Below are 144,179 nucleotides of genomic sequence, written 5' to 3'. Positions count from 1 at the left end.
AACCCAACAATCAACGACTTTTCAAAATTATTTTATTTCATTTGCTTGTCCACTTATAAGGACCATGTTTGTTTTTCCCAGTGCATTTTGTGATAATAGAAATCATGAAAACCTCTCTTTTTACGAGATGTTCCTATTATTTTTATGTTTGTATTTAAATGTTTGAATAATTGTAATGTTTGACTAGAATGTTAAAGGATTTCAGTAATGATAGCTGAACTATGTAGATGCGCCGCCCAAAATCAATATGAAATTGAAAAGTAATGTGTCTTTATGAAAAAAAAAAAAAAAAAAAAAGCAGACTAAGTCTACGTATCAATTAGGGCGGAACATAATTTGGGTTTACCAACCCAATCCTAACCCAAACCCAAAATATTAATTTTGGTTGGTTAATTTGGATTGGGTTGAGTATGGGTTGGGTTGAATATGGGTTAAGTTAGGGTTATTCAAATTATTCAAATTATATAAATTTAATTTAATCAAATATAAACTAATTATCTTCCAACTTTAAATCAAACACGTTTTTGATATATTTAACACGTTTAACACGTTTTTCACACGTTTAACACGTTTTCACACGTTTAACACGTTTTTCACATGTTTAACATGTTTTTAACATTTTCACACGTTTTTACACTATAACACATTTTCACACGTTTAACACGTTTTTGGCATGTTTAACACGTTTTTGACATGTTTAACACGTTTTCACAATAATAACACGTTTTTCACACGTTTAACACATTTTTCATGTTTAACACGTTTTTGACGTGTTTAATACGTTTAACATGTTTTGATAAGTTTAATACGTTTTTCACGTTTTTGGAATGTTTAACATGTTTTTGACATATATAACACATTAACACGTTTTTGATAAGTTTAACATAGTTTTCACGTTTTTGACACGTTTAACACGTTTTTGACATTTTAACATGTTTAACATGTTTTTGATATGTTTAACACGTTTAACACATGTTAACATGTTTTTTACGTTTTTGGCATGTTTAACACGTTTTTGACATATTTGACATGTTTTTACACGTTAACACGTTTTTCATATTTTTAGCACATTTAACACGTTTTTGACATATTTAACACGTTTTTGGCTCATTTAACACATTTTTTGCACATTTAACACGTTTTGGTATGTTTAACACGTTTTTCACGTTTTTGGCACGTTTAACACGTTTTTGCACATCTAACATATTTTTGACATTGTCAACATGTTTTTTGGCACATTTAATACGTTTTCACGTTTTTGGCACGTTTAATACGTTTTCACATTTTTGGCACGTTTAACACGTTCTTCACATTTTGGCATTTTAAATGTGTGAAAAACGTATTAAACGTGTCAAAATGTGAGAAACATGTTAAACATGTCAAAAACGTGTTAAACGTGTCAAAACGTACCAAAAATGTGGTAAACATGGAAAACATGTTAAACGTTTCAAACGTGTCAAAACATGTTAAACGTGCCAAAAACGTGTGAAAATATGTTAAACATGTTAAAAACGTGTTAAACGTGTTAAGAACGTGATAAATGTGAAAAACATGTTGAATTTGTCAAAACATGTTAAACGTGCAAAAAACGTACAAAAATGTAAAAAACGTATCAAAATGTGTTAAATGTGTCATAATCGTGAAAAATATGTCAAACATGTCAAAAACGTTATAAACGTGTTAAACATGTCAAAAACATGAAAAACGTGTTCAACGTGTCAAAAATGTGTTAAATGTGCCAAAAACATGTTAAACGTGCCAAAAACGTGTTCAACATATCAAAAATGTGTTCAACGTGTCAAAAACATATTATACGTGCCAAAAACGTACAAAAACGTAATATCAAAATGTGTTAAATGTGTCATAATCGTGAAAAATATGTCAAATATATCAAAAACGTTATAGACGTGTTAAACATGTCAAAAACATGAAAAACATGTTCAACGTGTCAAAAATGTGTTAAATGTGCCAAAAACATGTTAAACGTGCCAAAAATGTGTTAAACGTGTCAAAAATATATTATACGTACCAAAAACGTACAAAATCGTAAAAAAAATGTATTAAAATGTATTAAATGTGTCTTAATCGTGAAAAATATGTCAAACATGTCAAAAACGATATAAACGTGTTAAACGTGCCAAAAACGTGTTCAACATGAAAAACGTGTTCAACGTGTCAAAATGTGTTAAACGTGCCAAAAACATGTTAAACGTGCCAAAAACGTGTTCAATGTGTCAAAAACGTGTTCAACGTGTCAAAAACATGTTAAACGTGTCAAAAACGTATTATACGTGTGAAAAACGTATTAAACGTGTCAAAATGTGAAAAATGTGTTAAAAACGTGTGATATGTGCCAAAAACGTGAAAATGTGTCAAAATTTGTTAAATGTGTCGTAATCGTGAAAAACGTATCAAATGTGTCAAAAACGTGTGAAACATGTTCAAAACGTGTTAAACGTGTTCAAAACTTGTTAAACATGCCAATAACATGAAAAACGTGTTCAAGGTGTAAAAAATGTGTTAATCGTGCCAAAAACGTGTTCAACGTTTTTAAAACGTGCGAAAAACGTATTAAACGTGTCAAAACGTGAAAAACGTGTCAAAATGTACCAAAAACGTGGCAATGTAAAAAACGTGTTGCAAATGTCAAAAACGTGTTAAACGGATAAAAATGTGTTAAATGAGTCAAATACATTTAAATGAAAAAATAAAAAAATAATTTGGGTTACCCAACTCAACTCATACTCAACCCATATTAGTAAATAATATGGGTTGTGTTATGAGTTGAGTAAATTTAATTTGGGTTGAATATGGGTTGGGTAATATAGGTTGAGTTTACCCGTTTGCTCACCCTTGGTATCAATCAACGACTTAGAATTATTTTATTTCATTTGCTACTCCGACGTAGTAGGACACATGTCTGCTATAATTTTAATGCTATTTTCTTTAATCATTTTATGATTTTATTAAAAATATGATAAAAAAAATTAAATTGTTAAAATAAAAACATACTTCGTTACAAACGAGTGAAAACAAGAAATTCCATTAAAGAAACTTATACATCACTATGCCTTTTTATTTAGTCTAAATTATTTGACGTCGCGAGAGAAAGAAAATGTATTTAAATCAAACTATAATTGTAAGGTTAAAAATTCATTATGTAATTTATCTTTTTCTTGAATTTTAAAAAATAAAGAGGATTGAACGTTTATCAGTCTGTCTATTAAGACAAAGAACTAAAATAGGGCTAACCAGTGGCGGACCTACCAGGGGGCCTTGGGTCCTGGGCCTCCCCCAACTTTTTTTTTTTTTAATATAATAATTTGGCCCCACTTTTTCCTCTATGCCGTATGACCCATCTTTGATCTCTCTTTCTCTCTATTCCCTCATCTCTTTTCCTCTCTGTCCTAATTCCTATCCATTTGATCTCTCATTCTCTTTAATCTCTATTCCCTCATTCCTCCAGGCACTACAACAAAAACGACTTTCGGCGACGCTTAAAAAGACTTCTGCCAACCTTTAAAAGCGTCGCCAAAAACATTACCGACACTTATTCTTGCGTCGCCAGAAGCAGGGTGGGCGCAAGTTTTTACCACGCTTATTTAAGCGTCGGTACAAGCGTTGCCGAAACGCGAAAGTTTTAACGACGCTTATTTAAGCGTTGGCAAAATTAAAAAACGTCGCTAAAAGTCTATTTTATTTTTAAAATTTGTTTTTTTCTATTTTCATTTTAGATGTTATTTTTTTATCTCTACTATTATCACATTTGCCCTTCCCTAAACCTTTAGGGTGAACCCATATTCCAGCACATTATAACCTTAAAAACACTTCTGAAACTAATGAACTCTCTCATATTTTATATACCAAAAACTTCTTCTTTTTCTCCGATATGGGATAAATGTCATATTAACACTTCAGAAACTAATGAACTCTCTCATATTTTACTTTTAATTTAATTAAATTTAAATAATAATTAAATAAAAGAAATATATTAATAATACTATAAAAGTTTAAAAATTATGTTATATAAAAAATATTGATTAAATTTTAATGTTAACAAAATTTTAAGTCAAATTTAATTTTAAAAAAATTAAAATAAAATATTTACAAAGTTTAAAATAAAACATAAAAATTATTAAAATTTAGAATATTTAAATTATAAGGTTTTAACAAAGTTACAAAGTTGGTATATAAAAAAAATAAAGGTGGTGGTATAGATATAAAGGCTGGCAAAAGTTTTTTTCTTTTAGTTTTTACCCACGCTTAATATGGGTTGGCATATAAGGGTCGCTGAAAGTATGTTTTGTTGTAGTGAGGCTCCAGCGGACAACAATCTCCCTTTCTTCTCCAGGCACCAGCGGCAGCAGGCAAAAATTCCAACATCATTTCTTTATTTCCACCATCATTTCAGCTTCAAGCCTTCAAGTTTCCCTTTCAAATTTCCCTACAGTTTACGCTTATTACAATTTTTTCCATTGTCGATTTATTATTTGTGCATTTTTATTTCAACTTATTGTTTACCATTGCAATTTGATTATTGAATGATTGATTATATGGTCTGAAATTAGGTTTGATTTTTGAGTTTGTTAAAATCTGGCTTGAACTATATTTTCTTATAATTTTGATTATTATATAATTTTGATTATTATATAGATTTTGGATTGTAATTTGTAAGTAATTTTTGATAGTTTTTCCAAACCAATAGACAATACATAGTTTTTGGTAAGGCTCATGTGCAACAAATAAATGTATTTGTTAGATTTTATTTAGGGGCTTAGGGTTGTGACACATATTTATTTTTAGTTATTTTTTTTATGTAGGATATGGAATAATGAAGAGGTTCTATAAACGAATTTGTACTTCTACATCACATGACCAGCCTGAACCTTCTCAATGAGTTAATGAGCCTACTAATAAGTCTAATGTTACTGATCAAATAGAAAATCAATCACGTGCTAAATTAAATTTGGATGATATTATTAGTGACCCGAGATTAAGGAAACCAATTGAGAAATTTGATATTGCTATTCGAGATCAAGCTCGAAGAGAATATGTACTTCAAGGGCCTTCGGGCTTACTTATTTAATTTGCGGGATGATCCTCAATTTTCTTCAATTGAAGCCTTCAGAATTCTTGCTCAGAAATTGGTTGCAACAGAAAAACATATAGTCTTTCCATTGGTTTATCGGTTGATAGAGTTGGCTTTAGTTTTATCAGTTACAACTGCATCCGTTGAAAGAGTTTTTTCTGCAATAAAGACCGTGAAGACTGATTTCCATAATCGAATGGGAGATGAATAGATGAATAATAGTTTAGTTGTATATGTTGAGAAAGATATTTCTCAACAATTGAAAATGATCCAATATTCAATATTTTCAACAAATAAAATCTCGTAGAATAAATTTGTCTTCTTTGTACCGACTCATGGACAAGAATAATTTAGTAATTGTGCTTGTTAGTATTTTGTAATTGTGCTTGTTATTATTTTTATGTAATTACCGAATAAAATTTTAATTAGAAAATGCATTTATTTGATCGCCAAAAAATGCTACGTTACTATATATTTGCCCCCGAGAAAACATTTATGGGTCTGCCACTGGGGATAACTAAGTTAGCTTTAAGTTTTAAAAAAGGCCACTCGACATTCTCCGTAAAAAATGGAGAAAGAAAAAATGTGTTGCGTCTAGAAGACACAAATCAAGTTGTTTATGGAATTTTATCGGATAATATTAATTTCTTATGATTTTATTTGTTTATTATATAATAATTTTGAGAAAAAAGAAAAGAAAAAAAGTGAAAACAAACTAGTTTAACGACATAGACTGAAATGGGTCAAGTGGTTAGGTCGTTACTGAGCTAGGAGTGGCCTAGATCTTGGTGACGGCGATGGGTGTTGTTAAAAAAATGGGTCACGACCGTTAAACTAAAGAGAGAAATATTGTATTGAATTGTTATTTATGGTTACATAGTTATGTCTATTATATAGACATTATAATTGTCATATAAGAAAACTAAATAATATAATATTAATATTATAACAATTATATTATTGTGATAATATCTTACAAATATGCTATATTATACTCTAAAATCCCCACTTAAACTCACGATGCAACAACAATAATCATTAAGAGTTTGACGGTCAGAAAACAAAAACGCAAACAATAAGAAGTTATGCATAATTTTTAATCTTTTAATCTTTTTCTCTCCCTTCTCTTCTCTCTTCTGCTCAATCCACTGACCATCCACAAAACATAGCTCTTCTTCGATTTAGACCAACAAAAATTAATAATCAAAACCAATTGAACCAAGTTTCACAAACTCCTCCAAAAAACCAAATTGAAATCAACAACCCACAACAACCAAACCAAACCAAATCAAACCAAACCAATCAAACCAAACTTTACAAACTTAGGGAAAACCCAAACCAAATTCAACTCCCTATTCTCAACAACAACCAAAACCAAACCAATCAAATCAAGTTTCTCAAACATAGGGAATCACCAAACCAAATTCAACTCCTTATACTCAACAAAACAACCAAATTCATTTCCACCAAGCTACCAAAATCCCCAATCCAACTAGACTAAAACAAATCCACTCAAATGAAATCAAAACCCCAGATAAGCTACTTAAGACCACCGATAAAATATAATATTAATAATAAATGATTAGAGTCGTCCATCAATGGATAAAGTAACCATTGATGGAGGCAACGGGAGACTATCACTTGATTGACTTAAGAACGATAACAAGGCTCTGATACCATGTTTAACTATATAGAGAAAAATTGTATTGAATTGTTATTTATGGTTACATAGATTATGTCTATTATATATACATAATAATTGACATTTAAGAAAACTAAATAATATAATATTAATATTATCACAATTATAATATTATGATAATATCTTAAAAATATATTATATTATACTCTAACAACGACTACGGTTAGACCCCAGGTAATGGAGAGGAAGGCGCTTCATCATGGCCTTGGTCATGGCATATTTCCCTTAGTCGTGTGCCATCTATTGTGGCCTACCTCTCACAGGTGTGGTGTATCGGCCCTTGGTCGTAGTCTACTCTCTTAGGTAAAAAATAAGACACACCTCTTAGTTATGGCTATCTCTCGGTCAAAAAACAGGTCATGCCTCTATGTTGCGCCGCCTTACCTTCAGTCATGAATCAAGTCACGTCTTCTCGATCATGTCTCCTCTACTTCAATAATATTTCAGGCCACAAACTCATTTTCTCAAGTGAGATCGGTCGCTCGAAATACCCAAATGACTAAAACGAAAAATCACTTCATTTTGGTCTAACTTCAAACAACCAAATCACCTTAAAATGACCTTAGAAACATCCTTATATTTTGTAAATCATAATATCACCATTTTCAAGGTATTGCCTCATTTTATTCACAGGGGTTCTCATATTTTATCGATATTAACTTGTTTTCCTATTATGTACTATAACAATCTAGACGCATGGCTAAGAACATATTAGTTTGATCCTTAGACACGTGATATGGATTATGTTTATATCTTTGACACGCGAATATGATCTCGATAATTATTATTTAAAGTGTAAAAGTCTTTCATAAATGACCATTTGTTCGTAGTAAAAACCATTCATTTAGATGGGCACGTGAGACATAGTGTTGAGGTTCTTTCTCAAGTGTAACATATTAATTTGCATGGACACTCGTGAGATATAATGTCGATTCCCTTTCTCCATGTATAAGTTTGCATTTGCAGTACATATATATTCTCACTATTTTCATTGAGATTTATATCTTTTCACTAACCACTTTCATGTCAAATATTAAACATTAGATTCATCACTAACCAAAATAGTCTACGTCACTAAACATGGACAATGAAAAAACAATGTACAATTAAGGTGACCCATTTGGAAATGGAAAAGTTACGAGAAATGGTTCAACAACTTTGAAAATGGGTCGATGCCCTCACTTTGACAGCCCATGACCTCATGGTGAATGACTCGTCCAAGATCGAGAAGTTAAAAAGTTTGAAACAAGGAATGAACGATGAGTTCCGAGCATTCATTAGTTGGTGGAGAGATTTGGCCTCAATCTTGGATGATTTATCTATCACATACTAGTAAAAAAACCTTTATATTGACCGAAAAATTAATCGGTAATACCTTAATTACCAATTGGTATATGGAAATATTGATTGAATTTAATCCGATCGTCACTAATCGCTAAAATCTCTCTCGGTAATACGAATTCAAGAAACACTGATTGGACTTTAATCAATCGGTATAGGAAAACACCGATTGATATTATAACAAATATGTATTGCCCTATACCGATTGGTTATAATATCATTCGGTATAGGTTTTTTTTAAAAAAACAGAAACTCCAATAAAATCCACATTAGAATAAAAGAGTTGGAAGAAGAAAAAAAACATATTGGAATCATCTAGTGTCCCACAATCTAAGGGAGCCAACAGAAGAGCATGAATGCAGGATATTAGGACAAGAATGATTATCAGAAAAGGAGATATTATTAATATTCAATGTATGACCCTTACATTCTCCCAAGTAGTTACATGTTGTAGGAGAGTATAGTTTTAGGTCATTCTTAGATAAAGACACCGCCATAAGAGACCAATCATCCCTACCAAATCAGATTGCGCACTCACGTTAGCCTACTCACCATGTTTCTCTATCAACTTTGATACTCAAACAACGACATACTAAATGAGTTTGGAATATAAAATGGATGTGTGGGTGGTGGTGAAATAAAAGAAAAAAACAAATAGTTTTGGTGTTTTTTTGTTTATCTACCTCAACATATCAATCATTATTAAGACTATTTATGTACCTCTGTTGTTAAGGATAAGGGGACGTAAATCAGATGATTTATATGAGAGTTAAGACCTCGCTATTTTAGTGAGACTAAAACATGTATTCGAAATAGTTTTTGTTCATCTTTTTCTAACTTTCATACACTCATTCCATTATTTTTGTGATAAGAGGTTCTGAGTTCGAGCCCGTTCGACAAGTTTTGTGCCTAGTTAAATGGTTAAGTGTGTTAGTGGGTTATGTGCTTAACCCCCTTATGACCACATTTTTAATCAACTCTTCCCTCAGCCTCCTTGAGAGGTCCTAGGTTCGAGTCTGTAAGGCGACAAGTTCTGCGCCTAATTAAATGATTAAGTGTGTTTACGGGCTATGTTCTTAACCCCTTGTGGCCAAATTTTTATCCCCTCTTCTAGCCTAGCGGCAATAAGATGTGGATATTCCTAGCCTCCTTGAGAGGTTCTAGGTTCGAGCCCGTCAAGCAACAAGTTTTGTATCTGGTTAAATGGTTAATTGTGTTTGCGGTTTATGTGTTTAACCCCCTTGTGGCAACATTTTTTTACCCCACCAAGGTAGCCTAGTGGTAAGAGTTGGCTTAAGAGACCAAAAAGTCACAAATTTTATTCCATCTGGAAGCTTTGAGTTTGAGCGGAGGGGCATGCCTGTGGGGGTGTAGTGGTCCTTTAATTCCCCCCAAAAAACAAAGTAACGTTCAATATCACGGCTAATATTGTATTAAATGAGCATACAGAATACTTGGACATCGAATGTCACTTGACAAAAATAAATATGAGGATGGGTTTATTCTTGCTTATTATGTGAGTTTCTCAAGTAAATTGGTTGATATTTTCACAAAGGCTTTAGATCTACATCAATTTCATTCTCTCATTTTCAAGTTGGGCTTGTTGGATATCCACCCTGTTTCAGCTTAAGGGGCTTAAGAACTAACCGTAGTATCACGTAAGAATTCACTAACACTCGCATACACTCACACACACTATATATTCTTCTCCAACACAATTTTACAATAGACATGGCCTGAACCATGTATATATTCTTCTCCACTAAGGTTATATATTTTCTTTTTTTGGCTTTAGAATTATTTTTATTTGGATTCTTGTAGTTAATACTGTTGATAAAATGAACCACAAGAAAATAATAATGAGGAAATTATTCTTTATATTATAGTGTCACATTTATAAACCTATCAATATGCAATCGACCAATCAAGTAACATAATATAAAGATACACGAACTTTAGCGTGAAAAACCCTTTAATAAGAGTAAAACCATTGGACATTTAGGTTGTTTAAACCATGCACTATATAACTTATAATGGGTTACACAATGTTCTTATAAATTACGGTTAATAAATTACCTAAACTTAAAAAATAACATCATCATTAAAGATAGTACATACATATAAAATGTATCTTCACCAATGGTGGAAATACCTAAACTAAATATTTAGGTAGAGAAGAAAAGTAGTTGAAGAAAAATAGATTTGTCTTCATGCCTTTGTCTTCCTTTCTGTCTTATTTATGATGCCTATTATATAGTACATATAATAATAATAAAAAATATAATATGCTCTTAGTCCAAAGAAATGTCTATTATTTGTTTAGAAATTGGGAGTAATGGCTGTAGGGTGTCATTATAGTTCTCCTTAATTAAAAATAATATATATATATATTATTAGTCCAAGTCCAATGGGCCGAACACCCCAACAAACTTCCTTCCAGCTCATATGTTGGGCTTCAATAGGCCCGCTCTTTGCCAACAAGCCTCAAGATTTTTACTTGACAAAGTCTTCGCCAAAATGTTTAACTCGTTGTCACTAGTGTCCACTTTTGTCAAGTGCAAGTGTTTTGTTTCAAGCATTGTATCCAATCCAGTGGTATCTTACATCAATATGTTTTGACCTAGAATGAAATGATGAATTCATGGAGATGTGGATAAGGCTTGAAATGATGAGCTCATGGAGAGGTGGATAAGGCTTTGACTATCGCTAAACACAATAAAATTTTCTATGATGAAACCAATTCTTCGAGAATTTACCTCATCAATAATGTTTGTTTGCAACCCTTAGTGATTGCAATGTACTCAACTCTATGGTGGACAACGCAATACATTTATGTAGCTTTAATTGACATAAAAAAGTTTCTTCTGTAAAAGTCATCAAATATCTTAAAATAGACATACTAGAATTAACATCACAAGTGATATCTAAATTTGTATACTCAACGATCACTATCGTCAAAACACAATCACACTGTAGAATTTACTATCGCTCTCTCTTCTCCGACGAGCTCTATCGGCAATAATGGAAAACAAGGCTTCCATCACTTTTAAGAGCTAAGAATTTTCCCGAATGTTCTCTCAATACCCTCTCTCCTAATGACCAAGAGGTTCTATCTCCAAATAACTGCCTTCTTTTTTATTTTTGTTCATCCACCTCTAACCTTTATTAACAACCCCAAAACTAGGCATGGCAAATTTCCGGGTTTCGGGGGCTCAACCCGGACTCGAACCGAACAGGACCTGATTTTGCCCCGAAAAAACGGGTATTTAAATACTCGAAATATCGGTTCGAAACCGATGGATACCCGACCCAGACCCGAAATTACAAGTTAATATATTTTTTAGTTTTTACCTATGTTTAAACATAATTTGGAAGAAATTGAACAAATTTTAATATTTTAAAATATTAGATGATACAATAAAAATAATAATTCATACTTTTTAAGATTTAAAAAACTATTTAATAAAAATAATTATAAATATTATATTAAATAAAATAAAATAAAATAAACTGTCTACAAATAAATAATATTTAAAAATATATATATATATATTAAAAAAATCCTCATTTTTTGTATCCTAACATCCATCTTCTTCCTCATCTCTCACTCTTACTCTTACTCTTACTCTTACTCTTACTCTTACTCTTACTCTTACTCTTACTCTTACTCTTACTCTCTTATTTTTAGTTTTAATTTTCTTTTTCTGCCGTTACTAATTAATTGTATTAATCTAAGTTAAATATAGCTGAAAGAATGAACTATGGAAATGGATCATGAGCAGTGAAAATGCAAAAGAGAAGAGAATTTGATGGTAGGTCATGGAACGACGCCAACACGAACGGACGAGGGAGAACGGAAAAAAAAATTTTTAATTATTGAAATTTCTTTCGGGTACCCGAACCCAAACCGAACCAATTGCTTTCGACCCAAAATTACCCGGAACCGAAAAACAAACAAATTACCTAAACCGATCGGTTCCTTCAGGTACCTCACCCGTCTGGGGCTAAAATGCCATGCCTACAAAACCCCTCCCCTTTCTATACCCTCTCTTCTTAACCTAAAAATCAGAATAGGCCTCCAAAGTTTGTCTTTTATCTAAACAAACCCTTCAGCTTTTCGCCTTTTTTAAAAAAAAATTGTTTGTGCTTGAGTATTTTTGGTTTGTCTCATCTTTTGGACTGAGATGGTCTTTTGGCTGAACTTGTCTGCAACAGAGAATAAAAAAATTTAATTATTTATTATATTTATTTTTGTAACCATTATTATCTTATTTTATTTTATTTTATTTTATTTTATGAGTAAAATTATTATTATTTTATAAAATATTTTGGTGTAAAACGTAATTGTTTACAAATATATTATTAGTCAAATTCAAATGGACCAGAAATCCCAACAAATACAACATTAGCCCTAAATTAACACTTGAGATCCTCTGTTACCAAATTAACATGTTCCTCTGTTCCCTTTCACAAGTGGATGGACAATATGGTAAATAAATAAAAATGTAAAAGAAGATGGTTTGAAATTGATTCGTAAGTTCATTGAAGAAAAGAGAAGTTACTTTTCTTCAATAGACTTACGAATCGATTTCAAACCATCTTCCTTCACCTGAAACTCAATGATCGCTTCTTCAAATGTCTTTTCTGAAGATTCTAAATGTTCTTCAAGATCTTCCATGTAAGATTTTTAATATTTATTTTGCTAACACAGATTCTCTTCAAACCCATGAGTTTGTTGTTACCTTATCAAATGAAAAGATTACCTATAAATAGTTAAAAATAACTGCATTTCGCGATTGGAAGTCATTTCGCGATTGGAAGTCCCTTCGCGATGGGCAAGATCGTTTCGCGAAGGAAGTCGAAGAGATGCGCGCTTTTGCACGCGCTATACTCTATTTATAATAATGACGTGATGAACATTTCACTTCTTCACTCCGTCGCGAGGACCTCGTCTATCTCTAGCCTCTACTTAACTTCACTGCTCCTTGCCTCGACGATTCTTCCTACTCGTCTTCTCGTTCCTTCATCGTCTTCATTAATAAGGTTAGTTTAGTTTTTTTAGTTTAAATTGTTTAGGGTTGTTGTTAAGATTTTATGTTTATGGTTTCGCGATGGGCCTTCCATTCTCACTATGGGTTTAGGGTTTATGTGAATAGTTTCACGATGGGTTGTCCCTTCTAACTATGGGTTTAGGTTTATGGTTTCGCGATGGGCCTTCCCTTCTCTATGGGTTTAAGGTTTATGTTTATGATTTCGCGATGGGCCTCTCGCTATGGGTTTAGGGTGTATGTTTAGGGTTTCGTGATGGTATTTGTATTTATGCTTACATTTTTGTTGTTGTTCCTTTTTTAAATTGCAGAAACCACCATTACTGAGTTTCCTAGTAGGATTTCTTGGAAAAGCGCCCTTTGTCTCAAGAAGATAGCTAACAAGTTTGATACAATGGATCTTTTGGAGAGGGTTTTTAATACCCAATTCAAATATTTATTCACAGCCCCAGGATTGCAGTTCTCAGGAACAATAATCCATCATATGTTGCTTAAGAAGGTAAACTCAAACTCGAAGGAGATTACATCCATGGTCAATGGGCAGGAACATGTATTTGGTATGAAGGAGTATGACTTGGTTACAGACCTTAACTTTGACAGATTTCCTGTGGTGAACGAAGAAAAAGATGAATGCCAAGGTTGTCCACCTTTCTTGATGAAATATTTTAAAGGGAAAATGATTGTACGAATGAACAAGTTTGAGTCTCATTTTATGTCATGCATTGACAAGGAAGATGCATGGAAGATGGGGCTGGTATGCTTGATTAGCTAGTACCTATTTACATTTGATCTAAGGAGGATTGTATTTGTCAAAATCATCCACATGGTAGAAGACGTGGAAACTTTCTTCCGATTTCCATGGGGGGAGGTCTCCTTTAGAGCCACCCAAAGGGTCTGAACAAGAACATGAAACGTCTCTGTTCCTTATATTTTAACAAGGAGGAGAAATCGAGTACTAATCCTTTTGCTTATAACGAGTAAGTGGTAGACTTTTTTGAGTAAGTGATAGTGGTAAAATACTTTCTTGAGTTAGGTATGTAAGTAGTGGTATCTTTTTTTAGTAAGTGGTGACTTTTCTACTACAGAGACACACAGTGGTGACATAGTGCGACCCGAAATCAACCGTGATAAATATGTGCTCACATCCTCATCTTGATCAATAACAAGAGTGGGAGGATTTGTGATACGCGGAACATCATACTTGACTTGAAGCACTAAATCATATGTAGATTTTTGCACGTTAAGTCTATCATAGAAGATATCAACTAATTCGGCAAACGTAGTATTTTAGGGTAAATCCAAAGTTTTGATTGAATTTGCATAAAAATACATTATAACATCAGCATCAAATTTCTACTCTCCATTATAAAAAAACGAATACTTCAGATGCAATATAAAACATGAATGGATAAATAATACTATTGAAGTCATGCAATCATTCATCGCCCCATCGCGAAAAGGGAAGGCCCTTCACGAGAAGCCCCATCGCGAAGGGATGTCCCATCGCAAAAAGGGAAGGCCCTTTGCAAGAAGGCTCATCGCGAAGGGATGTCCCGTCGTGAAAAGGGAAGGCCCTTCGTAAAGGGATGTCCCTTCACAAGAAGCCCCATTGCGAGAATCACATGAATCTTCTCTAAAACGGAATCAAATTAGAGCATCATCATCGATAAGATGAACTCATCTGCATGTATTTAAATAAACAATAAAAACAACAAACAGATCAAGGGTACTAGTTGCCACCGTGCTCGTGCTCGTCGTTCTCACGGTGGTGTCCGTCGAAGATCGCCACCATTTAGAGAGAAGGAGGAGAAGAGTGAGAAGAGAGAGGAGAAGAAGAGAAATAAAAAAAAAAAAAAGAGGCCGAAGTTATATTAAATAGTAATGATATTCTTGACTTTTCACACTTTTTCCCATCACGTGACGATCCTTCCCATCACGTTACGCGATGAGGGTATTTTCGTCAAAAAAAATATAAAATGGTCACCTTCGTAATTAAAATTATGCGCTGGTCACCATCGCATTTAAGGCCTTTTTAGGGTCATTTGATCAAATTTCCCCTTAAAATACCACAAGAAGAAGAGTGAAAAGGTTTTTCAGGACAATCTATTTGATAAAAAAATAATTAAATTTATTAATTATTTTAATATAAAGTGTACAATGATTTAAGATAAAAAAAATATAATTTTATATTTAGTTATATATTTAAATCTCATTAAAATAATTTTCTAATTGAAATAATGACAATGTTTCTTCTCCTCTTCTTGGACTGGACTTTACTCATAAAAATATAACAGTTCCAACTGGTACCCTACTCTCAACAAGTTTGAAAGTAGATCATGGAAAATTTGAATTAATAAAATTCCAGAGAGAATTGCATGTATGTCGGTTCTTAGTTCCTCCTTCTCTTTTGAAGAAAGTGGACAATCAAATTTTTTTATTTTCATATTTTTTTTTTCATGAAATTGGGCCTCAAAACCGACACTAATGACGTCCCCAGGGTCAGGAAGGAGCTTGCGGGCACTTCTCGATCGATCTGTTTGAGATGCTTTTGTGTTTATAATAATGAGCATGGTTTTAAAAACCGTTTCGGTTATCAATCCAGTTTTTTAGACGAACTTCGGTCCGACCAATCCAACCACTGGTTGAACCGGAATTTAATTTTTGTAAAGGGGAAACCAATCAATAAATAAAAGAATTATTTAAAAGTAATACTAATAAATTACCATAGCAAAATATTAAATTTTTACTTTTTAACAACCATTATTATTTTTTTAACTTTAATTTATTGTCTCTTTCCCAACTCTCAAGTATTATCTTCCCCGCTATTGTCTCAATCTAAGTATCATATTCTGGCTGGAGATTCACGATTTTATATTGTCTGATGTTCCATCTTAGCTTAATAAATCTATTAGACGAAGGATAAGATCAGAGAAGATAAAGATCATCCAAACTTTAACAGATCTGATTAGACGAAGGAAGACAACATAGAATCGATTAACGTTAAACAAATCTAATCAGATGAAGGAGGATCTACTAACCTTGAACTGATCTGATCAGACGAAGTGAAAACATCTGATCCTCTTAATGAAAAACGATTTGAGCTGAGGTCTCCTCTCCTCACATATCCATCAGAATAGTGGTTAACCTTTCTAACCGGAAATTTTCGGCTCTAATTTCTGGTCGAACCAGATTATGATCGATTCGAAAGATTAGCGTATATAAGTCAAAAGTCGAACCGCCTATTCTACCTTTTTTGCGGTCAGACCGTTTAGACCGCGGGTCCAACCGTATATTTCAAAACCTTGATAATGAGTCAGTGACAACTAATTTTAATGATGTTGGTATTATGTGATGAATACCAACTCTTTATATACTTCAGTATTCGATGTATAAGAGGTTGTGATGAATTTTTTTATTATTTGTTTTAAATTTAGCTAAATTAATATATTCTATCAATGATTAATTTAAATAAACAGTATATTAAATTTTAAAAATGATACTACATTAAAATATAAAATATTATGATAAAAATTTCATTTGATTTATTATAACTAATTAGAATATATGATAAACAGAAGAAAATATGACAAGAAATTGTAAAGAAATGATGTAGGATCTTTTAAATGAATCGATAATTTAATAGGAGACGGTCAGATTTATCCTACACTTAAAAATGTCACATCATTTTTCCTACAATTTCTTGTATATATTTACCGTTTTTTTTTTTATCATTTTTACGTGTTGATATAGTTAATTAATAAATAAATCGCTTTTATTCTAATAAATTATAATTTCAAACTTGATAATTTAATTTAAATTCTTTTTTATATACTTGTTATAATTTGATATCTTAATTAATTTAATTTGTTGGATAATTATAAAATTAATAATTGATTCAATATATTAATAAATTTATGAAAATAAATAAAATATTAAGACACCAATACTAGCCCCTACCATCCAAAGTTAATACCCAGGTTCATATTAACGATTAATAATTAATCTACTTGAATATCAACGCTTTTAACCGGATTGTTATTAAGGGTCAATATCAATATAATTTTTAAGGTTGCTATTTTCAAAAATAAAAATTTGATATTATTGTATTAATAATAGTGTTTTTTCCTTTCATTCTATTTTAAATATTTTGATTGATCTGTAATGATAACTTGTTAAATAAATTTTAAAAAAATTGTTTGAAGCTTTAATAATAATTAAGAGATAAAAAATTGATGACTAACTCCAAAAACAAATTCTCCATTTAAAAGTCCAATACTATTTACACTGGAAATTGGATAGCAGTTGAAATGCAGTCAAAAGAATTTAAGTAACAATAAACAGAAATTAATATGTTTTTTTTTTGCTATAAGAATATGAATTTAAAGTGGCAAAAGTTTCTTATGCCTGAAAAAAATTAAGAAACAGATGTATAGCATCACGCAGAAGACTCCAGTGAGGAATATGACCCAGTTGAATGCACCTGGGTAATTGAAAATTGCAGCCTCAAAGTTCATTCCGAAAACACCCGTCACAACCGCAAAGATTGTAACTACAAAGGTGGCCGCTGTCAACAACAACTCGAATTGTATTAGCTGGTTCTGCACATTTCCCTGCGTGTTGAATGTGGCAACAAATTAGACAAAAAAAATAAATAAAAAGCAGCAGTCAATGAAGCAACAGATCAATCTTTTTTACCAATTTTATATTAATCAAATCTTCGGTATCATCTATGTATTCTTTGAGCTGCATTACAAAAGGGAGGACCAAAAGATTTATAGATTCAGTATGGACAATTTAGGAAACTGTAAGCCATGAATAGAGAGGAAGTACCGATAACAATTTGTTGAGAGTATTGTCTATGACAACAAAATACGCTTCCAACAACATTTCAAGTTGATTTATATCTTCCTGATTGTAAGATGAACTATTGCCACTACCATGCTTGCTTGAACTCAGGCTGCTTGAAGCCCTTTGCAGCTTTCCAGTCCCGCTAACTGACCCTATGGGCGAAACTGGTGCTAACAATAGTCCGCTCTCACTAGAGATATTTTCTTGCAAGTATAAGTCCGAGTAAGCTTCCCTTTTGTTCTTTTTCTCGGTTAGGTACATCTCAGCCATGTCTCCGTCATCATCCATAAGATGTTCTATCTCATCACAAACCTGAAAAAAAATCATTTTAGGCTATCTGTGCAATCTCTGGATGTGTGTAGTTTTGATTTTTTTTTTCAAGAATTAGAATTAAACTATAATTCAATTCCAATGTTTGAAAAAATCATAGAATTGTTATTGGGAAGTAGGAATGATGGAATTAAAACTTCAAAATCATATATATTCGATTTCATTGAAATTATACTTCAAATATTTTATTTTAAGTCATCAAACAAACAAGAAATGATGTTGTATTGTAAATAAAATGACAACTGCAATATTGAATTTAGACGTATTAAGTTTTGAAAAAGACGTTGAAAGTGAAAGAATGCTAGAAACCTTCTGGACTCTCTGTGTCAACGCAAGAAGGTGACCCTTCAGTCGTCGTACATGTTCGAGGTTTAGAGTACTTATAGATGATGCTAGTTCATCAAGCACAGGATATATCTCATTTTCAAGTTCTTTTACCTGCTAAAAGTCAATCACACCCATGAGAACAAATTGCCTTCTTATATATCACCACTTTTATATCAACAACTCAACTATCAAATCACATTTAGAAACTAGAAATAATAGAAACATGCATTGAATTAACTATAATAAAGGCTCCTAAATTTACTGTGGAGTGGGATGATTGATTTGAGTTTCGTCACACTGACTCAACCATCTGAATGATCTACCATGATTTTCTATTGAGTAATTGTTTATTCAGGAAATAATTTATCATTTAATCTAAATAATTAAGTGCATATTTGAATTAAGTTCATTAGATAGTTATTATTATGATCACTTATTTATTTAAATTAAGTTAGAAACCCAGCTATGAATAACTAACTAGATAATATAATCAAAACATATGATATAAATTAAATTACTTTATTACATGAGTAAATAGTCTTTAGCTACTTTACCAACATTATTTCCACGTTTTATCAAACCGACCTACCAGAAGCGCTTTGAATGAAAGCGGAGGGCCATGGTTATGGGTGTTATACTAGTTCTCCTTAATTAAAAAAAAAAATCAAACCAACCTATGTATCAATAACATACATTTTGATAAGTTCATTTGATTTATTTAGCATTTACTTTTAAGATACTTATCTAATTCGGCATTTAAAATTCAGTACTCAACAATCAACTCTTTCAGTTTTGTCAAACTCCCCAAAATATTTGGTATTTTTTTTTGGAAAACAAAGTAAAAATAACCACCTGAGCATTAACACACCTGAGCATCTAGAGACATGCACGTAAGCTCCAAAGCAAGCTCAAGAGCCCTGAACTCAAAAGGCAGATCATCTGAATCAAACAACAAATACAAGTAAGACACTGCATCATTGTTACAACAAGCAGGAAACAAAATGATTGCATGAGTAATCATAATAATCTCTCTAGAAATTTTGTTTTCTCGATTTTTCCAGAAGCATAAGATATTTGTACAACACGTTTGAGTAGTTAAACATAAAGTGCATCTTACCAGACTGATCTCTGTTCATCTGCAATCTCTTGCTTAACTCAGACTTATACTGAACAACACATGCATCCAGCGAATTCATAAGCAAAACCTCATCAGCAGTGATTATGCATCTAATTTGTTCAAGATTGACCACGATAGCCTGGTCTCTGCCAAGAATTGTGGAAGGATAAATGAACACTGGGTCCAACAAGCGCATATCTCTTGCAGGAAGAGAACAATGCCTCATAACAGTCGCTTTATCAAGATCCAGAATATTCAAGTTACCAATTTGGTCAATCTTGATCCAAGAACGACTCCCATGAGCATGGGCTCTCTTCTTCAACCCTTGAATGGCAGATCCACGTAATGGTCCATTGAAATTCAGTCCTGTAGCAGCATATTCATGATGATTGATAGAGGGGGATTGACCTCCTCCTACTTCTTCTTCCATTAGTTGTTCTTTGTCTGCTGGTACCAAGTCTAGTGAATAAAACAACTGTATGCATTACCACCACAAGCTAGAATGCAGTAGAATCAGTAAGCCTTCAATGCCACTAAGAGTCAGCTGTGGTTGCTCCTAGAACCTTTTATGTTTAGAAACGACACACATCTCTGGATCATAAAGAATTAATTACCCTGAACCAAAATATTACTCAGTGCAAATTCATTATTGAAATACTGACAATCAGTTGAAAATAAAAGGCATTGAAACTAGCTACAAGGAGTGGATCCATGTATAAACAAGATATCAAAGGATCATAGACAGGTAAGACAAACATAAAGCTAGTTAAATTTGCAATATGATTGCCTTTTACATATAATGAGTCAATGACCCCATTTACATATTTTGAATCTATTTGTATATCAGGATCTGAATGCTGACACTAAAATACTTTTTCTAATCTTTTGACTATCTGTAGTTTCTAAAGTTTTTGTCTATGTTTCTGATCCGAACCCATAAACAAAATAAAAACAAAAAAATGTGTTTTCAAATGCTACGATAGAAACTCATAAATTACCTATCTACCATGTATGACTACTTCAGTTCTCTCTATTTTCTCATTAGTCCAGACATTTGGAAACAAACTATTTAACCATAACATTCTACTGACTAGTATGTTAAAAGAAATCTCAATCTTGACTCGATAATTGGGTCTCACATATATCTAACGGCTGGCTGCTATACGAAATTCCTAGTGGAACTATCTCATCTAAAAGTCAGATTCTTGCACTCATACAACTCTATTGACTATCTTCAAGCAGATTCACCATTTCAATAACAAAAGACACCCCAGAAATAGCGCTGTTCATGATCAATTGACATAATTTCTGAACTTATAAGTGTATTGTTTCATGAATTGCAGAGAGGAAAGATGTTAATTTTAAACACCGAAACCTACCACTGAATTCAATCGTGAAGAATTAATAACAGCGAGACGTGTATTGAAAAAAAAAAAGGTTGCGAATCATTGAATTATACGATAAAATTGATAACTTACAGTCGAATAATCGAGAAAATAAGGTTTTCATCACGACAATTTGTGGGTAGGTCGCCAAGCAAGCTACAGGGGAGTCCTACAGGCTACATTCTACAAGCCTACAATTCGTTCACCCATATAATATTTAATCAACCCCTTATGTCTACATCTAATATTCCATATACCCCTTAACTCTGCATATTAGTTTTCAATTAAATCCTTTAACTTGAAAAAGCTATCAACACAATTCACTCACTTTTAAATATATATTGTCAAATTGAGACTCTTAATAAGAGTAAATTTGGATTCAAAGACATTTTTCTTTTAAGCTTAAAATTTAGAATTTGTTAGGGTTAAAGTTATACAAATTGATGTTTTGTTTTAACGGTTTTTAATATCGTTAACTTATTGTCTACGTGATATTATTTTAAAAGTAAATACACGTCACTTTAAAACCCTCAAATTATGTATTAGAGAACATGATATTATGAAGTATTTTTTTTGTACGCTCTTCTCTATTTTCCACCAACGATTATGATATTATTCACCATGACGATTCTCCCGGTTATCCTCCTTTGTCGTTCAATCATAGCTTGCCCAGACAACTCAACTCTTTTAACTCAATATGTTTAAATAGTTTTTTTGAATAAAAAAATGGGACAACGGATTAAGTATTTAACCAGGCGCAAAACTTGTCTACTGACAAACTCAAACCCAGAAACTTAGGGTTAGTATCCACATCATTTTGCCGCTAAGCTAGAAGAGGGGATACATATTTAAATAGTTAATTTAGGGTTTTAGGTTATAAAATTCAAATTTATATTTGTATTTGTCTTTTTCAATTTGATTTTTGATAACTTCATCTTCAAATTTAGCCTCTTCTTCACCTTATTTTCTTTCACTACTATTATTAAGATATTGAACTTGTACATGTATCACGTTAATGCTAGAGATGACGTCAACAATAATAAAGACACATATTTTAATGTTGTTTACCAAGATAAAACTTTGTTATATCCAAAAAAATAGATAATATTATTGAGGAGATCAGAATAGATATTACATAATAACAAACTAGGGTTATGACACGATTTTTTATAACACTCAGTCCCCCTAAACCCTAATAGATACAGAAGTGGGATTGAAAGCGATACTCTCATGAAGTAATAATTTCTGATTTTACAACTTCGGAAAAACGTCCGAGTCAGAATTATTTCATTACATGAAACATTACTTAGAAAAAATAGGAGGATGGTTTGTCCACGATAGAGGAAAGTAAATCCTAACACTAAAAAATCCTCAAATTATTTTAATTGAATAAAAGAATAAATAATTTAGAAGGAGAAAATCTGACTAAAATTAAAAAAAAAAACAAATATGTTTTCTTAGTTTTTGTAATCATCCCAGGTACCACCTTCAGACAAATGGTACAGTTGAAGTAGTAAATAAGAACTTCATCACAATAAATAAGAAGATGAGTCAGACTTACAAGTATTGGTACAAGAAACTGTCATACGCCCTCTGAGTCTATATAACGAACATTATAGTAAAATCAGTTAGAAGATGTACACGTTTAATTCGCTCACCCCACGTACCCAAAGAAGGGTTTTCTTGTACGTGAGATATTCGCTCCCTTTCTCATCTTAAGCGTCTACCGATTTTAAGAGTCCACCTAACGTCTTTTGTTTTAGGTCATGAATGATCTAATTCTAAGACAAATTTATCCATTCAAATGCTCCGTCTTTAAGAGCATTTTGTGCGATCCGAAGTTTGTCGATCCCATGTCTTACCTATCCTTTTGAATGTTCCGCACATGTAAGGGACGCATCGAAGCAATTAAATGTTAAACACGACTCGTGCACTTTTTAGAAAAATGTTTTTCTATGAAAGTTATGCTATAGAACCCCGTGGCTTGCCTTCCTCTCGAATCTAAAAAAATATAAAAGAACTATCCATATATATGATGTTTTCTTGTATATTTGTGATAGGATAGGTGCAACCAATAAAGACGAGGGTCTGACTATTGTTAGCAACTTCGGATAGAGACGAGGTGAAATAAATCTTGTTAGGGATTAATATCACTTTCTATTTTTCGCAAACCTTCACAAACTCTTGAAACGATTCAAGTGCGGAACTGTTTGTTAGGGTTTGAAGCTTTGAACCAATGAGAAATGGAAGATAGAAGGGAAAAACACCATAAGTTGTTTATGGATGTTTGGAGCTAACTCTCCTACGTCACCCCTTCTTCCAACAACCGGAACGATTTCACTATATACTTCTTTGAATCAAATACAGTTTACTGATCTAGCTAAACACTCTGTTAAACAGAACACCCTTTGTTCAACCTACAATATTAAGAACAATATTCACTGAGCTAGACAGTTTTTGATTCTTTCTCTCTTGAACTTGGAAGATGATAGATATTAGTAAGTGCGAGAGTAAGCTTGTAAGATTGTAATTTTAGTAAAGTAACCGGTGATTCGACAGTTGTCCTTAAGCATCTATTTATAGTAGAAGGACACCAACGGTCGAATCTTCTTCATGGACACGTGGCAAACATCCATTGGAAAGCCCCCATAGTACAAGAGTACAACAGACTCTGTGCTCATGGATTATGACCGTACTAAACGTTAGTGCACTGGATATCCTTCTGGAACTGTCCTATACTGAACAAGTAGTGGGAAGAATATTTGCGTAAGTGGCGTTCATTCATTTGATGCAAATAACTGACGTACTTGACTACAAGGAATGGTGGAGTAGGAGTAGCGTACAACTAGTTGATCGTGAGTAGACGTATGCTGACTTCAAACGGCGGCTGAAGCGAGGCATTAGACGTGCTCCATTAGAATGCCAAGTCTAAGGGGGTTAGACGTCAACGTCTAATAGAGAGTTCCATTACACTACCAAGTCTAATGGAGTTAGACTACAACGTCTAACTTTGCATCCCATTAGACTACCACATTCAATGGAGTTAGACTACAACGTCTAACTACATATCTGTTAGACTGACACGTCTAACTACGTATCTGTTAGACTTGCACGTCTAACTACGTATCTGTTAGACTTGCACGTCTAACTATGTAACTGTTAAACTAGCACGTCTAACTACGTATCTGTTAAACTTGCACGTCTAACTATGTATCTGTTAGACTAGAACGTCTAACTATGTATTTGTTATACTTGCACGTCTAACTATGTATCTGTTAGACTGACACGTCTAACTACGTATATGTTAGACTGACATGTCTAACTACGTATTTGTTAGACTGACACATCTAACTACATATCTGTTAGACTTGCATGTCTAATTACGTATCTATTAGACTTGCACACCTAACTACATATTTGTTAAACTTGCACGTCTAACTACGTATCTGTTAGACTTGCACGTCTAACTACGTATTTTTTAGACTAACACGTCTAACTACGTATCTGTTAGACTTTCACGTCTAACTACATATCTGTTAGACTGACACTTTTAACTACGTATCTGTTAGACTTGCACGTCTAACTATGTATCTGTTAGACTCGCACATCTAATTAGAAACACGTCTAATTAGTCTGCTTATACCACGTCTAAGTTACCCAAATTTGATGCACCTGCACAAACAATTAGACATCTTAGCTTCCTTTATTTAATCATAATTAAGTTTTAATCACATGTCATCAAAATAAAGTTGTCATAGAATAAATTTATTCTCTTAATTATTTCAATCAAAACAATTTGACCCAACAATTTGTGATGAGGAACCAAAGTGGAGTTCTATATCATAGATCTTTCCATTCATGGCCTGTACAGGTTCCAAATTAGTACATGTTTAAAACTTAATAATCTGGTTGACTTTAAGAGTCGCCACTTTAGTTTACTTTACAAAAAAACTAAAGAAAGAAAATAGAGTATTCACGGATTAACGGTCTGATACTTGGTTACGCATGAGGAAAGGGTCGTAACTGTTATGTCATATGCGCCTATCTCGTGGGATAGTCTCTACTCCTATGTAGTTGGCCATTGTTTTTTAATGTACGTTACTAATTTGCATTATGAGTTCATAATTATTTGCTTATGAGTGTCCACATATTATCTCTAATATAGAAGGAGTAATCCTAGCTCTTGATTATATTCTAATGAAGGTTGACACCAATCCATTGGAATTCTTGAATGTCCATTTATCATGTCTTAAGTCTATTTAACAGGATATCTTATGCTTAGTCCAAAGGTAATTTTGGACTCTCGTTAGATATTCTTAGAATTAAATAAGATGAAATGGATCCTCGAATGCGCTCTTTGGGCACACATGTGAACCATAATGTGAACTCTCGCATTTGCTAATTTGCTTGAATGTTTGATTGTTGATAGACTGTGAATCTTTGCACACGAAGGACTTTACTAGTTCACGAAAATATGGATTAAAGAAACACAAAAGGGAATTGGAGCCTTGAAGTATGCAACAACCAAAATCGAGAATTTTCTCAAAAGAGTTAAAAAATCTTGAGAGTTCTTGTGCATGTCAAATATTTTTAGGAACACTTTGCTCTAGATTATGGAACTTTTTGGGGTTCCGAGAAACTCGATATGACTCTAATAAAATGACATTTTTTTTCCGAAAGTGTTCCAAAAATTATGAAAATTTCCAGGCTGATCAAAAATATTTTGTGAACCTACTACGAAAATTTCATAATTGTCCGGGCTATGAAGCTTCTGAAATGAGCGTTCCAAAATAAGCTATTTTTCAAACGGGCTCCAAAAATTATGGAAAATATTTTTTTGTTGAAAATAATATTTTAGACCATCCCTGAATTTTTGGAATTTTATAAAATTGTTTGAAGGTTCAATTGGAAGAGTAAGGTTGTTTGGCAAAAAAGAATTCTAATTCTCATAAAATAATTCAATTATGAAAGTTTGGGGTCAAAATTAAATAAAGTTAAAACTTCAGGGGACTAATAAATTCTAATTTATTAATTATTTCTGGATTTAAACTTCTAAGGAAAATTCAAACTAAAAGAAATTCTAGGGGCCAAATTGAACGCACCCTGAAACTTCAGGAAATCAGATAGAAGAAGTTGAAAAGTTGTAGGTGTTCGTCGCCGCTCCTTCCCAATGGTGCGTAGGGAATCTCTGACCACTGACAAAGAAAACTATGGTCGCCTCGGAGTCACTCATAGTCTTGTTTCCTTGTCATTCATTAAGAGGAACTGTCGGATTCCCAAGTAGAAGAACAAAGAATACTTTGTTCTTCCGTTCGGGAACATTGTCTCCCTCATCGAAGCTCCATATTGGCTTCGTAGATGGTCTGGAAGATTGATACTCATCATGATTGAGGTTCATCAAGGCATAAACGATCTCCGATACAAATTAAAAAACGAGAGAATGAAGAATAGAGGAATCTAAAAAAACGATTTTCCTGTGGATCTAGAAACCAGGCGATGATTGGCGTCTATGTTTTTCTCAACGATGACGCGGTGACTCCTCAATTAGCATAAAGTGTTCCTCATCTTTCAGTGACTTGAATGCACCATCGCTGTGCCAAAGAAGTCTTCTAGATCATCACTGAAGAACTGGCCGACAATTCTTCCTTCAACGACCAAAACTTGAAGAATCGGGTGAGCTTCAGAACCGAGAAATGAGGCTAGTCTTGACCTAGCCTCTTCTTAGAACTAGACTCGACTAGTCTAGGACTCAAGTAACTAGATTTAACAACAAACAAACATCAATTTATCCAAGAATTCTTCAATTCATAAACTGAAATATAATTAATAAATTGGCATGAATTCAACTCAATGTCAACGTCGGTGTATAGAACCGAAGTCTTACATAGATTACAACAAAATGAGAACAAGGAAGCCTACATGAAGCAAAAATAAACAAAACAGAACGGAAGTTGAAGATGATCTTGCTGGAATCTTCTTTTGGTAGCTTTCTCTCCAAGCCTCTCTCTCTTGCTCTCAAGTGTCAAATTTAACAAATGAGTAACTGTTTTCTCAGTTAAATGAGGTAAATCCTATATATAATTCTTAGGCAAACCGGCAACTACTTCAGCGAGTTCAACTGACCTAAAATTCTTAATAGCCGTGCCTGGGCTTATTTTTTCCTTGTAGGTAACTAGTCAATCTATATTTCAAGCCCTTTCTTCGGTCATATGGTTAAGTGTAGACCGAGTTACGAATTTTTGAAGTTAGGCCTTTTCCATTTTTAGTTATTTGCCAATCTAGATTAACCAAAACTTCAAACAAACATAACTTTTGACTCAGGCAACATTTAGGTTGAGCCAATATGCGTTGGAAATGTGAACTTGTTAGCTTCCACTTTGGTGTTGGAAGAAATCTTCAAAACTGGGTGTAGGTACATGAAATTCTCGATAGAACACCGTGGGTCTTGAAGTAGACAACTTAGCATACGGGAGATCTCACATGGGTTATAGGTCGAACCATGAGCGCTACTTGATATTAAATTCAAGATAACTCAAATAAATTTTCAATGGTATCTTGTTTTAAATGATTGAGACAAATAAAATATATGAATTTACAAAGTCACCACATGCTCAAGTTCGCTCCTTGAACAAAGTGGGTGAGCTTGCATCGTGTTGTAGAGCTAAATTGACTATCTTAGCCATTGAATGGATGCTCGGGACAAGTGCTATCGATTGGGCTATGTCTTATCTTTCTAACCATAGATCAAAATCCAAAACTAAGCCTTGTAGAATTAGTTATGAATTAATCACTAAGGACATGTCTAGTTCAATCCTACATTGGTCGCATCGTCTTCAACTTCCGATTTGAAGGAGTTAAGAGCGTCGAATTTATTACAGATACAAAATAATGTGGTACATGATTCTCCTAGCTTTTCAAAACATCCAAGAACAACTAAATCCATTGTGTATAGCATCTTGGGTGAGTTTTTGAAGTTGGAGACATCTGCATATTTTCTTCAGCGAAACACAACCCAAAAACCTTGGTTTTGGCTAATTTTCAAATAAATCGCGCGCCTAGCGTCAACATGACGTCAGAACGTGCATTTTTTGAATATTTTTGGGTGCAAAGCCTGGCACATTGACCTCAGTTGACTCACTCCCGACTTTCCTATTTCGACTCGGTTTTGACGTTTTTTCCTTTTTGAAAACCTTTTGCAGTGTCAATTGTGTCATTTGTGCGATCTATGTGATCTGTGAGCCTTTTTCATTGCGATGTTGCTCCTCACAACGCTGATAATATAGTCATAATCGTAATTGTTGCTGAAAAAACCCTAAGTCACAGTCGTAAGAAAATCGTGCACCGTTCGTTGCCGTTCAAACTACGCGAACTGTGTCATTGTGCGATCTGTGCGATTCGCGTGCCTTCTTTGGTCGTATCAAAACTTATTATGCTTTTGTTGAAATTATACTCTAGAATTTCATATATGTCGGTACTAGAAATTTGTTAAAAGCTTCGCTAATAAGAATTCGTCCTTATTTGCCACTTTTGATAATATCAACACTCATAAAACTTCTGCAATACGGATAATTTCCCTCTTTATCTAATGGTTGGTACAAGCCCAACCAACCCTCTGAATCGTGCAATGGGGGAATTTAACATCTGCCCTCCTAATCCCACAAAAGAAAATCCAAATGAAACTAACCAACTTAAGGGACAGAGAGGAGAACACACATATAACCCCTTGATAATCATGGGACTAATTGATTTGTTAATTGATTGAAGAGTTATTGCTGGTTGTCAAAACAATTATAATATATGATTTTTAGTTTAAATCATTTCCTTTCCTGCAAATGTAATTTTCATTATTTAACACTAGACATCTTATGTACTGAACATAATCAACGCAATTCTATACAAAATATTTTACCCCTCTCAAATTTCTACATGGTATCAAAATGGGTTTCTCCATCTTGAAGAAACTGATTCACAATTTTTCGTTACCTCCTCCAATGGTGTAAATAGTCATTGAAGGAGAACTCAAATGATTCTATAATCTCATATTTTTCTAAAATTATTTATCACAAATCCCAGTACGTTTTTTTCTCTTTTTTTTGGTAGATTCGTCATTTTGAAACTACACTTCAGTCGAATTTGTATCGAGCATCGTCTTTGTGTCTCAACAGATTTCTTCCAACATTTCATCTGTCAAAAATTATTATTTTTCACTTCAAGAGTTGCAAGAGCCAAGTTCCAAGTTCCAAGAGCCAAGAGCCAAAAGCCAAGAGCCAAGATCCAAGAGCCACTCCTCTATCTAAGTGAATCATGGATTAGAATCAGTCAAATTGAAAGAATGTCATCAACATTTCCATCTCCTCGATAACATCCACTCCACTCTCATAGTTGCCCAAGACCGTTCATATTAGGTGGTTAACATTCTCATCAAGCTCTTCCCAAGTCGTTTTGAGAAAGTATGTGGCAAATTGGGTACTCTCAAAATCTTTTACCCAACTTGAGGGGAGTGTCGAATTATCTCTCTATCTTCTTTTGAAGGAAATATAGAAAGTCAAACGATTCCGAGAATCGAATGATATCAGTAGCAAATCCATGTGACTAATTGATTTGTTAATTAATTGAAGATTTGTTGCTAGTTGTCAAATCAATTATAATTCATGTGATTTTTTGTTTAAATCATTTCTTTTCCTGCAAATGTAATTTTCATTATTTAACACTAGATTTCTTATGTACTGAACACAAGCAATACAATTCTCTACAAAATATTTTACCCCTCTCAAATTTTTACAGAAAAGAACAACCCATTGTGCTGATAATCATAGACCAATCAAAATGAAGATGATATCTAAACAATTTGGAAATTTCTAATCAAAATAAAAATCAATAATGACTCAAAGCTCCAAAATTTACTTACTTGTTTGAAAACTAAAACTAATAAAGACAAATATTCATTGAGCTTTCAAACAATTTCCAGTTATCATCACCGCTTCTTTTTTAAATCAATCCTTGTTTTTAGTGGAAGCTAAGAGAAACCTAATAGTCAACTTAAAGAAACTGAATCAAAATAGAAATATTTAGCTTATATTCAGTATACAAGCATATTGCAAGTATTTTCAAGAAAAAACAAACTTAATCTATTTTTCTATATTTTAGTTTCGGCAAAAACTGAAACTAAAACGTTATGGCTGCAAACCAAAATAGAGGATTACATGAAGATTAAGAGGAGCCAAGTGTTTCAAGAAGGGGAGGTGAAGAGTTGTTTGCCAAAATGGTTAAGTAAGCGTTCATCCGTTCCCAACCGATATGCTAACTATCAAGCTATGGGATCCTCATCATGTTCCTCTTCTTCTACTAATGTCGCCCATCTAATTTTAGAGTAGAAGCGATACAAAATATTAGGTTAATGAAGTTTGTGATGGAACTTTCGACGGAAATTTTCATTGAAAATTCCGTCAAAAAATATGTCATATAAAATTTTGACGGGAACTTTTGTCACAAATTTCGTAAAAAAAACTCTCAAAAAATCTGTCATCAATAACGAAACAAATTAGTCGAAAAATGTATCAAAAATACCTTCAGAATATTCCTGTGATTTTGTATCATGTGTTTACTGTCCACAAAAGTGATGAAAATGAGCGTGGCTAAATTTTTTAAATTTTTTTATTCACATTTTTTTATTTCTTATTTTCATTGTTTTTCTGATGTTTATTATTTTTGTCACGAATAACGTAAATAAAATTGTCGAAAAATTCTCGTAATAAATATTTTTTTTTAGTCATATGAATCCTATTAGCTTTACTTTTATTTTTATTTTTATTTTTTTTTGGAAAAATAGCTTAGTGCCATTTCATTAAAAAAACCCAAAAGAGGAAAAACATAAAAAAGTTTAAGATCAGATCTAGACAATTTCTAGATTTGACAATGAAACATTAATTAAATTATAAACAATAATAATAATCAATTAGAGCCTACATCGTTTTTACTTTTATTCTACTTGTGACCTTCTCAAACGAAATATCCCATATCTGGTAGAGCTTTCTATTCTCTTCATTTCTTTCGATTCTTCTCCAGGATTGAATGAGTGCATTTTTATCTGAAGTTATATCTCTCCAAATATTTTCAGCGGTTCTACTTCTTCCACTGTGAGTTCTTGAATTTCTTTCTTTCCAGATATTGATATTATTGCTCCAAAGTAGCATTTCAACATACTTATATAGAAGGATCTTCCTTTTGCTTTATTCTTCATCCACTCTTGTATTTCTTCCCATATTCCTAGAAAGTTAATGATGTTCATGTTTGCAGCATACATCCTCTAGATTTGTATTACAAAATAGCATTCCCCAAATAAATGGTTTATTTCAAAAATCATTTCTAAACGTTTTAAAAATGTAATAGGAAAAATAATAAATCTTAATCAATCTGCATTCATCCCCGGTAGGACAATCTCTCATAATATTCTTCTCATGCAGAGCCTATTAAAAGGCTACGGGAAAAAGAAAATATCCCCGAGAGTGGCTTTCAAAATAGATATCAAGAAAGCTTTCGACTCTGTTAGATGGGAAGCCATTCGAGACTTTCTGGTTGTTTCTACTTTTCCTATAATTTTTATCGATTGGATTATGCAATGCGTTTCATCATCCTGCTTTGTTGTTAGCGTCAATGGAGTCCACAGAGGCTATTTCAAGGGTAAAAACGGGGTAAGGCAAGGGGACCCCCTCTCTTCTTACCTTTTCGTAGCTATCATGGCGATCTTTGAGAGCATCTTCGCGATGTTCCGAAAGAATCGTCCATACATCTTTCACCCATTCTGTGAGGTAGAGGAGGTAACACATTTATGCTTTGCTGACGATTTGTTCATTCTAGCGCACGCAGACGTTGATTCCATTAAAACTATTAGGGCTGCACTAACGTTCTTTTCTGAAGTAACAGGTTTAACTATTAATGAAAGCAAAAGTGTGGTATTTTATGGAGGCGTGAAGGACGAAACAAAGCAGGACATCTTCAACATCATGGGCATCAAGGAAGGCAGCTTTCTCATAAGGTACTTAGGAATTACGTTAACTGCGAAGAAGATCGAGATCTCACACTACAAGCCGCTGATTGAAAAGGTAAAAAACACGATATCTGGCTGGGCAGCAAAAAAACTTTCTTATGCAGGGAGGATCGAACTTATCAAAACCGTGGTTATGGGCATAGTTGGCTATTGGGCGCAGCAAATGGTCATTCCGAAGAAGGTAATGAAGGAACTCGACACGCTGATGAGAAACTTTATCTGGGGTAGTAGTGGAAGAGGAGGAAAGAAAGTCAAATGGACCGCTCTCTGCAAACCGAAGGACGAGGGAGGCATCGACTTGAAGAACTGTATCGAGTTAAACAAGGCTCTAACCTTCAAGCATCTGTGGGCTTTGGAGCACAATCAGGAGTCACTATGGATCAAATGGGTGCATACGAGGTTTATGAAACACGAAACCAGCATCTGGACCTGCAAAATTCACGAAGGTATGAGCTGGTCTCTGAAAAAGATTCTTAAACTAAGAAGCGATATTGCAGATCTTTATGACATCCGACTAGGGGACGGAAAAGGCACTCTATTCTGGCATGACCCTTGGTTTGAAAACCAGCCTATCATCGACAAAGATGAGTTTCAAAATACTCGTATCAGAAGGGACTGCGCAAAAGCGAAAATCAAAGACATCAAAGACGGGAATTGGAACTTGCTCTTGAGAAGAATTCTAGAAGGAAAGAGGATACTTGATCATATAAGTAACATACAACTACACGACAGACCGGATATTCATGAATGGAAAGCTGAGGACAATGGGAAGTTGGTATTGAAGAAAATATGGGAGGTAATCCGGGAAAAAGCGCAGAAAGTAGAATGGGCTCCTCTTGTATGGTCAACGAAGATTATCCCTCGACACCAGTTCATTCTATGGCTCGCCTTCTGGGAAAGACTCAGCACTCGTGATCGTATCAGTAAGTATATGAGCATCCCGGACGCGAGCTGTCTTCTATGCATAAGAAATGAAGAAACCATAGATCACCTATTCGGGAGCTGCTGTATTGCTTCGGAGCTTTGGGACAGATTCTATAAAAGTCTGGAGCTGACCAGTTTCCCGAGCGAATGGAATGAAATCAAAGAAGCAGCACTACTCAAAGCCAATGGAAATAGATTTGCAACAAGCGTGTTCAAGTGTGGCTTTAGAGCAGTGGTGTATAACATTTGGCAAGAACGGAATGCAAGAGTATATGACAGAACCCGCAGGAGCATTGACGAGTTATGGAAAGATATTGTATCGGACTACAGCGCCCTCGCGGGAACATGGAGAAGAATTCCAAGCACGGAGCAGAACTGGAATATCTGCAGGAATTGGAATTTACCGTTTTTTAAACTCACTAGAATTGAAAACATTGTAAACAAATAATTCATTTACGTTTTTAGCTTTTTAGCATTTATTCAGAATGTTACGACTTCAAAATCATTCTAGGCCTGTCTAGAATGATCTCTTAAACTTGTGGTTTTTTCCCCGTTTTTGGGAATTTTTAATGAAATGACGCTAAGTCGTTTTTCCCCCCAAAAAAAATGGTTTATGCTTTCCTCAACTCTCGAACATAGAACACCGTTGATATTAGGAATGTTTATGTATTTTCGAATTCTGTCTTTTGTTGTCAACCTTTTCCTGTACACCATCTAGAGAATAAATTGGTGACGAGGAATAATCTTTAGAGACCATACCACATTATGCAAATCTACCTCCTGTCCTCTTGTTCTAACCATTTCCCATGCCTTTCCTGTAATAAACTTCTCATTGATTTCTGTTTTCCAGCATATTCCATCATTACTTTCATTGAGTTGCTTCTGCCTCATTAGGTTTAGGATTCTATCACCTTCTGGAATACGCCTCAAAAGTGAATCACATTTACCTTCATAGACGTCTTTAAATGAGTACTTGATGTATTCTCTTCTAACTCCGTTTCCTTGCATTTCTTCTTTGAATATAATGGGAATATTATCCAGCCAAAGATCATGCCAGAATAGTAACCCTCTTCCATTTCCAATTGTGGTTTTCACCATTTGAAAGGCATATTTTCTTATTTTTAGGATTTTCTTCAATGACCATGTCATTCTTTCATTGATGCTTCGTGTCCATGTACTCTGCTCTTCTTTCATAAATATTGTATGCACTCATTTGACCCATAGGGAGTCCTCTTTTTGCTCCAACTCCCATAAGATCTTGATGGTGAGGGATTTGTTCCATTCAACACAACTTTTTATTCCTAGTCCGCCTTCTTCTATGGGAGTGCAAACATCCTCTCATTTGACTTTTTTTCCTCTTCTGCCTTGTGTTCCCCAAATGCAGTCTCACATGATTCTATCGAGTTCAGCCATTACTTTCTTTGGGATGACTATCTGTTGTGCCTAGTAGACAATAATTCTAAAGATGACTCTTTTAACGCGCTTGATTCTACATGCATAAGACAGCTTTTTTGTAGCCCAACCTAAAACATAATTTCTAACTTTTTCTACCAGTTGTCTAAAGTGATTGTATCGGAGTTGTTTTGATGATAGGGGTACTCCAATGTATTTCATTGATAGTTCACATTCCTTGATTCCCATAATATTGAACATGTTTTATTTTCTTTCTTCATTAACCCCTCCAAAGAAAGCCTGACTTTTGTCCTCATTGATGTATAGACCTGTAATACTCGAAAAGATTGTTAGAGCTTCTTTGATCATACTAACAGATTCAACAGCCACATAAGCCACAAAAAATATATCATCTGCAAAACATATATGGGTTATTGCTTCTTCTTTGCAGTACGGGTGAAATTTGAAATGATGACTTATCAAAAGTGTTTTTAAAATACAGTCAAGAATTTCCATTATTAAGACGAATAGGTAAGGAGATATATGGTCTCCTTGCCTTACTCCCCTTTCACCCTTGAAAAAGTCTCCATGAATATCATTCACGCTCACAACAAAGTGAGGAGTGAAAACACATTGCATAATTCAATCAATGAAAATAATTGGAAAACCTACAGCAAGGAGGAATTCGTGGATTGATCCTCATCTGATCGAGTCAAAAGCTTTTTTAATGTCAATTTTGAAAGCCACACGTGGCGATATGTTTTTCTTTCCATATCCATTCAATAAGCTCTGCATGAGTAGGATGTTATGGGAAATAGAGTGTTTAGGAATAAATGTTAATTTCCTTAATCCTACAAGCTTGTCAATAACTGTTTTCAAATGTTGCGAAATAATTTTGTAAATAACATTGCAGCATTAAATAGGACGAAAGTCCTGAATTTTTTTCGGAATTGAATTCTTTGGAATCAAATTCAACACTGTGACGTTCCATTGCTTCAACATTTTCCTATTTTGAAAGAATTCTAAAACCCCTTCGCTTACATCTTTACCTAATATTTCCCAGTTTTCTTTGAAGAAGTTCGCGTTGAAACCATCTGGCCATGGGCTTTTATCCTCTTTCATCGAAAACACAGCTTTTCTGACTTCTTCCATACTGACTCTTTTAATCAATTGGTTACCACTTTCTTAATTGATTTTTCTTTGCACAATCTGTTGAAGCAATCTTTGACTGTCCTCTATTATTGTGCTCGTTTCTGTTCCAATCAGCTCTTTATAGAAATTTATTGATTCCTCATGAACTGCCTTTTGTCCTTGTAAAACATCTTCATTTGAGTTTGTGAACCTTAGGACCTGATTTATGAAATTCCTTGATGAACATTTTTTATAGAAGAAAGAAGTATTTTTGTCTCCTAATGAAAGCCAATTTTCTCTAGATTTTTGCTTAGCAAAACTTTTCTCTTTAGAACAGAGGTCTCTGAATCGCGTAAGAGCCTATTTTTTCTCTTCTCTTTTATAAGGTAGATTTGGGGCTCTTAGTGCCTTACTTTGTATTTCCTCCAGTTTTGTTCTGGCTTCCTCTACTCTTTTAGAAATCCCATTATATTTTTTTCCGGTCTTACTTATTCAACTTCCCTTTCAGTAATCTTAGTTTCTCACAAAACTCTGAACATCTTTGTTCCATTAATTATGATATTCCAAGTTTCATTAAGGATTTCATTAAATTCTTCACCTTTCATCCAGAAGTTGAAGAACTTAAAGGGTCTTTTTTGTTTTTTCTCCTTCTCCCAAAAGAATTTCAAAGGGCAGTGATCAGAGATACCTGGTTGCAAAACCTGGATTTGACTTCTTGGGTAAAACTCCACCCATTTTTCATTCACTACGCCTCTATCAATTCTTCTATTTCTCATGTTGTCCGCCCCACTTGTAGTTGACCATGAAACTAGATTACCCGAGGAAGACGGTTCAATGCAGCTTATGTCTCGAATGCATTCATTGAAAGCCTACATGTCTTGTGTTATGTATGTCCTAGGCTCTCTTTCATTTCTGAATCTTGTAGCGTTAAAATCTCCCATAATAACCCACGGTTTGTCGTCCGCAATGCTTCTTCTCAAATTATTCCAAAGTGTCTTGCTCTCTGTCCTAGAGTTGCTTGCATAGACTACCGCAAAGAATATTTTTACCCTTGTCACCAGATTGATAACCTCTATCAAAATAACTTGTTTGCTTTCAAAAAAATTCTTGATTTCAACCCTTCTTTTATCCCATCCTATCCAGATTCTACTTTTAACCCCATCAGAGTTATGAATAAATTCTCATTCTTCTTTGAAGCAACCCTAAGCAACATTCTCTATTTGACTTTGTCTGACTTTTGTTTCAATAATTCCAAATACTGTGATTTCATTCCTTTCTGCTATTCTTTTAACCTCTCTTCTTTTTATAGGGACATTTAATCCTCTAATATTCCATGTTATTAAGTCCATTAATGAAAAGAAGATGTTCCAGCTTTATTTTCCCTTCCTTTACTTTTTCTTCCTTTTTGTTTTCCCATATAGCAGGGCTATAAGGAATTGTATTTTCCTTAATTTGCTTACTTTGCTGTTTTGGGATTTTTGTGTTTCTATGGTCAACTTTCTTTTGAATTGGAGATTGTACAGTTTCAACTGATTCAGATGTCTCTTCTTTATCTTTCCCATTTCCTTTACCCACTTCCCATTTCTTGCTTTCTCCAACGCTTTCTCTTTCCACAACCTCTTCGGTATTGATTCTTGCTTCCAGTTCAAGTTTCTGTGTTACCTCTTAATTCTCAGCATTTGATTCTAAATCTCTTACCACTCTATCTTCCTTCCCATGTTCTTTAAAACCATGTTCTGAATTTATTTACTTATCTTGATCCTTCTATTTACTCAACACTGATTCTTTAGTAACCTCTTTCTGACTTTCATTCTCAACCTTTTCCTTTTCCAACCTTTCTTGTTCTTCTTTCTGTTTCTTTTGTCTCTATCTTTGTCTATTTCTCGATCTTCTTTTTCCTTTCTTCTTCAATTACTTTCGGGCACTTGTAACAGACATGTTCGAATGTATTACAGTCAAAGCATCTATTCGACCTCCACTCATATGAGATTCTCATAATTGTGGGTTCACCTTTTCTATCAGTTACCGTCATCTGGTATGGAAGATTTGATCTCGGGTGTATCTCAATGCACATCCTAGCATAAGTCATATGCTCACCTTTTTCTGTAGTTGGGTCAATGTAGAGTGGACTCCTCAATAGGCTCGCAAAGTGACTTAATGCTTCAGGGTTATACATGTGGGGAGGGATGTTGCGCAATTGGAACCAGATTTGTGAAGTTTCTTTGAGCTTGCTGAAGAGGTTCATACCTTCTGTCTATTTTTCGAGTTTCATGTAGTTTTTTCCAACAAATGTGTGCTCGTTGATCAGAATACTTTCGAGATCTGATCCTCCTTTAAATTTGAGAAAGTACAAGTCATGAATGTTTGATGTTACCTTTTCTATACCATTTTCCCCCAATTGTTCCATTAGGGTTTTTTTGGTTACTAGAAATGACACATTGTTTCTTCCGATGAAGTTGCCCACTATGACATTCTTCCATGACTTTACGCAGTTTTCCTCAACTTCTTGCGGTAGTTTGAATTCAAACAGGGAACCGATAATTTCAATTTTTGGCTTAAATGTTCCAAGGAAAATATTTCCCCTCTCTTGAACTTGATTGTCAGTTTTTGTTTCTCCTTTGTTCATCTGCCCTACATTCTGTTTCTGTTGTTCATTCTGCTCGTTAATCTGGTTTTGCCCTATTTTTTGATCCTTCCCTTGAGTTTTGTTTTGTTCTTCAGCTTTCTTCCAGACCTAGTCTACATTCCAATTAGAATTGTTCTTGATGATGTAGACTCTGGTTTTGGGGCATTTAGAGAGTTCTCTCAAAGTTTCAACAGACCAGCTCACAATAGTATTGTACTTCTCTTTTTTTAGGAGATTCCAGTGTAGGTAATATAATCCTATTAGCTTTAATATAATGAATAATTTGAATGGGATTGATATTTTTCTACCTAGTAAATGTTGCTAAATTAATTACTTGATATTGTTCTTAATATTTTATATATGTAAGAACACTTTTTTTTATTGTAGTGTTTTATTTATATTTATGAAAAAATGTGTATTCCAATTAAAATTTAATTTGATTTGATTATTTATAATTCACAAATTTCAATTAAGATATTAATCCAAATATCAATAGTATTTACTGTTTAGCTTACATCAATGAATACTCCGGATGGGATTGGCATCTTTTCTACCTAGTAAATGTTGCTAAATTAATTACCAGATATTGTTTTTAATGTTTTATATATGGAACAATACTTTTTATTGTAGTGTTTTATTGATATCTATGTAATAAATGTGTATTCCAATTCAAATTTGATGTGATTATATATAATCATACACAAATATAACCTCACATACATTAATTAAAACATTGGCTTTGGAGGGCCATATTGTATATAATTTCCAAAGCAGACTTATTTTCTGTCACATTTGATCTAAGGGCAAAAATTCTTCATTTGCCACTATTTTCTTGAAAATACTTATAGTAAAACACTAAAACCCACTAAGGGCATTCAGAATGCCTGAGATGGCAATTTCTTATTTGTCAAAAAATGTTTAATTAACTGAAGAGCCTCTCTTGGTTTAAATGTTGGGACTTGATGTCCAGCTCCCCTAATTGTAACAAACATAAGCCCGTCATACTCAATAGTCCAACCTCCAACCTAAAAAAAATAATAACATCCATTATTTAAAAGAAATGCATATATCATTTTAAAAAATCATTCTATAATAAATTAATAATAAAAATAAAGAATACCTGTTTGTTATTAGTGTACCAAGGAGTCCATTCTTGTATGGTTTTCAAGCCAAGCTTATTTAGGGTATATCTTGTTGATGTTACTGGAATTCTACCATCAGTATCCCCACTATTTATAAATTCAACCAAAAACAAAGTTAGAAAATGAACAAAAGGAAAAGAGATAATCCATGCATGGTTTCAGATCCTGAAACAAAGGTAGGTAGGGGCGGAGCCAAGTACAAGCCGGCCCGGGTTGTAGCCCGGGTAGCCTTAAACAGTCTGTATGTATTTTATCAATAACGACGGTAAATTACCGTCGTTATTAGTTATTTTCCGTCGTTAAAAATCATTGGTGACAGCAAACTATAAAACCAGCCCGGATAGATTTTTTTAATAAAAAATTAGCCCAGGTAGGTTTCAAATCCTGACTCCGCCCGTAGGTTTACCTGTAAACCCATACGCGGAGACCACCAGAGACAAGCTTTTTGATGATGGGAAGAATAGAGGTTGGCGCATCACTCCAAAACGTGATGTTGTTACTGGAAAATAGAGCATTGTATCAATAATGTAAGAGGTTAAAATACAGATTTTCGAGTTTCAATAAAAAAATTTATAAATTATGTTGATGGAAAAACCTGCAATGAGTCCAAGGATAAGGGATGTTGGTGACATTGGCATGGAGTGCATGCTGAACATCGGGTCTATTCATGTATACCTCAGTGTAGTCAGATGCACAAGGGTCATATCCAGCTGGCATTTTGTGCCATTCTTTCTATAATAAATAATACAAATCCGTGAGAATAGAGATGAGAACTTGAACATAATATAAAAACAAACCATTTAAAAAGTGCTTGAACTTAATGTAAGAATAATTGCTTTTTAAAATTACACAATGGGTGAATCATGAATGGATCCGGAGCCAAAACAAAATATACATTAGTTAGGTTAAAACCAACAGACTCCTAGTTTATTATATGTTTTCAAAGATTTGAATATATAAAAATATACTACATAATAATCTTTTTAGAAACATAGATCTGTTAGAAACATTATTATGAATAAAAAAAAACTCACAAAATTGGAGAACAAATGAGGTCTGGTCCCTCGGACAGGAGAACCATGAAAATTCCTAGCATTTGTGCCATTCTCATTGCAAGTGGGTGCATAGAGGCTGTACATGTCGATGATATTGTACACTTTAAAGTACTTGATCAATGCATTGTTGCAATCATCCGATAAGTGAGCATTACTGAAGTTGCATTTCGTAAGATTGTTGTACAGTTGATCTGATATCACCGCGTGACCCCACGCGTAATCAATCATCCCTTTCTGATCTGTTTCATCATCCAACAATGCATTCCCAATCTGTAAAGACCATTTGGACGTTTTCAAGTTATTCCATGTAACAATTTTTCTTGTTTTCGCTATGAATTCTATCATGACAAATGCTGAAAATCTAAAGTAATAGGTAAATAGCAATAGGGAATCGAAATCTCACAATAAATCCTTTGAGGTTAAGATGGTCCTCCTTTGACGCTTTCTTGTTATCATCAAAAATAAGCTCAGCAAGTTGTGGGACATAATGCCCTGAAAGCAAGTAGGCATGCTCTTGTTAATCCTATGAATATTCTATATAGCAAAAACGTTTTAGACCTTGAAGTGCACCATGAAGGGTTTAAAAGATGGTTTTCTTTCACTGAAATTGAAATAATATGGGCCGAGATAATGTTACACACGCAAATTCATTAAGACTCCTACGTAAAATCATTTCAAATATGTACACATATTTTAGAAGTAAAAATAGGATTGGTACTGTTTACTCTATGTGTAAATGGGTTTGGATGCGGGAAAGGTCGACGATATCTATATCATTAGATTGTGGTCTCGGTCAAATAAACAACGGTGTAGACACACAATTTATACCCCTCATAATTTTAAAATATTAATCACAAGTCAACAAATTTATTTTCTAAAATTCATATACAGATTCATTCCACTGGACTAAAATTAAAAATTAGTTTCCAAACGATTTTGTATAATTGAATTTTAAAATAATTGAATTATGTACTATTTTAAATAAGACCCAAAAGATATCAAAAATTGATCAGAAAAAGTGGTCGGTTACCAATTTAGGCGGCAACAGGACACCATAGAAGACTGCCAAACATAACACTACAACCCAGCTTGGACGGAAGTCGGGCCCAAGAACCTGCCCCACGCAGAAGTCGGGTCAAAAGCCCACTTCTCGCGGAAGTCGGCCCAAGCCTAGACGCACTCCCATCGCTCGCTCACGTTCTGGTTCTTGCTCCATCGCGCGACCTGCGTTCCGGGAGTCCCAAACGAGTGCGACATCTTCTTCCCCTAGAAGAACATAGTGACGAAGACACACAAAGAACATTCGAGAAATGTTTTTTTGAACAAGTTCTAAAAACAAAAGGAGCCACTTGTTACGAAATGTAATTACAAATGATCCGACAAAGATTATGGAGCCACGTGGACGCTAGAGGACGGTTGAATGAACTATTTTAGGTTTAGTTATTAATTTTCTTTTTGTCTATAGTAGCCTTTGAACTTACTTTCTCTTTTAATTTAGGCCCTTGTCTGTTAGGCCAACTCATCAATAAGTTGTAACCGAATCCATCTGGGTATTTATACTCGGTAGATTCCTCACGTTATGATGTATGTTGAATGTAAGAGCTTTTGGCTCACTTTTCTACCTCTCATTTCTTCATCAGTTATTCGGCAATCATTCGCCAAATTTCTTTCTCTCATCTCAATTTGAAGTTTGTATCAACTGGTATCAGAGCCGGTGATCCTCAAAATGACAAATAACATGCATCAATTAGAAAATGATTCCCTGTGGGTATCAATAGATGCTCTTACTGAGACTGTAAACAAGACGCAGGAATGGATGAAAAGAAAAGTGGGATCTATTGAAGACATTTACAAACTTTATCAAGTCATGAGGCTGTGGATTATTCGAATGATTCAACGGATTACTCACGAGCAACTCCACTTAGAGATAGACAATATGTTTCCACAACGAGACTGACGGAAACGGAGTTTGATGGAGTAAACGTCGAAGGGTGGATGATTTCGGCTAAACAATATTTAAAGGTTGGTTGCACCACCGACACTACTAAGGTGAATATTGTCTTTATCCATTTTTGGGGAAACGCTAGAACCTGGCATGTTGCGTTTTTGTAGACAAGGAACTAGTCTGTCGCATTAACATGCATTAGTAGAAAAAGGGCTTTCTGTAACAAATGTCAGTAACAGTGCTATAGAATCGTTACTGAAATTTTTATCAGTAACGGCTCTATAACATCTATCAGTAACAACTCTTCCTTATAGTTGTTACTAATTATGTGGTTTTTTCCTGGTCTTTCGAACTAAGGGTATCTGTAACGGTTCTTTGAACGCCCTTAAAGATAGTCTTTAAGCATATGTAACAGTTTAAAAAAAAGCGTTATAGATACTACTTCAGTAGTTTCATTTTCTTAGAAAAGGTATCTGTAACGGTTTTTTGAATGCCTTTACAGATATTATATAACTATCTGTAACGGTTCTTTGAATGCTCATACAGATAGTCTTTAATCATCTATAACAATTCTTTAAAACACCGTTATTGATACTCATTAAATTAATATTTGTAACAACTTCTTTAAAACACCGTTACTGATACTCATTAAATTAATATTTGTAACGACTTATGAAAGAGTCGTTAGTAATACTCATTAAATTAATATTTGTAACGGCTTATGAAAGAGTCGTTACAAATACTCCTATAATTCATAACCTTCTCTTTCTTCTCTTTTCTTCTTCTTACTTCGCTCTCTTGTATTTCTCTATTTCAAGTAAAACAAATCTCAATTTCTCCCTTTCGTCATCATCCTTCACACTCAAACGAATAATGATGAATCAACATTCATCCATCACATTGATCTCCTCAATCCTCTTTCTTCTTCTGTATCATGTAATCCTCCATTCTTATGTGATTCTTTCGATCCATCCACTAAATCATTCATATTCTGCAATTCCGCCAATCGCCGACAGAGCGTGCGACCTAATCTTTCACCTCACTATAGACGAGAAGGTCTCGCAATTAGTCGACACCACACCGGCGATTCCAAGGCTTGGAATACCGGCGTACGAGTGTTGGTCGGAGGCTTTATACAGCATAGACGAGATCAATTAGCGAGACGTTCCTCAAGGACTTAGGTTTAAGAAAGGTATAGTTCATAATACTACTATCTTTTTATAGGTTATTCTCTCTACTTCTACCTTCGAATCACGCCTCTAGTATCGAATTGGTCAGGTGTGTTTTCTTTAATCAATTGTGTGATTTTGATTTTAATCGCCATTAGTGTCATTTTCATAGCTAGTTTATTTACTTCTTGATGAAAATTTGGCCTCTAAAAAGAGTAGGATTTATTGTCTGCTAGTAGAAAGCAATTATACTGGACTTAAAAATGAAATTGTGATGGAAGAAATGAGTGTATGGATTGTTATTTATCATGGTTTTATGCTCGTTTTCTCATTATTTATCTGGTGCATCTGCAAAAGACCTTCTAATTCTGGTGCATCTTCTAAACTAGAGCAGGTATGTTGATTTACAAGTTTTGAAATTTGGCATATGTCGTCCATGTTATAGCTTTAGATACTTGTATTGGTAGTGATAGTAGGACATTTATTATTTAGTACTGGCATATTCAAATACAATAGAAAATGGAATATGAAATAATTAAGTTATATGAGATGGTGAGAAACTCCTTTCCCAGTTTATCTTGAAGTCATATAAACACACATTATTCAGGTCATTCACCTACAAATCACTGTTAACATATTGCTTTTTCTTAGATGCTTATTAATAATATAGTTTATTGTTCATCACAAATGATTCATAGCTCTCTAATGAAAGTCACATTCAGGACAATCAATCCTCAATAAATAGAAAGGTTTGATGGCACTAGTTTCTTTGATATCTTGTTTTACATCTTATTAGACTTGTAATAATTTGCTTTAGAACATTGACATATTGAGTTTTTTTGTTTGATGGGAGCTACATGAAGCTTTAAGAAACTTTAAAATCAACTCCATAATTTTTTTCGTATGCAGAACTAGCTATATTCTCAAGCGGAGTTTCCTAGAAATGAAGTTTTGTCATTTAATATGAAGTTTTAATGTTTTTTAGTTCTTATTATAATGTATTTTATTGAATTTATACAGGAATCCAACTCTACGGGAGAAGCGTGAAGCGGAGAAACAACAGTCACGGGAAGAGCATGGACTGAGAAATAGCAAGCACATAAAGAATGTGAGCAAATGTGGACTGAGATGATTGAGATGAGGGAGCAGATGACCATGATATTATCCATATTACCCCACCCTCCCCTCCGACTTGATTAGTGTATTGAGATGATTATGAATATTATTTGGATTAATGTTTTTGACAAAACAACTACTTAATATTGTTTAATGGGACAAATATTTAATAATACAAAAAAATGGAAAATATTACATATCAATAACAACACTACAATAATAGAGTCGTTACTAATATGAATATTAGTAACGGGGTTGCCTTTGAAAGAGTCATTACTAATATTCATATCACTAACGTCATTACCTTTGAAAGAGTCGTTACTAATATTCGTACCAGTAACGACATTACCCTTGTAGAGCCCTTAATGTTATGAATATTAGTAACGACTATATAGCCGTTACTAATACTAATATCAGTAACTATTCTTTAATTCCGTTACTAATACTTTTTATATCAGTAACGTTAGTGTCTGTAACAAAAAGTACAGACTCATAAGGTCATTACTGAAATTCATCGGTAACGGCTTTTTAGCTATGAGTAACGGCTTTATCCCTTACTGAAGCACATTTTTCTACTAGTGATGGATGGAACTCAAGAAGGCATTCCTATAGTATTTCGGCCTTTTGGTTTGTGACACGTCTACTAGTCAACCAATGAACCTACAACAAAACAAGTCAGTTCATGAATATAATTTAAGTTGTTATTGCTCCAGTGATAGCATGAATTTGAGATCTACTAGTATGCCAACAAATCAACATAATAAATCTCCGAATATTTGATCATTCCCTATTACAGATTCTGGAATAGATTATTTTTCAAATGAGGCACCATTTAGAAAGTTTATTGCAGGCATATCCATGAGGATAAAGACTTTAAAAAGCCCTCAACCATTTAGTTCTACTCTAGAGGAATCATCCCATGTGAATGATATTAAGTCTGCACTTATTCTCTTTACAAGTGGGATAGGATTGCATATGTCCCCATAAACTCTTTCGACAGATAATGATTGTGATGGATCATCAATAACAACACAGTTTGGTTTTATTAGATCCTTCACTAGAGAGTTGGTGAATTTTTCAAAAAATGTAGTGAAGGGTTTACAGGTCAAAGCTCATCCTGTTGTTTTCCAAAACAAGAGAACATATCAGGAGGGGGAATTATGTGGACTTGACTTACCGCACAAATTAATTGTAATGGGGTTCTCGGATGGAGATGATTTTTGGTTCAGTACTCCAAATAATGGGGTGAAGATTTAAGCTTTTCTTGGAAAATCTGGACTTGTAGACCTTGCTGGTGCTAGAAAAATGACTGCTCAATTAAATCCAAAATGCTTTAATTATTTAGTTGGTCAAAATGTCACTGATTTTGTCAACAAGGTTGATAGTGAATGGGTTTGGTTAAGGGTATATCACAATGGTAGCATTTTCAATCCGCCATCCGGAGAACATGAGGATGTTGTAAGGAAGTTGAAAGTTAATCAGCATAATGATAGCTTGGTTTCTTATCCTAATCGCCCCAATAAACCGAGGATTGGACAATGTGGTTACAGAAGCAATTGTAGGTTCAATCACCCTTCTTCTATGGGACAGGGAGGAACCTATGGAGGAGAATTTCCAAAAAGAGTTGGGCAACCTGATTGTGTGCACTATTTTAAGACAAGAACCTCCAAATATGGAACATCCTATAAATATCATCATCCGACAGATAAAAATGGTGCTGAACAGGTTTTGTACAATACTTGGGGCCTTCTTTTGCGATAGGAAGAAAAGTCATGTTCCTTCTACATGAGAACTGGCTAATGCAAATTTGAAGTTGCATATAAATTTCATCCTCTTGAACCTTCATTTGTTGGAACCTTCTTGCCGGTTTATGGAACTCTAGGCTCGTTAGTCGTGCAAATCTCTAGTCCTCTATATGCACCTAGACCACCCCTGTAGGGGTTTCAAAACTATGGATCTGTTATTGTACCATCTCAAAACATGGTATCTTCAAATGGATGGAATACTTATCTGGGGTGTCATGTGCCTACTTTGGGATCAGATCTCAGTTATGATAAAAATGTGGTGGAATCATGATCTAGTTCAATACATTCCTTGTCGTCAATAGTTAATTCGTATCTTCCAGAAAGACCAGATAAACCAGAATGTCGTAATTACTTGAGTATAAGAAACTACAAATATGGATTTGGTTGCAAGTACCATCATCCTCGGGATCGAGCTCCTCAATAGACTACATACACTTTAGGCCTGCTTGGACTTCCAATGAGACTCGGACATGCTGTCTATTCACACTATAGTCTATATGGATTATGCAAGTATGGTCCAAGTTGCAAATTTTATCACCCATTAACAGGATATTGTTCATATAACTAAAGTTTGAATCATCCAACTCTATCATCCGCAGTTGATGATAGTATTTTTCCTCCACTATCAAATGAACGCAATGTCATCTCTCACGACTAAATCTTTGTCTAATAAGTTAATTGTCATCTTGAGCCAAAAGAAACCCAATGAGGTTTCAGATGAAAGCCCAATTGCGGAGACTCCTCCTCTTGAAAAAAATTCATCCAAAATTAATGGTTTGTCTACTACTACTAGCCTAGAACTGGACGTGTAACAAGAAGACAATAGGGTTTGATCTTTAATTTGGTGGGAAGGAGAGTTATGATTCCAAGGCAATGACGATGGAGTAATCTATTTTAAAATTTAGAAACGAAGAAGATGCCTACATGAATTCGCTAGGACGTCGAATTTCAAATGGAGAAGGTATTGTTACGAACTATAACTACAAATGATCTGATAGAGATTATGGAGCCACGTGGACGCTAGAGGACGGTTGAATGAGTTGCTTTAGGTTTAGTTATTAATTTCCCTTTTATCTATAGTAGTCCTTAAACTTACTTTCTCTTTTAATTTAGGCTCTTATCTGTTAGGCCAGCTCATCAATAAGTTGTAACCGAATCCATCTGGGAATCCATCTGTCTATTTATACAAGGTAGATTCCTCACATTAGGATGTATGTTAAATGTAAGAGTTTTTGACTCACTTTTCTACCTCTCATCTCTTCATCAGTTATCCGGTGATCGTTCGTCAGACTTCTTTCTCTCATCTCAATCTAAAGTTTTTATCACCACCATTCGGTTCTCTAAAAGGCCCCCACATGACCATAAGAGGGCAAGGATTAGTTATAATTTGATCTTGTACCTTCGTATTGAAAGTGAAAGCTCAATTTTGCGCCCCAAATAATTTAGAGGGTAAGAGGGGAATTCAAAATTCAAGTTGACATATTTAATGAGGCATCGATGATAGCTTATTAGTTTCTAGACGATTCATTTAGGAAGGACGAGAGTTTAGAGTGAGAGAGTGCCTCGATAAATTTTCGTCATTGTTGTTCCTTCTAAGCTTTTGGGTTTTTGAGGAATTTTTAGAGGAGTGATCTAGATTGTGTACTATGATTCTAAGGGCTTGTTTGATGTTTAGTTATTGGGACAAACGTCTTATAAACCATATAATCATCAATTTTATCGATTTAAATGCTAAAATTACCCCTCTCTCTAAGTCACCTTATCATTTCTCTCTCTAATTCACAATTCTCTCACATTCACCCTATCATCTTAATTCAAGGGTAAATTAATCTTAAAATTTTAAAAATCAGTTTTTTCCTAGTTTTTATCCAATATGAATATTTAGGAGAAGCCAGCTAAAACTCAAAAAACTCACTTCCTCAAACAAGCCCTAAGAGTTTTCTTAAATATCAAGAGGGATATTTTAACGATGTTAAGCTTCCATTTTACATGTAATTTAAATTATAAACAATTTTTGGTTTTTACATATACGAAATATAAGTTATAAATTATAAGAATTAGGGCTCGTTCGGTATGAATTTATTTAAAATTCAAGATAGAGAAAAAAATTAATGATGGGTGATTATTTTAAGTAGTCAATTTTTTTTTACAAGACTTGAGAGATATTAAAATATAAATAAATAAAAATAATAATAATTTAAAATATAAAATATTTTTAGATTTTGATTAATCAATTGAATGATATAATTATTAGGGAGTGAAATTATGTTTGATTTGTTAACAATTTAGTCTTATACATTAGACACGTGAATAGGACTTCAATTATTATGAATAAATGTGACAAAAATTATGTTTTTAAAAAATGACTAATCATTTTTTTAAGTAGTGATCACCTATTTAGATGGACATGTGACACATAACTTCAATACTTTTAGTATCGTATTTGTTTATTATTTTGTTGCAATTTTGATAGTTAAATTAATTAATGAAATTTGTTTTATTTTAAAAATTATAATAATAAAATAACAGTTTTCAAATAAACTTTGTATAATAACAAATTAAGAAAATAATAATAATAATAAAAAGTAGTAAGTAGTCAATCACCTGCATAGCTTTCTCCAGCAATGTAAAACTCATTGTCTCTAAACTGAGGGAATCTTTTGAACCAATTCACAAGGAATATATGTGAATCTCTAGCTGTTTTGTGAATTAGAAAAACTGGTTATATAATGGAATCTAAACAATAAGTACACATTATCAATTAGATAATTAATTGCACAAAATGGAACAACCTGTATTTGTGTCTCCCAGTTGTGGGATATTGCTGCTTGTATTTGTGTAGGAAAAACCAACGCCAACAGGAGACTCCAAAAACAATAAATTCGCAGCTATATTGTATTATTTGAAAATTGGTTAATTTTAGGAAAAACAAGAGTTTAATTAGTAAAAAACAATATATTATTTAATTAATACAACTCATTATTTTAAACTTGTCTATTTGTACCTTTGTTCCATGTGTGTTTGTTGAACTTCAGTTCTCTATTGTTTTTCTTAGGGAAAAAAGGCCCCAACTCTTCTGCTGCTCCAAACCCAATTGATGAACATCCTGGACCTGACATTGATGGACATTTTGGTATTATAGATTTATTTAAATAAACTATGAGTTTCTTCTTAAAATTTGGTTCAATTTGTATTAATATATAGTAATAATGTTTTTTTAAATATTTAATATTTTTTATTAATAATTTGTATGCGGGTGATTAAAAATAAAATGATGCTTAATTATAATTATATTAAAAGAAATTATAATGAAAAGACTTATTCATCCCTTAAAACTTGTATGATATGATTTTTTTCATTTTTCTAGATTTTGTTATATTATTATTATTTTAACAATTAAATTATTTATTTAATCAACTAAAATATATTTACTTTATTTTATTAAATTTTAAATAAAAAATTCATTTTAATAATTAAACAAATTCAAATAACATAAATTTTATAAAAAAAAATGTATTTTAGGATAAAATCCAACAAATGAAAAAATAAAATCAAATAAGCTTTTAAAACAACATTTTTTTTTGTTTTCCTATAATAATAAATTAATTAAATAATACAAATTCAAAAATACTTTTTAACACTTTTTCCATTATATTAATTAATTTATTAAATAAAATACTAAAATATATTATATTTTTTAATTTAATGTTTTATTATTATATATTAATATTATTTATGTCTTTTTTTTCAGAAATATTTTATATTTTCTTAAAATTACCAAAAATCATTATTTTTAAATAACTAAGGTTATAACCATAACTCTCATCCAAAAGGTCGTAAATAAATAAAGTAAACTTAATAATTAAAAGAAATTTATGAATGATTTCAATGATATTGGATTATTTAAAAAAACATTACATACAATCTAAATATACAGTTTTATTTAATGGTTGATAAAATGAATTAAATTAATAAAATGTTTTATAGTTACAATTAACATAATTTTATTTTAGTAATTAATTTAGTTAATGTATAAGTAATTTTATTATTAAGATTATATGTGATTAAAATTATATAGAAATAATTTATTTGATAAAAAAAAATGGTTAAATTATCAAATATTGTCTTCTTATTAAGAGTTAATTAAGATTTCGGACATTTTTTTTTAAACCTTGCTATTTAAATTTTGTATTCACGATTTTAAACAACGCTAATCTATTATTTATGTGTCATTTATAAACAACTAAATAAAAATATATATTACTTATTTAATTATCTAATAAAAAAAAAAAAAAAGTTAGTAATCAAAGATTCAATTAGCATACATTCAATAATTACATGTCAAATGAACATTTTATTTATGTAAGACAATTATTATTTTATATAATTTTAGAGAAATGATTAGGCAAGGAAATTTGGTGAGAGAATGACTTGGTATAATTCTAAAAAAATCAAATAATTTCTCTTTTTTTTCTCTTTCCTCTAATTTTACATTTTCCAACCAATGAACAATGAAGTGATGCCAAGTCATTCCCTCATCAAATTCCCTTTCTCTATCACTCCTCATAATTTTAATAATAAATAAATCTAAATTTTAATATTTGAAAAAAAATAAGTCTGCCCGATTTGACATTAAGAATATACCAATATAGAAAAATACATTTGTATTTTAATTAATGATATGGTTAAAAATTCAGGCTTGTTTGAAGAGATGGGTTATTGGGTTTTATCTGTGTTTTTTTCTTAAAAATTCTTATTTGATTTTTCTAAAAACTTTTATTTGATAAAAATAAGAAAAAAATTAGTTTTTAAAATTTTAAGACAAATTTATCCCTAAATTGAGAGGATATAATGAATATGTAAGAATTGTGGATCAGAGAGAGAAAAGATAAGGTGGCTTAAAAAGAGAAAGGGTAATTTAGATATTTAAATAGATTAAATTGTTATAAAATTTATAAATTTTGAAAAAAAACTGAATTTTTATTCAATAACCAAATATCAAACAAGTAAGCAAAGAAGATAAGTTATAATGCTAGAGCTGAAACAAGCTAGGCCTAATCTTTAAAGTCAAATTGAATAATGATTTTTTTTTTTTTTTTAGAGAATTGATGATTCTTTAGTAGGTGGTCCCTCTCCTGTCACCATCCAGCCTACCCATCTCGTTCTGTCTATTAGCTAATTTCTATGAGAGGTCAGCCAGCCAATATGGGCCCTAATCACACTTGCTTAGACCACATGATTAAGGAGAGAAAAGAAGAGTCAACGAGAGTAGGGAAAGAGAAAGTGGTCGTACTTGGAAATCATATATAAGTTATATATAATTGTATTATTATTATTGGAAGAAAAATATGTAATAGCCTTTGATTTGAGATATTTAAAAAATTTAAAAATAATTTTAAAGAGATAATAATTATGTTTAATAAAAAAATTTAAAAGTATATATATATATTAATAGACTTTAAGTAATTTTTCTAAAAATAACCATTACCTCCTCAAAATCATCACCAATCATTATTATTTTTTCTCTCTAGGTTATTTAAAACCCAATCTCTTATTTGGTTATTGATCTTATTGCCGTTTTAGTTTTCTTAAAAGTTTATTCAAATAATCTTTGTATTATTTTAATAATTTTATTTGTTATAAATTTTGGAAAATTATTTTTTTAGATAAAAAAGTATAAAATATAATAATATATAATGATATATAATATATTTTTAAATAAAAAAAATAATATTTAATAAGTAAATTGAGTAATTTATTAATAATAGTGATGAAATAATGTTTTATTAAGTTAGAAATTTTTAAATGAGGAGTGATAGAGTTGGGGAATTTGGTGAGGAAATGATTTGGCTGGTTGGAAAATGTAAAGGTGGGAGGAAAGAGAGAGAAAATAGAGAAATTATTTGATTTTTCTAGCGAAAAAAATTATGTCAAATCATTCTCTCACCAAATTCTCTCACAAAATTCCATTACCTAATCATTTCTCTTTTTAAATATTATCAAGTGAATAAAATTTTGTTTCAATTCAATTAGTTTCAACATATTTAAGTTAGACACTTATTATTGAGTTATATGAGAAATTATAAAATATTAATAATTATTCTATTTAAAAAAAATTAAAAGTCATAAATTCAAGTGATAAAAAGTCTTAAATAATATATATTAATGATTATTAATACTTTTTTATTAATATTCTAAGCAGTTTTTATAATATTATATAAATATTTTGGAACTTTACAATTGAAATTAATTAAAATAATAAATAGCCAGGTACGTACGTACCTCCATTGAGCCAAAGGAGTAGAGGTTTATTTTGAGGTTCGGAAGTAGCTTCAAAGAACCAATAGAAGAGAGCTCTCCCGTGGGTCTCATTGACGGTCACATACCCTGCGTATTGCTTGAACCCCACCGGCGGCTGCCCGGGAAGGCTCTTTACTCGGTCGTGCTCTTGCTCTTCAATTTTTATACTTGCTGCTGCAGTCTTTTCAACCGACAAAAACAGCAACATAATAAAGTATACAGCCACAACTACAACGTACATCACGCTTGGTTGTGGTGTTTCCGTCACACAGGCCATTCTTTATCTCTCTCTCTCCTCTTTCTAGGAATATGTAACTATGTGCATATTGTGTGTGGGAACTGAAATAAGTAAATCAGTAACCAAAATATAATAAATAGGAAATTGGTGGACAAATAAGACGGTGACATATTTTTTTTACACCCTTTATTTGAAGTTATTTTTGTTTGCTAGCTCCCAATTTATTTTGCTCCCATGTTTTTCACTTGTAAAAAGAAATAAATAATATTATAAATAAATAAATAAAAATTATTTACAATATTACCCTTTTCCCTTGTGAAGGAGGAGGAAAGTAGAGTAAATTAGAAGCAGTGGATCCCAAGTTCATAATATTAAGATATTAATTTAATTTGTAAATAATAATTATTTTAAAATATTATCTGTCCATAACATATAAAATACATATTTATCTATTTAATTAAAATATATTTAACTTTTTTTTTATTATTGTACCTACCTTTATCATTGAATTACTATTAACTACTACAAAACTAATGTTCTTACAAATTAATTACTATTTTAAATATGTTTTATATTTTAATTTAATGATTTCATTTTAAATCATTTCTCTATTTTCTCTTTTTTTTAATCAATTACATAATTTCACTGTCATTTACAATTATATTTCATTCTCTATTATTCATCATATAAAATGTATTATTAATAAATAAATAACTCTTAAGTTCAAAATTAATTGTTTAAAATTTTAATTTGGATAATTTTTTCTATTTTGACAAAACAAAAACTAGTTTTAATTAAATTTGATGAATTTTTATAGTAAACATTGCATTTTTTTGTTTTATTATTCTCTTTATAAATCATTTAATATTAGTTTCATTTAGATTTTTTAACTTATTTGTTTTACTAAATAATGTTGATAGTATTTTATTTTGTTGAATCATTAATTATTGGTGTATTTATATGTCTAATTGTTATTATTTATCGTTATTATTTTCTTTCGTTTATTCAATATTTTTGCTAAATAGTACAATTTTTTTTTTATATTTGTTTTTATTAATTTATTCGTTAATCAATTTCTATTTATTAACACTCATAAACTAATCAATAATCCTTAATTAGCAGATTTGTACATTATGTATTTGCCTGTTAACCAAATTCCAAGAGAAAAAACAAAAAAAAAGAAGGATCTAATGTATAACAAAATATTTGAATAATAAAAAATTCAATAATTAGAAAACGATAACAGAAAGGTATGAAGAGCCGGCAACCAGAAGCTTACAAAACATTATTTATCCGCAGAACAGAGCTGAAAAAGTTAAATATATATATATATATATATATATATATATATATATATATATATATATATATATATATATATATATATATATATATATATATATAAAATGATACTTAATTTTGAAAGTGTCCAGATTGTCGGGTCGAGAGTTTTGGTTAATTTGGATATGTGAGAGTAAAATAATATTTAGGTCGGATTCTGGGTTGACCCGTCCATAAACTTAAAATGGTTAAAAATAAAATAAAAAATGTTATAAGTATGTTTCGAACTCGCAACCTAACAAAACAAATACATCTTTTTAACTAATTAGGCTAATAAAACTTTATACTTTAGATTGAACACCAAATTTGATTAGTACAGAACGTTATAATAATATATTTTTATCCGTATGAATCGCACGAAGATCGTTTTAGTTATATTAATACCTGTAGGTGAACATATTAATCAAACTGTTCCCAAAATATCCTTACTAAAATAAAATAAATATATGAAACTTAATAAAATATAAAAATATTCGATTTAAAAAAAAAATATGTTAAGAAAATGTGAGAAATTAAATTAATTAAGTTTTAAATAATAATAAATTAACTATATAAATAAAAATAAATATAAAAGTCTAATTTAATGGATTTTAACTTAATTGTGTGAGAATGTAAGAAAAGAAAAAACAAAAAATATAAATAAAAACAAAATACAAAATTGTGGTAAAGATATATTATTATCAAATAAGACATTCGAGATTACGATTATAAAATATTAATACATATAAATCGTTTGAGAAATCGTATGAGAAGAATATATAATATATCAAATTATTTATTTAAATATCGAAACAAATCAATATAACTGTTTTAACTTATTTATTAATATGATGTTATATTTTATAATTTTTTTTTAAATAATTTAAAATTAAAAAATATAAAAAAAAACTATTTTACCATTATATTTATATAAATTATTATTTTAACCTTTATATTTTACTATTTTAAGTAATTTGTATTATTAATTATATTGAAATTAATAAATAATAATATATAATTATTATATAATTGTTTAAAATAAATAATAATATATAATTATTATATAAATGTAGTTTTAAAATAAATAATATTATTATATAATTTACATTATATTATATATAATTCTTTATATTTTAATTTATATAAATAAATTTTATTTACATATTTATATAATCTTTAAAATTGTAATAAAAAGAAGATGAGGCCAGAGGTTGATCTCCGGACCACCTCGTATATAAATTACATATATATAAATAATATCATAAAACATTTACACTGTTGTAGCCCAACGAAGCCTGCAACGTAGCTCCGCTCTTAGATTCATTCACTTTTTCAATTTTTTTTTAAAGGATTCAGGGATTTGCATAGTATATAAACATGCATTTATTAAATTAAAGAGAGATTATACTAAATTATTATTCTTGGTTACATAAATTATGTCTATTATATAACATTATAATTGACATACAAGGAAATTAAATAATATAATATTGATATTATCATAATTTATAATATTTTAAAAATATCTTATAAATATATTATATAATACTCTAATATCTCCACTCAAATTCACGATGCAATTACAATAAGCATGGAGAATTTGACAATTAGACAACGAAAACGCAAATAATAAGAAGTTAATGTTAAACTAAAAAGAGAAAGATTGTATTAGAGAACTATGTATACATTGGCTTAGGTGGACTACCATAATTTTTTTTAATATATATAAAATAATATAAAAATATCGAGATTCTTGCTTCACACTCATTTGTAAAATATATACACTATACTATATATAGTCACATAATATTCTAATATTTGTATCTGGGTTGATTTGCATGTTTAGATGAAAATCTTAAATTTTATTCCATTAATTTAATATTTTATTAAATTTTTATTATTTAATTATTTAATTATTTTAATTTTTATAATTATTTTTTTAATTCAAAATATATAGAATCTCATTTTTTTTTTCTAATTCTCTTCTCTAATATTTATCTTCTTAATTGTGTATATTATGTTTATTACTGATTTTATTTTATTATGTTTAATTAAATTTTTAATTTATAATGTTAATATTATTTTTTTTTATTTCACTCTAACTATTTAATAAAATATTTATTTATTTTTAACATTAAAATCGTACGGAGCAAGTATTTTCAGCAATAAACAATTAATGTAACCTCGCAATAAAATAGAAGATATTTTTTTCCGAACTATTTGACACTATATATTGAACAAGATTTAGACAAGGATGTTAATATATATTTTATTATTAATAAATTTTATTTTTTAAAATTTGGGTACATATGAACTTATTTAAATAACATAATATAACATAATTTAAGCCCATCGTAATACAAATTTTTGGATCCGTCCCTAATTGTATTGAATTGTTATTAATGGTTACATAAATTATGTCTATGAAATAAACATTATAATTAAAATATAAAAAATTAAATAATATAATAATGATATTATCCAAATTTATAATATTATAATAATATTTTACAAATATATTATATTATACTCATCTTATAACTATTAGTGGTTGAGTTTGCATCAGTTTACTTTGACGAAAGAGATGAGTTGCAATCCCATTCACACCCATGACCCATGGAGGTCCCACTATATTCAACTTGGGTTTGGAATTTAATGATCATTGAGAAGACATTATCCTTTCCAAATCACAAGAATTCAGATCTAGATTGAATTGGGTCTAAACTAAACAAATATTTTTGAAACTCTTTTTTTCTTAAGTCTCAATATTGACTTATAATTTCTGGACAAAGGCGGGTTGGATTGTAGTTTAATTATTTAGAAAAATATTGGTTTATTTTAAAAAATTATTTCTGTTGATTTTGGAGAAAGTAATTTATTATTTAATGATAAAATATATAAATATTTTAAAAAATTAAAAATTAATTTCAATATTTTAATTAAAATAATATAATTAATGTGAGATAAATAAAATAATATTTAAAAATAATTGTTTTTTAACTTAACCCATGAAGGCCCAAATTTTTAACTACTGTATATTTACCCGGATGAAATGACAATATATTAGTTTAAGATGACAAATGGTAGACATCTAAGTAATCAAATATCACATATTCATTTTCTATTTAAAATGTTTGGAGATGGTAATAATTTCTTAAATAAAAAAATATTTAGTTTCATAGTCTTTTAATATTATAGTAAAAATGAAATTTGTTTTATATTAAATAATATTTATTAATATGTGGATCAACTATTGGTCTAGCTTTCTACATTTGAATAGAAAAAAACTTATTCTTATAATATATATATATATATATATAATTAAGGATACTTCATTTTTAAAGGATACAGATTGTCAAGTCGAGAGCTGTGGTTAATTTAAATATATATGGGAGAGTAAATGAATATTTGAGTCGATTTGTGGGTTGACCCGCCCATAAACTTAAAACGGTTAAAAATAAAATTAAAAATATTATATGTATGTTTCAAACTTGCAACCTAACAAAACAAGTACCACACTTTAACCAAACTTTAAACGGTTATAAATAAAATTAAAAATGTTTTATGTATGTTTCGAACTTGTAACATAACAAAACAAATACAACCCTTAAACCAACTAGACTAATAATTTTTTTTTTTTAATTCAACACTAAATTTGATGAACGCAGCACATTTTAACAATATAAGTTCAATTTTTTTAACTAACTAATATATATATATATATATATATATATATATATATATATATATATAATGATGCTTAATTTTCAAAGTATCCGGATTGTCGGATCGAGAACTGTGGTTAATTTGGATATATATGTGAGAGTAAACTGATACTTGTGGTCAGATTATGGGTTAATCAGTCCATAAACTTAAAACGGTTAAAAATAAAATAAAAATGATAAATGTATGTTTCGAACTTGCAACCTAGCAAAAATAAGTAAAACACTTTGACCAATTAGGCTAATAAAATTTTATAGTTTAAATTAAACACCAAATTTGATTAAACGCATGATATTTTAACTAATTAATATATATAATGATACTTAATTTTCAAAGTATCCGGATTGTCGGGTCGAGAGATATGATTAATTTAGATATATATGTGAGAGTAAATGGATAATTGGGTTATCACATTTTTATCATAATTTTTTTTCACGGGTTTTTATATCATTACTAGTGCAAATGAACGAACTACATGCTAGTTGTATATAGTAAAAACTAAATTTGTTTTATATTAAACAATATTTTTTAAAATCTCATACAAAATTAAATATATTAAATTAAACATAAAACTAAAAGATCATATCTAACATTTACTAAAAAAATTATATAAGTCTATATTAAAATTAAACATGAAAGAAATAACACCACACATATGGATGAAAATTTAAAATCGCTCTGCGGTAACTGATTTGAACTGAATCAATTGATGTGCTTTTTCCCCGTTTTGACCGGGGATTGAGGCGGATCAAGGAAAACCTGAAATATGTTGACCGGGTTTGGGGCAGGGATGATATTTACATGCCCGCACTGATCCCTAAACCGAACCAAAAATATACAATTATATTTTTCTAATGATTGTTTTTTAAAATGATTAATATTGTAAGCACTAAAATTCTAAACTCCCGATTTATAAAATTAAAGATAATTATTTTGATTATTTTTAAATAAGTAAAATCAAAATAATTAACTCCAACGCCAAAAATCTAATTAAACAATTAATTAGATTAATTAATGTCATAATTAAAACCTAATTAATTAAAAATAATGGACAAATAAAATTTATTTTAGAAAAAAAACAAATGGATTAAAATAAATAATTTAGGATGAAATATGATACCCATTTTATCCAAAAAAAATCATTTATTTAACTATAAAATATAAAAAATAAAATAAATTGGCAAAATATTTGTCATATTAATTTTAAATATTTTTGGTGTATTTTAAAGATTTAAAAATAAATTCAAAAGGGCAAAAGAAAAATCAATTTCAAACAAACCTTTAAGGTGTTAAATAAAAAATAAAATTCACAATCGGGTGTAGCCGAAATTCGGGAGAATGGCTACAGCTGAAACCGCGACCATTAGATGAGCGCTGGATTTTCATCCAACGCTTAGGAGTCTCCCGCTGTAGCGTAAGGAATGTGCGTCCGCACCGCACAAGATCAGCTAACGCCCTATTAGCTAAAATGAAACAGAACACCCGAAATGCGACGAAACCCAAATGAAACGCTCCGCGTCCTCGTTTTCGCTTGAAACAACATTGTTTTATCCTTATATCGTCGTCTTCATCACGAGGCCGAGATGATAAACATCCCCATTCGAAAAGTGAAATGATTACCATACTATGGTGATCATTTCCCCTACATATAGGATCATAATTATGATCTATATAAGCAAATGTCTAGAAGAACAACCAAAACACTATCATGAGTGTTTGATTGATTCAAGCCACTTGGTTTCTTTAACCGACTTCGGGAGGCTATAAATAGCCTCCCTTGATGATTCTGAAGCTAAGAGACAACCTCTGAAGATTCCAATCAGAAAAACACAGAAATCTACCATTGAAGCTCAATGTTTCTGGATTTTTGGAATTTTCACCACAGGCCTTAAAGCTCGAATCTAGGTATCCCCAAATCTTTCTTAAGGTCAAATGAGTGTTTTCCAACACTAAGTAATCTTCCAATCATAATTTAATTCACACTTCTAGTTTGAAATTGAAATTTGTATATTTTACCTTTCATAAACTTGTATGTTGTCTGGTTGTTGAATTTCTTGATTGAAAACCGATATGAGGATTTAAAACAAAAAACACAAATTTGAATTTGGAGAAATTGAAAAATTGAGTTTTCTGTTCTTGAGGTAATCCTCATGAACAACAGCCCAAAATGAATCCCAACATGTTTTTAATGATGTTGGACAACTATTTGGATCATGTTTGATCCATCCCGATAATGTTTGATCAAAATCAAAATTTTCAAAATAAATGAAAATTTTGTGTTCTTGAATTAATTCTAATGAACAACCAATGTTTATGTTATGGTACCAATCAATTATATGAAGTATAATGAAGCTATTGTGAAGCTCCTTACACTTCATTACAACTTTAAGACAAAAAACCTGATTTTTGGCACTAAACTATTTTGATAAAAACAAATATCATCCAGGTTGAATCACACATTAAGATGATATTCATAATGTTCTTGAGAGATTTGTGAAGCTATTCAGGCCCTTGGATCAAAGAATCCAACCCTCTACAATTGCAAAACCTCCAATTTTGATGTTCTTGAGAACCAACAAGTCCGACTAGGAGCGAGAAATTCCAACCAGGACCGAGGCTTTTTAGCTAGGACTGAGAGGTGTGACAAATGTTCTTCAGCCAGGACCGAGAGGTTCGCCGATGATTTTTACATCCAACTGAGAAATCGAACCTAGGACCGAGGACTCTCACACCCAACCAAGAACTCCCAAACCCAGGACCCGATGACCTCCTCCTAGGACCGAGCGTTCTACCGATAATTTTGGCACTCGACCGAGAATTCTTGTCAAGGACATAGAGGCATTAGCACCCTGACCGAGGATCCTGAACTCGGATCAAGAGTTTTCGACTATGATAGAGGAATTTTAGCCCTGCCCAATAAAAACGAACCCAGGACTGAGGACATCGGTCATAAAGCCTATTTGGTTCCAATTTTAAATTTTCAAAATTATTTTTGTAATTTTGGAACTCCAAATCATTTTCTAAAATTAGATAATGATTTCAAAGTATTTTTGGGATATTTTTCACAAAAAATATTTTGATAAAGGCTTGTTTGAGATTTATGTTTAAACCTAATATCTTTAAATACTGATGTTCTTTAGGTATTTTCCTCCCTAGTCATCATCAACAATAGGTACCAATATTTAAATATTTTTGTTACAATTTTTAAATACGTAAAAAAACCTATGCATGTCTAGGATCGAAAGAATAATTGGTTAAATAAAACGTTATAGATCCAATTTTTAAAAGCCAAAACTTTATAAAGTTGAGATCATTTTAAACAGGTACAGATGATGAAGCACGAAAGCCCTTTCTTTTGTATCACCAAACTTCAAACTAACGAAACTCTATTGAAAAATACGTTTGTATATGTACACCTTTTATTGATTTTAAAAATCAATTGCCAACTCTATTTCAAATAAATAATCTTTTAAATTAATTATTTTAAATTAATTTAAACACAGATTTTCAAAAATCAAATTTTAATTTGATAATGAAAAATCTAAATATTATTTAAACTTGAACACCAAATTAATTTTTTTTATAATTAATTTTAAAAGCTGTAAGGAATTATTAAAATATTTTAAAATAATATTTTATTTTAAAAAGATTCTTGACATGCAAATCAAAGTTAAAATTTCTCGAACCTCGAGCTTTTTTGGGATAAGGGTTGTTGAATTGTGTTTAAATCATGAACCCACTTAGTTTTGATAAATTAGCTTAAATAATTAAAAAGAGAGAAATTGTTAGATTAAGGTCTTAATTGATTTAGGACAATTAATATACTTGATTTTGATGATTGATGAAATGATTCTGATAATGAATGGATACAACTAAGTTTATATATATATATATAATTGTTAGTCATATCAATTATATAAATATATAAAAAGAAATCAGCATCTTAAGTGGTATAGTTGTTAAGTGTTAATTCTATATAATAAAGATCGTACGTTCGAATCTCACCTGGTGCAAATTTATAATAATTGGAGCTTTAATATTTCAGGTACAACTCAAAAGATGTATGTCTTCAGACGTGGTCTGAAGCAAGCGCGGGCAGACGTCTTAACAACTGAGCTGTAAGAAAAGTGCGAACAAACATGTTAGGATCGGGATCGCCGAAAGAGACTGGGGTCACACAAAGGTGGACGCTTACACACACACCAGTTGATAATAACCCTGTTAGAGGTTAGTATCAGTTTCTATTCTTAGCAAGTTGTTACAAACTCTTGAGCCGAGTTCAAGCGCGGGAGTGTTTGTTTCAACTTGAAGCAACAAAAACAAAATTTATAAAGTAGTAAGAGGGATTAAGATAATGCGAAAAGAACACAAGACACAAGAGATGTTTATGGATGTTCGGAGTAAACTCTCCTACGTCAACATTGAGAAGAATATTCATTAGAAGATTTGGTTAAATACAACCCACTTGTACACAACCCAGTCGAACAACCAAGACTTAGTTGTTGTCTGCTTTCCAACTCCTAGAACACACAACACTTGTTGATAGACACTTTATCAACTTACAAATAACTTGATACAATGATTTTCGGTATGAAGACACTCTCACACACAAAGATATACTAAAACAAAAGCTTGAATATATTTATAAAGTGAGAGTATTTGATTACCAAGAAAACCCAGATCTTCAAGTCTGTTATTCTTCCTTTAATTTTCTTATATATATATCCAAAGTACACAACAACAGTAATATTTGCTCCAACGGACACCGGTCCATTTTAATTTGCTTGGCTTCAGAATGTAAAATGGAGAAGCTTCTTAGATCTTGTCTGTACTTGGATAATAATAAACCAGGAAATCATTAATTGGTTTAATGATTTCTGAGGTCACTTGCCTACGTAGCAATTTCGGTATTTTCTTAGCTTCCCTAAAATAACAAAACACCAATTATTATTTGCAACTGGTAAGATTCAAACCCTGGTCACTTGTATGACAGACAAGAGTACTTACCACTATACTACAACACCTTGTAATTATCTTTAAAAATAATTAATATACTTGATATGACTTAGCAGTTATATATATATAATTTAACTTATATATTTAATTAAAATTAGTTTTATTCATTCATTATTAAAACATTGTTATAAATTATATATTCTAACAATTTCTCCATTTTTGATTATTTAAAATAAATATTCAAAACTTGATAATTTTATAATTATTGGCTAATTCTCCTAAATTAATTAGCAAATTTAATCTTACAATTTCTCCCTTTTTGATTATTTAAAATAAATATTCAAAACATGATACTTTTATAATTGTTGGCTAATTATTTTAAGTTGATTAGCTTGGCTAATTATTTTAAGTTGATTAACAAATTTAATGTATCAATATCTCCCTCTTTAAAAATTTAAAATAAATTATCAAAGTCTGCTATCTATTTCTTAGCAATTTCTCTCTTTTTGATTGTTTTATCCTAAAACTATCAAAACCAGACAAGATTATGGATAAGTAAAAAAATTAGTTAATTAAGTAGTAGTATTAATTAACTATTTAAATATTCTAATCAACTTAAGAAACTAGCCAACAATTGTAAAATTACTAGGTTTTGAATATTTAGTTTAAATAATCAAAAAAGGAGAAATTGTTAAAGTAAATTAACTAATTAACTTAGGAGAATTAGCCAATGATTACAAAATTACAAGGTTTTGAATATTTAGATTAAATAATCAAAAAGGGATAGCAGTCTATACAAAATTACAAGATAAAAATAGCTAATTAATTATTAGTATTACTTAACTATTTAAATAAAGAACCTAATCAAAGTTAATTTTGTGCAGATAAAAGAAAACCGGAAGGAAGCAGCTGATCGGTTATATCTCAAGTCAGCGACTTTATCTCTTCATCTTTATTAAAGACGGCACAACCGGTAGTATGACCGGTTGACTGTTCGGCTATCCATATGAAATGCAACCGGTAGTTTGCCCGGTTATTTATAAGAGTTGCAACCGGTAGATTAATCGGTAGTTTGCCCGGTTAGTTACAAGAAGCGGAGTCGGTTATATGCTAAAACAATTTTATCCAAGGCACAGCCGACAGTTCCCATATCGATGCTATGCAAAATATATCGTAATTGCAGAGAGCAGTCTTCAAGCATTTAGACTGTTCTATTCCATTTCGGTGAAATATATATTGGGAGCAGAAGTCTGCCAAATCAACTTAGACTACCATTTCGGTATAAGTTCGATATAGTCTATTTGGAGCAGTTGTCTGTCACACTATTCCAGACATCCAAATCATTAGAAGAAAAAATTGTATGATGATTGCTCCTTGAAAATCATTAATTCAATTAATGCTATGTTGACCTAGTATCAGAGTACAAACAAAATCAAAGGATATCTCAAAGTTGTACTACACTGATCTTCAACCAATCAAATTCAAGAAACGATGTACTATCAAGTAAATATATCCGTTAAAGAAGAAGAATATGACCATTGTCATATTTCTATTTAAGACAACAAAGCTCAACCGGATTAAAGATACCTTTTGACAACTTGACAACCTTGCTCACGTTCATCAATTGATATACATCTTTCATCTTTTGCTATCAAATCATTCAAGCTTTCAAAAACGTGTGTTTTAGAAACTCAAGTGTATTACAATATCATCTATTCTGTGTGAGTGGTGAGTATTGTAAGTTGATATAATCTATTTCTGTTCAATAGAGTGAGCTTATTAAAGGGTAGAAAACGAACAGTCATTAAGCCTCGATTGTTCGACTAAACCTGTGTGAATTGTAAACCGATTGAATATAATGAATATCCCTTTCAAAGGTTTGAGAAGAAGGGGTGACGTAGGAGTTTTATCTCCGAACATCCATTAATCCTGTGTTGTGTTCCTTTACTACTTTGTGTCCTCTTACTACTTTCTAAACCGTGCATTCATTGCTTCAAGTTGAAACAAACACTTCCACACTTGAACTTGGTTCAAAAGTTTTTTTGAGAAAATTGGTTCAAGAGTTTGTGACAATTTGCGAAGAATATAGACCGATACTAACCTCTAACAGGGTTATTATCAATCGATGTTTGTGTAAGCGTTCACTTTTTTGAAACCCCGGTCTCCTTCGGCGATCCCGATCCCAACAAGACGTCTCAACAGCTGAGCTGTGAAGAAGAGTGAGCAGACGTCTCAACAGTTGAGCTGTAAAGAAAGTGCGGGCAGATTTCTGGGAAGATGTCTCAACAACTAAGCTATGAAGAAGCACGGACAAACGTCTAAGCAGACGTCTCATTATAGCTAATCAGATGAGTAGTTTCATCAATAGAATGATCCAACAGTTGAGTACGTTATTAGTTAAGTGCCACATCAGCTAAATACAACAAAATATTCATCCAGCTCTTTGCTCTACCATGAACTCATGCGCACTAAAATATCGAACGCCTGACATACGACAAACGTACGAGGTGCCACATATAAACAAAATAGATTTGACCGTTGCCATAAATCAAATATATAAAGGTAGCAAAGCACAACTGCGAATCACTTGATCACCAGATTTTTAGACTCTTGATTTCTTGAATCAACTTACTCTCTCTAGTTATTTTATTCTCAAATGTATTCTTTAATTCAATACGTTAAGCTGAGAGATAATTTACTAGACTACATGATAGTCATTAACAATGTGTTGTAAGTTGAATAAACGGTGGTCTGTTCAACATAGTGTGATAGCTAGGAGTTTAGAACAGACAGTTGTTAAGTCCTGAGTTCTGACTAGGTTTGTGTAGGCGCTATACAAATCAAAACCTTCTAGTGATAATCCTTCTGGAAACAGAAGAAGGGATGACGTAAGAGTTTTATATCTGAACATCCATAAAACTCCTTATGATATTTTATTTCTACATCTAACAGTTTTGCATCTTCCGCTTCAAATCTAGTAAACACTTCCGCAATTGAATCCATTCAAGAGCTTGCGACGATTTTTGAAGAATAAAAACAGATTTTCATCCCTAAAAGGATTAAAATCGAATTGAAAGTGTCTTATTGAGTTCAACAATATCCCCCTACTATTGTTGTACCCGATCCTAATAAGGATTTTCCGAGGGATACAAGTTTCTAACGACTTTGCCGGGGATTAAAATTTTTAACTCGAAAACATAAATTTAGGTTTTGAAAAATATTTGTATCACGTTTTCAATTTAATAGGAATATCATAAAATGTAAAACACCTAAGGGATGCATATATTTTATCCTACTAAATACATATACTTGCAAAGGGTACATCACCCAAACATTACTTCCAAAATGTACTTGATTGAAGTCAATACTTCTACACAAATGTGCAAAAATTGTCGATGTGGAACGACAACTTATTACTAATGAGTGATATTGCGAGAGAAAAAACTAGAATGCAAGGGATCGTCACCACCCTTTAGTAATGAGTTGTCAAATAGGATGTCAACATTATGAAAGTGGGGGGAAATTCCGAATTGAGTTGATATTCCCTAGCTTATGGCGGTGGTTTTACCCCCTCCACTATCGGTGAATGATACTCTCTTATGATTCCCCTTAGCACAAAATACTTGGATACTCTCTCAAAACTTGTTGTTTATCGTTCCCAAACAATTAAACCTCGTCACTACAACCCTTATGTGACTACTATATATGTATTATGTGTATGCATTGATAGTCTAACAGAATATGAACGCCAAATGGCTCAAGTTCAAGCCATGCAGGAAGAGATGCAAGGCGAGCTAAACAAGATGGCTAATGGCAAAAGCATTTAAGAACACTTTAACTAGAAATATGCTATGAAAGTTGCCGAACGGCAGTCATACCATTAAGCGTTAAACTTCTAACAATATCTAAGTATATTGGAAAAAGTAACCCGTTAGTCTTTTTCAAAATGTACACCTATGCAATGACCCCATTGCGATTTGAAGAACCGACAGTTCGCCATTTATTCCACTAGTACCCTGATGATGATGCTCTATACTGGTATCACCAGCAGAAGATACTGTATTTATAAACCATTGAGGAACTGGCCGTATCATTTATAGAATGCTTCTCTTTGCACCTCAAACTGGAACGACTAGAGAAGAGGTTGAAGAATATCAAACAAGGAGAAAATGAGAAATTATGCGTGTTCATCGAAAGATGGATAGATGTCACCAAGGAAATTGATTTCCTCCCGAGCTAATAGCGACAGATCAACATGATCTTGGAAATTATTAACGGACGATATTATGTTGATTCGCCATCAAAACATTCCAAGATCTGAAGAAGTTGCTGAAAACCAACAATATTCTCGATGACGCTATCGAGAAAGAAAGGAGAGAGGGAAAAACAATCAAACCTTCTCCACTCCCAAGTTGTTTCTCTAGAATGGAAAAGACATAAGTACACCAGGTAATAACGCCTGACATAAACGTCCTCCTCAGATGGTGATCCCAAACAAGCTTCCATTGACTAAGACGGGCACATTAACCCATGTTAAACCCACACCTCCAAAGGTACCCAGACCTGTTAGAGTTTTTGACGAGCTAGGAATGTCTTTGAGTCAGATGATGAAGATTCCCTAGGAGAAGAATCTTATCAAACCCCTCGTCCTAAGAATAAATAGACCACTCTTGAGGAATATGAGAACGCTTGGTGCGACTATCATTAAGCAAAGGGACATGCTAATGATAATTGTAGCGCCCTTAAACATTTATTCCAGAACTTGATTGACCAAAATGTGATTGTCAAGCCTGAGATATCCAAGAATCCAATACCAGATCATTAAGTCAACATGATCACATTTGATGAAGTAACGTTGGACGTTGACACACTGCTAGATTTAATTCACGACGAAAAACATAAATGAACATGATTGATCCCTGTCCTAAAAAGAAGTGTAAAACCTAGTATGGTAAAACCTCAAAACGTGCAAGTCAAAAATGACTACCCACACCCACGCCTCGATAGTTATCACGACAACACGTGGTGGAACGAATTTTCAACCCATTTCATGAAAACTACAACGACCAATGTTCCATCCACTTTCCAACCACAAATATAGAAAAGAAAGGAAGATGATCCCAGAACTCTTAACCCAAGAGACAACCTCCTAAGTCAACTTAGAAGGACAAATGCTAATACTTCCATTTAGGAAATCCTAATCTACTTTATCGAGCATAGGAAAGTTGTCCTTAATGAGTTAAGCAAAGATAATATCTCTACCAACACTACCCTAGAGGAATTAGTATGAATTATTTCCGCCAATTCCCAGCATAACATGATTGGCTTTGAAGACAAGGATTTCCATTAGCCGAATCAGACCACGCTAAATCCCTCTACAGTTTTGTACAAATAGAAGAAAAATCTGAAGGTCTTGATAGACAATGGATTCACTCTCAACATATGTCCTTAGAGGACTCTTGAGAAAATAGGTATATCCAGAAACAAAATCCTACTATCTAACTTATGTGTTAGAGGTTGCGATAGCTCTCACCGTGCGATAATGAGTTGCCTTAAGTGCACCATCTGAGTGGACGATATCCCTTTTCAGGTTGAACTTTGGGTCATTAACATGCAACCTTCATATACCTTGATCTTAGGAATACTATGGATGCACCAAGATAATCCACATTGCATTAAAAACATAGGTTCATGGCCAATAACCAGGTTATCACGGTCAATGGTGAGACTGACACCGCATAAATCATTGGGTCTGCCCATATTGACACTCTTGTGATTGAACTGAGCGGGTTCGAGATATTTATTATCTTCCAATAAGGTAAGGACTATTCCAATGAACCTTACTTTAGTACGTTTAGCCTCCCCTCTATTAAATGATGCGCAGAATGAGATATTTCTCTAGCATGGGCTTAGTCCTAAACGCTAATAGATGCCATCATTTCATCAACCATATTACAACATGGATCACCACAATTTAGGATATGTCCCCACAAGATTCGAAGAAATCCACAAGAAAAGGATATCCAAACGACACATAGTTGTCCCGCCAACCTTGAATGGACAGTTCATTTATAAGGGACAAAGAACTTCATGCTTTGACTTCCCTAAACCCTTTAACAATCCAGATTTATAGAGACATTTTCCAGGTCTTAATTTTTTTAGATTGTCCTCATAATCCTAACCCTTCTATTTGTGTGATTAGGAAAACAACGGACTATTGGCGCGACACCCTGGAAAACTTTGCTCGGAATCCTATGACAACTAATCCCGATCAAGAAGTTAGCTCTTCTAATGTAACCCATGCCCCATCATCCGTTGATATTTTGATCGATGAAGATATAATTCTTTCTCCTCTTGTGTGTAGAGAGATATCAAATAGTGTACATTTTAAGAAATTAGAGAACAATGATCTTGTCAGATCATCTTTTCTTACATGTAATAAACCCCTCAATATATCATGAAAAGTTGATTTCGAAAACATGAGTAGAAATGATATTTCTTTTTACTCTAATCTAAACTTCAAAATAAATAATTCTTAGAAACTGAGGATGAGATTGTATCCTTAGTAGAAAAGACAATCGAAATAATCTAAACATGGCCGACGATCCTTTGATCGTACTGATCAACCAAAGTTTAAACCTGGAAGAACGTCTAGAATTAGTTGAGTTATTGAAAGCCAACAAAGACATCTTAAGCAACTTGTAATTTAAGCGTGGTTACATGTCTAATTGTGAGGCAAACGTATGCTGAATCATTTGTAGACGTGCGTGATCAGACGCCGTCTGAACAGACTCATGCTGAAGTGTCTGTATACGTGCGTGATTAGATGTTGTCCGAACAGACGCATACTAAAGCGTCTATAGACGTGCGTGATCAGACATTGTCTGAACAAACGTCTACCCAGCTTAGACGCAAGACATGCAGATAGTATAGATGACGTCTATCTACGTGCGCCTTTAGTCGCCTCATCTTCGGACAAGTGGGACAACTATCTAAAGCCTCATGAGCTATCTATGTATTTTTCCCGCCCAAAAATTGAACAGTCATATTTTTTTAATATCGAATAACATGAAGACACATGTCTATCACTGTTAAAAATATGACTAATATATCAGACGGTTAATTACTACACGCCTCTTAAATTAATGATAGCTTTTATATAAATTTAAATGACGTTATTTAATGATGACTCTTGAAAATTATTTTCTCTCTTAAATAACACCGTTTAATGATGACTTTTAGGGAAACGTTTTAAATTAAGTGACGACTTATTCTTAATGATGACTTTATAGGACATGCGGTTTTTCAAATTCTATTTAAGGATGCATTGCACGCCAAAAAGATTTTCAAGCTAGTATTACTTAGTTATTTTCAATGCTTAGGTATGTCAGTGTTCGTTTATAATTCTGTAATGATCTGGTTACTAGTATTTCATGATTTTTACTATTTTAGTTACTAGTTATAACTCACATTTATAATGTTTCAGAAGGAAGCATTTTCTTTGCATCAAATTTTATATTTTTAACTTGACAGATTAGTGGCTTCATTTGGTTTAATTAGGTTTGGCCTTGCATGATATCAGTTGTCAATTAGCTTGAAATCTCATGGGTTTATAGTTTTAGTTAATAAATCTTCTATAGAATGTAGGAAGTACGAACGCTTGGCCAATGGTTTGAAATATTATGTGAATTAACTCTGCTATCATTTCAATTTCACTTCAATTTCAATTTCCTGCGTAGTTTCCATATTTCATGATAAAACATGCTAAATTAATATTATTTGAACGTTCCAAATTGTGAGCCTTGCAGAAGTATCGTTCCCCATGAATTACTTGTTATATGTGGCATACTTGTGTATGAATTACATTACTTTGTAGATTCCATACTATTGATTAATACCTCTTACTTTGTTTGCAGATTCGACAAGTGTTGAATGCAATGCGTAGGATTGAGAATTTCCGGGCATAGGTTTGATTCTCTAGAACTACGATTTACATATATATACAAAATTTGACTTGTTTTTTCCATTATGGCATCATGACAAAGCCACCCTTATTACTAAATATTTATGATTAGTTAGTAACAAAAAAATTTATGCATTCTTGACATTTTGACTCGAGTAGTGCTTCCATTAAAGCCGATAGATTATGGTCGAATGACAGAAATACTTATCCAAAGGGCTGCCTATAGAGACGAATTTACTCGATTAATTGTTATTACTTGGGTATGATATTTCATACTATGAGGTTTGAGAATCTTGTTTCTTTTATTGCGTAGTTATTTGTTCAATGAAATCTTGTTATATCCATGTTATATAAGAAATAATTTAGGAACAAAAAAAACATTGGAGAAGGCAGATATGTTCATATATTGATAGCCTACTAGTTATGCTTTGGTTTTCATTTAGTTGAAACTGTAGTTAACAGCTAACTAGTATATTAAACTTTTGAAGGTTGATTGACTTTTGAAGGGTTTCACGCACTACACGTATCAGTTACACAATGAGAACAATTCTCTACAAAAAGAGATGTAGAGGATGCGGAAGGAGCATGAAGCGGAAAGAAAACACTCACGGGAAGAACCATGATATTATCCATGTTACCCCACCCCTTCCCCCTCCGACTTATTAATGTATTTTATATATTATTTATGAATATTGTTTGAATTAGGGTATTTATTTATTTTTTGGTAAAAACAACTTTTTATATTATTTACAGGGATAAATATTAATAATACAAAACAAAAAAGCAAAAAATATTACTTTCAGTAACGACAATGCTATTGGTAGAATCGTTACTGATATAAGTATCTATAACGGTTTTTCCTTTGCCAACGTAGTTATTGATACTCATATTAATAACGGTTATCCCAGTGACAGTGTCCTTACTTATACTAATATCAGTAACGATATTACAACCGTTACTGATAATATCAGTAACGGTATTACAACTGTTACTGATACTAGTATCAGTAACGACTTTATAGAGCAGTTACTAATACTAAATATGTATAGTAACGTTCGTTTTTGTAACGATTGGTAATGACATTATATGTCGTTACTGAAAGTTATCAGTAACGGCTTTTAGGGTATTCTGTAATGACTTTAACCCTTACTAATACCCTTTTTTCTACTAGTGTAATGAACATATAGTTTCACTACCCTATGAGAAATCTTTTAATGATCTACAAAGGCAAGATTTTGCCAAATGAATTCAGAATATCTAGAATTATGTAAAAAAGGAGATAGATACTTTATTACAAAAAGGATTGATAAGTTCATCACAATCCCCTTGGTCATGTACAACTTTTTATGTGAATAAATATTTATAAATTGAAAGAGGCGTACCAAAGTTAGTAATCAACTATAAACCCTCAACAAGGTATTAAAATGGATTAGACATCCAATTTATAATAAAAAAGATATACTAGATAGACTATATGATAGTTTAGTATTTTCAAAATTCGATTTAAAATCGAGATATTAGCAAATTCAGATTGAAAAATCTGATAGATATAAGGTACCATTCAATGTCCCTATAGGACATTACGAATGGAATGTGATACCATTCAGATTAAAAAATGCTCCATCCGAATTCCAAAAATTATAAATAATATTTTCAATCCTTATAGTACAGTTATAATTGTTTTTATTAATGATATACTAGTTTATTTAAAAATAATTGAAACTCACTTTAAACATTTAAATATGTTTAAAACAATAATAACTCAGAATGGATTAGTAATTTCTAAGCCAAAAATTGATCTTTTCAAAATAAGAATAAGATTTTTAGGTCATATCATTGAAAAGGGAAACATTATTCCCATTAATAGGAACATAGAATTGGTAGAAAAATTCTCAAATATAATTACTGATTAAACACAGTTACATAGATTCTTAGGCAACCTCTATTATGTGTCTCCATACTATAAAAATCTAACCGAATATATATCAATCTTATATGATAGGCTAAAAAAAAACCCAAAACCATTGTCAAGTCACCATACAGATGCAATTAAAAGAATTAAAAACAAGGTAAAAGTACTTCATTGTTTAATGATAAGTAATCCAAATTGGGAAAAGGTAATTGAGACTAACGCTTCTAATATAGGATTTGGAAGAATATTGACTAAAATAGATTTAGAAACAAAACAAGTCTATCTTGTCAGATTTCATTCAGAAAAATGGAACGAATCCCAAAAAAATTATGCGACAACCACAGCCGCCAAAGAAATACTCGCCATAGTAAAATGTGTTTTAAAATTTCAATACGATCTATATAATCAAAAATTTATTATACTAACAGACTGCAATGCAACTAAATTTATGTTCCAAAAAGACTCTAAACATGATGTATTAAAATATATGTTCGCTAGATGGCAAGCTCATTTAGCCCCATTTGATTTTTAAATAGCATTAAAAAAGGGATAGATAATAATCTTCCTGATTTCTTAACCCGTGAATTTTTAAATTTATAGGGAGGGATGAGCGCCAGGGGTTTTGAACCTTTCTCTAATAGAAGAAGGGGACCCGCCTCTCTTAGTGGTAGAGGCCGAGACAGAGCACCATAGATTATATCTCAATATGAAAAACAAAATCTTATAGCAATGGATCTTTCTCAAAATTATGAGAGCCAAAAAAGACAATCTCACATACGCCAAAATACTGGGAGATGATGAAACATGATCCAGTAATATTAGATTTATGAGAAATGAATATAAAGAAATTATATTTCTCCTAGAAGAAAAAAACCTTAGATGAAAAAATGAGCCATGGACAATAATGCAAATGTATTTGGATAATACATTCACACCATCAAGGACTTATAAGTCCCGGATGTTTTACGAACAAATTCTTATTCAAAGCGGATCGTGTGAAATATGTCACTTCACCGGCGCAAATAAAGAAATTTATAATTCAGTAAGATGAAAATAAAAAAGACAATGTCCTTAGAAGACTGGGGAATATCCCCAATGAAAGAAAGAGAATTATCGTTTAATAAAATATCGACAATTAAATTCAATTATTGGGATTACTGTGATGCCTTCACTAAGGCACTAAATTACCAGAATAATAAATATAAACATTCCTGGTTCATCAATGTTTGCGCGAATACTTATAGAGGAGATATTCCCCACTAGTTCATAAACTGATTTTACTATTTTGATCCTAGCCCAAAGGTTTTACCAGAAGAAATCAAGGTCCTCTTTTATAAATGGAGCGATATCTCCCCCAACTTCTGAAGAAACAAGAAACAAATTTATATATTGAAGGAATAACTTCATGTTTCTTTTTTACAGAATTTTCTATTCCCTGGATTTGGAAATGGATGCCCGAGTTTGGTTATACCAAAATAGGAATTCCCTTTCTGTTTAGATCATCCCATTATAAATTTTGGGATAAGATGATGAGAATAGATCAGGAGACAAATGAGCGATTCAGGAAGGAGACAATGGATCTCCTACACCAACAAATAAGTCTTTATGAAGAAAAACGACAAGTAGCTGAAGCTCCGTCCCCTTTTGATTATATCTAAAAAAAGTTCAGAATGAGGTTAGAGAACTTATCAAGAGAGCAGATGATATTTGCATACATTGAAGAAATGAAAAAAAAAACTTTATGTCTAAATTAGAAGATGATAATAAATCAAACAAATCAAATTCAACCACGGCATCTGATTATCTACAAGATGCTCAGAGTGATGTCGGAATTGAAGACAGTTTTGAAGCAATCAAAGATACTTTGGTTGAAAAATATTGAGGAAAGAAGTTGGATCATCATCATCCGGCCAAATTAAAATTTAAATGGGAAACAAGATCTGTAATATGCGAAAGACAAGGATAAGATCCGCAATGTGCGGAAAAACTTTTCTCGGGAATCCCGGGAGACACTGTTCATTTTTTAACTTTTGTAAAATATTTTCCTTTAAATAGCGGTTCATTTTCGTTAGGTAGGGAGGCAAAAAGGACCTCTCTAGTCTCTATTGTAATCTCTCTCTATCACTATCACTATCACTATCACTCTCATTCTCTTGTAATATAATTCAAGTTTGATCAATAAAAGTGTGAACTTCGTTGTGTTCAGTCTTCGGTTCCGGGTACGTTTCTATTTAATCTACGTATTTATTTTATGCTTTCATGTTTAGCCTAATAGGCTAATCTCATTATGTGTTGATCATGTCGGCTAACTACCCTACCTAAATAAACAAAAAAGTAATTAAAAAATAATTATAGCTTATCTTAGAATTTTGAATGGACATCAAGGTTATATATATATATATATATATATATATATATAATACAAATAGTTGGGCCCTATATAGTGGGGGTGGGCTGAATCAATCACTATATATAAAAAATAAAAAATGGGCAGTAAAGGATGGGCTTAAGCCTCCATAGCCCTCCTCATATTTTTATTTTATTTTATTTTTTTGGAAAAACGATTTATCGTAATTTTATTAAAAAATCCCAAAAAAGGAAAAAAACGCACATAGTTTCGTCAATCTTTCTAAGAACCTAGAAAGATAGAACCAAAGTTCAAAAGAAAAAAAAACCATCCAAATAACAAATCCATGACTTTTATAAGTGAATTACAAAAACAAACACATTAAACTCTTATCTCACTTTAAATTTTTTAAAAGAAGTGACTTCCTCGTATGATATCTTACAATCCCGACAAAAATTCCATTCGTGTTCGCCTTTAGGGATCCTCCTCCATGTCCTCATAAGTGCCCCGCAATGAAAGACAATATCACTCCAAACTTGGTCAACACTTCGTCGCACTCTTCCAAACACTCGTGCGTTTCTTTCGGCCCAAACATGATACACGATAGAGGCAAAACTGCACTTAAAAGCGTTTGCTGGAAATTTGTTTGCCTTAGTTCTATCTTGGGCAGTAGCTATAATCTCCTCCCACGACTCCGGAAAGCTCAAAATAGACATCGCCGAAGTGAACTTATTCCACACATGCCTTGTAAACGGACAGCCCCCGAGTAAGTGATCAATCATCTCTACATTTCCATCACAATGTAAGCAACTAACATCCGGAATGTCAATGTAAGCTTGAATTCGATCCCGAGTGTTAAGTCTTCTACGAAAAGTCAACCAAAGAATGAAACGATACCTTGGGATGACTTTAGAAGACCAAACAAGATCTGCCCAATTAACAACTTGACCTCTTTCCCTTATAACATTCCAAATCTTGTTAGACTTTAACTTTCCATACTCTTCGGCATTCCACAAATGAACATCAGCCTATCGTTCAATTGAATACCACTCAAATGATCAAGTACTCTTCTTCTCTCCGAAGCCCGCCTAATAATAGAATTCCAAAGCCTACCGTGTATATCTTTAACCGTGGCAGTCGCACAGTCTCTCCTAATTCTCCTCCCTCGGAACTCTTCTCTATCAATAAGTGGTCGGCTCTCAAACCACAGATCATGCCAAAAGAGAGTACCCCGTCCATCCCCAAGTCGAATGTCAAAGATTGAAGCAACGCTATTTTTCAATTTTATAATCTTCTTTACAGACCATGCCATGCCATCCTTCACTTTGCTTGTCCATATACTAGGTTCGTTTTTCATGAACCTAGAGTGAACCCACTTAACCCACAACGACTCTTGCTTTCCTTGGATCGCCAATAAGTGCTTATATGTGACAACTTTGTTCCACTCCACGCAATTCCTCAAACTAATTCCACTTAACCTTCTTACTCCCGCGGCCTTGACTGCCCTAAATAAAATTACGTATCAAAGTGTCAAGATCTTTCATAACCTTCTTTGGGAGGACAATCTATTGAGACCAATAGCCAATCAATCCCACAACAATGCTCCCCACCAATTCGATTCTGCCCGCATAAGAAAGCTTCTTCACCGTCCATCTCATGATAACGTTCTTGACTTTCTTAATGAGCAGTCTAAATTTGTCTAGCCGTGATTGGAATCCCCAAATACCGAACCGGAAATGAACCCTCTCTAATGCCCATAATGCTTTGAATTTGCGCTTTTGTGTCATCATCAACATCACTGTAAAATGTCGAACTCTTATCCTCGTTAATCATTAATCCTGTAATATCAGAAAAGAAATTAAGTAAATCTTTAATAGTGCTAATGGTATCAACATCAGCGTGTGCAAGTAAAAACAGGTCATCCGGGAAAAATAGATGTGTAATCCTCTCCTCCTCACAGAAAGGGTGAAATCTGCAATGACGGTTTTTTTGAAATGTCGTTAAGACACTCTCAAAGACATCCATGACCAATACGAAGATAAAAGAAGAGAGAGGACCCCTGTCTCACTCCGTTTTCACCTTTAAAATAACCCTTCTCATACTTATGCTGGTCAAGATTGTTGACGATTGGATATGAAGGAACATAAAAGTTAGGGTAAATCTGTAATTGAAGATTAATTAAGCTCTAATAGCATGTGAGATCCAACAGATTTGTTGAATCTCAAGATCCGAGCTTTGGCAAGAAGGAAATGTGAAGAGTTAGTATGCATAAAGAGGTGAACAACTAGAGCAAATGAGGCAAAAATGAATCTGAGAGAAAAAAACCATATGGGCCTTTGTAATTAGTATTTATACTATGCCACAAGCCTATTATAAATATAACAAATTTCGAATCTTAAAAATAATTGGGTACAAATATGACCTAAAACATAATAGTTAATAACATTAAGATATATTAATAAATAATATCAAATTATATATTCTTCTACATAAGTTCTATTGAAGAGAAATAAGAATGGGTCACAATTTAGAGACCAGAGTCATTGAACAGCTGACTTGGTGGAAACATTGCAACCAATCACAATCTATAGTTGAAAGGTTGTGTGTGTGGGGTGGGGGAAGGACAATCTATAGTTGAAAGGTTGTGTGTGGGGGTGAGTGAAGGACGTTTAATGGGAAAAAGCAAATGTAATTTTCTAATACGGATTTCACCAGTCCCGCTCATATGGAGGGGCAAAACCCTCTTTATATGAAGGGAACAAGTGAAATATTTAAGAGGATTCCATTTAAGTAGAAAGATCCCGACTCTTAGTTGCAACTAAGAGTGGAAGCAAAACTGAACCGAGCAAATAAAAAATTGACCGAAATAATTATAAATCGACCGAAACGAGTTCTAACCGGTTCATAATTTCCTGTACCAACCATAGACGGTTGGTATCATAAAAAACCAACGATTTAACTGACCAACCATATATATACATGTTTTGATATATTTATAAATATATATCATTCTACCTTATAGTGGTAAATGATGAATATAATGCCTTTTTTTTCAGGATTCGAATATTGACACACACATATTTATTATTTTTTTATTTTTTATTTTCTTAAATTGATTTTATATCCGACCAAACCGAACCGACATTTAACCGCGAACCGACGGATGGAGATTTTACCCTCAACCTCCTTGAGAGGTCCTGGGTTCGAACCCGTCAGGCGACAAGTTTTATGTCTAGTTAAATGTTTAAATGTGTTTGCGGGCTATATATACTTAACCCATTTGTGGCCATAATTACCTCACCAAAGTGGCTCAGTATTAAGAGTCGACTTAAAAGACCAAAAAGTCACGGGTTCAATTTCATCCGAAAACATTTTAAATTTAAGCGGGAGACCATGGTTGTGGAGTGCCATGCTAGTTCTTCTTTAATTCTAAAAAAAAAATAAAAATAAAAATCGAATGCTTACCCATTTCAACCAATAACAATCTATTTTTTATTTTATTTTATTTTATTTTATTTTATTATAATGCATTTTATTAATTCTTAATTAATAGAATAAAATAAAGACAATCACAACCTAATAGAGAATACATTTGTTTTCAATAAGCTGAATAAATGATAGGAATCCTCCCGCTCTTATTCTCCTCCTCCTCCTCCGAGTCCTCTCTTTGAGTCTATATCCTCTGCCTCTCGAAGCCATGTTGAGTGAAGAAAAAGCTCTTCTTCTTGTGCAGTTGCTGTGCTCTGTTTGAGAAATGAGAGAAGAAGCATAAGACACGATGAAAATGATTCGGCTCCTTCCAAGGTGTCGCCTCCAATTCGATACAAGTAGAACCCTGTCTTCTGTTACACGGTTGCCTCAACATGCTGAAGTTGATCAGAACATGGCTTCATTCTATTCCATATCTTCCAATCCGTTCTTCTCCCTTCTCGGCATCTGCCCAAACGCCTCCTCTCTCAAGAAAATCCATTCCGCTCTTATAATACATGGGTTTTCCAGCAACATTCTCTTTCAGACCAAGCTGCTTAGCCTATATGGTTCTTTCGGCCACATCAAAGATGCACGAGTGGTGTTCGACAGTTTGCCTGAACCGGATTTTTACTCGTACAAGGTAATGATGAGATGGTATTTCTTGCATGAGATGCACTCGCAGCTTATTGAACTCTACGGGTGTTTGAGGGAACGCCACACAGAATTTGATAACGTCCTCTTCTCCGTGTTGTTGAAAGCCTGCAGCGAACTGTGTGATGTCGATATGGGGAGGAAGACGCACGGAGAAATAGTGAAAGCCGGGAATCCTGATAGCTTCGTGTTGACAGGTCTCGTTGATATGTATTCAAAATGCGGATTGCTAGAGCTTGCTCGTCGGGTATTTGATGAAACAGTGGATAAAAATGTAGTTTCATGGACATCATTGATTTCTGGTTACGTCCAAAACGATTTAGCAGAAGAAGGTCTGATGTTGTTCAATCGGATGAGAGATGAGGCGATTGAAATCAATGATTTTACATTAGGGAGTCTAGCTACGGCATGCACAAAGTTGACTTCTTTACATCAAGGGAAATGGATTCATGGCTTCCTCATTAAGAAAGGAATGGCTCTGAATTCTTTCCTTCTTACAACCCTTGTTGACATGTACGTCAAGTGTCGAAAACTTGAGGACGCCCGACAGGTATTCGATGAGCTTCCTACAGTCGACCTTGTCTCTTGGACGGCTATGATTGCTGGATACACACAGAATGGTCATCCCTACGATGCATTGAAGTTATTTACGTATCATAAGGGGATTCTACCCAATTCCTTTACAGTTTCAACCATTTTATCGGCCTGTGGTCAATGCGTTAATCTGTCGCTAGGCAGATCGATCCACTCCGTCGAAATTAAACTTGCCTTTGACGACGATCAAATGGTGGTTAACGCTCTTGTCGACATGTACGCAAAATGTCACATGATTGGAGACGCCCGTCTCGTATTCGATACGGTTACTTGTAATAACAAGAAGAATCTGATTACATGGAACACAATGATTTCTGGGTATTACCTAAACGGTTATCACTACGAGGCGGTGAGATTATTCAATGAAATGAGACGGTCGGAAAAGCTGTCGCCGGATGCTGTAAGCCTCGTGACGCTCATGTCGTGTTTCGCTTCGATCGGAGCACTAGAGCTGGGCTCTTCAGTCCATGGCTATTCGATAAAAGAAGGCTTGTCTTGGTCAAATGTTTATATAGGGACCGCGCTGGTAAACCTATACGCGAAATGCGGTGATGCGGGGTCTGCTCGCGTGGTGTTCGAGGGCATGGAAGAGAAAAACGCCATCACGTGGAGCTCGATGATCGGAGGGTGTGGAATGCAAGGAGACGCGGTTGGGTCGTTGTCACTTTATAGTGATTATTTGTCGTTGGAAGATAATTTGGAGGCTAACGACGCTATTTTGACGACAGTTTTGTCTGCTTGTAGTCATACAGGAAGAGTAGGACAAGGGTTGGAATATTTCGATTCGATAATCGTTCCTTCTGAAAAGCATTTCGTTTGCGTCGTGGATGGGTTGGCTCGGACGGGGAGGCTTGAAGAAGCTTGGGATTTTATGGAAAGGAGTGGATGGGGCGGGATTAGTGTGCTTGCGGCGTTTCTTCACGGATGTTGTTTATATTCACGGTTTGACCTTGGGAAAGAAGCGGCCACGAGAATGGTGGAGTTGCGGCCAGAAGAAGCTTCTTATTATGTGTTGTTGTCAAACTTTTATACACGGTGTGGGGATTTGAACAAGGCTAATGAGGTGAGAGACCTTATGAAGAAACACAGATTTAGTAAATCTCCTGGTTGCAGCCAAGTAGAGATGGACGCTTTTTACCCACCAAAGAGCAGCAGCAGTCGTCTTCAGGTTGCAGCCAAGTAGATATGGACGCTTTCTACCCACCAAAGACCAGTATCAGAAGCCAGTCTTCTGGTTGCAGCCAAGTCGAGATGGACGCCTTCTACTCATCAAAGACCAGTACCAGCAGCAGCAGCAGCCGCAGCCTGGTTGGTTGTTTTCAGAGAGTCTATGGAAATAATGAATAAAGACCATGCATGCATCAAACAAATCTCTTTAGTCTTATAATTTTCAGAGAGTTTGTCTGTCTACCCGTATTAATTATGACTTACATTACTGGAAATTAACATTTTAGTTGGAGGGGGAAACAGTAATGAATGTTTTTCATTTTGTGGCATTGATATACTAGTAAAATCATATACAGCTGAAGCAACTCCATCAGAAAGTTCCAACAGCTACAAATAAAGGCAGTAGGACATTAATGAACTGCTCCTCTCCCCTTGGATGACAAAACTTGATGCATTTTACTCAGGACAGGGCAACCTGGTTAATTTCACCAAGTCAACTAGAACAGGAAATCCATGTCAGAAACATCAAGAACCTTGTGTACACCAATTGGGTTTACACCAGGCCGGAAAGCATTTCCTTCAATATACCTGCACCACAAATTCAGTTATCAGCAGCTATTGAAAATCTGGTTGGGCATCTAACCACTAACTAATTTTCTTTTTAAGTAAACACACATTTCCTTCAAGAGCGGATGCTTGTAAAACGCATCAGGAATTCTCCCACTGAACTGGTTGTGATCAAGATACCTGCACTCAAATAAACAAGCTTCTAAATTCCCAATATAAGTGTCTAGTATGTACACAAAACAATTCAAATTTTACATGCTGACATTAAAAAATGATCAATAATCTGATCTCTCCACAAGGTTGCACTACTTGGAATATCACATCTTTTTCATGAAAATAATAAAATTTGACACTACTAATGGATTCAGAAGACTTACAGATATGTCAATCTGGGGATATGAGCAAGTCCAGATGGTATTACACCAGACATCTTATTGTAGGATAAATGCCTGTATTAGCCAACACAACAATCAGTTCCACACACATTTAAGCTTTTACTAATATTAATATTTATTAACAATGCCAGAAGAAGAGAACATCCATAGACAGACATCAAGGATTGGGAGAGCTTACAAGATCTCTAAATTTGTTAAATTTGCTATCTGGGTTGGGATTCCACCAGTAAGATAATTATTATTCAGATAACTGCAATTAAAACATGAAAATAAAATAAATAAGATTTTACAACATATTTCAAAATCAGCTCACTGACTCACAGGTTACGCAGCACAGGAAAGCATCCATCAATGCGTATGAGTTCCCTTATGGTTCCTACCAAATGGTTGTTTCCGACATCCCTGTATTGAAAGATGTTAATACTGGGTTTATCAAAATTTTGCAGAATTTGGGGTGATCAAATATATAGACCACGGGGGGCCTCCTTACAAGTGCCTGAGATGTTGCAAAGTCCCCAAATCTGGTGGAACTCGTCCAGTGAAGCGATTTTCATGAAGATAGAGATAACGTAGCTCAGGAAGGTTTGCTAGCTCTTTAGGTATTTCTCCTTTAAAGTTATTGAAGCTCAAATATCTGCATAATTAGCTACATAATAATCCTCATCCATGCACAAGTATAATAAAAAGTCACCCAGGAATCCCATCATCTATAACAAGCAAGAAATGATCACTCACAGATGAGTTAGGCTCTTCAGTTCACCTATTTCGGCAGGAATAACATCTTGCAGTTTATTCCACCTCAAATTGCTGTATAAGAAATTGAATGTAAAACCCAGTTAACTACCTCAAAATTGAAAGATAAAAAGAAAAAACTGTAAAAAACAAGCCTTCTTGAAAGACAAAATAGAATTCCCATTTTTCTATTAGTTAAGACTGAATAATGATAACTAAGTAAGTTGTTTCCCATCTTTGTTTGTTTATCATACATGTTCATCTTGAGAAGTCAAAACACTTTACAACTATTGCAGGTTTCACAAGATTACACTCTAAGTAGAAAAACCATACAGTATCTTAAGACGCTTCAAACGCCCAATTTGTGGAGGAATTGGTCCAGTTAATTTGTTGTTATGAAGATCCCTGTCCAAAGAGGATGAAATCATAAGTAACAGAGATATTAGGCATATTTAGGCAATCAATAGGTAAATACTGATGAGAAAAATATGTGCATCACGCTGATTAGGTTTCCACAACATTAGTGCAGTGATTAGACTGCAGCTGTAACATTTTATGTGTATTCTTCAGCCTCAATGTTTGTCTGTGTACATATTCATGTAAGTTGGAGAGCTTTCAATATAGTCACCACAAAGACTAACGAAGGTCTTGTTTAATGGAACTAAAGAATTAGGCATTGAACTGCTGGCAGACTCAATATTATGTATTATTGACCCTATTTAGAAAAACACTATTTTCTAAATCTTGATCTGAATCTTGTAGAGAAAATTCCAATGAATTTGTGAAAGACTTGGTTTATATACATCAACTTTCCAAATGTGATCTCACCTAACACATGATCAAGAAATCAGGTATAAATGGTGTTTACAAAATGAAGATCATATGTTAAGGGGATGAATATGAAACCTAAATTTACAATACTGTCATTTTAGGAATGGTTCAGCATCCTTAATGTTCAAAAATTTCTTTCAGATCAAGCATAATGAATTAGTGGATAAATTCAATTTTATTATAAACCTGTTTAACAAAGTGAACACAAATTCTATTCAAATCTGTTTTGCCGCCTTCTAGGCACCATTTATTTTATGAAATTGAACTCTGTTCGAAAGAGAAGAATCTATTCACATAGCATGACGTTGTTAATAAACATAGCTTAAGTCCATATAAATAAGTATAGAGGACAAATAGCAGAAGATAGAAGATTGTGCGCGACAAATAACAAAGATATAAGATGGTCCACAACAAATAATAAATAAATAAATAGCAGGCAACAGGAAAAAAACAGAGAATAAGAAATCTTACAGTCTAGTAAGGTCCAATAGATTTGTCACAGCAACTGGGAAAGGACCCACAATAGATACAGCATAAACTTCTCTGAAAAGGAATTCACAACATCAGTGAAGAGGAAAAAGCTTTAGACAATTTATGTATACAAGAACTAATGCATTGAGATTTTGCCAAGTTCTTCTATCATATAAGAACTTTTGCATTTTGATTAAATATGATAATAATCCACCATTTGGATGCCGTCTCATGTATGATATTCACTATCATGGGGGTAGGAATGCACTTAGGATAGCAAGGAAAAATTAGTTGCACACCTACATGGGTATTGAAGAAACTTATTAATCATATCCAATCCAATAAAAGTGGATACTTACAATTCTGTGACAACTCTATAATCTCCCTGAGTAGAACATTTAACTCCAGACCATGGTGGAAAATCACCGTCTCCACATGGGTCATCACCTACCCATGAATATACCACCCTCCACCCCAAAGAAGCTTTAATTTCGTTCAACGATTTCACTGTACACAAGGAACAGAACAATCAATATACATTTATTACCTGAAACTGATTTTGCATAAACTAGTAACTAGTAACAGAACAATCCGAGGAAGGAAAGGGTAAAAGGAACAAAGATCTCAAGTGTAAGATAGATCGTGAAATTAATACCGAAATATGAACATGGAAAACATTTTGTACAAATTCAATGGAATCGAATATAAACACTATGCTTCTAACCATGAGCAATTTGAAGATTATAGAACTAGAAACCAAAGAACTAGTTGATTCGGGTTCAGATATAAGTTGAAAAAGAAAAGCATCTGATACAAATAAGTACAATTGGAGAGAGAGGGAGAGCAATTGAGATTTTCAGAGATCCGGAAACTGGAAACTGGAACTGAAAATGAAAAATAATGTTACCGTCTCTCTTGAGAGTTTTGCAATGGACAAGGACGCTGAAAAGCAGAGGCAGTAAGCAGATCACTGAGAATGCAGTAACCGGACGATGAGACGCCATTAATGAACGCCGGCAACTTTATTTGGATTACTAAGATGTCGTCAATACACGACGAGTTCAGTACCTCAAAATTTCTTTACGCCTACAGATCTGAAAACATAGTATGCGTTTAGCAAAGTAAAGATCCCTTCTTCGATCTTTGTGTGTAAGAGAGAGAGATTTTCAAGGCCATGGTTCATACTGCGAAGAAGACTGGCCTATGCGTTCCCGGATGATGGGCCTACTAGTCGGTGGAATTAATAATTAATTCATTTAATTTAATTTAACTTGATTTTTCCAATATATTTAATGAGTAATGATAGGGCGAGAAAAACATTTACAGCGGATGTATAGCGAATATATGTGGAAGCCTGACTAGACATGATCATTAATAATTTCTCTCTTCTCTTTATTAATTATTTATTCTTTTATCTTTTCTTCAATCTTTATTAATAATTTATTTTTATAGTTAATTTATAAATATATATTTTATTATTTAACTTATTTATAAATTTTAAAATAATAATAGAGACAATAATAAATTAAATAAAAAATAACAAAATATATATTTTCAAATATATATTATATTTGATAAATATATATTTAAAAGATTAAAAAAATAAATATAAATATTCTTAATTTTTAATTAATTATTTCTCTCCTCTATTAATATATATACATATATGTGTTAATAATTTATTATTAGTTTTTAAAATGAGTTATAATGAAAAATAAAAAATTTATCAGGATGAACTAATTCAAATCAAATATACTAATATTCAAAATAAATATAACTCAAACTATGATATATTAATATGAAATAATTTTTTTTAATAAGAGTTAACCCATACTATAAGAATAGAGAATATATAACATTTTGAGTTAATTAATTAAGTTTATAATATAATTTACAAGAAAATAAAATAAAATAAAATAAATTAAAGAGAGAAAAAAGGAAAAATAACTACTAAAGAATTTAAGTAAAATATATATATATAATTTTAAAAATTATATATTTATATATTTCATTTATTTATTTTCCATATTATAACTAGTTTTAAAAATAAATAAATATATAAATTATATATACGTAAGAGAAATAATTAATTTTAAAAAATTAAGAATTTTTATATTTAATTTTTTATTATCTTAATTTATCAAATATAATATATATTTTTTTATTTAATTTGTTATTGTCTCTATTATTATTATTCTAAATTTCTTATAAATAAATAAGTTAAATAATAAAATATATAAATATATATTTACAAATTAACTATAAGAATAAATTATTAATAAAGATTGAAGAATAAGAATAAATTATTAATAAAGATTGAAGAAGAGGATAAAAAAATAAATTATTAATAAAGAGAAGAGAGAGAAATTATTAATGACCAGGAGAGATTTAAATAAAATTTGAAATGTTGAGTCAATAATGCCTAGTCAGCCTTCCACGTAGATTCGCTGCAAATCTTTCGCTCCCCCTATCATTACTCATATTTAATTTAGAGAACCTATTTAATTTAGGGGAAGGATAGAGAACAGGAAATATATGTAAGTTTCAATTTGGTCAAATCATGCAATTAATATGTGCGGAAGCGAAAAACAGATTAAGTTATTGTTTAATCCCTTAATACCTTCTTCTATGATTTTGTTTGGTATTTCTAGACTCTTATTTTTCTCTCTTAGATGATGTATGAGACTTGATGAAAAATGATCCTATAACCTTTTATATACAAACCATAGAAGCAACCTAGAAACTTCTTTCCATCAATAAAGTTATAGATATGTGTTGCTTCCATGTTTGGACAAGTGGATATTTAGCCTTGTGAACATTTGGTTAAGTAGGGATATACTTGATCCTACTATGTGTTATTTCTATGTTTGTACAAGTGGACATTTAGCCAAGTGAACAAGTGGACATTTAGCCAAGTGAACATTTGGCTAAGTAGCTTAATCAAATATGACACATTTGGCTATTACTCAAATATGACATTTGACTACTACTCAAATATGACATGTGGACCACTTTATTAATTAATTTAGAAGATAAAACTAACATTCTTTCACTTGGTCCATATGTCATCATAATAATTACCATACAAAGCAAAGTAAATGAATCATGGCGATATGTCCTCTGGAAATGAGTATTATCTTCCATGTATTACATTATAATTTAATTCTTAATTACCACTCTTTTACTTAATGAATAAACCCCATGTTTATTATAGGTCCAAGCTTTAATGACATTTCTCAAGACAAAAATTTGTATACAAAACCAAATGAGAAAATATCAACTAGATAAGAGTTTTACAAAAAACAATAAACGTACGTACAATTGAAAATTATAATACAGGACCAAGTCTCATTCGTACTACATGATCCTTAAAATTTTTTGATGGCATGCCTTTAGTCAAAGGATCAACAATCATTAATTCAGTGTTAACGTGCTCAATGACCACTTTCTTTTTTTTAACATGTTCTCTTATGTCTAAGTACTTAATGTCGATGTGTTTATTTCGGCTACCACTGTTATTGTTCTTAACCATAAATACAACAGCTGAATTATCACAGTACAATCTCAATGGCCTAGATATTGAATCCACAACTCTAAGCCTTGATATGAAATTCTTCAACCATATACCATGATTAGTAGCTTCAAAACATGATACTAATTCTGCTTCCATAGTAGAAGTGGTAATCAAAGTCTGCTTTGCACTTCTCCAAGATATAGCTCCACTAGTAAGCATGAAAACATAACCAGATGTTGATTTTCTAGAATCAACACAACCAGCAAAGTCTGAATTGGAGTAGCCAATCACCTCTAAATTATCAGTTTGTCTATATATGAGCATGTAGTCTTTTGTCCCTTGAAGGTATCTCAATACCTTCTTTGCAACTCTCTAGTGGTCAAGACCTGGATTACTCTGATATCTTCATAACATTCCAACAGCAAATGCAATGTCTAGTCTAGTGCAGACCTGAGCATACACAAGGTTTCCAACAACTGAAGCATATGGAATGGTTTTCATTTGTTCCCATTCAAGATCATTTTTCGGACATTGGTTTAAATTTAACTTGTCACCCTTCACTATCGGTGCTATACTTGGTGAACAATTCTTCATACGAAATCTCTCAAGAACTTTATTTATGTAGGTCTCTTGAGACAAACCTAAAATGCCTCGAGATCTATCCCTATGGATTTTAATCCCAATAACATAAGATGCCTCACCCATTTCCTCATATCAAAGTTTCTTGAGAGAAATTGTTTCACCTCATATAACAAATATTTATCATTAGTAGCAAGTAATATGTCATCCACATATAGCACTAGAAAAAAAATATGGCTCCCACTAACCTTCTGATATATACATTCATCCATGAGGTTCTCTTCAAAATCAAATGAAGTGATAACTTCATGGAATTTTAAATACCACTGACGAGAAGCCTGTTTTAGTCCATATATGGATTTATTAAGCTTGCAAACCAAATTCTCATTACCACTAAATAAGAAACCTTTTGGTTGTTTCATAAAAACAACCTCATCTAGATCACCATTCAGGAAAGCCGTTTTCACATCCATTTAATGTAGCTCAATGTTAAATTGAGCTACTAATGCCATAACTATTCGAAGAGAATCTTTTTTAGATACAAGAGAAAATGTCTCTATATAATCAATTCCTTCTTTTTGAGTGAATCCTTTGGCAACAAGTCTTCCTTTATGTCTCTCGATGTTGCCATTTGAGTCTTTCTTTGTTTTGAAGACCCATTTACAACCGATGGTTCGAAAACCATCAGGCAATTCGACGAGATTCTAGACTCTATTACATGCCATAAAATCCATCTCATCTTTCATGGCATTATACCATAAGTCTGATTCCTTAGAATTCATGACCTGTGAAATCGTCTTAGGATCATTTTTGGCTCCAATATTGTAGTCATTTTCTTGTAAATACACAATATAGTCACTAGGAATTGATGATCTCTTTATTCTAGTATATCTCCTTATCATTTAATCAATATTCTCTTGAGTATCAGGATCTTGTTGTTCAATAGGTTGTTCAACAAGTTCAGGTATCTGTTGAATTTCATGATCTACAAGATTAGGTTCAACATTTTGGACCGGTTGTTCAACATTTTCTTGAACTTGAGGCAAATTATTAACAACAGTCACTCCATAACTCGAAGTGGTACACGGAACATATGAATAGTCTTTCTTAGGACCAATATTTAGACATTGATTACTCCCACTGATCAAGTCATTCTCAAGAAATTTTGCGTTCTTTGATTCCACAAACCTAGTGTTATTAGATGGACAATAAAATATGTATTCCTTAGACCTATCGGCATATCCAACGAAATACCCACTAATAGTTCTTGGGTCCAATTTCTTTTCTTGAGGATTGTAAACTCTGACTTTAGACGGACATCCCCAAACGCGTACATGTCGTAAACTCGGTTTCCAACCTTTGAATAACTCAAATGGCATCTTTTGGATGGCCTTTGTTGGAACTCGATTTAATATGTACATTGTCGTCTTAAGAGCTTCAGTCCATAAAGACTTAGGAAGTTTGGAACTAACAATCATACTACGCACCATGTCCAATAATATTCGATTTCTTCTTTCAGCTATACAATTTTGGTCCGGAGAACCAGGCATAGTATATTGGGGAACAATCCCATTTTCTTGAAAAAATCTCGCAAACGGACCAGATGATTGTCCATTCTCAGTGTATCTACCATAGTACTCTCCACCTCTATCTGATCTCACAATTTTAATTTGTTTTTCACATTATTTCTCTACTTCAGCTTTAAAGATTTTAAAAGCATCAAGTGCTTCATTCTTATTATTAAGTAAGTAGAGATACATATACCGCGAGTAGTCATCTATAAAGGTGATAAAGTACTTATCCTTGTATGCATCCATATCTGGACTACAAATATCTATATGAATAATATCCAATACATCAGAACTCCTCTTGGAACCTTTCTTAGACTTGTTTTTCTGTTTTCCCTTAATACAACTAAAACAAGTCTCAAAATCAGTAAAATCTAGAGTACCGAGTACCCCATCATTCACTAATCTTTCAACTCTGTCAATTGAGATATGTCCCAATCTTTGATGCCACAACATAGAGGATTCTTCATTCACAACACATTTTTTAACACCAATAGTATTTTGAACGTGCATAATAGCTAAATTGTGATCATTTTGCAAATTAAAACGAAAAAGACGATCCAACAAAATACCATTTCCAATAACATCCGATTTATAAGTTAAACTTAAACATGAGTATGAAAAGTTAAAGGAATAACCACATGACACTAGTCTGGATACTGAAACTAAATTTCTAGCAAAGTTCGGAATATAAAGGTTTTTACAAAAACAAAATAAACCACTACTTAAAACTAGTTTGCACGTTCCTACTGCTTTCACATGTGAGGGCATCTTGTTTACAAAATAGATGCTTTGATCACTTCCTACTGGTTTCCTTAGGTTTTGCAATCTCTGTAAGGAATTAGTAACATGGATTGTAGAACCATAATCAATCCACCATGTGTTATGATTAACATCAATCATATTGGATTCATAACAAACATATAAAAGTTGAGTACCTTTATCCTCAAGCCATTTCTTGAATTTAGGACAATCCTTCTTTATGTGCCCCTTCTTTTTAAAAAAAAAACACTTGATTTCTTTCTTAATATCCTTATAAGGAGGAATTTTGTCCTTTCCCTTGCCCTTGGCCTGATATTGCTTCTTCTTTCCTTGTGTTACCATATTCACTTTCTCACCTTCTTCCACGGCCAATCTACCCTCTTCTTGAACACACATGATCATTAGTTCATTGATCGACCATTTATCCTTATGTGTATTGTAGGAAATTTTAAAAGGGTTGTATTGTGAAGGAAGAGTGCACAAAATGAAATGAACAAGGAAAGAATCCGACATTTCAACTTCCAACGATTTTAGCTTAGCCGCTATGTCCCTCATGCGCATGATATGCTCAGACACACCACTAACCCCTTTAACGGTTAATGATGAGAATTGTAAAATAAGGGTGATAGCCAATGCTTTTTCCGAAGACATAAATTGATCATCAACTGCCTTCAACAATGCACAGACATTATCATATTGCTCGATTGAACCCGTAATACCATCAGATATTTTGGTCTTTATAAACATAACGCAAAGACGATTAGATCGCTCCCATTTTTCATAAAGATCAATATCTTCTGGAATAATTTCTCTAGTTATAGCAGGGGATTCATTCTTCCTGATAGCATAGTCAATGTTTAACCATCCCAAATGAAGAAGAATTCTCTCCTTTCAGATTTTATAGTTGTCCCCATTTAGCTTGGGAACGTCCAGTTTTATATCAGAGTAATTAACAGGCTGTACTGCTGTATTTTAAATAAAAAAAACATGTTAATTTTATCAAAACTTGAAGCTAACTTAAACCATATAACATGTTACCAATGTAATTAATGTTGATAAAAAAAAATGAATCTAGAGACATAAAACTTGCATGTGAGCTAAAGTTCTAATTCTATTAAATTCAATCTGATTATATGATAAAACTATTAAATTAAGTCTTCTTTTTTAATCCCCGTGGGTAAATTAGAATATATAATTTAATATCTTATCCTAATTAATCATAAAAAATGTGATAAAAATTCATGTGGGATAAAAGTTTTCACATTTCTTACGATTAATCACAATTTAATGTCATTAATCAGATGTGATTCTAAAAACTATATATATAACTTTAGTTAATTAGGGATGTTGTGTCTAATCCTTAATTAATTAAAATCATATGAATCACTAGACATTAAATTAAACAATATCTCATTCATTGCAAAATAAATTATTTATACAATTAATAATGAATGAGCTCTTAAAATTAATATCAAATATGTTATTTTAAATCAAACCGTACACTTTAACATATTCAAAACTGTGGCTTCTTTTCACTAGAATTTAACTATGCGAGCATATAAAAAAGAATTGCCATCGAAAAAATGGTCTAAGTTTATCAAAAACATGATTTGTATTTAACATGTATCTGATTTCATAACTTAGTCTTAGCAAAATCGAATACATGAACAAAACCATAAATTCATATATCCATAATAATTAGCAAGGCAAAGGAAAAACCATGCTCTGATACCAAATGTAAGTTTCAATTTTGTCAAATCATGCCATTAACGCGGAAGCAAAAACAGATCAAGTTCATACCTCCAGCCATTGCTTAATCCCTTAATATCTTCTTCTATGATTTTGTTTGGTACTTCTAAGCTATTGTTTTTCTCTCTTAGATGGTATATGAGACTTGATGAAAAATGAGCCTAAGTACCTTTTATATACAAACCATGAAAGCAAACCTAGAAACTTTTCTCCATCATATAAAGTTTATAGATATGTGTTGCTTCCATGTAACCTTAGGGGCGTTGTGGGACATAACGTCTTAAACCCTTTCCCACACGTAACCAAACGCCGAACTCACTTATCTTAATTTCCTAATTTTTGAAATTAGGTGGCGACTCTCTAGTCGTGAGGATTAATTAAAATTGAAAAAGTTAAAGTAGGCATATGACATACTTCCCATTAAAAAACTCCCAATCTCTCCCAGATTCGACGGGAATGTAAGATATGGAGTTGTCTACAAAGCCTCATTTTCAAAACTTAAAATTTTCAAATATTAAAATTAATTCCCCTCACGTTTTCAAAATAAAATTTTTAAAGAGCGTCCCAGAATTTTCAAACTAGTCGATCAAAAAAATGTTTGTAAAAAATCGATCACAATAGCGTGTCCCTTTGCTTGGTGGTAGTCGCACCAAACATTCTCATATTTCCCAAGAATAGTCTATCTATTTTAGAGAGAGGGGTTTGATGAGATTTTTTTCCTGAAGAATTTTCATCACTTGACTTAAAGGCATTCCTAAATCGTCAAAGACTCTAGGAGGTCTAAGTGCCTTTGGAGGTGTGGTTTTTGTAGGAGTGATTGGACCTACCTTAGGCTGTGGAGTCTTACTTGGGCTCGTCTTTTGAGGCGATTTCTCCTGTTAGGTAGTGGTTACATGGTATACTTCTATCTTTTCCTTTCTCGAGAAACGACTTGGTGGTTAGGATAGCTTGACTACTTTCCCCTCTCTCTCCTTTCTTTCTCGATAGCGTCAACGAAGTTATTGTCGTTCTTCTGCAATTTCTTCATATTTTGGAAGATTTTGATAGAGAATCCAACAGAATATCGTCATTAACGCTATCCAAAATCATATCGATCTGACGTTATCGCTCATGAGGGAATCGATTTCCTCGGCAACAACTTTCCATCTTTCAATTAAACACAAATAATTTCTCATTTTCTCCTTGTTTGATGTTCTTCAACCTATTTTATGGTCGTTCGAGGTTGAGATGCATTGAGAAGCGTTCTATGAACGTTGTAACCAGTTTCTCTATACTTTGTAATTAGACTATCTTTTGTAGGTGATACTAGCGCAGAGAAGTGTCGTCGAGGTACTAAAGAAATAAGTGTAGAATAGTTGATTCTTCCAAGTCGCAATGGAGTCATTACGGAAGTGTATGTTTTGAAGATAAACAGATCGCTTTTTTCGGATGTACTTGGATAGAGTTGGAAGCTTGATGGACTAATGAAATGACTATTCGTTCACCAACTTTCATAGGAATCTTTTCAGTAATAATGTTCCTTAGTGCTTTTGCCTTTAACTATCTTGTTTAGCTAGGCTTGCATTCTCCTTGCATGGCTTGAACCTGAGCCATCTGTCGTTCATATTCCGTTAGCGGTGATTGGTCCGCCATTGGAATTTTTTTTTCCTATGGTTATAGGGGGTTGATTACCTCCTCATGTTTTACATGTGTGATTTGATTAATATCCTCTTTAGAGTCTTCATAGAGAGAGACTTCCTCTTGAGCTTGTTGACCCATAAAACTAGGGTTAATATGGGTGAACATAAACGGGATTTCATGGTTAGGAAATCGAGAAGAAGAAGGTAAGTTTTGGGATGTAGACGGAATCTGCTAATTAGCTAAAGAAGCTGTTACGTTACATTCATTTCCCTGAATTCGGTTCATAGAGGACCGTTTCCCGGTACTAGAGGTTCTTCGGGCATCTGGTGGTGTATAAAACGTCTAGTATTTTGGTCTCTCTTTATGGGGGCCGTGTTGGCTTATCGTAGTCGTAAACAGTTGAAAATAGAAAGAGGTGGGAGTTGTAATTGTAACAAAGTACAAATGCAATGCATATGCATATAAATGAATCCTAGAGATTTAGCATCTCCTTATAATTCGATAAGCAAACATAGAGTTTGTTATAAACACACTCGACTATTTATTACAGACAGAACTCTCTTGTTGATATTTTATATGGAGAGTCTAAAAGGGAAAAAGTGTTGACGAATGTCACGGGCTTTAGGTTGTAGCATGTTTACACACTAGTAATTTTTTCCTCTTTGTTTTCCTGGACCAGCTCGTATTCTTGGAGAATGACATTCAGGTACTTCCTTTGTTTTTGTAGGATATTCTTTTAGAAGGCGTCGTGTCATTTTTCTAATTATTCTACATAGGGTTATGTGATGGATCATCATGTCCTTAGAGAAAACGACCTTGATTATAGAAACATGCAGGAAGATCTAAAATAATATAATTGACATGGGCATGCATATACAATTATTTAAACATTTTCATAACATTAATGGAGGACATATTAGAAGAAGTCGTAAAACATTAAAATGTCCAAAAATATAGAAGTGGTCGATTTTCTATATTGGAATATTTTTTATTACCGCAAATATATCGACCTCATATATTTTTGGACAACCTGTTTCAAAGTTATGACACTAGAAAGTTAGGAAAATATTAAATTTTTGGCAAACAACCGTTATTAGAAAATAAATTTTGGTTTTTGTCGAAAATAATATTTTCATGTGTTTTATATTTTTTATTTATTTTTAAAAATAATTAAAGAAAATAAAAGAAAAAACTAAAGAAGTAAATACAAAAATACAAAATAAACCGAAGAAAGAAACAAGGCTTAAGGAGAAGCGGGTCAAGGTCGGTCAAATTAGCGGGTCGCGGGCCTGGGTCACAGTCGATTCAAGGCTGATCCCCAATCGAATTGCTAGAAAAACCTTGGTCGGACACCATGGTCGCTCGTACGGATGGTCATCAAGTCATTCTCTCAATTAGAATTAACACCCCTATGTTCTAACCCTCAGTCGCAACATATTGTTGTGGCTGGTTTTCTCGATCGAACACCATGCCACGATCGGATGACCTATACTCAAGAACACCAAAATTCTAAAATGTAAAATAATCATAAAACGGAATATCCCATAGAAATGTTCCCTACCATCCTTAACACATAAATATACAACCAAACATGTACCTATAACACCAAAATCTTCGGAAAAATCAAGATCTCCGAGGTTGTTCTACACATAAAATCATAGCCTTTGAATAATTTTAAAACATCATTTTTTTAAAGACTAAAGTCAACCCATTTCGGTTACATATAATATGTACGATTGTTCTTGAGCACTTATTCTCGAACAAGTGCCCAAGAAACATGATACAATCATAATATGTTATTTTTTTAAAATTTGAGGTTTTTATTTAAAGATTGATATTACAATTCTAGGTTGAAAGTTCTTATATCATCAATATAAACATAATATGCAATCAATTCGATAAAAAAACACAATCAACAAACATAAACTCAAAATTGCCAAAAAATAAATTGTATTCAATCAAGTTTAAAGACAATGAATGATTAGAGTAAGGATTCGTATAATATTTATGGATGGCCCTAAGAGTAGTTCATATCGATTACAATGGTCATGAAAATGTCTAGTTTATCAAGAGACAAATTGAAGCTTTTTATGAATAATAATGGTCAAGTAGAAAATCAGGGGCTCTCGACTTGATATTTTTCTCTCTTTTTTCTTCTAAAATATTTATAAATTGAATAAATTAACTATAGAAAGCGGTCTTGAACCAATTCTAGGTTTAACCTAAATAATTTAAGAAAACTCTATCTGTAGTCGAAACTTGTGGGAGTCCAAATCAGAAATATGTGGCTCTCTTTTGTTCAAATTTGCTAGTGTATTTGAATTTCACATATTTCGTGTTCATGTGGGACATTTTCGAGGGTTAATTTGGTGCCCAAAAGTTATGACCTTTTGAAATTCTCCAAAAATAATAGGGATTTGTTGCACGCCGAGGAAAACTCTTTGGCGTTTGGATATGTTATGTAATCTAGGTGACTTCCAATTCTAGCCCTCCTATTAGCTAGTTCCTCCATTTATTTTCCTTTTCTTTTTTTTTCATTTTCAGAATACCTACACAATAAATAATATCGTATTAATAATAAATATATTCATGTATTTATAAATATCACTATTTTATATATTTTGGCTTATTTAACTCGGAATTTTTTTTTGTATTCCGATTGACCACGATGATGTCTCCAAAAATAAATATTTATTCAATAAATTTAAAATATATTAATAATATATTAAATTACTCTTATCTAACCTTGTTTCTTCTTATTATTTTATAGTTCGAAATTAATTAGTTCTATTGTCCGATCGACACAACTATATCTCCCAAAATAATTATTTATTTAATAATCTATGCAATAAGCTCGTATATGAATTTTAAAGAACTATAGGATTGAGATTTATTAAAATGTATAAACTATAACATTGGGAGAATGAAAAATGAGTGTCTACAAAAAAAAATGCGGAAACCAAAAAAAATGCGGGAATAACCTATGTATTGTCATACATTGGAAGGTTTAAAGAATCTCCAAGTTCTAGTGCAACTATATGTAAAGAGTAAATCTTCATATTTAGGGGACCCGAAAAGGAGACAAAAAATTTTCTTAAAGAAGATGGGAGGTGCCAAAAGCCAAGTGCGAGTAGAATCAATATCCTCCGTCTAAGCTCCAAGAAAGCTTTCAAGGCTTTTGGGGGAAATTTTTAAGGAAGAGTTAGAGTTTCGTTTTAGGGACTGAAAAAGTTTCGAGAAACTATTTCCAACCAATTGTAAGACTTCATTCTATCTTAGTACATATATAAGGAAGTTCGAGTTTTATACATTTTAATTTTGTTATTTCTAATTTTATATTGTCCTCTAAATTTGTGATTGAAAATCACTCTTTGAATGATTTAGAAACTATCTAGTGAGTTAGAACTGTTACATTCATCATAGAAAAGATAAGCCCAAATTTATTTGAAAGTTCGAAAAAATTTGGTTTGATGTTCTTGATATTTTGCTAAAAAACAACAACCCAAGGATGATCAAATTTAGGACTTTAAAAAATTTAGGAACGTTTCTAAATAGTTTTCCTAATAGTTTGTAAATAGGCACAGTTTTCTATTTTTTAGTTTATAATAGTATAAGAGTGTTTTGGATACATTTGGTTGGTCTAGTTTGGTTATTGCAGGTTAAGAGGTACTTTTGTTCTCCTACACGACGAAGGACAACATTTAAGAGGTTCGAGAATAGGGTCAGCATGGTGTAGAGAACATTATGTTCATTTGGATCTGAGAATGAAGATGAAGTAGACAAAATTTCAAAGTTGGCGTAGAGAGGTTAAAGAAGACCTATCTTAGTCAGGCATCCAAGATGGTCACTATGGAATTGGCCTAAGGTTTTGAGGCCCAATTCAGTGCCTCAATGTTAGGTAAAAAAGAGGAAGGAAATATGTGTAATTATTTGTGGATTCAATAAGGCATGAAATCACATAATAGTGAAGATGTCATCAAATCGTATTATTATGGAAATATCAACTAAATTGCCACGAGATTATATCGTCGTGGAGATATCATAGATATCACATGATCTTACCCTAATTATGAATTCTACAAAGTTATATATATACTACATTGGAAACAAGAAGAGTGTGTGGAGTAATACTTAGAACAAACAGAGAGAGATAGAGTTTGTAATCCTTAATAACTCTATCGAATCGATTCTCCGAAAGTAGGACGTAGGACATTATTGTGTCTGAACCTAGGTAGATTCTTTTAGTTATTTCATTATTTCTTACTTTTACGATATTGTTCTGCATTTCACTATGGTTGTTATTATTCTGCTTTCATTCTTAAGTTAATAGTTTACATCACAAACTGGTATCAAAGCCAAACTGGGCTAAGGCGATCACAATTATATTTTTTTTGGTGAGTATTTTTCTTGTTTTAGTCAATTATTTTAAATATTTGAGATGGGTTCGACTTCTAGGGTTGATATCGAGAAGTTCGATGGGACAAAGAACTTTGGGTTGGAAGATGAAGACGAAGGCACACTTAGGAAACATGAGGTTTCTAAAACACTCAAGGGGGAATCGCAATTACACGGCCTCGTTGGACACGAAGAAAATATGGATGTGTTGGAAAGGGCCTATAAACATTCATTCTTAGTCTTTATGATAAGGTGTTGCGAGAGGTTGATAGTGTCACGAAGACAATAGATGTATGGCTTCAGTTGTAATCTTTGTATATGACTAAGACATTATCGTCTTGAATCTACATCAAGCATAGATTCTTCAAGTTTAGAACATTTGAGGGGAATGACTTGTAGCATGCATCTCGATGATTATGTCAAGATTCTTCTTGATTTGGAAAACATCAGGGAGAAAACAATGATGAGGATAAGGTGATGATACTTTTGAATTCTTTACCAAAATCATATGAGACATTCGTAGACATACTCGAGCATGGGAGGGAGGAGCTTACCCTCGATGATGTGATGAGTGTGTTGAGAACGATGGACCAAAAGGGGAAGAATGAAGAGAGCAAAGTCAGTGTAAATGAACTCTTAGTTCGAGGGAGAACTAGAGGAGAGACAATAAAGCAAGAAGAAAGGTGTTTGACGTCTCTTGGGAAGAATCTACCAAGTGCTACAATGTATGACAAGTAGGGACACTTTAAGCGAGATTGTTCAGATTTGAGTAACGACGGATAGAAGAGCGGAGAACCTGGTGGTTGTTCAAGAGGTTGAGAATGGGTAGAAAGTGTGGACGTTCTTATTGTCTCCACTTATTAGTCCGAAAAACATGGATTATGGAGTTTTGGGTGTTCGTTATATATGACACCTAACGAGAAATTGGTTCGAGACCTATGAAAAGACTTCGGTGGGCGATGTTTTTATTATGTACAAACAAGTCTTGTGGGGTAATGAGGATCAGAATAGTGTTGTTTGAAGATGACATGATGGAATTGAGAGGGTATTGACGGACGAATGACACGTCTCGGACCTTGGAGGAATTTATTCTCTCTGAGAGGGTAAGAGAGGCTATTTTTCGCAAGAAGAAACTTGATGATCTAGAGTTTTGTTGAGAACTACATATATAGTAAAGCTACGAGGGTGAAGTTTGGGCGGTCAATTGAGGTGACTTAGGAGATGATCAGTTATTTTCACTAAGACTTATGGGGGTTGGATGAGGACTGCAATTCCATGTGGAGGTTGGTACTTTATCACCTTCATTGGTGATGTTCGCGCAAGGTTGGGTATACATCTTGAAGCACCATGGATGAGGCATTGCTAAGTTCAATGAGTGGAAGAAGATGGTAGAGAAATAGACCGAGAAGAAGGTTAAAAAGCTCCGAACAAATAATGGTGGCGTACCTAGGCGAGGAGGTTCAATTAGTTTATCAAGGAAAGGGAAGGTTCAAGGAAAGGGATGGTTCATCACAAAACTGTTTGACATACACCGCAACAAAATGGCTTGGCGATTATTTGTTAGATTCAAAAAGGAAAGAAATCACATAATGGTAAAGATGTCAATCAAATCGTATTATTATAGAAATGCCAACTAAATCGCCACGAGATCATATAATGGTGGAGATGTCAAGGATATCACATGATGTTTACCCTAATTATGATTTCTAAATGCCTATATATATACATTGTAAACGAGGAGAGTGTGTGAGACTAAAACCTAGAACAAACGGATAGAGTTAGAGTTATAATCCCTATTATAACTCTATTGAATCAATTCTCCGAAAGCATGACATATGCCATTGTTGGTTCGAACTTAGGTAAGATTCTTGTATCGTTATTTCATTCATTCTTACTTTACGCTATTGTCTTGCATTCCACTACGATTGTTATTACTCCCCTTTCATTCTTAAGGTGATAGTTTTCACCTAGGTCTTCTTTTCAACCGAGAATGCCTCGCTCCTAGGTCAGCTTTCTGACCGAAGATGTCAAGTGCTTGGTTATGATTTTGATCGAGAAACTAGAAGCCTCGGCTTACTTCGCAAATAAGACATGTTACAACCACCTCATTTATTCTTACTCCACTTTTTACTCTCTCTCGCAACATGTATAAGTTCATATTTATTTTACATATTCTAACTATGTACTATGATTGACCTATATGCATGTTTATGATCAGATTGGGCATGGTCCCATAGTCATATATTAGAAATACGTTTTTAACATAGAAGTACGCATATGTTTTAAATTATTCTTTATAGTGTAAAATTATCTTCTCTTATTTAAAACATCAATAGTTTAGATGTAGAGACCATCCTTTTAGACGAGCACATAGGGTATAAGGATGAGGCCCTTTCCCAGATGTAACCAAGCCTCTAACCCCAAATAATTTCTAAAAAAAATATTTCCTAATTTATGAATGAGAAAATTTGGTATCAACTCTCATAAAGAGCCAAAATAGTACGACTTCTTTTTGGTGTACACTTTTAAAAGGGGGTTCGGTGTTTGGTTATACGTGAAAAAGGACCTTAACTTTATGATTAACGTGTCTATCCCTTTAATAGACGATATTTACCACAAATATTTTGGCTATTTTTTAGAAATATTTTTAACTTTTATTCATTATCTATCAAACCCTAACCAGTTTAATGAACTATCATAAACCCTATCCTAAGAACTAAGTAGCACGAATACTTAGAAAAAATGGAGTATTTTATATGAATACGGGGTATATAATACGCCATACGCCAAATTGAGTATCAAATACAGAAAAATAAGTATCGTTGACTTTATGTAGGTTTGACCAATCCAATACAATTTGAGTATGACCTAGGCACATTTTTTGATACATTTTTTTTGTGAAATTACAAAAATAATTAGAGGTCAAATTGAAAACCATAAAAATTTTGGGGACAAATTATAAAATTAGTAAAAAGAAGAGAAACTAAATTGGTCATTTTTTTCTTCTAGGCCCACTTTTACATCTTTTTTTCGTTACTTTATCTTCTTTAGAGTTTTTCTTGCCTTACTGTTTTATCTTTACAAATCACACTCATTGACAAGTTGTCGTCGCTCACGCTCAGTATTTTTCACCGCCCAAACTTATTATGAATGTTGAAAGTGAGTTTTTATCTCTATTTATATTCAACTTAATATTATATATATATTATATTTTTTAATAATTGACGTATTTTAAAAGTATCGTGTTGTACAATGTTTTTTTATTTCGTCAATCTTTTTTCTCTCGAATAACCCTCGTAGAATTTGAGATCATCTTTTTCTCTCTCTTCTCCCTACCAATTTCAAAGGTTTTTTTTTTCTTATGCGTCTTCCAATTTTGAGATTCACCTAACGTCTTTCATTTTAGAGCGTGAAAGGATCTGTTCCTAAGAGTAAATTTATCCATTCAAATGCAATATGAAATTTGTTGGTCTCATGCCTTATGATAGGATCGGTGTAATCAATAGAGACGGGGTCTAACTATTGATGACGACTTATGGAAAACGGTTTGATAGAAATCCTGTTAGGGATAAGTATCACTTTCTATTCTTCACAAACCCTTGAAAACACTTGAAGCGATTCAAGTGCGGAACTGTTTGCTCAGGTTTGAAGCTACGAACCAATGAGAGAAGGAAAGACGGAATGTAAAGAACAGTAAGTTGTTTATGGATGTTTAGAACAAACTCTCCTACGTCACCCCTTCTTCCAACCACCGGAAGGATTTCACTATACTTCTTTGAATCAAATACAGTTTACTGGCTAGCTAACTCTCTATTGAAAACAACAAGCTCTGTTCAACTTACAATATGATTAAGAATATCACTCAGCTAAACGGATTTTGATTATCTCTTAAACTTGAAGATGTACAAATCAGTGAGCAAGTAAGCAAGCAATCATCAATACCTGAGACAGAGAGAGAGAGATCGTCCGTTGTCCTTTGGCATCTGTATATTGTAGAAAGGCACCAACGGTCGAATCTTCTAGATGGACACGTGGCAAGCGTCCATTAGAAAGCTGCCCATAGTACAAGAGTATATTAGGCTCTGTGCACAAGGATCGTGGCCGTACCGAACTGGTAGTGCGCCAAACATTCTTCTGTAATTCTCCTGCATAGAACAAGTAGGGAGAAGAATGTTTACTTACGCGACATTCATTCATTTGTTCAAATAGCTAGCGTACTGGACTACACGAATGAGTGGAGTAGGAGTAACGTACAACCAGTTGATCGTGGGTAGACGTATGCTAACTTCAAACGACTACTGAAGCGAAGCATTAGACGTGCTCCATTAGACTGCCAATTCTAAGGGAGTTAGACGCCAACGTCTAATAGCGAGATCCATTAGATCACCAAGTCTAATGGATTTAGACTACACGTCTAACTACGCATCTACTAGACTACACGTCTAACTACGCATCCATTAGACTACACGTCTAACTACGTATCTATTAGACTAAACATCTAACTACGTATCTGTTAGACTGCACGTCTAACTACGCATCAGTTAGACTGCACGTCTACTACATATCTGTTAGTGCGCGTCTAACTACACATCTGTTAGACTGCACGTCTAATTATGCATCTATTAGACTGCATGTCTAACTATGCATCTGTTAGACTGCACATCTAACTACATATTTGTTAGACTGCACGTCTAACTACGCATCTATTAGACTGCACGTCTAACTACGTATCTGTTAGATTGCACGTCTAACTACGCATTTATTAGACTGCATGTCTAACTACGCATCTGTTAGACTGCACATCTAACTACGTATCTGTTAGACTGCACATCTAACTATGCATCTGTTAGACTGCACGTCTAACTACGCATCTGTTAGACTACACGTCTAACTACGCATCTGTTAGACTACACGTCTAACTACGTATCTGTTAGACTGCATGTCTAAATCGCAACACGTCTAAATAGCATGTTTAGTTCGCATCTAAGTTAGACAGATCTTGATGCTCCTGCATAAACACAATTTAGACGGCTTAACTTCATTCTTATTTAAGTTTTACACATATTCATCATCAAAATAACGTTAGTCAAATTAATTTGACCCAACAGTTTCCCCCCTTTTTTATGATGTTAAAACTTAAATAAAAGATTAGAGATGTATAAGCACATTTTATAATCATCAACGCAATAGATAGCAAAAGACTATATATTCATATTTCAAAAGAGACGTAACATAATCGATAATCGAAAGATTTTCAAAAACAGCAAAATATTTTCTTTCCCCCTAAATCTAAGGCCAATCTTTTCCTTTTCCCCCTTTTTAACATCATTAGGAGAAATGGATACCTACTAATCTCTTTCGGCCAGAAGGGTCTCCCGATTTCTTTTCTTTTGCTTGAGTCTCTTATCTTGGACAATGTAGTCAAGAACCTTTTAATAGTTCAGGACCCTTAATGATTTGATGAGAATCCCAGATCCCGAGACACTATTAAAGATAGAAGGAAGAAACATGTTGAGCGGAACAACATATCTAGGGGATCTCCTTTCAAACATCCCCATATAATTGCGGAAAATGACTCTCAACCAGTTGATTGTTGTCCCCTTGTTGATATCAATCATCATCTCGAAGACCATCTTCGAGTAATGGTTAGAGATCGAGAAATGATGTTGTTGAGTAAGGCGAACTCAACTTTCAGAGAGGACTGCAGTCCAGAGTTATTGACAGGAACTAGAGTCCCATCAAGAAAAGTATCGGAGAAGACAAGCCCCATTTCAGTTAGGACTTCCTTCGAGGATGTAGGGAACTTAGACAGTCCCTCAAATGGAAGGTTGAAGAAACGAGCGAAGGACACTTCAGTGAAGGTAACAATATCATCAAATATTTTGGCTGCAACGAGCACGCCTTCGTATAGCCCAGCGAAATTGAAAATTTCACGAACTTCAGGTTCATGAATGACGACGGGGGCTTGGAGGAATTTCTCGAGGCCTGATGCTTTAAGTGAATCGAATATAGCTACTTTCCTAGGGATTTCCATCATGGAAACAGAGTAGAAGTCAATTTGAAGTGGTAGAAGGTGAAAGAGAACCCATTTTAAAAGAGGAGGTGAAGATTCTTGAAGAATACGAAGAGACAAACGAAGAACTCTTAGAGAGAGAGTCGAAGATTCAAGAGGGAGATACTTAAGCCTTTGAGTATTACCGTTTCTTAAATAGAGAAATGCTGATGTATTTATGTAATGATTATATGAACCGTCAAAAGCCTAAGACATCTATTCCCAAGAGATGCATCAGTTGAGGCAGCTAGCATTTAATATTAATCATGAGATAAACTATTAATGTTAAATGTGTATTGAAAGTCATCAGACATTTTAGTCACTCTTGAAACCATTAAAGGACACATGTGCTTCAATCCATTTAAGAGGTGACTATTTTAATTTTGGTGGGAAAATTACATAGACAGATACGGTGGTAGTGGATAGTTGTCCAATAGCTAAGATGAAACAGTCTAATTACATAAGTAGTTAGACGTCTAATTTATTTTTCCAATTTCTTTGCCTCTAATTTGGATATGTGTCTATTAGATGTCAGCGTCTAATCACGTTTGTCTTATAGACAATCAAAAGTATATCATACTTTGACTGTCTAATTACGCATATACACCACGTGCTAGACGTGTGTTTAGTTAGACGTGAGCGTCCAATTGATCTTGTCTTATAAACGTCTAAACGTATATTAGACGTCAACATCTAACCGCGCAGGTTATTAACCAAGACCTTCATCAAAACAGAGGTGTAGACTACTTAAGCAAACTTATGTCTAAGTAGATTTACTTCTTAGACCACTGATCCATTAGACGTATTGAGACCTTTGCCTACTTGTCTATCAAGTTACATTTGAAACACATATTCCCCCTTAATTCATGCATAAAAGAAAATCAGTCAAGATCAACAAGTCCTAAGATATTCTAAAGTGAAAAAACTTAGTCTTGGGTAGTGGCTTCGTGAAGATGTTTGACGTTTGTTGATCTATTGGAACATATTCAAGGCGAATATGCTGACTGACATACTCTCGGATAAAATGATGTCTGCTTTCGATGTGCTTTATCCGAGAATGCAGAACTGGATTGTAGTTGATGGCAATTGCACTTGTGTTATCGCAGAAAATTGGAGATTCTTCTGCCTCGATCCCATAGTCCCTTAGTTGTTGTTGAACCCACAAGAGCTGAGAGCAGCAATTCCCTGCAGCAAGATACTCGGCTTCAGCTGTAGACGTGGCAATGGATGTCTGCTTCTTGCTGAACCATGAGATTAGACGATCTCCAAGGAACTGGCAAGTTTCACTCGTGCTTTTCCTATCTATTTTGCACCCTGCATAGTCTGCATCTGAGAAACTTGTTAAATTGAAACTGGAATCCTTCGGATATCATAGTCCCACATTTTGAGTTTCCTTCAAATATTTCAAAATACGTTTAGTACTAGTAAAGTGAGAGAGTTTAGGATTAACCTGGAATCTTCCACAGACACCAACAGCAAATTAAATGTTTGGCCTACTAGCAATAAGATAGAGCAAAGATCCGATGAGACCTTTGTAGGAAGTGATGTCTACACCCTGTCCACCGTCATCTTTGTCTAGTTTGCTAGAGGAGCTCATTGGAGTAGCTGTAGTAGAGCAGTTCTCCATCCCGAATTTCTTCAGCAGTTCCTTGGTGTATTTGGCTTGATTGTTGAATGTTCTTTTCTCTAGCTGACAAACTTGAAGGCCGAGGAAGAACGTTTATTCTCCCATCATACTCATTTCAAACTTATTCTGCATCAACTTAGAAAATTTCTCACACAATTTGGGGTTAGTTGACCCAAATATAATGCCATTAACATATACTTGAACAAGTAGAATGTGAGAATTTTTAACAAATCTAAACAATGTTTTATCAACAGTTTCATTAACGAAATTATGATCAAATAAAAACTTAGTCAAAGTATCATACCAAGCTCTTAGAGCTTGTTTCAAACCATATAAAGCTTTGTCGAGTTTAAAGACATGATTTAGTAAAGTATGATAAAAAAAAACCAGGGAGTTGTTCAACATAAACATCTTCATTTAGTTTACCATTTAAAAATGCGTTTTTCACATCCATTTGAAAAACTTTAAAATTCTTAAATGATGCATAAGCTAGGAAGATTCTGATTGCCTCAAGTCTAGTTACAGGTGCAAATGACTCATCAAAGTCAATGTCTTCCTCCTATTTGTATCCTTAGCAACTAACCGAGCTTTGTTTCTTATAACTAAGCCATCTTTACTAAGCTTATTTCTAAAGACCCGTCTAGTTCCAATGATTGATTGATCATTCGGTCTTGGAGTTAGATACCACACTTAATTCCTCACAAATTGGTTTAACTCCTCCTGCATGGCATTCATCCAAATCTGGATTAACCACGGCTTCATCAATTTTCTTAGGTTCAATTTGAGAAATAAAGGCAGAATTGGTCATTTCATCCATCAATTGACATCTTGTCCTTCGAGGAGAAAAAGGATTTCCGATGATCAATTCTGGTGGATGATTCTTGTTCCATCTGAAGTTAGATCCAAAGGTGAACAGGTGACTCCGCAACGTCCGAACTCTCAACAGTTTGTTGAACAGGAGTTTGTACGTATGGTTGAATTTTAACCGGATCAGCCATAGGGTCAGTCAACGAAATTCGTTTATCCAAAGCTTTTTCCTCACTTACAGACTCAAGACTCGTCGCTTCTAGTCTTTTAGCAAGGTCAATGGGATCAATGAATTTGCTCTCAACAGACTCATCAAAGAGTACATGAAGGGATTCCTCAACAGTTTGTGTTCTGTTGTTGTATACTCTGTAAGCCTTTCTTACTGAGGAATATCCCAACATGAATCCAGCATGAGCTTTAGCATCAAAATCGGTCAAATAAACCTTTCTATTGTTATGAATAAAACATTTACACCCAAATACCTTGAAGTATGAAACTTTGGGAATTCTCTCGTAATACAGTTCATAGGGAGTTTTATCAAAACGTTTGTTGATTATTGACCGATTTTGTGTATAGCAAGCTGTGTTTATGGCTTCTGCCCAGAACCTCTAAGGTACGTCTGATTCAGCTAGCATGGATCTAGTTGCTTCCTTCAAAGTCCTCACTCTTCTCTCAGCAATGTCATTCTGTTGTGGAGTTCTGGCACTAGACAACTCGTGCCTAATCCCAGACTCCTCGAGATAAGATGATAGGTATCTGTTAGTGAACTCAATTCCCTGGTCACTTATAATACAAGCAATATTCAAAGATTTCTGATTCTGAATTCTTTTAAATATTCTAATCAAGTTTTCAGCAGTTTTATCCTTTGATGGTAAAAATGCTACCCATGTAAATCGCTAAAAATCATCAATAACAATTAGGGAAAATCTCATTCCTCCCAGGCTCTTTACAAGAATTGGACTAAACAGATCTATATGTAACAATTCTAAGCAATGGCTGGATTGAGATTTCCCTTTACTTTTGAACGATGATCTGCCATGTTTGCCTAACTGGCAAGCAGAACACACCTTGTCCTTAGAAAACTGAAGTTTAGGTAAACCAATAACTAAATTGTTTGAACAAATGTTGTTGATGGTTTTAAAATTCATATGGTTTAACCTTTTATGCCATAACTATTTCTGGTCGTTCTTGGAAATCATGCACAAATTGGTTTAACTCCTCTTGAATAGCATTGATCCAATTTGGGTCAAGCACTACTTCACCAATTTTCTTGGGTTTAATTTGAGAAATAAAGGCAGAGTTGGCCATTTCATCCATCAATTGACCTCTTGTCCTACGAGCAGAGTTAGGGTTACCGATTATCAATTCTGGTGGATGATTTTTGTTCTATATGAAGTTGGGTCCTAAAGGATTAGACGTCAAATTAGTTAGCTCTGCGACATCCGGACTGTCAATAACCTGTTGAACAGAAGTTTGGACGTCTAGTTGATTCTCAACCGGATAAGCCACTTGATCATACTAATAATTCCTTTGAACAAGAGGTTTATCTTCACTATCAGACTCAAGACTTGTCGCTTCTAATCTGCTAGCAAGGTCCATGGGATCAATGAGATTACTTTCAACAGACTCATCATAAACGACATGTAGAGATTCATCAACAGTTTGTGTTATGTTGTTGATACTCTGTAAGCCTTACTTACTGAGGAATAACCCAACATGATTCCAGCATCTACTTTAGCATCAAAAGTAGTCAAATAATCCTTTCCATTGTTATGAATAAAACATTTACACCCAAATACTTTAAAGTAAGACACTGTAAGGATTCTCTCGTAAAACAGTTCATAGGGTGTTTTGTCCAAACGTTTGTTGATTATCGACCGATTTTGTGTGTAACATGCTGTGTTTATGGCTTCTGTCAAGAACTTCTGAGGAACACCTGATTCAGCTAGCATAAATCTCGCTGCTTCTTTTAGTGTCCTCACTCTTCTCTTAGCAATGTCGTTTTTCTGTGGAGTTCTAGCACTAGACAACTCGTGTATAATACTAGACTCCTCGAGATAGGAAGTTAGATGTCTGTTGGTGAACTCGGTTCCCTGAGCACTTCGAATAGAAACAATGCTTAAAGATTTCTGGTTTTGAATTCTTCTAAGGATCTTAATCAAATTTTCAGCAGTTTGATCCTTAGATAGTAAAAATACTACCTATGTAAATCGTAAAAAATCATCAATAACTACTAGGGTAAATCTCATTCCTCCTAAGCTCTTTACAGGAATTGGACCAAATAGATCCATGTGTAAAAGTTCTAAGCAACGATTGGATTGAGATTTCCCTTTACTTTTGAACGATGATCTGCCATGTTTGCCTAACTAGCAAGTAGGACAAACCTTGTCCTTAGAAACTATAATTTAGGTAAACCGAACACTAAATTATGCGAACAAATGTTATTGATGATTTTAAAGTTTAGATGGTTTAATCTTTTATGCCATAACCATTTTTGGTCATTTTTGGCAATCATGCACATAAGGTCAGATGTCTTATTTTGCCAGTTCATTTTATAAGAGTTTCCTACCTTGCTTCCGGTTAGCAAAGTATTATCCTACTAATCGTTAACCAGGCATGCATGAGTTTGAAAATCAACCGAAAAACCATTATCACATAATTGACTAATGCTAATCAGGTTGTAACACAGATTGTCAACAAGTAAATCATCGTTAATGGTTAGATTACCATGGATAATCTTACCCTTACCCATGGTCTTACCCTTCTTATTGTCACCAAAGGTGATCTTAGGACCTGAACAGTCTGTTATATTAGTTAGAAGTTGTCTATTTCCTGTCATGTGTTTGAAACAACGGTTATCCAGATACCAAACAGAATCCTCCAGGAAATTACTCAAATGTACCTACACAAAACAATATTTACAATCGTTTGGTACCCACATTCACTTGGGTCCTCGGTCAATCAGTCCCTTAGGGATCCATATTTGAGTTATTTTAATGAATTTCCCATTTTGTGTTGTGATTAATGCGTATGATTTAGACTTAGCATACGTCTTTCTACTAGCCACTAGTCCCTTAACTTTAGAGGATGATTTTTTTTTTAAACTCCTTGATTTCTTGTCAGGTTTGGTTTGCCAAACTTACTGGCTGCTTCTAACTTAATTTTCAGTCAGCTAACAATTGGCGTAACATAGGTTATTTCATCCTTTAAAGCTATATCCTCACGGAGTAGATCAGTTTCAGTATTAGTTAAACTCCCTTTGACAAAACTTATTGGCTTAAGCTTATCAGTTGTTGAGTTTAGCTTTTTACAAGATGGTCTGGTCATTGCTATCAAATCCTAAACCGGATTTGGATCTAGCAGGTTTCAACAGACTAATATGATATTTGACAGCTTCTCTAGACCTTGTCCAAGCACTAACAATATAGTTTAACTGATTGTTTTCAGAAGATAGAGTTTGTATCTTTTCTTTGAGCTCTCATTCTCAGATGAGAGCTCAACCACTTTATTTTCAGAAACATTTGGTTCAGAAATTTAAGATGAAGAAGAGATATTGGTCTCATATTTCGCTTTCATTTCATTAAAAGAGTCTGATAACTTCTTGTACTCAATGGTCAGTTCATTGAGTGCAACACTTAACTCATCGTTGGTAAACTCTTGTGGGGGAAGATCATTTACCTTGGATTGATCATCTATCATCAAACATGTGATGACTTCTGTATCACTTTCACCAGATGAGTCCTCTGAGTCGCTATCGGCCCATTGGACTTATTTCAGCACATATAAGAACCTTTTGATCTTTTTGGTTCTTCTTAGGTTGAACGTAGGCCATAAATCTGAATCAGCTTCCCCAAATATCTTTAGTAGAGAAGCAAGACTTGATCTCACAGAATATATTCATGTTGATTGATTGATATAGGATATTTTTGGCAACGTTGTCCTAGTTGTTAGTCATCTTATCTTCCGTTATCCACTCACATCTTGGCTTCGCAATCTTTATGGGACCATCGGTAATGACACTCCACATATCGCAATCAAGAGAAGCCAAGTGAGCTTGCATTCCCATCATCTAATAATCGAAGTATTCCTTTGAAAGTAGAGGGATATCGTTGATGATAGACATGATTCAGGTTCCTGATGCTTGAGAATAGAAAACAAGGCTCTGATACTACTTGATAGGATCGGTGTAATCAATAGAGACGGGGGTCTAACTATTGATGACAACTTCTGGAAAACGGTTTGATAGAAATCCTATTAGGGATTATTATCATTTTCTATTCTTCACAAACTCTTGCAAACACTTGAAGCGATTCAAGTACGGAACTGTTTGCTTAGGTTTGAAGCTACGAACCAATAAGAGAAGGAAAGACGGAATGTAAAGAACACATCAAGTTGTTTATGGATGTTTGGAACAAACTCTCCTACGTCACCCCTTCTTCCAACCACCGGAAGGATTTCACTATACTTCTTTGAATCAAATACAGTTTAATAGCGAGATCCATTAGATCACCAAGTCTAATGGAGTTAGACTGCACGTCTAACTACGCATCTGTTAGACTGCACGTCTAACTACGCATATGTTAGACTACACGTCTAACTACGCATCTGTTAGACTGCACGTCTAACTACGCATTTGTTACACTGCACGTCTAAATACGCATCTGTTAGACTGTACATCTAACTACACGTCTGTTAGACTGCACGTCTAACTACGCATTTGTTAGACTGCACGTCTATCTACACATCTATTAGACTGCATTTCTAACTACGCATCCGTTAGATTGCACGTTTAACTACGAATCTGTTAAACTGCACGTCTAACTACGTATATGTTAGACTGTACGTCTAACTACGTATCTGTTATATTGCACGTCTAACTCGCAACACGTCTAAATAGCCTGTTTTAGTTTGCGTCTAAGTTAGCCAGATCTTGATGCTCCTACATAAACACAATTTAGACGGCTTAGCTTTATTCTTATTTAAGTTTTACACATATTCATCATCAAAATAACGTTAGTGAAACTAATTTTACCCAACACCTTACCTAGTATTTTGAGTGCTCTGCCCATGAAGGGGATGCAACGAAGGACTTGAATGGTAAACACGATCCGTGAAATTTTAGAAAAAGATTTTTCTACGAAAGTTATGCTAAGAATCTCGTGGCTTAACTTCCTTAGAATCTCATAAAATGTAGATAAGAAGACTATTCATATATGATGTTGTGTTATCCATTTGAGATGATAAACCAAAGTGGAGGTATATATCATAAACTTTTTTGATTGGCCTATACATGTTCCAAATTAGTACGTGTAAAAACATAGTAATCCGGTTGAATTTAAGAGTCATCATTTTAGTTGACTTCACAAAAAAACTAAAGAAAAGAAAATCCAATTATTCACAGACTAAGGGTCCGGTGTTTGGTTACGCATGAAGAAAGGATCGTAGCAGATATGTCCTATGCACATATCCCATAGGATAGTCTCTACTTGAATGTAGCTGGTCATTTGTTTGTGAAGGTACATTACACATTTGTATTTTGAGTTCAGAATTCGTTTACTTGTGTATGTCCTAGCCTTGTATCTAATTCAGAAGGAGTAATCCTAGCTCTAATTAGATTTCGATAACGGTTGACATCAAGCCATTAGAATTCTATTGGTTTATATTATCCTGTCTTAAGTCTATTTAACAGGATGCCCTATGCTTAGTCCAAAGATGACTCTAAACTCTCGTTAGGTTTTCCTAGATAGAAGAAGATATAATGGAACCTTGAATGCTCTCCTCGGGCATATGTGAACAATAATGTGAACTCATCGCTTTGCATATTACTTGGAGGTTTGCTTGTTGATTTGAACTGTAAATCCTTGTATAAAAAACATTTTACGAGTGTATCAGGATGTGGATTAAGGATTGAAGAGGGGAATTGGAGCCCCGACTATGTGACAACCAACATCGAGAAATTTCCAAAAAATGATTGGAAAATTTCGAAAGTCTTTTTGCATGTTGAACATATTTTTATAAATATTTTCCACACGAATTCAGAACTTTTCAGTGTTACGAGACTTCTGATATGACTCCACTAAAATGTGAGTGTTTTTTTTGAAAGAATTTTTAGGGAGGTCAAAAATAATTTTGTGAACCTATTATAAAATTTTATAATTATTTGGGCCATGAAGCTCAAGATATGAACGTTTAAAAATAAGTCATTATTCAAACGAGTCTCAAAAATTAAGGAAAAATATTATTATTGTAGAAAATAATATTTTTGAATATCTTTGAATTTTTTGAATTTTCTAAAATGATTTAGAGCCTCCAATTGAAGAAATAAGGTTGTTTGGTGTAAAATGAACCAAACAAGCCCTAATAAATTTCTCAAAAATATAAAAATTAAAACTCTATATTCAAAATTGGATAATATAAAACTAGGGGTCAAATTGAACGTGAACAATAGTTCAAGGGTCGAATTATTTCAAATTCATTGAGAGTAATATGAAATTAAAGTTCAAGATCAAAATTGTACAAACAAAGAGTTCAGGGACCTTTTTAATTCAAAATTAAGAAAGATTTAGAATTAAAGTTATTAGGCAGATTTACAAGATTTAAAGGCATGGGGGCCTCTTTGAACATACTACAAAAACTCAGGAAATCAAAAAGATGAAAAGTTGAGAATCAAACTTGCGTCGTTCGTTGTCTTCTTTGCTATCTACTTCTGACCTTCGCTCCTTCCCGACGCCGCACAGAGATATTCCTGAAGACTAGGCAACAGAAGATGCCTCAAAATCAGCTCGCCTCACGTCGTTTAGCTCCCATATGAATGCAGCTGGAATCCATCGTCGAAGAATAGAGGTGGACTTTATTCTTCCAATCTGGAATTTGATTTTTCTTACAGAGTTTCGTTTCACCTCGTCGTCGCCTCAGAGGATTGGAGCTCGTCGCTACGGAGGCTTGATTACCTACTAGAGACCTTAGAGATACGCTTTGGTTCACTAGAATGGAGAATAGAGGAATCGAACAAGATCCCCTACAGATTTGAAAATCGGACAACAATCATTGATTGTAACTCGTCGTTCATTCATTGAGGTAATCACATTTTAATATTCGGCAACGTCTTGTTAGATCCAATTCTAAAAACTAAGTGAATAAATCTTAGAATACAAACTAAATCATTAGAGGAAGAAACCTATCATCCATAATCTTTTAGTTGAAGACTACAGGCAAACTATTAGAGTGAGAAAAATACCTTGATCCATTATCCTCTGTCTATCACAGAAGATTGGGTGTTTTGATCTTCCAAACTCAGCAATCACCTTCTTCTCTCTCTATGGATCGATGGAGGCTCCAAGGATTGTAGGTGAGAGTGAATTGGGGACCATAACCCATTTTATATGCTTTATTTGATAATTTTATTTTGACCATCACAAAATATAAAATTATCCTAAGGTATCTACACATATATAAATTATCCATATTACTTTCAATATACTCAAAAATCCCTTAATCTTTATAAATCACTTAAAATTGATTTAGCTTAATAATAATAACATATATAACCTTTAGTCAAATAATTTAAATCCATTTTAGAATTATAAATCCATATAATTCTAACAATCTCCCACTTGGATTAAATTATGAACTAAACAATTATACATTATCCTTATGATATCAAATTTTGTTATTATCTAAAAGAATATATTCAAATAATCTTGTCCATTGATTATATCAAATGCAGAACCAAAGCGGCTTTCGTTATCATTATCGTAGCTTAACCGATCAATGATCACAAGCATTAATATAACCAAATGACATAGATCAAATATGGATGTGTAGCATGGAAATTACATGTAATGTGATTTAACATGCCTATTTCCAACTGGTCCAACAAAAACTGTATTGAGATCCATAAAAATAGCCAGAATGGACTAAATGAACACCAAAATTAATACCAAAATGATTAAACCAAAATATATATTACAAATATCCATAGAATAGTATCCCAAAAAACATACAGACTCCCACTAAACTTCAATATCTCTAAGAGATACAACCCCCATATGGGCAACATGCTTATGAAAGACCTTGGGTTGTAATCCCTTAGTGAGCGGATCCGCTATCATGAAGTCTGTTCCAATGTGTTCTATAGATATTTGACCATCCTGAACTCTTTCCTTAACAACCAGAAACTTGATGTCTACAAACTTAGACTTTGAGAAACTCCTATTGTTGTTAGAGAACATTACAGCTGACTGATTATCACATAGTATCTTAAGTGGTCTTTCGATCTCTTTGACTTGTAATCCCATAATAAAATTATTCAGCCATAATGCTTGATTAGATGCTTCATAGCATGCTATAAATTCAGCTGCCATAGTTGAAGAAGCTGTAAGTTTCTGTTTAGCACTCTTCCAAGAGATAGCTCCTCCAGCTAAAAGGAAAATATAGCCTGATGTTGACTTCAAGTCATCTTTGCATCCAGCAAAATCAGAATCAGTGTACCCTATGATCTCAAGCTGATCTGATTTCTTGTATGTGAGCATATATTCCTTAGTTCTTTGTAAATATCTGAATACTCTTTTTACAGCCTTCCAATGATCCAATCCAGGATTATTCAAGTATCTTCCTAACATGCCAACTATGTACGCTATATCCGGACGCGTGCATACTTGAGCATACATTAAGCTTCCTACTGCAGAATCATAAGGAATCTTTTGCATTTCTTTGGCTTCAAAGTCACTTGAAGGGCATTGACTTTTATCTATTTTGTCTCCTTTAGCCACAGGGGTATCTCCTGCTTTACATTCATGCATGCCAAACCTTTTTAAAACCTTCTCGATATAGTTTTTTGTGATAATCCAAGTATACCTTGACCACGATCTCGATATATCTGAATTCCTAATACAAAAGAAGCGTCACCAAGATCTTTCATTTCAAATTTCGTTGAAAAAAAATTCTTAGTGTCGTGCAATAAGCCTATATCATTGCATGCCAATAATATGTCATCAACATATAAAATCAGAAACATAATTTTATTCCCACTAAATTTATGGTATATACAATCATCAACTTTATTTGCCTCAAAACCATATGAGATAACAGCTTGATAAAATTTGTAATACCATTGACGGGAAGCTTGCTTTAGCCCGTAGATGGATTTCTTCAGTTTACAAACTAAGTCCTTTGAATTATCAGAATCAAAGAACTCGGGTTGCACCATATATATTGTTTCATTAATGTCGCCATTAAGGAACGCAGTCTTAACATCCATCTGATGTAACTCTAAATCATAATGAGCTACGAGTGCCATTATAGTTCTAAAGGAATCTTTCGTAGATACCGGAGAAAAAGTTTCCTTATAGTCGATGCCTTCCTTTTGAGTAAAACCCTTAGCAACAAGACGTGCTTTGAATCTCTCAATGTTACCATTCGAATCCCTTTTGGATTTAAAAATCCATTTACAACCAACGGGTTTCGAACCTGCAGGTAACGGAACGAGATCCCAAACGTCATTGTCCTTCATAGACTTTAACTCCTCATTCATGGCATCAATCCATTTTTGAGAATCAGAACTCTTAATGACTTGGTTGAAAGTGACAGGGTCATCTTTTACTTCGTCTATGTCCTCATGTTCTTGTAAGAATACGTAATAATCGTCTGAAATCGTACTCCTTCTTTCTCTAGTGGACCTTCGTAATGGCATAGTTTCTCGAGATTGTTGAGTTTGTTCTTCCAGAATTTCTTCTTGAATAGGTTCAGAAAGCACATTGTCCTTTTCATTATCCACTTGATTAAAATCAAGTGAAACCAAAGGAATAGAAACAAATTCTTCTTCAAAGACAATGTTTTCCTTATCTTTCCTCACACACTCTATATCCTCGAAAAACCGGGCATTTCCCGTTTCAAAAATTGTCTTTACCGTAGGATCATAAAATTTGTACCCCCTTGACCTTTCAGGATATCCAACAAAATAACAACTAACAGTCTTAGAGTCCAATTTCTTTTCATTTGGCCTGTATGGCCTTGCCTCAGCTGGACACCCCCATACATGTAAATGTGTTAATACAGGTTTTCGGCCTGTCCAACACTCATATGGGGTTTTGTTAGTCGTCGCCTTAGTAGGTACCCTGTTAAGGATATAAGCTGCTGTCTTTAGTGCTTCACCCCAAAGAGATTCTGGTAAGCTTGAATTTGCAATCATGCTCCTTACCATGTCCTTAAGTGTGCGGTTTCGTCTTTCAGCAACACCATTCATGTTAGGCGAACCCGACATGGTGTACTGAGGAACAATACCGCATTCTCTTAGGAATTTAGCAAATGGTCCTGGACGTTGTTCACCTGACCCGTCATACCGACCATAATATTCACCCCCACGATCGCATCTGACGGCCTTAATCTTTTTATCAAGCTGATTTTCAACTTCAGCTTTAAAGGATTTGAACACGTCCAAAGATTGTGACTTCTCTTGAATGAGATATATGTAGGCATAACGCGAGAAATCGTCAATGAATGATATATAATATTGTTGACCATTCCAAGCTGCTGTAAGGAACGGTCCACAAATATCAGTATGTATCAATTCAAGGACTTCCGTCGCTCGGTTAGCTTCAAATCTCCTTACACTCGTTTGTTTCCCTTTAATACAACTAACACAAACATTAAAGTCAGTCATATCAAGAGGACTTAATATCTCATTTGACACAAGCTTTTCAATTCTCTTTTGAGAGATATGACCTAAACGTCTATGCCATAACAGAGCTGAATCATCATTAGTTAATTTACGTTTTGCACCTCTTGAATTAACTTGCAAGGTTTCATTAAATGAAGCTACAGTTTCTAACATGTATAGATTGTCACAAACAGATAAAAAACCAGAACCCATAACATTTGAATTTAATGATAAACTAAATTTTCCATTTCCAAATGAACCAAAATAACCAAATTTGTCCAATGCTGAAATGGAAATTAAGTTTCGTCTAAAAGACGGTACAACAAAAGTATCATTTAAGTCCAAAAACTGTCCAGATTTTAGTAACAATCTAAAGTCTCCGATAGCTTCAACTTCAACTGTTTCGCCATTGCCCACAAAAATGTATCTTTCAGCATCATTCGGCTTTCGGCAATTCAGGCAACCCTGCATAGACATACTAATGTGAATGGTAGCACCAGAATCTAACCACCATGTATGTCTAGATGCAGAAACCAAATTAACCTCAGAACAAACAAGGTTGAGAAGTGTACCCTTTTTCACGCGCCATGCATGATACTTAGGACAATCTTTCTTTTGATGTCCTTCTTCTCTACAGAAGAAACAGTTCAAGCCGTTAGACTTTTTCTGTTTCAATTGAGAAGGAGCACCCACAGCTACAGCTTTCTTCTTCCTTTTCTTATTCTCTTTGTCTTTGGAAGATGATGCCATATGAGCACTTTCTGTTCGATCATGCTTAATTCTCTCTTCTTCTTGAACACAATGAGATATCAGCTCATTAAGTGTCCATTTATCCTTCTGGCAGTTATAACTTATTTTAAGTTGCCCAAACTGAGAAGGAAGAGAAATCAAGACTAAATGGACAAGCAGTTCTTCAGACAGCTCTAGCTTAAGGTCCTTAAGTCTTGAAGCAAGATGAGACATTTCCATAATGTACTCCCTAATATTCCCTTTGCCATTATACTTGAGTGAAACAAGCTTAGCTAAAAGCGTACTTGTTTCAGCCTTCTCGTTTTTCTCAAAATGCTTCTCAAGTGCATCTAGGAATGCTTTAGCATCATTGTCTTCCGACAAATTGCCCCGAAATGCTTCTGGAATAGCACGTTTCATGATCATTAAGCTTACACGATTCGAACGCTCCCACTTTTCCAGCTCTCTTTTATCATCAAGAGTACTTGATGCTGTAAGAGATGGGGGGCGTGCGACCCTAAGTGCAATGTCAAGATCCATGCACCCGAGAACAATCATAACGTTCTCTTTCCAGACTTTATAATTAGTTCCATTAAGCATAGGAACTGCATTAACATTACCTATGATACTTGAAATGTTAACTGTAATAACAGAGAATATAAATAATGTAAGCTCACAAAATAATGTGCATATATATTTAATAATAATGTAACTCATATTATTGTGCATCCATCAACAAGAAACCGGCACAACATCAACACCTAATCTTTTGACTAAAAGTGTTAACCTGTAATTGGCAACTTGGTCCAGTACATAAATATTGACAACAAGACCTGTCAAACAATGGATTTATCTTTGGACAAATTCAATGTTCACATGGCAACCTAATAATTGTCACATATTTTAATACTGCAACAATCCATGTCAATGTACAAACATCTACCTTCCTTTGGGCCGGTGAATATTCATACAATGTCATGTCTCATGCCCAACATATAAAACAAGACAATTACAGCAAGAGGCTAATTTTATAGCATGTTACTCAACTATCCTATTTTACAATGTAAGATGTCATAAAATTGCACGAAAGAGTTATAATTCACATATATGCTCAAACAATAGACAAACAAAATCATTTTAGATCGAATAGGGATAATCGCAAAAGGTTTAGTCAATTACAGACCAATCCTAACCCCATCGATCTAAAAAAACAAAGAGGGGCTGCATCCAACATTGAAAATCACTCATTCATTGATTTTCACCCCCAAAATTGTTCAATTCATCATATAATGAATGATCAAACAATAATCCTTAACATGCATCAGATAATTTTGCGGAAATAGACACATGCAAAACAAACCCTAAAGTAATTCTGAAAAATTGATTCCAAAATAACCCTAATTGATTACTTGTAGTCTAACAAATCCATGCTCTGATACCAATTGTTAGATCCAATTCTAAAAACTAAGTGAATAAATCTTAGAATACAAACTAAATCATTAGAGGAAGAAACCTATCATCCATAATCTTTTAGTTGAAGACTACAGGCAAACTATTAGAGTGAGAAAAATACCTTGATCCATTATCCTCTGTCTATCACAGAAGATTGGGTGTTTTGATCTTCCAAACTCAGCAATCACCTTCTTCTCTCTCTATGGATCAATGGAGGCTCCAAGGATTGTAGGTGAGAGTGAATTGGGGACCATAACCCATTTTATATGCTTTATTTGATAATTTTATTTTGACCATCACAAAATATAAAATTATCCTAAGGTATCTACACATATATAAATTATCCATATTACTTTCAATATACTCCAAAATCCCTTAATCTTTATAAATCACTTAAAATTGATTTAGCTTAATAATAATAACATATATAACCTTTAGTCAAATAATTTAAATCCATTTTAGAATTATAAATCCATATAATTCTAACACGTCTTTCATACGCTTAAGAGCTTCGATTACGCCTTCACTGAAACAAGGAGGCGGTTTGGAACTCTTCCGAAGAAATGACTGACAGCTCTTCCTTTGGCGACCAAACTATGATGATTCCATCGAGTTTAGAATTTAAGAAACGAGGCCAGTCAAGACCTAGCCTCTTCCTAAACTAGATACAATCTACCTAGAACTTGTCGCCTCAGAGGATTGGAGTTTGTCGTTATGGAGGCTTGCTTACCTACTAGAGACCTTGGAGACATGCTTTGGTTCATTGGAATGGAGAACAGAGGAATCGAACAAAGATTCCCTATTGAGTTTGAGTTCATTTTGGTTGAGACTAAGCCTTATGTGTAGGTAACTTGTCCACCTTCGTTCTCCAATTAAATGATGGAGTGTGGCCCAAGTTACACATTTTCAAGGTCAAGCTTCTTTTGAGTTTCTGGTTTTTGCCAACATGGATAAACCAAAACTTCATACATCTATAACTCTTGACTCAAGACACCTTTGAGGTTGATCCAGGATGTGTTGGAAAAGTATTAAGGTTGGATAAATGTTTTGTTTTGCCCAAGAAGTTCAAGACAAGTCGCATGTCTATGCAATTCTCGATAGAGCCTTATGGGTCTTTAAAGGAACAGTCAGGCGTACGGGCGACCTAGCGTGGGATGTAGTTCGAGTCATGAGTGCTATTATTATTAAATGAAATTAAACTAAAATAACTTTCCAATGGTAACTCACTTGCACGAAATGGTCAAGTGAGTACGGAGATATGATTTTTCAAAGTCACGCCATACTTCAGTTCATTTCAAGACTAAAGTGGGTGAACTTGCATCGGATTTTCGGGCTGAATAGACCACCTTAACTGTTGAATGGAGACACATAACAAGTGCCATTAGAATGGGCTGTGTCTTAGCTTTCCAACCATGTGTCACAATCCAAATTTAAAGCTCTATAGCCTAAGTTATGAATTTTACACTACAAACATGTTCGATTTGATCTTATCTTGGTCACATTATTTTGTACCGACGTTTTCAAGGGGTTAAGAGCTTCGACTCAATTTTGAATACAAAGGAATCTTGTATAGGACTCTTCAAGATTTCCAAATCATCCAAGGTAATCTAATTCCATTGAGTGTAGCGATCTGGGTGAATTTTTAAAGTTGATGATTCTTTTAGAATTTCTTAAATGGACTAAGGTGCCAAACACATGTATTTGGGCATTTTTTTCAAATAATCCGCGACTGACAGCTTGATGTCAGTGCCGCATTTTGAATGCCTTTTAGGTGCGCGGTCAAACTCGTTGACTTCTATTGATTCGTCCGATTCAACTCAATTTTTTTCCCTTTTGAAAGTCTTCTACACAAAATTGCAAACATCAATATTATACTCAAAATTCATAAGTTTTCGAATCGGTCAATCTCAACATATCAAGTCTCACGAAATCCAATTTTTATGACAAATGACGTTTTGATGTACAAACAAGCCCAAGCTGGTTGGTTTGTACATTTTGTTCAACAACAATATTATACTCAAAGTTCATAATTTTTTAGACCGGTCATTCCGAAGGTATGAAAATATTTGAAATCGAGTATTTTTAGAAATTTACGTTTGAACCTCTATTCAAGGGTCATTCTGGGATAATCAAGTATGATTATTATATTAGACCGGACAAATTTATTTTAATTTTGGGACGTATAAATTAGGTGACTACACGTGTCTTATATTTTCAAAAATTGTTGTATAGTCATCATATGTATATCGTATTTTCATGCAACATCGCCTAAGAACTATGAATAACAAATAGTTTAAGATAAATGAAATAAATGTCTTGAATGATGTATAATTTTGAAATTTAGAAAATAATTTGAAAAAAAAATAATCACATTAATTTTGTGAATATAAATAAATTGATTTCATCTTTGTTGAGTTTTAAAAATCCAATTATAAATAAATTGATTTCATCTTTGTTGAGTTTTAAAAATCCAATTATAAACTAAAAAAATAGTAAAATGTTGATAATAAGACAAATATTTCATACAAATGTTGATTGTTTTTATTTGAAAATATCATTTTTAATGGTTTTTTATTATTTGAATTAGCAAATGATATTCCATTGAGGTGATACTAAAATTAAATTAAAAAACTGTATTGGGTCTTACTTGATTATTAAAATAATTTAGTATGATGAAACTAATAAAAAAAAATATGCATAATATATATATATATATATATTATTTTTATATTAATTATAAAAATCAAAATTTATTTAAAATATCTTGTTAAATTTGTTCTAAACTTATATTTTCACATAATTTTTGTATACAAATAAATATTTTATTAAAGTGATTTGATTAATATTTATACATAAATATTAAATATGGCAATATTTAAAAAAAACAATATATAAATTTATTTTAGGAAAAGTTTATGTTGAGGGAAATTATTATTTGATAGAAAAACAAATTTTACATTCTTTCAAATAGATTCGTACATGAGAAGGTAGTAGAGCAGGCGGGAGTAGAACTCAATCAACGCATCCATTCTGCTTTCATTGGGTTTGGAGGGAGAGAGTAAAGCAGGCGACGGATAGGCACAGTAAATCGATTATGGTATCCATGTGATTTCAATTTCAAATCTTTTTTCTAGGGTTTTCAATCTGACCCCTGCTTCTGCTTTTTAGTCTGAGTTTAAGGAAGAATTTGAACCGCTGTTCGATTACAGTCGTGTGCAGCCAGTATCATTCACGGCCTTCGATGGTACGTCCCTGTTTATCCTATCCACCAGATAAATGCATTTATAAGTATTTGAAACTCAATCATCTCTGGGTTTTATTTTTTCTCTAATTGCAGATTATGATTCAACTCCTCCGGTTCGTTCCAAAAGAAGGCATCTGTCCGATAAAGTTGTGAAACTCTCTCAAATCATGAAATTTAACCATCTTTTTCCTCTTATTTACGTTCTAAATCTTTGTTTTATAATGGAGTTTGGATTAAATATCATTGTTCTGTTTTCTAAATACAATTAGGTTGAGGAAGTAAAGAAAGATGGGAAGGAAATTGTACATGTTCTGGACAATGAGGACACGGAAGAGTGGGATTGGTTACCTCCACCTCCTAAGGTTAGCTGTGATACGAATGCAATCGAAGAAGATGAGACAATAAAGGAGCTGCGGTATGCTTTATTGAATGATTACATATTAAATTCATCTGTTGCATTCATGATTTATCTAGTTCTGTTTTACTGTTTTTTGTTTTCCTCTTGATCATATATTTAGGCATCCTCCAACTTAACATATATTCATAAACTATTAGTTTGTGCAAACAAGGTTTACTATCTATGATCCTTTAGTAGATTGACACGGTGAAAGGAGGAAAATTAAGCTCATAGAAATTGATCTTTTAATTCCTTATTTTTGGTTTCAACTTTCTCTCTATGGGTTTGGGATGAAAGTCGAAGATGACGAGTTTGCAACTGAATTGCTGGAAAATGTCATTGGGTACTTTTTATTAGTTCTTTTGATTTGGGACGCTTTTCCGTTTAGCATTAGTAGTAACATGTATGATGTTTTTGGGTTGGGTGCATCGTTTATTTAAGTGTCATCCCAAAAGATCTTTTAATTCCCTTTTGTTGAGATTGATTTACAAGGATGACTACATAGAAGGCTAGCATTATTTTTATTGCACATTACATTAAAAAAAACATGTTAGAATTTGTTTATTTGGTTGGGCAAGATAGTTTTAGTTATGGTGAGTTAAGTTAATTCAGTTTTAATGTTGGCCTGCCTTCTATATTGGTTCAATCTTCCTATTCTCCTGTTTGTTTTTGTCCCGAGATTTCTTATTGAAACGTAAAATTTGATCTGACATGAATTGAGTTTCTCTTGTTATAAGAGCTCAATTTATTCTCTTGGTGATCTTTCAAAGGGATAATCATCCAAAAATTCTTTGGCGGTTTCTCAGCAAGACTTTGGATGAATGGGAAGTCAGAAGTGAATCTCATCCATTTATGGATGTTTTATTTTTGATAATTGTGGATATTTTGAAGTTTATTGTATTTACTCATTTTATGACTCCAATAGTTGTTTTGTGGATTGAAATGCTTCTGCATTATAAGTAGTGATTATAGATCTAACATTTACAGTAACCATGAATGAATATTGTTGTTCCTTTTTTTTTACCATGAATGAATATTTTGTGTGCAGATTAAACAAACAGCAGTTGGAATTGTTTACTCAATCTGCAAAAGATGTTCTTAGATCAGTAGAAGAGACTGCTAAAAGAGATTATGAGGCTAATGCTAATGCTAATGCTAATGCAACTTCAGATTTAGAGCCCACAAAAAACCAATCAGACCCTTCTTGTGAAAGACCAAAAGTAGTTATCTCCATCCAGGACAAGAAAGGACTTAAGCAATTTCGAGTTTACAAGGTTTGTTCTGATTCCTTTATTATATAGTTTTGTTTTGATTTGCTGAAGAGTAGATTGTTGATTGGATAATAGATTATTTGCAAATAATTTCACATAACCCACACAAATAAGCTCTGGATTTTATCCATATCAGAGAGGCATCACTCACCTTCATTTTGTATGTTATATACCATATTGATGCCTATAAATATTTTTATTTTATATTTACAAATGATGTTTTTCTGTGATGAGATGATTTTTATTCAAGAATCTGTTAAGAGTTCAAACTTTAGGGTTTAATTAAACAATCCAAAATACAGGGTGAGAAAGCAAGAAGTTCAAAAATTTTCATAATATTTCCTTCAATAATAATATGTTGTAACTTAATAATACTAGTCTATCCCTAAACTGGAAAGGTAACTTCTATCCTACTAATTTGCAAAGATAAATGCCATCCTAATAAACTGGAAAGGCAATTCCTACCATAATATAATTTGGAAAGTAAATACTAGATCATCATTTATGTTGCTAGGCACAATAGAAATGTAAACTTAACAATGAAGTATTACCAAGGCCTTGTTTGATGAAAGATTATTTGGATATATTCCCATCAACAATAAGAATACCAAATTACCCAAATAATATTTAAATATTAAATACAATATGATATTTTAGTCATTTAACCCAAATAATTCACTTTTTCATGGAGCAAGATTTTGTCCCAAACATCACATTATTTATTTTTTAAAAAGCCCTACATTAAACAAGCCCCAAGTCAATCAATAGTTTGATGTAAGATATAGATCTGTGTACTTCTTTTGAAATGTTAATTTTTGTACAAGTAAACTTGTCGTGAAGATGATTTCTAATAATACAAACAATCTACATACCAAGTTTTGAACTTAAATTACTCAACCATGAAGAAATGTTGAATTGGTAAGCTCTGCACATTTTAACTGTTTACATTAAAACATAGCCACATGTGTATGAAATCTATTGCCTATTGAGTATTGTCTAAATATAAAAAGTCAAATAGCACATACTAAAACAAGACCTTCTTTGATTGATTGGGTTATTTGCAATTATTTCTGACATCTAACAAGATTATTTCAAAATAACTAGTTAGTTATTTGAATAACTCCATATCAAATAACGCCCAAGATTCTTAACAACTGCCTGATTATCTCAACAAGAAATAAATGTGACTACTATGACAAAAAAGTGAACACCTACAACAATATAAAACAAATGTGGAAAGGGGAAAAGACCAAATAGACAAAGTTATGTCACCAAAGCATTTAAATTCAATTCCTTACATAGTTATCACTTGGGAGAAATTTGTCCTGGTCTTTCTTTGGATATTGTAGCATTTGTTCCCATTGTTTCGAAGACTAGATTTTATATTTTTTTAGCAAAAATCTTGGAAACGGCAATGGACAAACCACATTCAAGGATCCTCACTTTTATTAGTGAGACATTTTATTTATGTTTTTCCTTTTGTCACAATTTCTGTTGTGCTTCTCGTAATTTGAAGCTGAACTATGTTGATGACCTTTAACTTTGTGCTTCCATAGGATGAGAAATTTGAGAAGCTCTTCAAGATGTTCGCTGATAAAAATAAGCATGATATGGAAACTTTAACTTTCTGCTTTGATGGTGATAAGATCAGTCCCATGGCAACTCCTGATGATCTAGAGATGGAAGATGATGATATTGTTGAAGTGCATATAAAATGAAGGTAGGTAATCATGGTGTGAAGTTATCTTTTATAATTCATCATTATCAGTCCACACAGTTCAGTTTTAATATTTTAACAATGTAATAAATAATAAAACAAAAATATCTTGATATTTTAGTCGGTGATTTGAATCATTTGATGAAAATTTTATACATTCATTGTTCTTGTATTCTCCTGCTTATAGTCCTTGTTTGATGAATATATAAATTTATAATGCATAATTTACTTATTTATTTTAAAATAGTAGATATTTTGGTAATTATGTTGATGATTTAAGATGAATGTATTCTTGATAGGATGGATAGTTACATTTTTTTAAATTATTCTTGATAGCAGGTCTTGTTTAACCAGATTGTTAGATGCCTTCATCTTCATTGAGTTGATTTTCTCCTATTTTAGTCTTTTAGATGTCTCATATGACACTCTGCAATCTCAAATTCAAGTCAAACTGTTTCAGGGGCATTGGATTGGTCGCAAATTGTATCTCTTGATATTTGTATTACCTTAGAATTTGTATGTATTTGAATTCAGTTAGGCTCAACTAGAAGTCAGCAGTCTAGCCGAATGAAGGAGTCATAATAACCTAATCTATCCGACCCTAAAGTTAAAACAAAGTTGTTGAACTGAATGAACGGACTTGTCGGTACCAACATAAATTTTCGTATATTAAATCGAAATAATTAAAAGATTTTAGATAGGAAATATTAAATGAAATTAATTCAAATAAAGACTGTTTTATTTTGTAAATAGGTTGTTAATATATATGGCAAAGTGTGTGAATATGCATGTCTAGCAGCAAATGATGACTTGAAAATATTGTTTCTACTTAAAAAAAACTTAGTACAAACTTATTTGATTTTTTTTTGTTAATGAAAGTATATTAATTATCAAAGTTAAATAATAATTTTTAAAATAAGTAATGATAGAGAGAGCAACGACTACAGTATGGACGGAGTCCAGCGATAAGCCACACTGGAAAAAAGAAAATTTATCATGTAACTAATTAGAGAGAAAAAGTCATGTTGGTGACAAAATGCTCTCGAACATTGTAATGTTCGGGAGAGAATAGCAACATAATTTTTTCTTTCTAATTTTTTATATTTATAACTTTCTCTTTCTAACTTTTAGATAATAATTTTTTTTTTCTCAATTTGTCTTATTTTTTCCACGTAAGTAGTTATCAGGTGGGGTTATTGGGGAGTCACTGCCCCAACGTCGCTCCCTCTAAAGAGGTAGTGAAGTACCAATCTCTGAACTCGATTTTTATTTTATTACTTAACCCCGAACTCGACAGGTATATCTATTTGTATACCCATCACCGATTCGTCGTAAACCCCATTACTCGATTAAAATATGATTTTTTATTTATTATTTTTCTTAATATATACTAAATATTAAAAACACAAATAAAAATATTATTTACTTGTTGGCATAGATATGTTATAAAAGTTGACTAATATAACGACTTTGTTATTATTACATATAGGAAATTCAACAAAATTTAGAGAGGTTTAACAAAAAGAAGAGACAAGATTAAGAAATATAAAAAAACGTTAATCTTAAAAATAAAAAATGAACAGTGAGAAAAAATATTTTATTATTAAAGAAATAAAATATTAATAGTCACATAAACATAAATTCAAATGATTATGACTTGGGTTGGAATATTGTTATATGTAATTAAATAATATATTTATTATAAATTTGTAATGATTATATTGATGTGAAATTTGAAAAGTTATTTTAAACTATAACAAATATATATATATATATAATTAATATTAATATTTCGCGGGTATCGGATATCGAGTTTGAGTTTAACACACTCCTCGTTCCTAACTCCGAACCCAATTTAAAATACCTGAACCCGATCATCGGGTACCCACGAATATATAGATACTTATTGTCATCCTTAGCTCCACTATCATTATTCTTTTAAAATAAATAAATAATGATTTTATAATAAAATATATTTTTACTTTAATTTAATTTTTACTGAAAGTTTATTTATTTATAGCAAACAATTGAAATTGTTAGAAGGCTTGATCTTCATTGAGGTGGTTTCTGCTCTTTTGATGTCTCATATAACATTCTCAGTTTCATAAATTTTGAAATGCATATTATTCGGCAAAATTTTGCGAAATGACCCTAAAAAGGGTCTTAAATGCACGGGTGACCAGCGCATAAATTTAATTGCGTAAATGACCATTTCAAATATTCTGACGAAATTATCATGTCGCGTAACATGAAGGGCATGATCGTCATGCGAAGGGAAAGTCTGTGAAATTAGCCCCGTCGCGTAACGCGAAGGGCATGATCATTCTTTACTTTTTACAGGGTTTTCCTTCGTGAGACGATCATGACTTTTGCGTTACGCGACGAAGGTAATTTCGTCAAAATATTTTGAAGTGATCATTTGCACAATTAAATTTATGTACTGATCACCCGCGCATTTAATGAACTTTTTAGGGTCATCTCGGCAAATTTCCCTATATTATCCTACTGCCCAAAATAACTCTATCCTAATTCCTACGGGAAATTTGATGAAATGGCCCTCATAACAGCCTTAATTCCAAAAAAGGCCTGCGCCTACTAATATTTTGCAAAATGTGCCTTTTTGCCCTCCGAAAAGTCTAAAATACCCCTCCGACGCCTAATTTACCGCTCATTTACGAGAAATGCCATTCATGAATTTCATCTGAAATGCGTGAGTTGATTAACGCGTTTTAGATGAAATGCGTGAATGGTATTTCTTGACTTTCCATTTACGAGAAATGACATTCACGCATTTCATCTAAAACACATTTATTAACTCACGCATTTTAGATGAAATTCGTGAATGACATTTCTCGTCTTTCATCGTATATATAATTTGTTTGCCCTAACAAAACCCCCCGATTCACGAATATCCATTTCTCTTCTCTCATTTTCCCCACCCCGACTTCCAAAACTTCGTCTTTTCAACTATCGACTTTCCAACTTCGTTCAACATCATCGAATAACCTCGTTCAACATTATTGTTCGTCATCCGTCTGTCGTCCGTCATTCTCTTAGATATATTCAGGTGAGTTTAGGGCTTATGGTTTAGGTTTAGGTTTAAGTTTTATTTAATCTGTAATGTTCTCTTCTATGTATATGCTGCCATTTATATTGATGGATACTGATGTATTTAGCTTTTAGGGTTCATGTAATATTCGTTTATGTGTGTATATGTGTGTATATGCTTTTAGGGTATATAACGAGTATTATATCAGTGTTCTTATTCTGCATGCATCCATTTCTCGTTTATTCTTTCACGAGAAATGCATTTTCGTGTATTCTTGAACCCTAACCAAAACACAGGAATGAAACAAGTTTCCAGCTGATTGTTGTTGTGTCTTTTGTGAATGAAACATGTTCTCATTTGGATTAGTTCTTTAAGTTTCCATAAGCTGCATTTTCGTGTATTCTTTCACGAGAAATGCATTTTCGTGTATTCTGTCACGAGAAATGGCATTTTCATGTATTCTTTCACGAGAAATGCCATTTTAGTGTATTCTTTCTTTGATGTTGCTTGAGTTGTTATATTATGTTTTTCATATTATGATTTTGGATTATTAAAAACTAATAAGACAACTAGTTGTAACATGATTCTGGTTCCTTATGAAACTGGGCAACTTAGATTTTGAATGATGTGTAGTATGAAACTGGACAACTTAGACCTTATTTGAAATACTGTTAGGTAATTATAATTTTCTGGATTTTCTTACTCCAATGTTGTTCCTTGTTTTATAGATGGAGTCCACCATAGTTTCTGAGTTTGCTGGGAGGGTCTCATGGAAAACCAATATCAAAAAAATTGCCACCAAGTTTGCTTCAATGAATCTAACAAAAAGGGTAGAGCAAACCCAATTCAGATTTTTATTCAAAGGATACGCGTTACTGCGGTTCTCAGGAACTATAATACACCAAATGCTCCTCAGGAAGTGCAACTCAAATTCTATGGAAATGAAGTTCCTCGTGAATGGAGAGGAGATGTGCTTCGGGATGAAGGAGTTTGCATTGGTCACATGCCTCAATTTTGGGAAATTCCCTACGGAGGTAACCATTATCAATGAAGAAATCCCACCTTTGGTTGCCAAATGTTTTAAAAGAAATCAACTTGTTAGAACAAAAGACCTTCATTCAAAGTTCGTGTCCTGCTCTGATAAGGAAGATGCTTGGAAATTGTGGTTGATATACCTGGTTACCCAATATCTCTTCGCCCTTAATCCAAAGAGGGTCATAAATATTAAACTCCTCAGCATGGTCGAGGAGATCGACACTTTCCTCAATTTTCCATGGGGAAATGTGTCATTTAGAGCAACCATAAATGGTTTGAACAAGGACCTTGATCGCTACAGGTTGCTATATCTGAAGAAGAAGAAAGCCATGGGGAAGAAGAACAAAGACAAGGATGTCGATGTTTCTTATACCGTATATGGGTTCGCACTAGCCTTACAAGTGTGGACCTATTAGGTTATCCAAACGTTTATGTCCAAACATGCAAGTAAAACGATGCTTCAAGCGCAAGAGCATGTCTGCCCAAGGATAATACAGTACAAATCCAGGAGGAAGAGCACCGCCTCTGATCTTCACACTACCCAGCAAGGCAAGATTGTCAAGAAGATGGAATTGTCTGAAGAAGAGAAAATCCTATATGATGGGAGGACTTTGAAGATATGCGAGGTAATGTTTATGATGTCTTTTTTGATCTTGATTGCAGAAAGCGGAAATTTGGAGATATAAGATATGCAAGGAATAATAGGATTCGTTGAGACCCAATAATGTCTCATTTAGGATGATTCTGATGGGATCTTTATTCCCAGCTCTAAGATGATAGGCCACATCCAAGATTTTTGAAGATGGAGGGAGATTTCTCGAGGGAGCAAGAAGGAAATGAGTAACATGATTGATATAGTGAGAAAAGAAGTGTCGAAATTCAACGGAATTTCCCCGGTTTGGGTTGCCATTTTAATCCAATGAGGAAGATCCAAGTAAGTTATAGTAAGAATCTTGTCTATCGCTGTTCTTGTGTAGCGGAACTCTTCTTAGATGAGTTTCTGTTGGGTTGAAATTTTTAATGTTTACCACTAGTTTTGATAATATAGTTTAGATAATCAAAAGGGAGAAATTGTTGGGTTGATATTTTTAATTAATTTAAAAATAAATTAACAATTTTGATTTGATGATTGATGAAATAGTTTTTGGATAAAACTAAGTTCAATAATTGTTAGTCATATCAAATATATAAATATATATTTAGATATCATCATTTTAAGTGGTGTAGTGGTAAGCATGCCTGCTTGTCATACAGATGACCTGAGTGCGAATCTCACCAGGTGCAGAATTAATAATTAGAGTTTTGTTAATTTGCAGGCACAACTCAAAGTCAACGCGTAATTAAACCGATTTTATGAAAAACGTCTAATAGACCGATTATATGGAAAACGTATAATGTTAGACGCGGGGGTCTAACGCGTGGTTAGACGTGCAGTCTAACCAGTGGGGTTAGACGTGCAGTCTAACCAGTGGAGTTAGACGTGGGGGTCTAATGTTAGATGGGGCGTCTAATCAGATTGCGTCTAATCAGATGAACGACCGAGATGAGGCGTCTAATAGACTGTTAGATGGGGGCATCTAAGTAGATGGACGGCCAAGATGATCAGTTGATCAGATGGACGGCTAAGATGATTAGATGGGCATCTAAAGGCAAATGCTTTTCCAGACAGCTGGCAGCAAAGTCTTCCAGGCAACTGACAATAGAGCTCAACAAATGAATAACTGCCACGTATGCCATAATTCAAATTGCCTGTACTACATTGTACTACCACGATCTCAAGAATCTTTTTCTGCTGTACTACCCAATACCTCATGGATAGTACATCCAACGAAAAGATGACATGTGTCCAAAAGAAGGATTTGACCGTTGAAGCTTTTCAAGAATAAATTGCTGCCTAAGACAACGGACAAATTGCTGGATGAAAAATACAAGAAAGAGAGAGCTGCTTCATTTTTCATTAAAGAAAGTTCCTGAAATCAAATATCTCACTTATCATCTAGTTGTAAATACATTGTATTACATACTGTCTTTTTTGTGAGAAAACTTCAGTGTTGTAAGTTGAACAAAGATTGTTTTGTTCAATAGAGAGTTAGCTAGATTAGTGAACTGTATTTGATTTAAAGAAGTATAGTGAATCTTTCCGGTGGTTGGAAAAAGGGGTGACGTAGGAGAGTTTGCTCCGAACATCCATAAACAACTTTCCTGTGTTCTTTACTTTCTGCCATTCATCTTTCATTGGTTCAAAACTTCAAATCCGACGAACATTTCTGCACTTGAATCTGTTTCAAGAGTTCGAAGGATTTGCGAAGAATAGAAAGAGATATTAATCCCTAACATGATTTCTATCAAACCGTTTATCCGAAGTCGTCATCAATAGCCAGACCCCCGTCTCTATTGGTGCCTCCGATCCTATCAGTTTCCTAGGAGACATAGATTCTATGAAGGGCTTGAGCCTTATGATGTTTTTGTTGTTAATCATCATTGTGGCTCTGAATTCCTCAATGATTGGAAAATTTTGACGATCTCCCAACATGAAGGCGCGGTGCACCGGATCCCATTTGTGCTACATCTCCATCATGAAGTTGCGAAGGAGCCATAAATGAGTGTAGTTAAGAGAAAAGTTGAGCTCTTAGGCGTGATAGTACCATTCTTAATCGTGGAAGTGGTGGGCCCACATAAACAGATCCTCGTTTTCTAATAAGGTCATTCTATGGTGTATAATCAACTTTTATAAACATGTTGTTTGATTTTGATAAAAAAAATATGGTTAGAGATATTTATTAGATTTATTATAGATGTATGCATGTATAATAAATAAGCACATACTTGATCAACTTGTCACGATGTTGTTGTTTAGGCACTTCCAAACAACGGTTGGGTAAAGTAACCATGTTTTGTGTGCTAAAGTTTCTGTCGAGGTTTGGGTTGTAATCTCTATCTACCATTGCTAAGGTCGCATCCCAAAGGATGTATCAAATCTGATAGGGGGATTCACTCTAGGTTCCTTGTTTTTTCTCACGCAACATCTCTCGGTCACAGACCGGTATGATCGGTCTAAAAGTAGTTTGTAGAAGTACATAATTCTGATCTGGTACTCCTTCATGTAATCCCGGGTGATATACCCGTTTGGTTTCCGACAATTATTAGGGTAAAGCCTAGGTACAAGTTAAAAACTAAGTACCTCTTGGGGTGATAGATCCCGTGACGTGGACTATTGTAAGGGTGAAAAGTTATAAATAGTCAGAGTTTTGTTTATTTTATTTATTTTAAAAATAACAAGGTATTCCCAGTAGAGTCGCCAAGAAAGTTGTAACCCCCAGGAATAGGCTCCCCATCCGTAGCTTAGTATGTGTCGTAAACGACGCGTGGTAATATAGTGGAATACATCGCGGGGTGACTCGAGGTTCGATACATTTTAACCTTGATTTGTGTGTTATGAATATTTTAAAATGAAACATTTAGTTCTTAAAAGATTTTGAAAATACTTGAAGCGGTAAGAAATTAATTACGTAAAAATAATTAATCATTTGTTCCAATTTTAATAATCTAGGGTTAAATAACAATTTAACAATAACAAGAACTCGATTTAAATTAATTAAATATAATTAATTTAAAAGATTATTTATTTGAAAAATCAGAGTCGTAAGTGATTTTATGAAATCAATAAAAACGATACAAGTATAAACATGTTTATACCTGAGTTTTTAAAAGGGGTTTTGGTATGTTTACGCTCGGGAAAGGGCTTTCGCATTATGTCCTCTATTTTTTAAAAATTCTTTTAAAATAAACAAAGTCTGGCTATGATAAATTAATTTATAACATTTATTTCCTTTAATTAGTAGTCTAGGGATCCTAAACAAGGATATGTTTAAATTGCGTAAATAATTATACAAAATTATTTAAAATGGGTGTGTACTTGTTGCGCTAGTATTAGATTTAACAAAACTTGAAAATATCATAGGAGCGTGTTAGAATTTAAAAATAAATTTCAAACGAGGCCTTATCTAAATATTGGTTTAGGAAATATCCCAAGAATATAAAAATATAATTTTTTGATCTTTTGGGATTATTTGAAAATGGATTCGGGTTTCAAAATTTTAAAAATAATTTTCTATTTTGAAAAGTGGAACTAAACAGGCCTTAGGACCAAAGTCTTAAGGTCTGGGTTCGGTTTAGCCAATTTAGGCTCGGTTGGGCTCGGTCTAGACTAGGGCTTGGGTCGTATGGTTCAAGGGAACAGAGAGCTCGGTCATGGGTTCGGGAGGCTAGGTCCCAAGCTCAGGATGCTCGGTCCTAGACCTAGGAGGCTTGGTCCCAGGTCAAGTCTACCGGTATAGGTTCTCGGTCATAGGGTTAAGTATTTCTCGGTCCTAAGTCTAGGGTTATAGTTAGTTTTACCGGTCCTAGGCTACGGTTAGGGTTAGTTTTGTCGGTCTTAGGATAAGTGAGGGCTCATTCCTAAGGTTAGAACACCGGTCCTAGTCCTCGGTCAGAGGTTAAGTTTTCTTAGTCCTAGGTTTTGACCCAGGTTCGTTTTCTTGGTCGCGACTGAAGAACATGACCGAGAATCATTGGTCTTAGGCTAAGACCTTAAAATTTTATAAGTTGATAATGGAATCATGATTTGTAAGCTACAATTAGTTCATATAATCATGAAGAACAAAAGCTCCAACATAAATCACGATTTTAAGATCTTTACAAAGATCAATTTTAAAACACCATTTTTATGTCAAATTTTGGGATTTTTCAAATTAGGCCATTTCAATGTCTGTTTTTTGTTCCATTATCTTTAAAATGTTGGATATAGTTAAACACAACCAAAAAAAGAACATCATTCAAACATTAAAACATTTTTTGAAGATTGAATCAAAATCCAAAAATTTTCAAAACCACAATTTGATCAAAATGATGAAACAATTGCTTGAGATACATCATAACACATTAAAAAAAATGTATAACAACTAACTGAATCAAAAAATTTAGATTAAACTCAAGAACACAAGATTTAAAAAAATCAATTTTAAAGCTTAATTTTAAAAGTTTGATCAAAGGTGATCAAAACGTTATTACAGTTTTTTGGAAATCATCCTAACATATCAACAAACATGTATAGAAACTAATTAAATCAAAAAATCCAGAATAAAACTAAGAACATAAGATTTTAAAAATCTAGTTTTCAAACTAAAATTTTCAAAATTCTTGGTTTAAGTTAATTTGATTTGTTTTCTTTTAATAGAAAGTTCATACATGATATATATATAATGATTTAAACAAATAAATCACACAATCAAGCTCAAGAATAGATTAAACCCGATCAAACAAGAAAATTTTGAAAAAAAATAAAATTTCAATTACATATTGATATACAAGCGTTACGTATTCATACCAACACTTGAAGAACACTCTTGGGATGTGTTGAAGACTATCCAAAAGCCTGGATGAAAGTTGTGGTAGACGGAGAAAGTTTTGATAAAAACCAGTTTTGGCCGGATTCTTCAAACTTTGATTCAGATCGTTATGTGATGTAATTGTTTGATGTTCTTCGATGATTTGCTTCATAGAGCATTGAGTAGTAATTATACTACATGTATGTCGGTCGGGGTGGGGTAATTCAAGTTGAAAATGCCCTCCAGCGATCTTATCCCTAATCCGTGGCAGCCTTATCTATGGCAGGATAAGGCTTCTAGATAGGGGGTATTGTTGACGATGATGAGGCAGAGTCGTGGGATAATTTTGAAAGGATAAGAAAGCTAGTAGCATGAGCTGTCCCTTATGGAAGAAACGCGTTGGCGGCGATCGCGAGTCCGATGAGCCCTACATCCTAGTGAAGAAGAAAATTGAAACAACATTGTTTCGTCTAACATCGTTCGCGTTCCGTCCGCGGTCAACTCTCTTGACTGACCGAGTTAGTCCATCCTATTAGTTGATACGGTGTGACAGGCGCGCACTTGATTCGTTGTAGCGGGTTACGTGGGAGCGTCTAGGTTGTTGGATGAAGCCTGGGCGCTCATCTGATGGTTCAGATTCCTGCTGCAATGATTAAAAATAATTTATGCTACATAGGATCATTAGTTTTATTTTATTATAAAAATATTTATTTAAAATCGATTTCAATTCTTTTTTTTTTTACGTTTTTCTTCATTAAAATTTAAAAAAAAAATATTTCTAGAATCATAATAAAAATTATGATCATATTTAATTTTTGGGTATTTTTGGGAATTTTTGAGGTATTTATTTAATTATTTTAAGTCATAAATTAAACATAATTCATGATTAAATCACAATTAAATATATATATATATATACTCGAAGACAACAAGAGAATAACTAGCTGATTGGATTTACAACGATGATATTGTCTGTGCTTTCCAATCTACGTAGGTGATGTCTCTCTGATGTTAATCCTTGAAAATCTAACAAATTTTTGCTGTACATCCAAAGCTGGTCTTCTCCCATATTTTTGTTATATATCCAAAGACTAATTTGAAATGCTTTAGGTTGTTAAGCCACGACTATAGCACTACAACACTACTCCAATCCATTTCTCTTAATAATCACAACTAGAGAAGAAATATTGCACAAACACTGATAATTATGTGTCGTCGTTTAAATCTGTTATGTTATTATAAATTTCCTACAATATCGTCCAATTAATGTTGGCCAATCACTTTAATTATATGTTAATCAATAAATTAAATATCCCCATCATTGTGTTTCTCAAATCAAAAAAATAAAAGTAACCTCCAAACCATGGCCACTATTGAAGCAATCAAGAATTGGTTTTGAGTCAAGTTTCTATAATCCAAAACAGTTCTTCCATTCATTGTGTTTATTCTGCAAATGAAGACTCTCCACTTGGCCTATAAGCAAACCGACCGAACCTCTAAGAACCGAACCAAACCGGAGTTAACCGAACCAGTCAAAGCGAAAAACCGGGGATAAACTAGTCTCGATTCTAATATCTCTATGTGTGCACCAAACATTCAAAGAAATCAATCTAACTCTCCATTAAGCTGTCATTATTTACCGCCAAAAGCCACCACAACGACAACAATGATCTAATATTTCGTCGAGGTCTCCGTTTCGATCGCCGAAAATGTCTTTTCCTTTTAGAAACCACCATAAAACGGAGACGATGAACTATAACGATGAACGATAACAACGATGTGGAGAAGGTGATGGCGGCGGACAAGAACAAGAGAGTATGGCATAATGTGATTATGATGGGAGAGAAATGTTAGCCGTCGGATTAATCTAGAAAGTAATATATTATGATTATGATGGGATGGAAAAATGATTGCTTAGGGCTAGTATTAGGTTTATGTGTTATATTTTTAAATTATATTAATAAATTTAAATTTATTAAATTTAGCTGATTTTTTTAAGTCGATTTTGAAAACCGACAAAATTGAATGAACCAACAGTGAAACTGATCAAACCTAACCGAAACCGACGGTTTGTGATTTTGGCAAATCAATGCTAATAGTTTGGTTGTATATTTTGATCTATAAATCGATCGAACCGAATCTCTTATAAGCTTGTTCTCCACGCATTTGATGAATCTAAAGTTATAATGTGCACATTGATAATATATAAATTAATTCAAATTTAAATAGATTGAGAAAGAGTCAATTAGAACAATTAAAATTTGTATTTTGACCAGGTCAAGCCATACATTAATGGCACATGCTTCAATAATATTTAACATACACTCATCAAGACTGTGTTTCCATAACAAAGCCATATTTAAGATGGAAAATGGAGATAAACATTAAAATTTGACAAACCTATGTGTAGTTATCAAATATGGATAACCCTCTATGTTCTTCTTCTTGTCTTCACTAACAACTAGCTACTTTCTATGTAGAAAACTTATAAACAATTTCATAAGATGAAAAACAAAATACGACAAAATTTGTAATTAGTTCATCCGAATAGGGATCATTATGACCACAAAATTGAAATGAAAGAAGATTCACAAAAAACAATACAATTTTCGCATTATTCTTCAAAACTCTAGTGAAGTGAACCCCAAAATTTGATGAGTTTGTTAATATTAAGGATGACAATATTTGGTCTTAGATCAAGCTCGATACAATTCATTATATAGGTTTATGCCAATAAAATGTATCAATCTATTATAGTGATTCAGACGATCTTACATCCAATTTCCAATCATATCAATCTTTATATTCAAATTTCAATAAGATTACAAAATATATCATTTTGTTTCTATGAAACAAAAAACCTTATATTCTCTACTAGCATATCTAACAATGTTACTACATAATATGTTCATTTATTCTAAACTCACACATAATTCTCTATTTGAATCATAATTCTACAAATTCCATTCTCATGAATGGTTAGAAAGATCATAAACATAAAATTTACCATTATTTCTTACATGACAGACCAGTCTCAAACAAAGTCCAAGCAACAATTGACAATAATTTTTGAAAAAAAATAGGATATACATTGTATTTGAAATCTCTCTAAATCAACATATCTGCAAACAACCTTTAGAAATTCTTTTTCTTATTTACAAACTAGTAATGTCCAATCAACCATATTCCTAACAAGTCAAATTGTAGTTTAGAGAAAGAGAAATAGAAATAAAGTTAATAATAGTAGGGCACACAAAAGTATTGGTAATAACGGACCCGGACTTGGACTTGATTGTTTTGGTCATTAAAATCAATTTGCTCAAATTGGACAGTTCCAGTGCTTTCAAATTCCCTTTATCAAATGGTTGCACTCAGATCAGACAGTTCTAGTTATTTCTCATTGCCATAACTATCAACAATTCAGGAAGATGATAAGCTAGTACTCTAAATTCAGGAATAACAATATAAACATGATATGAATGATTTTTTACCTTACTAATCGACAATAATTAAATTTCACACCACTGTGGAAAATTAGGGAATCAACTGTGAAGAAGAAAGACATAGAATATGTGATTGTTCAATTTTTTTATCGGGCGAGTGAATGATTATGTTAATGTGGTTTGCGACAGAACTTCAGAAAGACACTATCGTCGTAAATTTCGTTGAATATCTAATACTGACATAAATAATATTTTTTGACAAAATCAAAATTTGTCGCAAAATATATGAAAGTATCATAGGAAAATTCATTTTTTCGATTTTTCTTATTTCATTTATTTTTTCATTTTTGTTAGGAAAGGAGTCAACAATAGCGGGGGGTTGACCAAGTATTATTAACCGCAAAACCTTCGTTTGATATTAACACTGTTACAAGTTAATATTCGTTTCTATTCTTCGCAAGTCGTCACAATCTCTTGAACGAAATTCAAGAGCGGAACTGTTTGTTTAGACTTGAAGCAGCAGATAAATGAGATGGAAAGTACTGAATGAAAAGGAACACAAGACACAAGAGTTTTTATGAATGTTCGGAGTAAAACTCTCCTACGTCACCCCTTCTTCAAAACTTCGAGAAGGATTTCACTAAAAGATTTCGTTTGATTACAACACGTACGCAAACCCAGTCAGACAACTAGGACTTAGAACATTGTTTGATTCCAAACTCAGAGAACACAATACTTTGTTGACAAATACAGATTCTGTCAACTTACAATACTGAAAACTCACAAAGAATGAACAGTATGTAATACAGTTTTTAACAATTTAGCAAAACTTGAGAACTCTTAGAACTTGAGAGCTTGAGGGCTTGAGAATGTTGTGAGAAATCGTGAGCTCAAAGTAGATGAATGATCGGGCAAAAAGTCGCTGCAAATTGTCCTCCAACTTCTCATTAAATAAGCAAAAGGCAACGAACACATTTGTTGTAGAGGACACATGTTCTAATTCGGTTGGGTGAGAATATGCACTTTTTAATCATGTCTATACTGGATGATAGTGCGCCGAATATCATTAATAGAATTGTGATGTACTGGGAACGTACATCACATGGAATTTGAATTGCTTTGGCACATGGAAGTCTTCTATAGGATTAGCCAAGCTTTGGTGTCAGACTGTCATTACCGGATGCTTGATCAAATACCGAACTTGATCAAGTACCAGAGACACTTCATAAAACTAGGCTTCTGTAACATACCGGAGTGCTGATATAATACCGAACTGGTAATATACCGGAGGCATCTTGATATAATACCGAACTGGGAAATATCAGAAGGCTTGAATAAAACTGAAGTCATATAAAACCGGGCGCGCTTTAAAAATACCGAACTTGATATAAAACTGGAAGCGCCTATCCAAAATACCGATTTAGATATAAAACCGAACTTGATATAATACCGGATGCGCTTCTATATAAAACCGAAGTCATATAAAACTAGGCGGGCTTCCAAAATACCAAACTTGATATAAAACCGGAAGCGCCTATCCAAAATACCGATTTGGATATAAAACTAAACTTGAAATAATACCGGATGCGCTTCTATATAAAACCAAAGTCATATAAAACTGGGTGCTCTCCTCCAATATAATACTGAAGTCATATAATACCGATCTCGATTATAAAACTAATCTCGATAAAATACTGGACGCGCTCCTTCACATAAAACCGATGTTGATATAAAACGATCTCGATATAAAATCGATCTCAATTATAATATCAAACGCGCTCCTTCACATAATACTGATGTTGATATAAAACCAATCTCGATTATAATATCAGACGCGCTTTGCAAAATATCGAAGTTGATCAAATACCGAATTTGATCAACTACCAGACAACTTTCTTTTTCAATTTTTCTTCTTCACTTTGATCTTAAAAAATCAATGACACAATTCAGTTTTCTTGATACACTGAAAATTGATCAAAGACTTTAACTTAACAATTTCTCCCTTTTTGATTATTTAAAATAAATATTCAAAACCTGGTAATTTCATAATCGTTGGCTAATTATCCTAAGTTAATTAACAATTTTAAACTAACAATTTCTCCCTCTTTTATTGTTTAGAATAAATTATCAAAGTCAACAATTTATATCTTAGCAATTTCTCCCTTTTTGATTGTTTTAACCTAAAATTATCAAAACCATCAATTGATCATATCTTAATCAGGAGCAAAAGTTCAACAAAAGTATTTCAAGGAGTTCATAATTAAAAAAAACGACAGAAATGAAAGAAGATTGGGGTCCCTCCCTTGTAGTTCTTCTGCCGATGTCCTTCATTAGTTTCTGCACGAAGTTCCCACTAGTACTGCCGCTAGAGTCTTGATTACCTTCCTTGGCAGTGGAACATCCTCTGATTTTTGCAAACATGTTTTTATCAAGAGTTTTATACAGAGAGTGCTTTGCCAATTTATCCAAGTTATTCTTCATTTTGTCTTCATTGGTCCACTCGCATATTTTTTTTCAATCTTTATCGGGCCATCAGTGATAACGTACCACATGTCACTGTCTTGTGAGGCCAAATACACCTGTATACGGATCTTCCAATTAAAAAAGTCTTTATTGCGGAACATGGGGAGCTTATTGGAGGCAGACCTGGTGATATTCGAATGCTTGAAAATAGAAACAATTGCTCTAATACCACTTGTTAGGAAATGAGACAACAATAAAGAGGAGATTGGCCAAGTATTGTTAACCGTGAAAACCTTCGTTTGATTTTAACTCTGCTAGAAGTTAATATTCGTTTTTATTCTTCATAAGTTGTCACAAACTTTTGAACAGAGTTCAAGTGCAGAATTGTTTGTTTAGACTTGAAGTAGCAGATAAATGGAATGGAAAGTACTAAATGAAATGAAACACAAGACATAAGAGTTTTTATGGATGTTCAGAGTAAAACTCTCCTACGTCACCCTTTTTCTCAACCTCGAGAAGGATTTCACTAGAAGATTTGGTTTGATTACATCACGTACGTAAATTCAGTCGGTTAACCAGGACTTAGAACACTGCTTGTTTTCAAACTCCTAGCACATAACACTCTGTTGACATAAATAGATTCCGTCAACTCACATAGAATAAACAGTATGTAATACAACTTTTAACAATCTAGCAAAACTTGAGAACTCTTAGAACTTGAGAGCTTGAGCGCATAAAAGTACCATGAGAAAATCAAGAGCTCAAAGTAGATGAATGATCGGGCAAAAAGTCGCTGCAAATTGTCCTCTAACTTCTCCTTAAATAAGCAAAAGGAAACATAAACATTTACTGTAGAGGACATTTGTCCTAATTCGGTTGGGTGAACGCCAGAATAGTACATTAAAGAATATGCGCTTTTTGATCGTGTCTGTACCGGATGATTGTGCGTCGAATATCATTAATGTAATTGTGATATACTGGGAACGTACATCACATGGAATTTGAATTTCTTTGACACGTGGCAGTCTTCTATAGGATTAGCCTAGCTTTGGTGTCAGACTTCCAACATCGGATGCTTGATCAAATATCGAACTTGATCAAGTACCGGAGACGCTTCATAAAACCGGGCTTCTGTAACATACCGAAGAGCTGATATAATACTAAACTGATAAAATACTGGAGGGATCTTGATATAATACCGAACTGGTAAAATATCGGAAGGCTTGAATAAAACCGAAGTCATATAAAACCGGACGCTATTCTAAAATACCGAACTTGATATAAAACCGGAAGTGACTATCCAAAATACCGATTTGAATATAAAACCAAACTTGATATAATATCAGATGCGCTTCTATATAAAACCGCGTGCGCTTTCAAAATATTGAACTTAATATAAAACCGAAAGCACCTATCCAAAATACTAATTTGGATATAAAACCGAACTTGATATAATACCGGATGCGCTTTTATATAAAACTGAAGTTATATAAAACCAGACGCGCTCCTTCAATATAATACTAAAGTCATATAATACCGATCTCGATAAAATATCGGACGTGCTCCTTCACATAAAACCGATGTTGATATAAAATCGATCTCGATATAAAACTGATATCGATTATAATACCGGGTGCGCTCCTTCACATAATACCGATGTTGATATAAAACTGATCTCGATTATAATACCGGACGCGCTTTGCAAAATACCGAAGTTGATCAAATACCGAATTTGATCAACTACTGGACATCTTTCCGTTTCGGTTTTTCTTCTTCACTTTGATCCTACAAAATCAATGACACAATTTAGTTTTTTTGATACACTGAAAATTGATCAAAGACTTTAACTTAACATATTTTTTCTTATTTCATTATTTTTTTACGTTTATTAATTTTGTCTCAAATTATGTGGATAAAACTGTAGGAATATTCTGACGACCTAGAAGCGTCAATATATTTTTGTCACAAATCCCTTTTTTTTGTTGTAGTGTAATTGTAGACCCCATAATTTACATCTTATTTATAATTAAAACTTTGGTTTATTAAATATTAATAATTAAACCAAAAAATTAAAGTGAGATTTAATTTATTTTATCTAATTTGTTAATGAGTATTGTTTTACCGACTAAAGAAGGAAAAAAAAATAATTGTTGTTAAACGGGGTCTAGGGACGCAAATTCCTAGACCCTAAATGAACAAATCAAACATGTCCTGAAATCAGATGATCCAGACATTTTGGTGACATGACGAAAACCAAAGGGCGAAGGGAGGACTTTACTTTTGGGAGGCGTTTTGGTCAGCCATCTCCCTCGGTGATTTGGGGTCATCCAAAAATGGAAAAGATCACGAAAGATCAGCAATCATTTCCCCTAAATTAATGCGTGAAAAGAAGGACCGAGTAGAGAGACTTCGGACCGACAAGTCTTTGTCAGATCCTTAGAAATCCGATAGTTTTGTTTCTACCTTGAGTAGTTCGAGGCAAATG

At 33.1% G+C, this 144,179-nt stretch overlaps 6 protein-coding genes across 9 annotated transcripts; 2 read left to right on the top strand and 4 right to left on the bottom strand.

Moving 5' to 3' along the window:
* Positions 1-17,409: 17,409 nt before the first annotated feature.
* LOC124912364 (magnesium transporter MRS2-5) lies at positions 17,410-21,390 on the bottom strand. Of its 3 annotated transcripts, none has more exons than XM_047452974.1 (7): positions 21,281-21,390; positions 19,803-20,417; positions 19,554-19,624; positions 18,668-18,799; positions 18,011-18,340; positions 17,876-17,923; positions 17,410-17,790 (listed from the first exon to the last, which is right to left on the bottom strand). In XM_047452974.1, exons 2-7 carry the CDS (start codon positions 20,230-20,232, stop codon positions 17,560-17,562), a joined length of 1,242 nt encoding a protein of 413 aa, XP_047308930.1. In that variant the 5' UTR covers positions 20,233-20,417; positions 21,281-21,390; the 3' UTR covers positions 17,410-17,559. The 3 variants fall into 3 exon arrangements, with proteins under 3 accessions (XP_047308930.1, XP_047308931.1, XP_047308932.1); XM_047452975.1 differs by having other exon boundaries at positions 18,668-18,796; XM_047452976.1 differs by lacking the exon at positions 18,668-18,799.
* A 17,611-nt stretch (positions 21,391-39,001) lies between these two features.
* LOC124911432 (serine carboxypeptidase-like 34) lies at positions 39,002-53,152 on the bottom strand. The gene is made up of 10 exons (XM_047451913.1): positions 52,822-53,152; positions 49,544-49,651; positions 49,332-49,427; positions 49,144-49,236; positions 40,908-40,996; positions 40,484-40,774; positions 40,045-40,181; positions 39,856-39,948; positions 39,428-39,536; positions 39,002-39,332 (listed from the first exon to the last, which is right to left on the bottom strand). The coding sequence occupies exons 1-10, from the start codon at positions 53,114-53,116 to the stop codon at positions 39,183-39,185; spliced, it is 1,461 nt and encodes a 486-aa protein (XP_047307869.1). The 5' UTR covers positions 53,117-53,152; the 3' UTR covers positions 39,002-39,182.
* A 22,535-nt stretch (positions 53,153-75,687) lies between these two features.
* On the bottom strand, positions 75,688-76,951 carry LOC124913383. Its single transcript, XM_047453966.1, has 3 exons — positions 76,846-76,951; positions 76,428-76,798; positions 75,688-76,326 (listed from the first exon to the last, which is right to left on the bottom strand). Exons 1-3 carry the CDS (start codon positions 76,949-76,951, stop codon positions 75,688-75,690), a joined length of 1,116 nt encoding a protein of 371 aa, XP_047309922.1.
* A 1,971-nt stretch (positions 76,952-78,922) lies between these two features.
* Positions 78,923-81,473, top strand: LOC124911396 (pentatricopeptide repeat-containing protein At2g03380, mitochondrial). The gene has a single exon (XM_047451873.1). It carries the CDS (start codon positions 79,077-79,079, stop codon positions 81,195-81,197), a length of 2,121 nt encoding a protein of 706 aa, XP_047307829.1. The 5' UTR covers positions 78,923-79,076; the 3' UTR covers positions 81,198-81,473.
* LOC124911397 (probable leucine-rich repeat receptor-like protein kinase At1g35710) lies at positions 81,374-85,334 on the bottom strand. The gene is made up of 11 exons (XM_047451874.1): positions 85,085-85,334; positions 84,537-84,684; positions 84,178-84,249; positions 83,209-83,280; positions 82,879-82,950; positions 82,634-82,777; positions 82,465-82,545; positions 82,322-82,393; positions 82,126-82,197; positions 81,857-81,928; positions 81,374-81,769 (listed from the first exon to the last, which is right to left on the bottom strand). The coding sequence occupies exons 1-11, from the start codon at positions 85,179-85,181 to the stop codon at positions 81,679-81,681; spliced, it is 993 nt and encodes a 330-aa protein (XP_047307830.1). The 5' UTR covers positions 85,182-85,334; the 3' UTR covers positions 81,374-81,678.
* A 37,300-nt stretch (positions 85,335-122,634) lies between these two features.
* Positions 122,635-126,564, top strand: LOC124912133. 2 transcript variants are annotated; one of them, XM_047452696.1, is made up of 6 exons: positions 122,635-122,785; positions 122,857-122,932; positions 123,026-123,078; positions 123,202-123,347; positions 124,378-124,603; positions 126,157-126,564. In XM_047452696.1, exons 1-6 carry the CDS (start codon positions 122,783-122,785, stop codon positions 126,316-126,318), a joined length of 666 nt encoding a protein of 221 aa, XP_047308652.1. In that variant the 5' UTR covers positions 122,635-122,782; the 3' UTR covers positions 126,319-126,564. The 2 variants fall into 2 exon arrangements, with proteins under 2 accessions (XP_047308652.1, XP_047308651.1); XM_047452695.1 differs by having other exon boundaries at positions 123,023-123,078.
* The last annotated feature ends 17,615 nt before the right edge of the window (positions 126,565-144,179 follow it).

This window comes from Impatiens glandulifera, chromosome 8 (genome assembly GCF_907164915.1).
Source record: "Impatiens glandulifera chromosome 8, dImpGla2.1, whole genome shotgun sequence".
Lineage (NCBI taxonomy): Eukaryota > Viridiplantae > Streptophyta > Magnoliopsida > Ericales > Balsaminaceae > Impatiens > Impatiens glandulifera.
Note: the sequence above shows the minus strand (reverse complement) of the source record. Positions and strands in the feature narration are given on the sequence as shown.

Bases quoted from the DNA above. Each gene is read 5' to 3' on its own strand.
- LOC124912364 (XM_047452974.1), bottom strand. From the start codon at position 20,232: ATGGAAGAAGAAGTAGGAGGAGGTCAATCCCCCTCTATCAATCATCAT. The intron at 18,800-19,553 runs GTGTGTTAATGC...ATTGACTTTTAG, and splicing joins GCATGTCTCTAGATGCTCAG to CAGGTAAAAGAACTTGAAAA. The intron at 17,791-17,875 runs GTAAAAAAGATT...TTCAACACGCAG, and splicing joins ATTTGATTAATATAAAATTG to GGAAATGTGCAGAACCAGCT.
- LOC124911432 (XM_047451913.1), bottom strand. From the start codon at position 53,116: ATGGCCTGTGTGACGGAAACACCACAACCAAGCGTGATGTACGTTGTA. The intron at 49,428-49,543 runs GTACAAATAGAC...AATACAATATAG, and splicing joins CAAACACACATGGAACAAAG to CTGCGAATTTATTGTTTTTG. The intron at 40,997-49,143 runs GTGATTGACTAC...ACTTGCTTTCAG, and splicing joins TGCTGGAGAAAGCTATGCAG to GGCATTATGTCCCACAACTT.
- LOC124913383 (XM_047453966.1), bottom strand. From the start codon at position 76,951: ATGGACGGTGAAGAAGCTTTCTTATGCGGGCAGAATCGAATTGGTGGG. The intron at 76,799-76,845 runs GTTATGAAAGAT...TATTTAGGGCAG, and splicing joins AGATTGTCCTCCCAAAGAAG to TCAAGGCCGCGGGAGTAAGA. The intron at 76,327-76,427 runs GTTAAAGATATA...ATTGAACGATAG, and splicing joins GAGACTGTGCGACTGCCACG to GCTGATGTTCATTTGTGGAA.
- LOC124911396 (XM_047451873.1), top strand. From the start codon at position 79,077: ATGAAAATGATTCGGCTCCTTCCAAGGTGTCGCCTCCAATTCGATACA.
- LOC124911397 (XM_047451874.1), bottom strand. From the start codon at position 85,181: ATGGCGTCTCATCGTCCGGTTACTGCATTCTCAGTGATCTGCTTACTG. The intron at 84,250-84,536 runs GTAAGTATCCAC...ATTCCTTTTCAG, and splicing joins TATAGAGTTGTCACAGAATT to AGAAGTTTATGCTGTATCTA. The intron at 81,929-82,125 runs GTAAGTCTTCTG...ATTTGAGTGCAG, and splicing joins ATCCCCAGATTGACATATCT to GTATCTTGATCACAACCAGT.
- LOC124912133 (XM_047452695.1), top strand. The intron at 122,933-123,022 runs GTACGTCCCTGT...TTTCTCTAATTG, and splicing joins ATCATTCACGGCCTTCGATG to CAGATTATGATTCAACTCCT. The intron at 123,079-123,201 runs GTTGTGAAACTC...AAATACAATTAG, and splicing joins GAAGGCATCTGTCCGATAAA to GTTGAGGAAGTAAAGAAAGA.